The 142,435-nt window shown below is 32.2% G+C and overlaps 17 protein-coding genes across 24 annotated transcripts; 9 read left to right on the top strand and 8 right to left on the bottom strand.

Moving 5' to 3' along the window:
• The first annotated feature begins 2,255 nt into the window (after positions 1-2,255).
• On the top strand, positions 2,256-3,748 carry LOC105160810 (CBL-interacting protein kinase 2). The gene has a single exon (XM_020693224.2). It carries the CDS (start codon positions 2,257-2,259, stop codon positions 3,589-3,591), a length of 1,335 nt encoding a protein of 444 aa, XP_020548883.1. The 5' UTR covers position 2,256; the 3' UTR covers positions 3,592-3,748.
• Positions 3,749-19,124: 15,376 nt separating this feature from the next.
• AZG1 (AZA-guanine resistant1) lies at positions 19,125-21,191 on the top strand. Its single transcript, XM_011078301.3, has one exon. The coding sequence runs from the start codon at positions 19,250-19,252 to the stop codon at positions 20,975-20,977; it is 1,728 nt and encodes a 575-aa protein (XP_011076603.1). The 5' UTR covers positions 19,125-19,249; the 3' UTR covers positions 20,978-21,191.
• An 8,764-nt stretch (positions 21,192-29,955) lies between these two features.
• On the top strand, positions 29,956-33,037 carry LSF2 (dual specificity protein phosphatase (DsPTP1) family protein). 3 transcript variants are annotated; one of them, XM_011078299.3, is made up of 5 exons: positions 29,956-30,347; positions 31,081-31,286; positions 31,856-32,026; positions 32,159-32,370; positions 32,524-32,729. In XM_011078299.3, the coding sequence occupies exons 1-4, from the start codon at positions 30,059-30,061 to the stop codon at positions 32,354-32,356; spliced, it is 864 nt and encodes a 287-aa protein (XP_011076601.1). In that variant the 5' UTR covers positions 29,956-30,058; the 3' UTR covers positions 32,357-32,370; positions 32,524-32,729. The 3 variants fall into 3 exon arrangements, with proteins under 3 accessions (XP_011076601.1, XP_020549025.1, XP_011076600.1); XM_020693366.2 differs by having other exon boundaries at positions 32,465-32,729; XM_011078298.3 differs by lacking the exon at positions 32,524-32,729 and adding an exon at positions 32,860-33,037 and having other exon boundaries at positions 29,957-30,347.
• A 269-nt stretch (positions 33,038-33,306) lies between these two features.
• On the bottom strand, positions 33,307-41,002 carry LOC105160807 (TLC ATP/ADP transporter). 3 transcript variants are annotated; one of them, XM_088879613.1, is made up of 13 exons: positions 40,745-41,001; positions 40,493-40,657; positions 38,514-38,612; positions 38,295-38,429; positions 38,110-38,178; positions 37,803-37,899; positions 37,624-37,726; positions 36,226-36,436; positions 34,894-35,007; positions 34,384-34,515; positions 34,125-34,205; positions 33,685-33,801; positions 33,307-33,557 (listed from the first exon to the last, which is right to left on the bottom strand). In XM_088879613.1, exons 1-13 carry the CDS (start codon positions 40,847-40,849, stop codon positions 33,456-33,458), a joined length of 1,530 nt encoding a protein of 509 aa, XP_088735739.1. In that variant the 5' UTR covers positions 40,850-41,001; the 3' UTR covers positions 33,307-33,455. The 3 variants fall into 3 exon arrangements, with proteins under 3 accessions (XP_088735739.1, XP_088735740.1, XP_088735741.1); XM_088879614.1 differs by lacking the exon at positions 38,514-38,612 and having other exon boundaries at positions 40,745-41,002; XM_088879615.1 differs by lacking the exons at positions 38,295-38,429; positions 38,514-38,612.
• A 1,251-nt stretch (positions 41,003-42,253) lies between these two features.
• LOC105160806 (potassium transporter) lies at positions 42,254-43,783 on the bottom strand. The gene is made up of 3 exons (XM_011078295.3): positions 43,390-43,783; positions 43,205-43,268; positions 42,254-42,767 (listed from the first exon to the last, which is right to left on the bottom strand). Exons 1-3 carry the CDS (start codon positions 43,687-43,689, stop codon positions 42,589-42,591), a joined length of 543 nt encoding a protein of 180 aa, XP_011076597.1. The 5' UTR covers positions 43,690-43,783; the 3' UTR covers positions 42,254-42,588.
• Positions 43,784-55,393: 11,610 nt separating this feature from the next.
• LOC105160805 (alpha-galactosidase 3) lies at positions 55,394-61,252 on the top strand. Its single transcript, XM_011078294.3, has 15 exons — positions 55,394-55,738; positions 56,490-56,548; positions 57,296-57,352; positions 57,436-57,470; positions 57,919-58,022; positions 58,161-58,233; positions 58,467-58,525; positions 58,599-58,664; positions 58,783-58,866; positions 59,203-59,267; positions 59,347-59,429; positions 59,650-59,740; positions 59,908-59,966; positions 60,126-60,266; positions 60,784-61,252. The coding sequence occupies exons 1-15, from the start codon at positions 55,539-55,541 to the stop codon at positions 60,892-60,894; spliced, it is 1,287 nt and encodes a 428-aa protein (XP_011076596.1). The 5' UTR covers positions 55,394-55,538; the 3' UTR covers positions 60,895-61,252.
• A 6,021-nt stretch (positions 61,253-67,273) lies between these two features.
• On the top strand, positions 67,274-73,664 carry LOC105160803 (alpha-galactosidase 3). Its single transcript, XM_011078293.3, has 15 exons — positions 67,274-67,870; positions 68,335-68,393; positions 69,394-69,450; positions 69,526-69,560; positions 69,872-69,975; positions 70,098-70,170; positions 70,533-70,591; positions 70,662-70,727; positions 70,850-70,933; positions 71,471-71,535; positions 71,625-71,707; positions 71,911-72,001; positions 72,181-72,239; positions 72,581-72,721; positions 73,183-73,664. Exons 1-15 carry the CDS (start codon positions 67,680-67,682, stop codon positions 73,291-73,293), a joined length of 1,278 nt encoding a protein of 425 aa, XP_011076595.1. The 5' UTR covers positions 67,274-67,679; the 3' UTR covers positions 73,294-73,664.
• Positions 73,665-74,173: 509 nt separating this feature from the next.
• Positions 74,174-77,912, bottom strand: LOC105160802 (NPL4-like protein A). The gene is made up of 2 exons (XM_011078292.3): positions 76,635-77,912; positions 74,174-74,722 (listed from the first exon to the last, which is right to left on the bottom strand). Exons 1-2 carry the CDS (start codon positions 77,613-77,615, stop codon positions 74,468-74,470), a joined length of 1,236 nt encoding a protein of 411 aa, XP_011076594.1. The 5' UTR covers positions 77,616-77,912; the 3' UTR covers positions 74,174-74,467.
• A 1,939-nt stretch (positions 77,913-79,851) lies between these two features.
• LOC105160800 (N2,N2-dimethylguanosine tRNA methyltransferase) lies at positions 79,852-82,685 on the top strand. The gene is made up of 6 exons (XM_011078290.3): positions 79,852-80,454; positions 81,028-81,228; positions 81,312-81,405; positions 81,532-81,732; positions 81,850-81,912; positions 82,086-82,685. The coding sequence occupies exons 1-6, from the start codon at positions 79,892-79,894 to the stop codon at positions 82,230-82,232; spliced, it is 1,269 nt and encodes a 422-aa protein (XP_011076592.1). The 5' UTR covers positions 79,852-79,891; the 3' UTR covers positions 82,233-82,685.
• Positions 82,686-82,778: 93 nt separating this feature from the next.
• LOC105160801 (superoxide dismutase [Mn], mitochondrial) lies at positions 82,779-85,797 on the bottom strand. The gene is made up of 6 exons (XM_011078291.3): positions 85,420-85,797; positions 84,560-84,606; positions 84,342-84,467; positions 84,174-84,230; positions 83,477-83,554; positions 82,779-83,097 (listed from the first exon to the last, which is right to left on the bottom strand). Exons 1-6 carry the CDS (start codon positions 85,694-85,696, stop codon positions 83,005-83,007), a joined length of 678 nt encoding a protein of 225 aa, XP_011076593.1. The 5' UTR covers positions 85,697-85,797; the 3' UTR covers positions 82,779-83,004.
• Positions 85,798-87,628: 1,831 nt separating this feature from the next.
• LOC105160799 (appr-1-p processing enzyme family protein) lies at positions 87,629-90,805 on the bottom strand. Its single transcript, XM_011078288.3, has 7 exons — positions 90,418-90,805; positions 89,525-89,573; positions 89,332-89,434; positions 89,142-89,237; positions 88,974-89,048; positions 88,303-88,372; positions 87,629-88,029 (listed from the first exon to the last, which is right to left on the bottom strand). The coding sequence occupies exons 1-7, from the start codon at positions 90,760-90,762 to the stop codon at positions 87,955-87,957; spliced, it is 813 nt and encodes a 270-aa protein (XP_011076590.1). The 5' UTR covers positions 90,763-90,805; the 3' UTR covers positions 87,629-87,954.
• Positions 90,806-93,686: 2,881 nt separating this feature from the next.
• On the bottom strand, positions 93,687-95,844 carry LOC105160798 (expansin-A4). Its single transcript, XM_011078287.3, has 3 exons — positions 95,596-95,844; positions 94,618-94,930; positions 93,687-94,365 (listed from the first exon to the last, which is right to left on the bottom strand). Exons 1-3 carry the CDS (start codon positions 95,735-95,737, stop codon positions 94,062-94,064), a joined length of 759 nt encoding a protein of 252 aa, XP_011076589.1. The 5' UTR covers positions 95,738-95,844; the 3' UTR covers positions 93,687-94,061.
• Positions 95,845-104,133: 8,289 nt separating this feature from the next.
• LOC105160797 (transcription factor RF2b) lies at positions 104,134-108,279 on the bottom strand. Its single transcript, XM_011078285.3, has 4 exons — positions 107,640-108,279; positions 106,323-106,455; positions 105,456-105,540; positions 104,134-104,973 (listed from the first exon to the last, which is right to left on the bottom strand). The coding sequence occupies exons 1-4, from the start codon at positions 108,113-108,115 to the stop codon at positions 104,597-104,599; spliced, it is 1,071 nt and encodes a 356-aa protein (XP_011076587.1). The 5' UTR covers positions 108,116-108,279; the 3' UTR covers positions 104,134-104,596.
• Positions 108,280-114,751: 6,472 nt separating this feature from the next.
• On the top strand, positions 114,752-116,292 carry LOC105160968 (RING-H2 finger protein ATL74). Its single transcript, XM_011078514.3, has one exon. It carries the CDS (start codon positions 115,524-115,526, stop codon positions 116,040-116,042), a length of 519 nt encoding a protein of 172 aa, XP_011076816.2. The 5' UTR covers positions 114,752-115,523; the 3' UTR covers positions 116,043-116,292.
• Positions 116,293-122,210: 5,918 nt separating this feature from the next.
• On the top strand, positions 122,211-123,291 carry LOC148788502 (uncharacterized). The gene has a single exon (XM_088879456.1). The coding sequence runs from the start codon at positions 122,479-122,481 to the stop codon at positions 123,166-123,168; it is 690 nt and encodes a 229-aa protein (XP_088735582.1). The 5' UTR covers positions 122,211-122,478; the 3' UTR covers positions 123,169-123,291.
• A 2,532-nt stretch (positions 123,292-125,823) lies between these two features.
• Positions 125,824-129,831, top strand: LOC105160796 (uncharacterized). Of its 3 annotated transcripts, none has more exons than XM_011078284.3 (8): positions 125,824-125,968; positions 126,122-126,270; positions 126,395-126,485; positions 126,930-127,946; positions 128,250-128,312; positions 128,392-128,612; positions 129,057-129,169; positions 129,446-129,831. In XM_011078284.3, the coding sequence occupies exons 2-8, from the start codon at positions 126,211-126,213 to the stop codon at positions 129,555-129,557; spliced, it is 1,677 nt and encodes a 558-aa protein (XP_011076586.1). In that variant the 5' UTR covers positions 125,824-125,968; positions 126,122-126,210; the 3' UTR covers positions 129,558-129,831. The 3 variants fall into 3 exon arrangements, with proteins under 3 accessions (XP_011076586.1, XP_088735532.1, XP_020548835.1); XM_020693176.2 differs by having other exon boundaries at positions 125,871-125,968; positions 126,106-126,270; XM_088879406.1 differs by having other exon boundaries at positions 125,870-126,270.
• A 6,345-nt stretch (positions 129,832-136,176) lies between these two features.
• Positions 136,177-140,621, bottom strand: LOC105160795 (uncharacterized). Of its 2 annotated transcripts, XM_088879922.1 has the most exons (3): positions 140,074-140,621; positions 138,341-139,901; positions 136,177-137,879 (listed from the first exon to the last, which is right to left on the bottom strand). In XM_088879922.1, exons 2-3 carry the CDS (start codon positions 139,801-139,803, stop codon positions 136,424-136,426), a joined length of 2,919 nt encoding a protein of 972 aa, XP_088736048.1. In that variant the 5' UTR covers positions 139,804-139,901; positions 140,074-140,621; the 3' UTR covers positions 136,177-136,423. The 2 variants fall into 2 exon arrangements, with proteins under 2 accessions (XP_088736048.1, XP_011076585.2); XM_011078283.3 differs by having other exon boundaries at positions 138,341-140,621.
• Positions 140,622-142,435: the final 1,814 nt, after the last annotated feature.

Raw genomic sequence — 142,435 nt, 5'->3', positions numbered from 1 at the left:
AATTCACATTTGAGGTCCCTACTCTTAAGTCACAAGGGTAGTGATGCAAATAATTGATCACCATACACCTTATACAACCATCATTTCATACCACCAATAGGGTGCTTTATATTTTATTTTTAGTTAAATTATTATATTAATATTTCGATAAATTATCCATTATCAATATTGAAAATTCATATAACTTATATATCTAAAAACAACGAAACAAATTACGATAAATTCATGTAAAGTGAGATAAATATCCACACATATGATAAGATCGAACTTATTTATGGAAGAATTAACTTTAACCTTAGCCACTAGGCTAAGTTATCTGGGGGTCACCAATATGATGGTTTGATTGCAAACTCTTTACTTATCACTTAGATGCTACGAGTTTGAATCTAGTAGAGATTTTGTGCTCATTACTTTATGTAGATGTATCTTAGGATGACGGTGGTTAGCTCATAATATTTGGTCTAGTGAATAACTTAACTTAGTCACATGCTGATTAAGCGAAGGGTTAGATGAATTTTGGCAAAAGTAACATTTCATGGTGATTAAATATATTTATTTGGGTTAACAACAATGAATTCATCTCGATTTAATTTATCAACTATAAAAAAAAAGTACAATTATTTTCAAATCCTTAATGAAAATGGTGGTTTTTAATGACAAGAATTTGTGTGAGGACCTTTCTAAAAATACCAATTATTTCTTTGACTTTGATCCTTTGAATTATATTTTGTAATATTGCAATGAATTTTAAATTCATTTAATACAAAAGAATTAAAATAATTTTTCCAAATATATAATTCAAGTTAAGATCTTCTCTTTCAAATGTAACATGATGGAAATTTTAATTCGAATGGAGGTTCTGTCAGACTTTAAATATGTATTTACGTAGAGTTTAAAAATAGTGATCAATTATATAATAAGGGTTTTTACTGTTGATGTACCAAACTACCCTCGTAATTAGAAACTTTCCAATGTGTCACTTCTCTGTTGGCTCATACTTGCCAAATGCAGAATCACACATAATTTCAGTTGTAGAGAAACAAAACCCCAAGCAACGTTGAAGACGGCGAACTCAAAACACACAACGGTACAAAAACTCATAAATACCGTGAGATACGTTCCCATAATAGTCATTTGTACTCTGTCAGACTACATATATTCACTCGAACTTCACATGCTCTTCGCCTCAGTACTCCTCCCTCTTTTTCTCCGAAGGTTTTGGATCCAACTGAAGCTCCTTCCTTCACCGAGGTATGGGTCTTTTCTCACAAACCCATTTGACTTTTTGAAGTTTTTCATTGTCCCGTTTGAAGTTTTGTTCCGATTTGATGCAAATAATTTGGTGAATGCGTCTGTTTCTGGGATCTTTTTCTGAGCGTGTAATCACATGATGTTGAAATTTTGGTATTAGATTCTCTTGTTTTTGTGCGTGCAGGAATTCTTGGGTGCACATATTTAGTTAGCATTCAGTTTGATTCTTGTCGGGCTCACGCATTTATGCTTGTATGGTATTTGTGATTTTTGGGTCTCTGAATCAAAGGGTTTTACAGATCTAAATCTGCTGAGATGAGTTTGTGTTTCAAGTTGAAGTTGTTTCCCGCGTGTTGCCTAATGGTCTGATTTCTCTGTTTTAGCATGTTGAGTTGTATGTTGGCAAGGAAGATGTTGATTTGTAGGTTAATAGAAAGCATGCCCTGATTAATTTGAGAAAGGGAATGAATTCGACATGCTGATTTAATGCACCCCAACTGTTTGTTGATTGACTCTAAGCTGACAATTCAATTTGTCATGCTCTAAATTTGATGTGCTTTAACCAAGATTCTTGATAGCATAAGAGATGGCTTACTTTTGTCTATAGGATGGAATTTTCTTACTAATTCATAATCATAGTTGTGTGTGCTTCTCACTCTTTGATCTGCCTTCACATTCAGAATCTCCGCAACTGTTTGTTGATATCCAAGTTCCTGGGAATGTGGAAAGATGTGTTTCGTCGCTGAGGCTACCGGGTTCAGTGCCTGCAAGATTGTGCCTCAGTCTGAATCCATCTCGTTTGTCCTTGATGGTGACAGGCATGAACATAATGGCACAATCAAGTTTTGCAGCCAGAAGCACAATGATACCATCTATCGTCCTTCTCCAGTGTTAAAACGCGACTCTGTTAGACGGCCGGGTTCTTTATTTATAAAGAATCGGGCATTTTAAATATCATAGACAGAAGGAGAACGAAACCGGTGCTAGCATATAGCAGGTTTTCAAATGGAGACTAATGGAAACATATTGATGGAGAAATATGAAGTTGGGAGATTGCTAGGACAAGGCACTTTCGCCAAAGTTTACTATGGTAGGAACCTCAAAACTGGACAGAGTGTGGCCATCAAGGTAATTGATAAGGAAAAAGTAGTAAAGGTTGGGCTTATTGATCAGACGAAGCGAGAGATATCTATTATGAGTATGGTCAAACACCAAAATATAGTGCAGCTCCATGAAGTAATGGCCACCAAAACTAAGATCTACTTCGTGATGGAATATGCCAAAGGGGGGGAGCTTTTTCACAAGGTTGCCAAGGGAAAGTTTAAGGAGGATATTGCTCGAAAATACTTTCAACAATTGATTTGTGCTGTTCATTTTTGCCACAGCCGGGGTGTGTATCACCGTGATTTGAAACTGGAAAACCTGTTGCTTGATGAAAATGGGAATCTAAAGGTGTCTGATTTTGGTTTGAGTGCGCTCTCAGAGTCCAAGCGGCAAGATGGATTACTCCACACAACATGTGGAACCCCGGCATATGTTGCTCCTGAGGTTATTAGCAGAAAAGGTTATGACGGGGCTAAGGCTGACGTCTGGTCGTGTGGGGTCATACTATTTGTTCTACTTGCAGGTTATCTTCCATTTTATGACGCAAATCTTATGGAGATGTATAGGAAGATATCGAGGGCCGAATATAAATGCCCTAATTGGTTCCCACCTGAAGTTCGAAGACTATTTATGAGGATCCTTGATCCAAACCCGAACTCTAGGATTTCCATAGCCAAAATTATGGAAAAATCCTGGTTCCGAAAAGGTTTGGATTCCAAAGATACAGGGACCAGTGCAGGAGATATCGAGAAGCGTCCAATTGACATTGATGCTGTTCTGAAACCTTCTGACTGTGATAACATTGCCCCAACAAAGCCAGAGTTGGCAAAGCCTACTAATCTGAACGCATTTGATATCATATCTCTCTCCACAGGATTCGACTTGTCTGGCTTGTTCGTTAGCAATGATCAGAAGGACGAAGTTCAGTTCACATCAACAAAGTCAGCTTCTTTTATCATGTCGAAGCTTGAGGATATTGCTCGTCTCTTAAGGTTCGAACTTACGAAGAAGGATCAAGGGTCTATGAGAATAGAGGGGTCTAATGACAGTAGGAACGCAACTTTGTCGGTTGATGTGACAATTTTTGAAATATCTCCGTCATTCTATTTAGTCGAGCTGACAAAGTCCAGTGGCGATTCCATAGATTATCAGCGCTTGTTGAGACAGAAAATAAGACCGGCCCTTAGGGAAATTGTCTGGGCTTGGCAAGGAGAGCAACAACACACAACTAGTTAGAAAGTATCCGTAGAAAAAGCTGCTGACTTCAACTTCTGCCTAATCTGTTAGTTCTTGGCGCATTTCATTAGAATTTGCTGTTCCTACCATTCACTTCGCGTTGTAACTTCTCTGACAGTTTCTTGAATTTACCTTCGGAGACTATATCCTGAGTTAATTTCTCTTCTTCGTAGTACCATTTGAATGGTTTTCATATCATCTGATTGACATTAATATATTCATGAACCTGATTGAAATTTGAAGCTACATCAGTTTAAGCATATGGTTTGGTGATAGCTTCAGTGTTCTTTCCTTGGAACCAGTTGAGTTGACAGGCCTGTTTGTTTGTGTTTTCGATTTCTTAAGCAGTAATTAAAGTAAAAATATTTTCGGACAAACACTCATGGTTCCTGAAACTCGTATTTTGTTGGTAAATTCATAAAATACTAAATTAATAGACTCGATAATTTATGATAAAGAATTGCATTAGCATCTCGTAAAACAGAAAGGGTAAATCACAACGACCCTGAGATTAATTTTTTAAATGACGAGTCATTATTCCTAATTATGTTAAACTGAGAGGAAGTTGTTGTAAATTACCCAAATAAAATGGATAAAGTTTAACTTCATAAAACATCATAAATAGGTTGGTTTAATGGAAATTAATTATAACCTCTTCCAAAAATAAAAAGTTTACCATTTTCTTAAAAATTCTTTTAAAATTATACCTACACCTATTTAAAAAATTTTTGTTTACAATAATACTAACCATACAAGAATTTGAACAAAAATATTGATGTTAACAAAAAAAAAATTATATAAATTTTGATTGGCTAAATTGAATAAAATCCTCTTGTGTTTTAAAAACTCATCAAAAACCACTCATCTGATTTAAAAATAGGCAAAACAACCTCTTGTGTTTTAAAACTTCAACTCAATCACTCCTCTCCTTTAAGTATGACTACGCCGTTAACTTTTTGATAAAATAATCGTTCTGCCCTTATATATTATATATTATTTTTTTAATGACCGTTGGATCCTTATTGATTAGATGAGAACCGTCAAATCTAGTCAATTAATTTTAATCGTTAGATTATAAATTTATAAAAAAATTAAGGATTTAGACATATTAATTTTAAATTTATATTATAAAAAATATTTTTTTTTCAAAAAAACAAACCCTGCACCCAACACTGACCCCAACCCCCGTCGCCTACCCTATCCCCACTCGCCGCCCCCACCAAGTCCAGATCTGGCGACGTCGCCAATCGCCCAAATGCGATGGCAACGTCGCCCATAAAAAATAAAGAGGGCGACGACGACAGTCATTGCCCCTAGATCTGGCGATATCGCCGTCGCCCAGATCAGATTTGGGTGATGACAAAGTCGCAAACAAGATAAAGAGGCCGATGGCATGTGCGGGGGCGATGCCCCCCCCATTTTTTTCTTTTTAATTTAATTAATTTAATTATAGTTAGTTTTAATTAACTATATTATTAGATATCGTTAGTTTTAATTTTCTTATTTAACTTAATTATATTTAATTTTAATTTTTTAATTGACTTAATTATTATAATTTGACTATTATTTTGTTTGATATATATTGAATCTCTTTTTTCTTTTAAATATATACAATACTAATTTAAATATAAATATTATTTATAAAAAGTAATATAATTAATAAAATATTTAACCTAAATAATAATTTAAGCTTAATATATTATTTAAAATATTTTTATAATTAGCACATAAAAATATTTTTATAAAATTTAGTATATTATTTAAAATATTCTTTTTTCTTTTAAATACGCCCATTGAAAATATTTAACCTAAATTGAGAAAATAAGATTAAGTATATTATTTTTTATAATGTAATTATTTTTATTTTTTGGTATTTTACATTTAATATAAATATATTTTTTAAAAATTTGAAATAAGAAAATAATGTATAAAAATATATTTTTATCTTTTGGTATTTTTAAAAGTTTTTGAAATAAAAAATAATACAATAACAAATTTAAATATAATTTATTTCATATTTTAGTCATAATAGAAAAAAAAAATACTCACAAAACAAGCTGAAAAGGCCTTAGTATCTTATATAAACATATAAATGGTATTTTAGTCTAAAATGACCTAAAATAAACAACAAAAATCGACAACCAATCACACTACCCGCGCGTGCATGCCACATTCCGTCAATTGTTAACAGAATGAAATTTTTTGAAGAGGTTTTGAAAACAGAAGAGTTTTTTTACCTATTCTGAAAACACAAGAAATTTTTTTGCTAATTTAATAAAATACAGGAGGATAAAATGGAATTTAGCCAATTTTAATTTTATCTCGCATTCATGCCATACAAAATGCACATACAAACACCACACATTGACATACACTGACGTAGCAACGAATAATCATTGAATACTTTAGATTTTATTATATATTATTCATTATTTTCGAGGTTTCGTCAATTGTAAAATACTTTTATTTAATTCTATTAATAAATGGGCACGGATCGAGACTAAAACGCTGGTTAGACATAGTCGAATTTTAACTAAAACAAGAACAATAAAAGTATGATCATTGAAAGAAATAATAAATAAATCAAATTGAATGATAAACTCACAATAAGATCTCGCAAATTTAATGGTAAAATCACAATAAGACGTCCACAAATAATGAAAAAAGAATGGTTATGGGGATTATTTCGTAATTCTTTTATTTGAAAAGAGATCATCTTACTCCTGAAAAAGACTAAAATTATTTAACGGGACTAAAATTTAAGTGGTTTTTCCTAACCCGATTGACCAACTCAAAATGATAACCAATGATGCATTCTCCAATCGAGGGTCCAAATGTAGATCTGTGGATTCGTACGATTCAAGATATTTTATCCCTATACATTCTGTTTGCATCATTTGAAAGAATATGCACTAAATTACTTTGAGATCTAGCTCCAAATTTCATTTTACCTAAAACATACATCACCTTATTGCATTAAAACGTTTTAGCTGAATGCCACCTTAACAATACTAACTCGGTGTTGCATGCCAATTTTTAATTTACCGAAACTAGATCATCAACAACCTCAACTCAAATTAAATGGTAACGTTATTCTTTAACCCCCACCCCCACCCCCACCCCCACCAAAACAAAAGGGAAAAAGAAAAAAGTAGTACCTTTTTGGGTTGGGGTTGGGAGGTAGAAAAAGAGTTGAACCTGGACATATGAAAAGCATAAGATGACATTTTCTTAAATAAAATTATTGAAGCACAAAAATCCAAAGCATCAAATGGACATAAGTTAGCAGAAGATCCGAGGCAAATGATTAATGAAAGAAATAAGGTGGACAACATGTCTGCCACAATATCCATCTCCTCATCACATTTCAGTTTTAAATCAAATATACACATTTATGCTTCCACCTTTTCAACTAAAGTTTTCCACCTTGATTTTAATGTTACCCCTGCAACAATTAGCAATCGCTAAATCTGACTAATCACAAATTCTTCATCAACCATTACAAAATTAAATTCTTAATTCATGTAATTAATGCCCACATAAGATAATTTAACTAATTAATTGGTTTCTTTTACCTAATTTGTGTACTAAGTTATGGGGATGATCCCACTTACTATTGAAATTTCTTGTATAATGAGAATCAAGAATTGAGGATATCTTGTTATATAAGTTAAAGTTTATATTCCCTAAATATACGTTTACATCATCCTCACTGCAATTAAATTAAATTTAATTAAAATTTATAAGATATAAATTTAATTTAATTTAATTTTAATTAATTAAACTCGATCTATTAAAATACAAGCTCAAGACCTTAAGTAGACCTTGATTAAATTAAGAAGGTGCTTCACTCCTTAGATCAAGGTGTCGCCGAGTAGGTGGCCTAGAGAGACATCAAACTCGGCCACTTAGTGGTTTTTGGATGAGGTGGTTAGTCTGGAGTCTTGTTAGGTCTTATATAAATTCTCTATAACCCTAGCCGTCCACACTAAGCATCACACACTCTCATCTCTCTCGTTTCCACCTTTCTCCCTTTCCATATTCTCTGTAGATCTTAGAGATCAAAAGAGATGTAAACAAGGATCATACGTTAATCAATAACGTATTTTTATCTTTTGTGCTTCTATAATTATTGTTGCTAGCATGAGATAATCATATTCATATAGCGGGAGCGTGGATGTGTTTGGAGGGTCTCAACATCGTGATCTTGAATCAAGAAAAAATCAAGGGTACACTCCTTGATTGGGTTTTACATGCTTTAATCATTTTAATTTTTTATTTTTAGCATTTTCTGCGCGCCTCTCAGGCTAATTCACTTCTTCATTCATAACTTTATAGCATTACTACTAAAATAATAGTTAGTTTAGATCTGAATGAATATTGGTATATATTTATTTTTATAATATTCTTATTTTTTTCTTTTGAAAGTGCCGACAACAAAATATATATATATATATAGGTAAATTGCATAACACCCCCTATGTTTTAATTTTTTTAGCTAAAAATCTCATGTGTTAATTTTATAAGCGAAACCCCCCTATATTTTTTAAATTATGCACATCCTTCCCTCCCGGAAGTCAAAGTTAACGGCGTTAAAATTTTCAAGAAGTTGATTGCTATATCCTTATTATGATAGCCATTGATCATCAATAGTTCAAAATGGACGATTCAGATTTAAAATTATTTTATATATTACAGTTAAATATGTATTTATATATTATAGTTATATAAACATATGTCTATGTATATTTATATAAATGTATAGTTATATATAGGAAAAAATTCAGAGTCTCCCCCTGTGATAATAGAAATGTTCAAAAAACCCCATATAAAAATTAAAGTATTAAATACTCCCATGTGATATAAAACAAAGTTCAAGAAACCCCCTCTTTACAGAAATTGGTACACGCACTCTGACTGCGAATTGGCTATGAAAGTACATTTTTTTTTACATTTTTGTCATTCTCTCATATCTAATATATATAATATTATATATATTTTGTTAATAATAAAATATTTAAAAAATAATTTTATTAATTAAAAAAAACAACCCCCCCCCACCGGCTCCGGCACAGTCGCCCCAACCCCGTCGCCACCTCCAACCTTCACCACCATCGCCGCCTCCGAGCTCCACCCCCTTCGCTTGCACAACCACCTTTTTCGTCCCACGCCACCACCTCCTCCGTCTCCTGCGCCACCATCCTGCACCATCCCTCTTCACTCCTTCCTAGTCGTTGCCCTCCTCACCGCCTGTTTCCGCCCACCGTCCCCCTTCCCCAAGCCGCGCCCAGCGCTGCCCACCATCCCCTTATAATTTCCCCAGTCGCGCCCACCCTCCCCTTTCCCCGCTCCCATCGCCGACCCTCCTCCTCTAAGCCCCGTAAATACATAAGGATATTTTTTGATAATTTAAAATTTGGTGTCGCAATATAAGTAACAATTTGTGAGTAAAAATGAGGTTTTCTATTTTATATAGTATAAATAAATTAAAAAATTGAACAAAATTTTTTCTTTGATAAATTTTCAAGCTTAACTGAAACTTGATTTAATTACTCCAAAAATAAAATATATACTTAAACATATCAAACTATTCGAGTTCAACTCATACTTAATCAATTAAAGCTTTATTTGACCTTAATTAAATTATTAATCAAACTAAATTCAAAAATAATTTTTAAAACTTAATAATAAGTTTGAAAATAGTACATTCAAGCCAACTCGAATTATTTATAGCCTAATTAGAATAAAAAAAAATAAAAGATTATTTCATGTAATTGAAGTGATCCCACTTGCTTGCCTAATAATTAATGGATTAAAGTTTCGATCTGATAAGACTTCCGAAACTCGTAATTCAATGTATCTAATAATAAGTTGGCGACTTAATTAATTAATAGAATTCCCTTTTACTTTTTTAATTAGAACAATATGAATATTAATTGTCCTTACATTGTGTGATTGGTCTTCTTGACTACACTTTCCGTCTTAAAATGGTGGCCACTTGGCACTAAGGAAAAGTGTATTGTTCGGAGGAACTCACATTTATGAGTAAAATTTATGTTTCCATCAAACCGTTTAAGAATTATATAATTATGTCAAATATTAATAATTATTACTAATTTATTAAATAATAATAAAATGTCTTGTTATTGTATCATTTCAGGGGAAGTCAATGTAAATTACCCCTAAATTTTAAGTAAGTGTTCAAAGAAATATTTTTGCATACTTACGCTCTCAAATATGTTGATCGAAAGCTAGTAATATCATCATTTGAGTTGATAAAATAATATTTTTTAATAAAAATGATTCATTTAAAATATAATCTCATTTTGGAACGTGTGTTGTGCCAAAATAAAAAATAATAATTAAGTGGGAAATTGAGAAAATTAACTACAACATTATAATAATTATTTTGGATATAATATATAAAATTATAGCGAATGTTAATTAAATGTGGCCAAAATTTAAATTGTTATATTATTTTTATTTGATTATGGTAAATAATATGAATTTTTAAGCTCTTGTAGTGTATAACATAGGAAATTATGTAATTGTTTGTAGAGAAAACAGATAAAAGCGTGTTTAACTGTATAATAACGTCAAAATGAAAGTACATTATTTATGGCTTTTATGAAAGTTAAGCCGTTTATTTATGCCTTTTGTCTTGTTTGGTAATGAAAGTAGATCTTTTTTCACTAGTTACGTTTTGTCTCAACTCTCATAAAGAAACAAAGTAAAAGGTGATTAGGAAGTTTACCTAAATAAAGACACAAAAAAAGTTTCCATCCAGTTGCTATAAAAGCTCGTGAAAATCGTATTTTTGGTCCCATATATTATAGTTTAATTTAATTTAGTTCAATTTATTATATTTTTTTTTATATTGTATCTCATAAGTTGAAAAAAATGTCAATATTAGTAATCACGTTCATTTTTCGACTAATAATCAACAGAAAATGCACGAAAAATTTTGACGGCTTCGTTATTTATTGGACGAAAAATTCTAACGACTTTGTTAATTACTGAATGAAAAAATACAAGTAAGAAGTAGATAGGATAAATAGAATAATTAGTAAACGGAAAATGCATATACTAAAAATTTCATGTCAACTATCCTACGACATTTAATAAGTTTTCTAGTGGTAGTTACTACATAGGGTAATTAATAGCAAAACTGAAAACCCTAGGGAGTAAATTTAATTAATTATTTTGGAAAAACTGTAATTTTGATCCACTGATTGTAATGTAACGATATTTTCAGTTTTGTCCTATTTGAGAATTGCAACAGAGCACTGTACTTGTAAAAAATAGCACATTTAATTCAAATATCGTCGAGAAAAATTAAATTGACTGAAAATTATCACATGCCTTGCGCGTGATATACTCAATTTGGGGATGACACATTTAGTCCAAATGTCACTAGGACAAAACCACTACATCAACAAGAATAAATTCCGAAATTGACTTCTTGTGAATTTAGTATTTTTCAGCCTCATCTAGACTAAATCTGCTATTTTTTTCTTTAATTATAGATCTTAATTACACATTCGAAATCGTAAAGGACAAAAAATGGCACCTTCGTATAATTAATTATAGGACCAAAATGACATTTTTCCGTAACCAAACTCCATTGATTTGATAGGTTTGCTGCAAATTGGGGCGAAGCAAACAAATGAAGAAAAAACCCAAAATCTTGTTGAAGTTAATAGACAAGAAGTAACTTAGCTTGAAAGAAATATGTCTTGTGTGGATATATTTTGCGTGACAAACTTCTAAGTGCTTACTGGACACAGTGCTGTTTTCTTTTCTTTTCGCTCTTGGCCACATATATTGGATTAACTTTTGGGACAAAGATGCTTAAAAAGTGAAAGTACCTCTCAAAACAGATTTTCAAGCATAAGAGGATGCATGATTAGTGTTACACTTAAGTATAGCCTAAAGTATGATTTTTTCAGGCTGCATCATAACAACGGAAAGTAAATTAGCGTTCCAACGAAAAAACGTTCTACAGCTAACGAGTTCTAATTTAATTGGTGGGGATTGAGATTTTATGATTGTGAAGTTTAAATCTCACCTATATATATGTATATATATTTGACTTATTTTAGTAGTAGTGTTTTTTTTTTTTTTTTTTTGGTTATTGTAATAGTTGTTAATATTGAATTTTTTTATGTAATTGTGGTCTCAATATACTTGCCTCAATTGTCATTTTCAAGTAAAAAGTGTGTAGGTCGTATGTCAAATTGTGTAAATATGATTAGTACGAGGGGCAAATTCGTATTTATATGAGTAGTGTATCTACTTCTTGAAAGAATTAATGGCCAATTAGTCATTGAAGCACGTACGATGTGTATGCTTATTTTAAATTTTGAATTATATTTGCTTAATAAAATAAAAGGAAGAATATGAAACAAAGAAGAGATAAAAATGATAGAACACGTTAACTTTCGGACGTGCCTAAATAAATATTTATTGTAAAATTAAGAGATGATTGTTTTATAAAACAATAAAAAAAAATAGTGAAGGACATTTTAGTTTCCACATATATTTATTAATTAAGACTGTTATTTTAGGAGTATCATATCATAAATAGTATAATTTATATTGCTCTATAATCATAATCCTTGTACTCATACAAGGTTTCTAGGAAATACAATACCTTGCTGCTTGAATTCTGATTAGCAGTCGGAGTACACTCGATGCATGTGCACATTTAAATTTTTTATTATGTTTGTTCACTCAAATGATAAAAGATAAAATGAATAAATGGTCAAAACTAATAAAAGAAAGTAATTATGACCCTTTTTGCACTTTGCCATTCAAACCTTTTTTTGTCAATTTACCATTTCAACTTTATGAAATTTTGCACGTGATGTGTTGGCACATAATATTTTAAAATTATGTATTTAAGCAATGGGATAATTATTTGATTTGTAAAATTGGTGCACCTTCCCACCTTTCAATTAAATAAAGCGTAAATTATAACGACCTCCCTTAAGATTTGACATAATTATAAATGTCACTTGTTATTTGAAAAATTATAAATGTTAAGGGAAAATTATCAGAAATTAACAACTGAAGTTGCAAGTCAAATTATTGACACCCAACTCCCCACGTAGCAAATTGAGTTCGATTTCGTAATTTGGTCATTGAAATCTTAATTTAATTATTTAGGTTAGTCGGCGGAAGCTACCTTCTTTGATTTTTTGGCAATCACAAAATTTGTTCACCTAAATTTTGATTTCATAGTCTGATTGCCATACCTTCAAGTTGCATGCATGTAACTTAATTAGGTCAAAAATTATGGGCTGGAGTTGGAGTCGATAGTCAACGAGGCTCAGTTTAATTGGCAAAATTCAAGTCACTGATTTTAAAGTTATGGGTTCAAATTCCATCATATTAGAATATTATTCTACTTTAATAGTAAGTGTTGATTATATATAATTTTATGACATTGATGACTAATATATGATTGTTATAGTTACTGTTGTTGTTAGTTTTGACATTTATAATTGTAAAAGATTTATTCAATAAATAACAGTTCATCGCTTTTACTTTAAGAAAAAAAAAAAAGTTGGAATTGATCTATATTGTTTTCTTTTTTCTTTTCGTACATGTCAAAAATTACATAAATACTTCTTACTATTTATAAAATTATAGGTATATTTTCGAGGGGTGGTAGTGCAACATATTTCAAGAGGTGTTTATGTAAAATAATGTACTTGTACTTTTTAAGGGTGTCTATGTAATTTATCCTAATATAATTAGAAAGAATATGTAGAATCAAATTCAGACATATGCCATAAATTAGGAGAAAACAAAGAAACACTGCATATTCAAATCAAGTTCGATCGAATTAAATTAATCACAGAGCAAGTGTAATACACTTGTCATGTTACTTTTTTTGAATCGTACACTAATTACATAATAAATTTATTGCTTTATCATATAATTAATTTAAGTTCGATCGTTTTGAATTAAAATTTTCCTTGAATTTGAAATTTGAGATGTCAAATAAGGATAAGTCAAATGAAACCACATGTATATGCAGACAATACGCGCAGATACTATCTAAGTTTCCACTTTTTACCAAATTCTAGAGAGCAAAATCCAGCACGTGTTGCTGCTCAGATTCTTCGCAATAGCTACAGTATTACTCGCTGTGGAGAGATTGAGTATATTATAAATCACTTCCATTTAAAAATTATAATAAATTAATATTATTAATTATAATTAAATAACATTAAATTAAAAATTTAAAATTATTATTATAAATAATTAATATTTGTCATGGTCTTTAGTTATGATCAAGATACCGTAATTTAGTTATAGATAATGTTTTGCCTCACTTGGAAAAACAACGACTAATATCCATTACAAAACTGTTATTAATTTGTATTCACTATAATTTTTTTTTAAAAGATAATAATTAATTATTGCGAATCATGAAGTATTGTTAATTTTTAAAAAAATAATGGTGTATTTGTAATTATGCAACTACCTCAGGGGAGCCCATTGTAATTTATCCTTCCTTTTTTTTTCATTGACATTAGCTTTTTTCAAGTCGACAAAATATGAAAATTGATGTTAGTGTAACGATGTTGACAATTATGTTAGGTGTATGTGTAATTATGAAAAAAAGAAGATATGGTTCGAACAAATAAACAAGTTGATGATTCTATTAGGTGTACGTTCAATTATACAATAGAAAAAAATGATTTGTGCAGATAAAATACAGACTGGTAGGTGTTGGGATAGTGACCTATTTTATTTTAGGTATAATAATATTTACACCCCCTTATTTATTGTCTTTTTACAAACCACCTATGTCTTTTGAAAAATTACAAGAAACCATCCTTGATAGCCTTTAAAACCTAAAAATAATTCCTGTTAACTAGGTCAATCTTTAAAAAATAATTTTTTGAGGACAGAAATGCCCTTAGGAGTGTTTTGTAATTATCAAAAGGTAGAGGGGTGTCAAATTAGTAATATTTATGTAATATGACCCCATATATATATATATATATATTTATTATTTATACTAATTTTTAATTTAAATTTAAATTATGTTATTAACTTTTTTTAATTGAATCTCTATATAAAATGCACATTTTAATAATTAAAATATTCAATTATTCAATTGATATATAAATAGAATTAGTTAATAGATTGTAAATTAAATCAAAAAATTATCACTTATATAAATTATTTGGAAGTATTAAAATTAAAAGATAAGTTATCCTCTATTTTTATTTATAACTAAGTTTTACTAAAATAAAAATTAAAAATAATTTATGTATTTTATATAAATCTAATTAGAATTAATAAAATTAATTAATTTATAATTAAAAAAATATTCTAATAAAATGGGAGTTAGGGTTGGCATGGTGGTGCGGTTGGGGAAGAAGAAAATAAATAATTTAATAATTTAATATATTTTGTTAATAAATAAATTATTTATTTTATTAATTCTAATATAATTTATATAAAATACATAAATTGTTTTTAAAATTAAATTTTAGTAATAAATAAAAATAGAGGATAAATAATCTTTTAATTTTAATAATTTTATTAAGGGATAATTTATATAATATTTTAATTATTAAAAAGTGCAATTTTATATAGAGATTCAATAAAAAAAGTTAATACAATAATTTATATTCAAATTAAAAATTGGTATAAATAATTAAAAAAATATATGGGTTCATATTACTCATCATCATAAATATCACTTTGACACCCCTTCTACATATTGATAATTACATAAACACCCCCAAGGCCATTTTTATCCTTAAAAAAATATTTTAAAAGTTGACCTAATCAATAGGGACATTTTTAGATTTTAAAGACTGTTAGGAGTGATTTTTAAAATTTTTTATAAGACAGGAATAATTTATGTAAAAAAATAACAGATAAAAGGATGTAAATGTAATTATTCCTTTATTTTATGCTGTAAAAAATGTGAGTTAGAACAGCAAATTGAAAAGCAAAAATGTCTCTCATATACCTGCAAAAAGCTTTAATGCTTCTGGAGGCCTAAAAAGATGTGTACATTAGCCATACCTTTGGTACACTCCTCAAATTTCTCAAAGAGGAGGAATGGAAAAGGTGATGGAATAGGAGTACTCACCAACAAATTACAATTTCCATCCAAAAATATTCCACCATTTATAATATTAGTCTCATATTTTTTTAAATAATTAATATTAATTCTATATTTTAGAAAAATATTATAAAGTTAGTTTCACTGTTGCAATATTAGTCCCACATTTTAACAAAATATTGCAACGTTAATTCAAAAGTTGCAAATTTTTTTATGTGGGACTAATTTTGTAATATTTTTTTAAAATGTGAAACTAATATTGATTATTTCAAGAAGTATGTGACTAATATTGTAAATTACTCTATATTTTGGGATCAAAATTACAATTTTCTCGATTACTCGGAGTTGTAAAATTTTTTATGTTCTCACTGTCAAATATGTGTTTCAATTTTATATAAATTGAGAATACGTTTGAATTAATTAATGAAATTGTGCTTTATATTGAATTATAATATCAAATCAATATATTTTTAATAAAAATACATATAGATTAATATCTTTTCACTTAATTATTGTTTCAAAAACTAAAAATTGAAAATGAGCATTATATTTATGCAGAATTCATAAATTTTTGAAAAATTAAAATTTGAAAGCAAAAAAGAATTGGGGATTCTGAAACATTCTTAAACGGAGCTCTATACCTTATTCACTGTACACAATTTTTTTTTTTTACTGAAATGCTATAGTTTTTAGGGTAAATTATGGCTACTTTTCCGAGGTTTGTTATAGTTATAATTTTTTTTTCTTGTTTAAAAATTATAAATATTTCCCTTTAAATATAAAATAATTATCTTGTTCTTAGACGGTGAGGTAAAAAAAATTCTACTTTAACCCTGTCTATATTTTTTAAAAAAATATAAAAAATATATAAAAGAATTTGAGGATTGGTAAAGTAAATAATCTATTAAGAATATTAGTTCATAAAATATTTTATAAAATTTTGAAAAAGTACAAAAGATTATAATTCATAATTCCAAAGGGTATTTGGAGAGTTCACCACAAAAATTGGATGAAAATCTAATAAAATGTGGACTCGTTGTTAGGGGAACGTTAAAATCAGAGGAGTATTTTGTAATTTTTCAAATAATAAAAGATATTTATAATTATACCAAATATTAAAAAATGGCCGATAATTTACCCTAATCTTTATAAATATGACTTATATTATTCCTTGATCATGCGTTTTGGATGTTTTAAACTTGAATCCGTGACGTTTATTCCCCTCTTTTCCTTTATAGGGTGACGAAAATAAGAAACTGTTGTTTTATGCAAATTCCCACCAAAATCCATCCAACCATTGTTGTCAGTTTCCTTAACGATTGACCAACAATAGAACCCACTTTGAAATGAAATTTATAGTGATTAAGAACTCAATTTGACGAGGCGTATACTTAGAGGACCAAACGTGAAGAATAGCTACATTTGGAGTACGAAAAATGAAATCATCCCTTTTTGGGAAAAAAAACACTATTATTTCTAATATTTAACCTAAAGGAAACCAAAAAAAAAAAAAATCTTATTTTCCACATATCCATTGATGTAACATCTAAAAATAACTTTTTTTTAATAAAAATATTACTCCCTAACCAACAAAATGAGTCTCCAACCATAGGGTTCTTTTTTATTTTTTATTTTTTATTTTCCCAATAATGGCTATATTGAACAAGTAAGAGAATCAAACTTGAGATAAGGCCAAACCAGTGTGAACGCTCTTCCGTCACTTATTGTGGTCAAACCGTCTCCATTTTTGGCCAATTAAGAATACAGCCGTAATGCAATTGTATTTACACTAATAATTTGACTTCACATTTGTAGACTTTAACTATTAAATCTCAGTCTAATTCATCTGAATCTTCCATATTTAATTTCAACTTTAAAATAAAGTATGTGTTTTCAACTTACTATAATTATTTTTTTGAGTGGCTGATTTCTTTCCATATTACTCATATAATAATTTTTCTTTTTACAAAACAAATCAGTTTAATCCCTCACTTTTCCTATTCAAATTGTAAATTTGTCCCTCCCTCATAAGTGTAGAAAAATATAATTATTTTGATTGAAAAGCTTTACTATTGGGCAATTATTTACATAGTAATTTGAACAATAACATATGAACATAATTATTGTGAGTTTAACGAATTTTTTGAAATTTCAAGTTAATTAAAAAAAATAAGAACTATTTTGAAATTTTACACAAATATCAGGGACTAAAATAAATTTTACCAAAAGATCCAAGAGTCCCACCAGAGCACGCATATCCAATTTTATGTGCATGAATTTGTTAATATTAGTGTATTGATTGAATCGATATATTATTAAAATGTGGATGTAATTATCATATAAAAGAAGTCACTATATTAAAATCCGTCGCAGTTTTCTTGTTCCCATATTTTCATACTCGCCACACTTTTCTTGTTCCCATATTTTCAGCGGATTTGAAACCTAAAATTGAGTGAACAGTATCTTGTCTAGCTGTATTGTATCTGTACAAAGATACCGTCCCTCCACATGGAATCTCCTTCACATTCTATTGGTCAACCAAATTATTTTCAATCACTTTCCTTTTATTTATTTTATTATTAATTTTAAGTGATTATTATAATAAATAGCATTAATGATAAAATACTGAGTGATGATTTGAAATTTTTACTAGGACTATTTCAAGGGATAGTAATTTAATATTTTTTTCCAGAAATATAATGATGATTATATATATTTATTGTAACTATATGTGTTTTTTATTGCGTTTCTGTGATTAACTATTGATACTGATAATTTCGACATATTATTTTTTACTATTAAAATTATGAAAATTATGATTGTGATAAGTAAAAGCTTTTTTAAATTTTTAAATGCATTTTACATTATCTTTCAACATTTTTTATTGCTTTTATATTAAGATGATTATTGACAATTCAAAGCCCACAAATGACAAATTTTCATGTACAGATGCAAATATAACATAAAACTTTTCATTTTTTTAAGATAAAGTTTTTTAGGAATATACTTTAAGAGAAATATCTAAATGGTGATGCGTTTGAGCATTTTATTTTGGAAAAATTGATTGAGTGTGAAAAAAAAAATTTAAATTTCTATCTAAAGTGGGACCGAATGCATCATCCCGTTGACTAGTAAGGTCTGCTTTGATGGTTGAGATTGAGATTTTATGAATAAATATAAAATTATAAATTCAAGTTTATAAAAAAAAAAAAGTGTGGGGATTTATTTTACTTTATGTAAAATCGATGTAATTCATAATTTTGTTATTAATTGTGATTTGAATTTTGTTAATGAAGTATTGGTATAATGATTAATATTTTTTTAAAAAAATGATCTAATTAATGCTTATTTTAAAGAAGAAAAAAAATCCCTTTAATTGTAAAAGAGCAAAATTTAAATTTAAAAACCAAAAGGTATATACAATTGTAAATTAAATAGTAGAATAATAAAATATTAATGTGTGAAGCTAAAAAATAGCATCACACAAACAATATAAAAAGAGCTCCATTGCCCTTCAAAATATTTAGTCCCCAATAACTCCACTCAACTCCTCGAACCGCAATGGACGTCGAGTCCGGCCCACCACCACTTCCACCATCGCCTCCGCCGTCATCCACCACACACTCCGCAATCACCCGCCTCAACTCCTACGTCGCCAAAAGCCGTGTCGGAAGACGCTTCAAGATCACGGAACGCAACACCACTTTCACCACCGAGCTCCGGGCTGGCACCGCCACGTTCCTCACAATGGCCTACATCCTCGCCGTCAACGCCTCTATACTGTCAGATTCCGGCGGCACTTGTTCTGTCTCCGACTGCATCCCGCTCTGCTCGGACCCCTCCGTTTCCCCCGCCGATTGCGTTAACCGCCCCAACCTCCGCCTTGTCCCCCCCGACGTCTCCTGCAAATTCGAGCCCGTCAACCCCGGCTACGCTGCCTGTTTGGAGAAAACCCGGAAAGATTTGATCGTCGCCACCGTCGCCGCCTCCCTCATCGGCTGCGTCATCATGGGCGTTTTAGCTAACCTACCTTTGGGACTAGCTCCGGGAATGGGGACTAATGCATATTTTGCTTACACGGTTGTGGGATTCCATGGCTCAGGAAATGTGTCGTATCAAAGCGCATTAGCCGCCGTTTTCATCGAAGGATTAATCTTTCTACTGATTTCCGCAGTTGGTTTGCGCGCTAAGCTCGCAAAATTGGTGCCGAAGCCTGTCAGGATTTCTTCCTCTGCAGGGATTGGACTGTTCTTGGCGTTTATTGGGTTGCAAAACAATCAAGGGGTTGGCCTCATTGGTTACAGTTCCTCCACGCTGGTCACGCTCGGCGGTTGCCCGAGCTCAGCCCGGGCAGCGGTGGCGCCGGTGATGACTTCTGCCAACGGCACCGTTCTAATCCCCGGCGGAACGGTTTCCGGCGACATACTCTGTTTGCATGGACGCATGGAGAGCGCCACGCTCTGGCTTGGCGTAGTGGGGTTTGTCATTATTGCTTATTGCTTGGTCAAAAACATCAAGGGAGCGATGATTTACGGGATCGTTTTCGTTACGGCCGTTTCGTGGTTCAGAAACACCAAGGTAACCGCCTTTCCAAACACCCCGGCAGGGGATTCTGCGTACGAGTACTTCAAGAAAGTAGTTGACGTTCACAAAATCGAGAGCACCGCCGGAGCTCTGAGCTTCAAGACCATCGGAAAAGGCTATTTCTGGGAAGCTCTGGTAACTTTTCTATACGTGGACATACTGGACACCACCGGAACTCTGTATTCCATGGCGCGTTTCGCCGGATTTATGGACTCCAACGGCGACTTCGAGGGCCAGTATTTCGCCTTCATGTCGGACGCTTCATCCATCGTGGTGGGTGCTTTACTCGGGACGTCGCCGGTGACGGCGTTCATCGAGTCCTCGACGGGGATAAGGGAGGGAGGGAGAACCGGGTTAACAGCTTTGACGGTAGCAGGGTACTTTATGCTGGCGTTCTTCTTCACGCCGTTGTTGGCATCGATCCCGTCATGGGCGGTGGGGCCGCCGCTGGTACTGGTGGGGGTGCTGATGATGAAGGCGGTGGTGGAGGTGGAGTGGGGTGATATGCGGCAGGCGATTCCGGCGTTCATGACAATGATCTTGATGCCGTTGACCTATTCCATTGCTTACGGTCTGATAGGTGGGATTGGGACTTACATTGTTCTGCATCTGTGGGATTGGGGGGAGGAATTACTTAGAAAATATGGGGTAACTGGTAGAAACAATAGCGTGGTAGTAAATGGCGGAGCTAAGGAAGAATTATAGTTTAACAATTTAGGGTAAACGTTTCTCCTCTACCCTTTTTGGTATTTTCATTTAATTTTCTATTCTTCTATTTTCTTAGTTTTAGTTTGTAAATTCAACTTTGAGATCTATAGTATATTAATTTTGAAATGGTCCTACAATTTTGTTTGTTGTGCAGTTGTAATTAATTTTTTTTAAATTAATAATATATTGCAAGTTTCGTGATTTTGTTTTACTCAAGTGTTTCAATAGTCTTTTTTTAGAAGAAAAAATAAAAAAAAATCAATATTTTTATATAAATGATATTGGGGTAATCTTATAAAGATCGTATTAAGACCTTACCCCTAATTCTTTTGTTATCCAACTGTGGCTAGCTTTACGCTTACATTGTCATTAATTAGGGTTGATATGATCTTGTTCCAGCACATCCAAAATCCTAATATGTCGGACTCACTATGGCCATCAGATGATTTTCGAGTCTGTGGTTCTGATGGAGTGTACAATTGGGGAGAATATATAAAAAATAATTGCTTTCCATCCCTCAACTTTTGTTCCTCTAGCATTTTGTATGACCTTAAAATACTTCTCCCATTCAATCTATCTGACTTTAGCATTGAAATTTTTTTAGTGAAATCTTCCCAGTATAGTTCTAACGGTGTCCTGTTATATAAGCTTTGTTTCAGAAAAAGCTGAGGCATTCTTTGTGCAACATAATCACAATCTCACACTAAACATCTTACCCCATAATAATAAAGTTTAATAAATATGTTATGAAATTGTAAAATTATATAAATAAGTTAAGTGAAACACCCCCTTTGGCACGCCCATATCCTTATGAAAGAGCATTAGGAGTTTGTCCCATATAAGTAGGAAAATTTTCTTGTGCAAGAGGAAAGCGAAATGAAGGAAATGCCAAGGGGAAGCAATTCACTCATTGCCCTAATCTTAATTGCCCAAGACTAGAAGAATGAGATACCCCCAAGAACAACAACATTCACATCTATCATGTCCCAATAACGTTTTAGTCTAATAATTAAAATTATTTTTTTTATAAATAAGTTTAAACTGATCATGAATATAAATTTCCAATTTTTTTATATTTATTTTTACTTTACACAAATTTAAAATTTATTATTTATATAATTCAAACATTATTAAGAAACATATTGAAATATTCGTATATTAAAGATTATAATATAATTACCACTTCGAATAAAAGAGCATTCATGATTGAACTCTCCCCCACCCCACCTCCACCTATTGGTCAAGGAATTTGATCGAAAAACCTTATGATAATTGACTATATTTGTTATGTTTTTTTAATAATTAAATATACTTAGCATGTGATTGATATGTATTAAGTTCAACTGAAAGTCAGATAAATACAAGTCGTTTTCTTTGTTTGAACACGTCATGTCCAAACATGTCATGGAGTCAAGTATAGTTATAGTTGGTTAGTCCTCGACGTCTCTCCTGCGGTGCACATTTAATGTGCTTCCATCACATATTTGAATGCGATCTAGAATTAGTTATATTACACGTTATATTGTGTATCGCGTAAACATGATATTTTTAATTTTAATTATATTAATTAAAACAATTCAAGAACTAACATCTTAAAATTTCATAAAAAAAACATTTTATGTCATGTATAAATTTATAAAATCTTTTAAATAAAATTAACCAGACATGTTTTGAATATAATTTACATGTTCCACATGATTAATGGCATACTTATGTTCATAATTCTTTTGTGTCATTGGATATTAATTTCATCCCCCCATAATGACTACATTGACATTATCATAAAATTTGACCAATACGTGAATCCAATCAACACAACTAAAAATAATTAAATAAATTAATATAAATTGAAACAAATATTTATACGTCTGGCGAAACTTGAATTCATGAACTCAAATTTTTATATACTTACGAGAATTTAGTTTTAACCACTAAATTAAAATATCGTTAATCATAATTGAACTACTCAACTTGCAAGCCGAAATGATGAGAGGTGTCAAATATACAAATAATAGGAAAATAATAGAAAAAGTGAATGGCATTTAATATTGGATTGGTGGCAAGATATTTAATATTCACCTACTTTGTGCTGCTTCAATCATTATCATCTTAGAACCAAATATTAATTTATTTATTTCCCATTTTAAAACAAGGAAAAATTCAAAGAAAAGAAAACTATTCTGCTTTCCCTAATTTAATTCCTTGGCTTCCTTTTCAAGTATATATGTTATAAGTGGATTGGATTTTCTTTTTTAATTAAATGTTGTTGTATCTTTTATATGTTTTATTTGGTATGTGTACACGTTATTGTGTGTATAATTAATTTTAAATAAAATAAATAACATGATAATTGTACACATAACGAGTATATATTAAATGAAATAATAGATGCAATAAAATTTAGGGATAATTACGGCGTTTTTTTTCTGAAGTTTGGTGTAATTACACATAAATCCTCATGTATTTTGAAAAATTACATCTAGTATCTATGATGTTTGTTTCTGTTTAACAAATATATTTATCCGTAAGTTAAAACTCATCGAATTTGTTGATATTAGCAAAAAAAAAGTTGAATAAAAATCCATATCTACTCTTGATTAACTTATATTGACTAATTGCAAGTTATATAATTTTTTTTCTGACTAAACTACCCTATATATTTCCACAATTTAATGCATGTGAGAAGATGCTCTTCACCCTTATAAGGGTAGTTTGGTCAAAATTAAATATGGGATTTTATTTAACTTTTTTGCTAATATCAACAAATTTCGTGAATTTTAATTAACGAATGAATCTATTTATTAAGCAAAAACAAACTGAATGGTATTAAATGTAACTTCTCAAACTACCAGATAATCTACGTGTTATCCAACTTCACGGGAGGACAATGTAATTGTTCTTAAAATTTAAATAAAAAATTCAATATGATATTATTTTTAAGATACTAAAATGCCCCTACTACAACCATGTATTTTCAATATTATTTTATTCCTTTTCTTTCACCCTTTTTTTTTCTTCTCCAATTTCTCTTTCATCCTTCATCTAAACTTCATCCTTCTCTCATCACAAACCCCAGACAGGTCAATTATGCACTAAAAAATAATATAATTTCTTTATCATAATTAGTTATTATATTAAAAAGATTAAAAATCAAAATAAATAGTAATAACTATAGTTGCAAAATAACTATCCACGACCATTATTTTTACAAGCAAGACCAAAATATAAAATAAAAGGCCAAACACCAACCACTTGCACCACGCAAGAGTGGGCATGGAGGAGGGTAAATGCTTTCTTTTAAAAGTACTAGTTATCGTCGTACGCGATTCCAACGAATATATAAAAAGAATTTTGGTATGAGGTGATAAAAAAATTGTGAAAAAAATAAATTATAATAAATATTGAGAAATAAGGTGATAAAATTGTGGGTAGTGGATAGTTAAGAGAAAAATATATATATAATTATGATATTATTATAAAATATAAAAATTATTAATTTGACCAAATTTATTTAAAAGATAGAAATAAAATAAAGGATAAATTTGAGTATTTAAAAATTAATAAGATAAAATATTTTCTTTTATAATAATATAAATGTGAGCGATTTAACGGTTTTTGGTTGATCAAGTATATTATTTTGGAGGAGGTAGATCGCAATTATCAATAGACTTTACTCACACGCTTTTCTCCATGTCATGTTTGTCAAGTGGATCTCGTGAGATTCATAAATTCAAAGTGGAAGTCGCCAACTGTCTGCTTTTTTCAGAGAAAGTGCCCAACTACAAAATTAACAACGTATATATATCTTCCCTCTGCTGCCCTGTTGGCTAACATTCTACTTATGCCTGTCTTATTAACCGAAATTGCCAATTATATCTCCTGCTGCCAGTTGTTTTACGTTAATTGATATGAGAAGTTTGGGTGATTTATAAAATTTAATATTTTTTAATTTTTTATAATATATTTTTTTAAAGACCGTTTGTATAAAATTATAGTCGATAATACTTTATGTGATAAGACAAAATTATAACGCACACCGCATCATTTAAAGTTGTTTATGAGAATGAGGTCATATGTTGTCCCTAGACCCGCCGTTTGTCGGTTAATGATGTAAACACACATTTCATCGTTGTTTGTAGATCAAAAGTTTGAACGGCTTATAAGCTTAAGTCCTCTCCTATTAGAGAGTGTTTGCGAAAAAAATTGTTCTTAAAGAAGTGATTTTTATAACAAAAGTTAAAAGTTAAAAGTTGTAGTAGAGTAACAAATGTGCAGTATTTAAAGAAATACTATTTTCACTTTATATCTACACAAGTCTTTTTATAATAATAATAACTATTTTTTCTCAAAGTAAAAAAAAAATAATTAGTATATCTCATATTTAATCTTTTTTAAATATTTTTCATTTATATCATTAAAATAACATTATTAATAGAATTGAATGTCTAATTTACTAATGTTCCACTAATTTTAGCTTTTTTATAAATAAATCTAATATGATTTTTTATTATTTTTCTCTTGTTAGAATTACATGAGTAGTTATTAGGAATAATTATATTACACTCTGAAATATATAATTTATTTACACAAATTATTCATATCATTTGTATTATTACAGAATCCATCCCTAGGTGCAAAAAAAAAAAAAAGGATGATTTGTCGTTTTTAGTGAATGTATGTATAATTTTTTAAAAATAAAGATGATTTGCGTAAATAATATTGACATTTCTGATAGATAGTATGTATAATTTTTAAAAAGGCATAAATAATTTGTGTAAAGAGATTATAAATTAAGGGTGTAAATATAATTATTCCTAATTTTAATATATGGATTTAAATAGTATTTTATCAGCTACACCTAATTTTTCAATTCATTTAACCCGAATATTTTTAATTTTTCTTTTCACTAATTTTTCGAATTACAATAAAGTCTATGTATATATATAAATATTAATAGATAATTTAAATAGATGTCGCCTGTCTGGATACATCATCACATATTAATTTATTGTAATTTCATGATCATCCTGCAGGCATAATATATTTAATTAAATATCCTACGGATAATTAAGGAGAATCGTGCTTCGGGTGACCAATATCGCAACACGTTTATTGGCGGAGTTGGCCATTCTGCATTCCGGGATCCAAGAAAATCAACACAACAATCAGTAGCTAATCGATTACTACACTAATAAACGTACTCGTACACCAAAAGGCGTTGTATCTTTTTCCTTTTTCTTGATTAGTGGGAATCAGAAAAGCGTGTTTCCAACCACACACCTGTCTGCCTAAATTCTCAGCTCAACACTTGTGCTGGGGTACATGACATGATTTGGAATTGGATAAAACGTATTTAATACAAAGATGTGTGATACTCCCGAACCAGAATCAAAGCGTGTTTTTACTTATTTATTTATTTGATTTGATTATACATGTAAGAGATTAACAAGAATTTTGTTTCTTTCTTTCTTTTTTTAAGATTATTTATTTTATATCAAGAAAAATTTTAATCCGAATCAAGTTTAGTAGGATTTGAACTAATTATATAATAAATATATTATACTTACGGTGTAATTGATATATAATTTATAAAAAAAGATCAATTACATAATAAGTATATTATACATATTTATAATTAATTTAATTCAATCAAATTTAATCTAAACGTAGTAAGAGACATGTAGATTCCAGAGATTATGACAACATTCGAAAGCTCGTGTTTTGTGGTCCACGTACGAGTGTTTGGAAACACGACATATACCTGGTTGTGACTTATTCCCATATTCCCATGATGCGCTTCATTCCTAAAGGCTGTGGGAATAAATTCTTGCCTACTTGATTTACATATAATTGGTGCATGTGTCATTCACTCTCCCCACTCTTTTTCATGTTTTTTTTTTTCCCAAAAAATTGATTATATTTATACTATAAATTTCAACCATCAATAATTAATATACGTCAATTAATAACTATAACTAACGTTACAACATGCTACATTTGGTCACAATATCTTAATTTTATCAACTAAATTAGATCTTATTGATCAAAATTTTAAAAATCGGTTGTGATCGAAATTGGCAATTACCAATACAACTTATGGTTGGATGGAACGTCGAGCCCTTTTCGATGCTGACATTCACTACTTTTGATGCAAGTCCTTCCTCAACAAAAAGTAACTCCTAAAGCAGGGTTCCTCTTACAATGATGAGAGAGGGAGGAAGGAGACCTTTAGCTTTCATTTGACAAAATTGCATTTTTCGTCCCCCATAAATTAGGAAAATTTACACTTTTTATCCTTCATTTTACGTGAATTTTGAGAAATTTAAAATTAAAATTCATCAATACTTTTAAGTTTAGTGTCTAACTTCCATAAAATAGATGGAAAAATTGCATCATTGTGATGTTGAGACTAAAAATAGTTCCATTTTACTAGATGAATGTACCACTATTTGTGGAATAAGGCTAATGCGACTTTCAAAAGAGTTACATATACAGGGATTAATATTTTTTTTTAAGATTATATTCGTTGCGACTGCCATTTGATGATTAAATATAAAACTTGCTTCCTTTAACAATTAAATAAAAGAGTAAGGAATTAATAAAAAAAATTACATTTTTGGCCTCACATGATAGGGTTGTCTACACTTTTGGTTCTAACATAACGATCATATGATTTGTCTGTTTAATTTTTTAAAAAATTCAAGAATTGAGACTAAATGTGTGGAAAAAATTTAATTTTCAAAGCATTTTAAAGTTCTTATAAAGCGATGAACTAAAAGTATAGATTTTCTGCATTATGGTACAAAAAATACAACTTTGTCGAATCATTAATTTAGTTTTAGTTTTATGTGAACCTTGGAAGACGCAAAATCACACACATTTATATGTATATTTGAATGAACATAATTAATCGGGGGAGATATTTATTGGGTTATAAATTTTATCTTTTTTATTTTTTCTTAATGAAAAGTAACTATTACAGTATATATTCATGTTCATCTTGCCAAAAGAATAAGATGAAACCAGACATATTCTTCACGTTTTTTTTTTCCTCACTAAAATTCCCCATACAAATGGAGTAAGCATTTGATTCATGAGGAGAAGAAAAGGAGGAGATTTAAAAAGATAAATGTTTTTTTTTTAATAATGTAGGTAAACACTCCACATTGATTGTAAACGAGAAGTTTGAATGACTTATAAGGCCCAAGATCTCCTCTTCTTAGCAGGCGTCTTTTCAGACAAAAACTATGAAACTCATAAGAAGTTAGAGCAGACAATACCTCATGCAATAAGGCACCCATCGAACCGCAAGTTGTATCATTTAGCATCATATGTGGGAACGAGGCTATATGCCCTTCCCAAGCCCATCATTTGGGAACTGATAATGTAGGCAAGCATCTGATATTGGTTGCAAACCTTAAGGTTCATACGAAATAAGAACAGATAATACCTAGCTCAACAAGGCACCAATAGAGTCGCAAGCGCATCATCATATATTATTGATAAACTACAACAGGCTCTCCTGATATTTATTATAATTAAAAATATTATTTTATTGTTTAAGAAATTACAAATACTCTCTAGATAACTTTCGTCTAACAAATACCCCTAAAATACGATCGTCTAACAAATATCCTCTTGTGACAACTTAAGTGAATATTTGTTATCTAACCATTAATTAATTTTAAGAGAGTATTTATAATTTTTAAATAATAATAAAATATTTATAACTATAACAAAATCTCAAAAAAACGCGTTATAATTTATCCTACCAATATTTCGTCCTATGCCCACTTCCTCTTTTTCTTCCTTATTGAGTTATTTTATTTTATTTTTTAAAAGTATGTGAAGGATAAATAAAATAAATAATTCAAATTTATGTGCAGTCAGAATATAATGTAACCTAAAGAAGGTAGGGATATAATCTCATCCCTCAATCTTATACATATTAATTGGGGATGAACAAATATATTTTGATGCAATAATTTGGGCAGAGCTACATGCAAAAGTGGCATTCATAAGCAGTAAGAAACAAGAAGCTATTATAAAATTAAATATATATTCATATTTATAAAATTCAAACTCATAAATTTTTAATTATGAAATTTTAGCACTATTAGTAAAATAAGATCTTATTACGGTCAACTATCCAATATATATTGCACACCGAAAATAGCATCTACAACACCAGATCTAAGCTCCTTTATATATGTAATCATATTGTCGACATTAGTCGTTAATGGATATTAATTCATAGTGATCCAAGAATCGATATCTTAATATAATCATGATAATAACAAGATTTAAATTGGGTATAAATATGGATATTTGTTTATTTTTAAAGTGAAGGCGAAATCTATTACTATTATTATTATTTTGAACAAATTTATTACAATTAATCAATATCAAATTTTTTATATTCCAAATGAATTAATAAGCCAAAATTTATTTTAACGTGATTTATAAATGTGTAATAATATCCGAATTTGATCAGTAAGAAAAATAATTTGCAGTGTGATCATTAGTATATTTATCAAATCGATATGCAAATGTTAAACTTTTACATTAATTTTTGTATCTTGATCTATTAATTTCTTAATTATTTGTAACAATGTTTTATTGTGATTCTGAATTAGTAAAAAGAATAATAAAATACATATAAAATAATTAAGTTCAACTTATTTAAATATTAATTTTAAAATTTCAATATTTTTTCTAAAAAATAATTATTAATTTGATATTGCTACTTTAGTCTTAGGAGGGAGAAACAAAAAGCCAAGTTATAATAAATAAGGAAAAATTCTTATTGAGTTTGATTTTGATCAAAATAAATAAAGTACGGAGCAAATGTATGGTAATTATTTTTTTTATAAAAATAAAAATTAATTGCAGAATAAATATATTAAATTTATTGTACAATTAAGGAAACCGACTAATGCGATCTCATTAGAATCTTCCATAAATATACAAAGCTTCGTGCAACCACAGAAAGAAAAATCTGACAATATGACACAACACTCAAAATCAGAGCTCTGAGACTGAGAGACAAAAATCACTCAGAATAAGAAATCTAAAGCGATGGAAGGTATTGCCAACCTCTGTTTCTCCTCCTCCTCTGCTCCACTGCTTGCATCTCCACTCCAAAGGAATTCTCTCTTGTTCTCTTCCTCAAAGCAGAAGAGCTCTGCATCTCTGCCCAACCCCATCAGGGCCTTCAGATTTGCCAAGATTTCTTGCAAGCTTCAGGAGAGTGAGACTGAGCGGAACCGTTCTGTTTCAATCAACGAGTCAAGGAGCAAAATGGAAGAGTATAATATAGCCATGAAGAAGATGATGAGGAACCCTTATGAATACCATCATGATCTCGGTCAGGTTCTCTTCTTTTTTAATTTTTGTTTTTCTGGGTTGGGATCATGGGGTTTTGAAGGATATGGAAGTTCTTGAAAATTAGAAATCTTGAATGGGTTTTCGTGGGTTCTCTGCGTGTTTGTGCTGGTGGGATTTTGTTGTTGTACTACATTAATTTAGATCTTTTTGTTTACCAGAATGTTCGTGAAGGTTAATAAGGTTTGAATATTTGTGTATTAAGAATGTTCAGTTCTTGGGTGATGGCAGAGTTGTGGGTATAAACGAGTGATGCTGTCTTTTACTTCGAATGATTCATTGTGCTTTATTTTGTTGAGTAATGTAGTGGGAAGTAACGGATGATCCCTTCTGGAAAAGTGGATCTGGTCCTAGTTCTTTTACTCTTTCAATGTCTGTTCACGTGGGCTGAATTCGACTTCATGCTACAAGTTTTTACAGTCAATTATATGTATTTGTGCTTTTAGGAGAACCTAGAAAGATCCGAACTGTTCTTTTAGGCATATGACATATTAAAAGATGATAATGGACGGTAATGAATGAGGTCCAGAAACAGAATTAGATTCATTTAGCTTTGGAGGTCAAATACAATTTGTTGTTTAAGAGTCAGAAAATTGCCGTAAGTTTTTGTAACTATGACCGATGTTAAACATGCGAGGACTTGGCTTGTTGTGTTGCTATAATTTGATAGTCTTGAGGTTTTAATATGGGATCTAACAAGAACGTAGTGGCTTCAGGCATGAACTATACATTGATAACTGAAGATTTAGTTGTTGGCTCCCAACCTCAGAAAGCCGAAGACATCGATCATCTTAAGATGGAACTGAATGTGGGCTATATTCTCAACTTACAGCAGGACAAAGATGTTGAATACTGGGGTATAGACCTGAAATCTATTATAATGAGATGTGGAGAACTGGGAATCTGTCACATGAGAAGGCCTGTAAGCTAATCCTGTTCATTTCAATTGTGTTTCATTTGTTAATAGCTAGATGTAATGTGTTTGTCGAATCCATTGTTTTATAAATCAATTTTATCCCATGGCATGCACAAACGGAAATGCATTAGTTCTTACTTCAAAGCTTTAGTTCAACATCGTATCTTCTGCATTTGTCAATTCTGTAAACATGCGGCACAGTAGAACATGAGGGAAAAAGTTTTGTATTTCCACCATTGTTTCTTTGATGTTCAATTTGAAACGTGGCTTTCTCAAGAAACATTATCCATCAACCATTTTGAAATCTTTCTGAAATGCATAGAGAACTCATTATGAAACTTAGAAGAATATATCTTGTCCAGGTTTATCTTCTTGAAGGGAACCCAATTCTGAAATCCTGAAACTATATGATTCCATACTGTGTTGAATTAGATAAAAATGCAAATTTTCCGTTACCATGTTTTAGATTCTTGATAGCGTTATTCGGCTATGACTGGATGAAATAAGGTTGGTGTCACACTGAATCAATAAACTGAAGTTATTTCAACAACTAAATGCTATACTACAAAACTCAGGCAAGAGATTTCGATCCAGATTCCTTGAGAAGTGGATTACCGAGAGCCGTTTCCTCATTAGAATGGGCAATCTCGGAGGGGAATGGAAGAGTTTATGTTCACTGCACTGCCGGTCTTGGGAGGGCACCGGCTGTTGCAATTGCCTACATGTTCTGGTTCTGTGATATGAATGTAAGAAAATCATCCTATATAGTTATACTCGCTTTGTGAGATCAACCTAAACTGCTTCAAACTCTTGGCAAATGATTGTATCATCAACTATAATATCTGTACTGTCTGATTGCTCATTTGCCTCTGGAGCAGCTGAATAAGGCATATAACGCGTTAATTTCAAAGAGACCTTGTGGGCCTAACAAAAGAGCAATCCGTGGAGCGACATATGATTTGGCTAAGAATGACCCTTGGAAGGAGCCTTTTGAATGCTTACCAGAACACGCTTTTGAGGATGTAGCAGACTGGGAAAGAAAACTTATCCAGGATCGTGTCCGCGCCCTTCGTTGAACATAAGACCTGAGGTAATACATTTCTCATAATTTAGGTGCATTTAATTTCAGCAGATGCTCAACTAGAGTTTATAGGATTATAGATGTTTTTTCCTATATTCTCAAGGTTTGTATTGAAGATAGTCAGCTTGATCTAAGGAGGGATGTCATTCGATTTCTTTACAGGAGCTGAATTTGGACACAACCGCACCGGTTTACAGATAGGAAATAAAATTAGAATCTTGTACATCTAATCAATATCATATTTTAGAACCTAACAGTGTGTTTGGTGTCTACCGATGATATATTCAGGTTATAGATAGAGAAATAAGTGCTCTATGTTAGAGTGCGACCCCTTCACTTTTCGTAATAAAGACCTAATTCTCACTAAATTTCTTGTCTTTCATCTGATACTCTGTTATATATATGAATTACCAGCAGCATGATTTATTTCTGCTCTTGTTTCAAGTCGAGTACCATAATCGTCTATACACTGGTTTAATCTGATACAATTTTGTCCAGATCAGTGAAGTACTGCTAGCTACTGAAGTACTGCAGATTCCAGCGGCTTAATTAATCCAAGGTGACCAGTGAAGGGTCGATCGAGCGACATGTGAATCATTCATTTGGCACAAGCTAATAAAACCACTATTTTGTAGACACAAAAGAAATAAGGGAGCAGTTTTATTACATTTTCAAATTTAGAGATGAGCTTTTAGTTTCATTACTTTAATGTCTAGTTGGTGGTTCTTAATATGAAAACATGGTAACCAAACATGTGGTTTCAATTTTGTCACAAGGTGAAAACGTAAGACAACAAATGAAGCAAATTTTCTTGTGCACTGTTTTTTTCTCCATTTGGCCAAGCACAAGGTACCTATACTCTTGAGAACTAAGATTACACAGACAAACTATCCATTCTTTGGCAATACCGAAGAATTTCACCCAGTATAGGGGGAAAAGTAGAAATTAAGAAATCATTTTGCATATTTTGCATTGAAGCTATTTCTCAGAAATGAAGAATCAGAGTTACATAAAGAGGGGTAGACGATTTCTTACAAAGTAACGAAAATTCTCCTTGTTCGACTATGCGTGTGTCTATAAGAACCTACAAAACATCATCTTGATTGAGTATCCTGTCGTTGAGATGTTCTGAACTTGGCAAGTTGAGTTTGCCGGCGTCCTAAGTTAAATGCTGTCACTATCCACAGGAAACACACCTGATAAATAAGGCGAAAGTGAAATTAATCTTCTTTCTTGAGAAAACCCGACTCAGAATACAAATGAGTTTTTGTTGGACAACAAAATGAGTAACAGCTGGTTTATATTGATAGAAGCAATACATACAGGCAATGCATAAAGAGGGACGTTGGAGACATTGCCGTTTAAAGTGCTGAAAAGCAGCTTATACATCCCAGCTGCAGTGGCGTCTCCAAGCCTTTGAACAATAACATCTAAGCACACCTGTGATGTCATGTTTTCTGTTAAGAATACATCACTGAAATCCCATTCTGCCTCGTGAAATTGAGATGAATGCAACTAGATAATTTCTCAATGTGAGTGTTTCTGATTTTCTGTTGATAAATTAAACTCATACTTAACTTCAGGGCTCTTCAAATTTCCAGTGTCGTAAAGGATGTTGCTACCTTTTTAATATTCAGGGTGTGGTAATCTAGGTACTTTCTGAGTCATGTTACGCATGTTTATTGTAATACTAAACAACTTCTTTTACCACTAAATTACGTTGCTACTACCAAAAAAGACAATTGTGCATGTTTTTTTTGCACCTTTGCTTTGTACTTCTCATCTTTTGTAACAACAGTGAAAAGTAGCTCTCTTCCAGGCCTAGCAACAACGTACATAACCACCTGAAGAGACAAAAGGAGAGAGAGATATGTTAACTTCTTTCACATGTGTATGAAAAGATTACACAAATCCTTTTGGCTCTTAAATAGGAAGAGGATAAGGATTTTATGTGGAGGCTGCCAGAAATTTGGGTGAGAAAAGGATAAAATTGAAGAGCGCCCAGGCAATTGAAAAGTACACCTTCCGTAGAGTTTCACTGATGGCAACTGTACTCCATGATGGCAATGCAGCTAAAGCAATTAGATTTATGAACCCAAAAAATGGTGCAGAGCAAATAGCTATAGTAACTCCAGCAGTAGTAAGTATACGCCCCTGTGAGAAACATAAATGAGATGAATTTGAAAGTGATTATATTAACCAGCAGGACAGTTGAAAAAGGATACATACATGCCACAACTAAATAAGACGTATCATTAATATAAAAGGAAAAACGGTAGCAAGTTTTAGTCAAAGAGTTCACCATAAGAGAACTTATGGAAAAAGTTGATTAAAATGATTATCCAGTAGGAGATGGAGCTCAGATGCACGAAAACACGAGTCCTGGAGATCCTTAAAAGCAAATAATAGAAAGCAAAGAATGGAAGAGGAGAACAGGAAATAGAGCAATTGTTTTCTCTATTTACAAATCACTTATAGACTTCAGGCCCCCCTCTCGACACTCACATAGAAAATCATAAAAAATATCCATACCGTTAAGGTAAGTTGTCCACCAAGGATAAAAACAGCAATAAAGCTATTGATTTCTGCAAACAATCTTCTTCTACCAACAGGACTTGCAACCGTACTGGCAATAACAGTTACTTTCTGCAGTTGTACACAGAGAAGGTAGCACAAATAAGTAGTAAAACCAATCAACAGTTAAGAATCTTAAACCAAAATGCCAAGGATTGATTAACATATTAGACGCCTAAAAATGTTAATTATCGTTTCCCAAACACCATTAGTGAGGATCATTTAAGATCTCAACTTGTCTCTTAAAGCCGACAGCTAAGCAGAAGCAAATAATCAAGTCTGCTGTACTTCATAACACTTGCTTCAGCACATACTATTGGCAGTCTGAAAATATTTATTCCAACAAATTACGTAACATGCTGGTAAGTGTAGTTTGGAGGTAAATCAGGTAAATGTTACCCAGCCGTGAAGATCTACAGGTAGGGAAAATCGGGAGTCACTTAGGGCTGTTGTCAATACTTACCTTTCCAAGGCTGTTTAGTTATTTATAGAATCAGGAGACATGTGGATCAGTAGTTTATAGTGTTTGTGAATGGAGTAAAAGCACTTGTAAGTATTCAAAGAATAAGAGAAACAAAACCTAGGTATGGCACCTGGAATTCTCAGGCATCACACCAAGGATGCAGGTGTGCCATACAGTCCAAAAGAAGCTTAAAAGCATGTTGAAAAAAAAATGATTAATGTTCAATTCTGATTAAATAAGAAGATTATAAAAGCATCTATACGGTTTAAAGACCGCCCCTGGTCAGAAAAGGATTTAGACTGCAAGCAGAAACCATTAGCCAAGTAAGACAAGGGGCTCCAAATATAACTCCAGAAATCCTAGCTAAGTATTTGCAATAAAAATGACTTCAGAAACTAAAAATACTAGGATACCCTTAACCGAATGTACTTCTTTAGAGCTACACAGGACGTAGATAGGTTCTCCCTTTGAATTAACTTTCTCACGTACATAATTGTAGCTTGGTTGTTACCAGTTTCTATTGCTAATATTCATCTGCATAAGAGATGGGCCTACAAGAATTGTGATGGGCTGTTATATTTATCCTTAACGTAGAGGAAATGGAGTCTGATAAATGAATACATCTAGATCCTAGTCATAATTGTTGTTGATTGTCAAGTTTGCATGGCTTTGAACTTACGGTCATACATCAAAAACTCTTCCCGGCACTAAGCAACATGAGACGCAAGGATGATTTGTTGAGAATCTCAGCATTCATAAGCAAAAAAGTAATCCAGAACATCTGCGGACAAATAATAGTAGTGTTCGACGATAAAATCTTTACTCACCTGGAAGTAGAAGAAAGAGGATACTACTGCACTAAGCCATAAGAAAAGCGCAACTTGCAATAAATAAGTTGATGACAATATAAGCTGCAACCCCTCCAGTATAGCCCACATTTGAGGTTTTTCCATGGATGAAGAAGTTCTAGGAGAAGCAGCTCTCTGAGCAAGTTCACTTTGTTCATTGGTCTTATTGATGTTACCAGTATCAGCTTTTCTACAAGCCACAACAATTAGATTGAAGAACACAGATTAGGTTCAGCAGTACAGAATTCCTCATCAATTTCCAGTAGGCAGTACATATATATATATATATATATGATTTATGAGATCCAAACATATGTTAAGTATTCTAAAGCCTAACACATAGTGATGAGGATATTTCAACACGAAAGCATTAAATTTCTAAATAGATTGGATATTTTGTTTCTTGGGAACTAATAAGGTGACACTTGAAAATCTGTTTTTCCAATTTCATTTAATTCCAATGTCCAGCTTCTATATTAAAGTCTCTTTGTTGAGTATTGGACTGAAATGAAATCAGATCCTTTTACGTTTAAATTATTGATGAAAAATGTTCTTCATATAGTCCAGTTAAAAAAAAGGTCAAATATCTAATTGAATCTAATAAACTTTGGGAGGACATAATTAAAAAAGCATCGTAAGAAGAAGTTTCTGAATTACTTATTTAAAATGCGACGAGACAATGGAGCATTAGCTTTTGTTTCCAACACTTATATCCTCAATATAGATGCATCAAACTAATCTCTTGCAAATGAAAGCACAAAAAGAATCTCCCAATCCCCAAACCTATTTTTTCTGGCATTGTTTTGTAACTTCATTCTGACTCACCTCTAGATGAGACAAAGGACTTTTCACTAACTCAAAGTCTTTATCCAAATAAAAGAACTCCTAATTAATTTGTATTCAGATCCAATTAGAAGATAGTTCAAAGGCAATGAAAATGAACCCATGAATAATTCCCTGGAATAAAACAATATGCTAAAAATTTATAACTTTATGACGCTAAAAGAAGGAAACGGGGGAAAACGAGAAGAACCAAAGTGAAAAGATGCAAAAGCTACTAAAACAGTTTTCTGGGACAGAAAGATGAATGAAAAATAAGAGTTTCATCAACTTCCACTTCCAAATACATGTGTAGGACAGTTATCTAAATGCCAGAGAGAGATCCCGCTGGAACTGTTAAATGAAACAGAAGTCTTAGCAAGTAATATTATATTTATTAATATTTTTTGTGAAATGCATATGGTACTTTGTAGGGAGTGGGAGAAGGTCATTCTTGTAATTTGACACCCCAAGAGGGTGTTATAGGTACTTCTAAGAAAAAGATTATGATATGGTGAGGACTGTGAGGCATCAAGCAGTAAGATAAAGGCATAAGACCTGATGGGAGAAAGTTCTTCTGGATGCTGGGAAATGTCCTTTTTAATTCCTTTTGAGGACTGCGCAGCAAATTCCAACAAGAGTGCAGCAAAAAGGAGCAGATCTAAATGAACCGAACCAATGTCACAAAAGAAATGCAAGGAAAAAAGGAGAGAGAGATCGACAAAGAGGAGACATACATGGTCCTAGCCAAGCCATTCCTGTTGCAAACAGTGAACCAAAGAGCTGCCCCAGTGTGGCCCCAGCACCAACAAACCCAAACAATCTTGAACCTGACTGAATTCAAGAAGTTATTGGTGCATACAATCAACTAATCCCTTAGAACAAGATTAAATAAGCAGAAAACCACTATTCTCCCAAGTGACTAAAAGAAAGAGTGCACCAAACAGTTGCGTTACTTTAAGAACTCTCGGCCTCACTTAATACTTCTGCTCAATAGTTCACAATTATTACACTAGATTCCAACAGAAAATGTAGCACACCGACCTCACTATCCATCACGTCAATTACTCTTGCCCATGTTGAGGAGATAGTGATAAGATTAAGCAGAGCAACCTGTAGATAATCAAGTGCAAAAAGGAAATAGTTAGGAGATTATTTGGGAAAAATGATAGAGATTTCAACTGGCCAGCAATGTCAATTTTGTTGAAGTAAAGCGAAAAACATTCTACCCAGAGGAACATGGCAACTCTCACTACAATGTAAAACCACCCATGGTTTTCCCAGACATCAGAATTAGCTGGAATTATTTGATTAACTGCAACCTTTAGCTCCTCTTTTATAGTGGAGTTCACTGGAAGCATTTCCTACATAAACAGATATTCCAGCATAACTCCATAAGAGATGTTGTAAAACCAAACGGGTGAAGAATGAGACAATCATTCACTTGCCTTGATATTAACAGGTGAACTTCCGGGTGTAGAAAAAAGCCATAGAACAAAGAATATAACAAGAGACAAGCTAAAAAACCGGTGTATCAAGACAAGTGCCTGGAGAAGGAGCAAAATTTCCAGATGTTAGTGGCACACCAGTCAGAAGTACTTGGGGCAAGAGATCAGTCAGAAGATATGAATTTACAAGTTAAAGATGGAAGAGAAAGCTCAGGTGTAACTTGAAAAGCTAAGCTGGCATGAAAAGCTTAGATTGGGTTAAAGTATTCGTTCCATCAAATGCAATGAGAGTTGTTAAAATTGTTGTCAGTAGGAGACCTAACACCTTGATGTTGAATTATAAGCATATACATGATGACTTATTAGAAGAGATCCACAAGGAGCAACTAGAGGGCTTCAAACTGACAAGAAATTTTTTTACCTCTTTATTGAAAAATAGCTTGTACAGTATCAAACATGCACCTACATAGTGGAATAATGAATTCACATGCCTAAGACCATTTCAGGTAATTTGTGTTCATCAAGCATGAAACGTTCTGATGGTGTATTGCTTATTTCAATCACAAGCTGATACGGCAGGATGCCAGCAAAATTGAAAAGCTCAGGTGTAACTTGAAAAGCGAAGCTGGCATGAAAAGCTTAGATTGGGTTAAAGTATTCGTTCCATCAAATGCAATGAGAGTTGTTAAAATTGTTGTCAGTAGGAGACCTAACACCTTGATGTTGAATTATAAGCATATACATGATGACTTATTAGAAGAGATCCACAAGGAGCAACTAGAGGGCTTCAAACTGACAAGAAATTTTTTTACCTCTTTATTGAAAAATAGCTTGTATAGTATCAAACATGCACCTACATAGTGGAATAATGAATTCACATGCCTAAGACCATTTCAGGTAATTTGTGTTCATCAAGCATGAAACATTCTGATGGTGTATTGCTTATTTCAATCACAAGCTGATACGGCAGGATGCCAGCAAAATTTAATAAGAAATCTGATCAAATTATTCACAATGAGAGACTCACATTACTCCCAACACATAATTTCAGGATATCGAATCTTTATTTATCTAAAAATGATACATCAAGAAATTTCCTACAAGTTCAATGTAAGCAAATTGAGAGCAATCATCACTGTGCTATGAAAGTGACTAGCCAGTTTGATAACATTAACATTTAATTTCTCATTCTTCTTTTGAACACCGACACTGAACATTTGACATTTAACATTTTTCATTCCGCTTCACAAACACAAATTTAAGACCTTGAAGATTGTAACACTTCAATAAAGATGTAAAAGAAAAGCTTCTAGTTTGTGGCCATTGTAAAACTAATCATACAAGCAGCCACTTTTGTCATTATTATATTCAGCTCAATTAAGTTTGATGGATGTTAGTTTGAAAAAGCATAACATACATAGAATAGAAAGTCAAATATAAACTGATAGCTGAAATTCATTTTATATAATAATAAAGATTAAATTTTTAGAATCATAACACAGCTCGCGTATAGCTAATCGATCTTTCCATCTTCAGAACTCAAATTTTCTCCACAAGTCAAATCCCTGACTTGCTCATTAATAAATCCAACCACTCAGCTAGAACTAAAAATGCCTGAACGAACGCATAGTTGTCCTCAGTGAGATTGGAGATCCCAGCTCCCGGATCAGTCTTAGGAGGTGTTGGACTCCCCAACCCCCTACATTGATCGTTCTGGTGGACATTATCTTGCTGGGGTCTCACAATAATTCAAGGTGTCATATTATGAAGTTTCGCTGAAGAATAACAAGTTTATTCTATCTAAAAACGTATAACAAATGCAACCCAAATTTACCATATTAAAAAGAAAATGCAACCCAAAATTAATCAATAAGAGTAAAAACATTTCCCCACAAAATCAGGTAAAAAAAACGACATCTTCAACATATCCAAACTAATCCACGCGGTATGGAAAACTCAAATTACCAAACTATTCATACCTTCCCTTTGGAAAGATTCGGCAATGAGAAAATGAGAGTCGAAACGGGGGCAGCAACCAATGTGAGCAGCAAAGATCCTACGAAAAGGCCCGGAAGTTTCCCTAATCCCAAGGAAATTGCACCTTCATCCCGCAATGGAAGTACCACGAAATACGCACTCAAAATCTGCACAAAGTAACCTCGTAAAACACCAATCGGCAAAACAGATTCTCTCAATTCTGGAGCGTTGTATAAGATTAAAAGCGGGCTTACAAAGAAAAAGGAAGAGGTGGAATAGATCAATGCAGAGGTTTCGTGGGGATAAACTGTAACAAATATTGATATGACCGATTCTACCCGAGATTTATCAATTATCATTGTAACTCCGGCGTGTCTTCTGAATTCCGTAATTCAGAAATTGGGTAATTGGAATTTTTTGAAGGAGAAATGGAATTGCATGGAGAAGAAGAGGGAGATATTTCGAGGTTAGGTGTCTGTAAGAACAAATAATGAATCTTCAACCTTTGGAAATGGAAGGTGGAAGTCAAGAAGAGCAACGGAAATGTTTATTTGCGTTTTGGTCCTTGAATTTGTGCTAATTTATAATCTGACTTTGTAAAAATTGTAATCTTAAACAAAAAAAAACTACTAATACCTTCTGATGTTAAATTTAATTGCATAAATACCATTTGCTTGTTTTTAATCTTTGAAAAAATCAAACTTTCATATAATAATAAAATCACAATATCTTTACTACTATTTTTGTTATTACCTACCATATTTTTTAATTATCGTCAATTTTAGTACTCGTGTCGTGTGCATAAATAACAGTTAATAGTCGTTTGCATAATTATCATTAATTAGTATATATTTACGGTATTCTTTTACTTTAAATCATAATAATTCATTTTAATAACAGTCATCTTTCTTCTTATGTACCCCATATTATTAAAATACTCATCTACAAATCAAATAAAAAAAATTCAATTTGAGGGTCCGAAAATTATGATGGGAACTATATATGTTGCAGCTCAAACCAATTAAATGAGAGACTTTACACTCGTTATATTATACTAATCCAATATAATTTAGGGTAAATTTGAAGGGTTTTGAGATTTCTTTTAATTATAAACACCTCTTATTATTTAAAAAATTATAATTACTTTCATGAAATGACAAATACCCTAATAAATACTCCACTCCAATGAGATGTCATAAGGGATATTTATTAGAAGATTTGTAATTTAAGAGTGGTATTTGTAGTTTTTCAAATAATGAATGGGTATTTGTAATTAAGATAAATTTCGGAAAAATCAATTGTAATTTACCCTATGTGTGCATATAATTTTTTTGTGCACATTGTACATAGAAAACTAACCAAAACATAGTCATATATTAGGGCTTAAATATATTTTTGATTCTGTAATTTTGACATTTTGATATTTTTATTCTTTATCTTTTTAGGATTGAAAAAATTCCTGTAACTTTTCGACATTTCGCAGTTTTAGTCTTTTCAGTGCTGGATTCTGCAAAAGTCGTTGGAATAAATTATGTGCATCTCACATGGTTCACTTTTGCTAACATGGACGAAAAATTAAAATATATATATATGACGTGGTTCACTTTCACCAACATAAATAAAAAAAAATTAATAAAAAATTACATGGCACATGATTTATTCCGACAATTTTTGCAAAATCCGATACCAAAAAAACTAAGATTGTAAAATATCAAAAAATTACAGGACTCATTTGTAACTGTTAGAAAGATAAAAGATAAAAATGCCAAAATCGAACACATATTTATTCTGACAACTTTTGCAAAATTCGACATCAGAATGACCAAAATTACAAAATATCACAAACTTAAAAAACTATTCTACAATCATAGAAAGACAAAAAAATAAAAATATCACAGTGTCAAAATTATAGAATTAAGAATAGATTTCAGCCTATAATAGGAATGTATATCTAACCCTTGAACGATGACTTGTGGCCATCAATTATTGTTAAAAAAAAACCTGTATTGCAAAAAGCATACAGACGGCAGCAAAAAGGACAATATACGTATGATGTGATTGATATATATTATTTATTAGGACATTGATGAACGAGTAATTAGCCGCGGGAGAAGAGCCTTGTAAAGAAGTTGCCGGAAGAGGAGGTTTGTTGTTGCAAGCAGGCAACATGAACGTATCGCCCAAGCTTGTCTACTTGTCTTGCCTCTCCTTTGGTGTCTTTCTTGCACACTTTGCAAGTCTTGTCCACCCATCCCTCTTCCACATACTCTCCATCCACTGCATGTTACACCACACACTCAATCATCACTTGGTTATTACCACTTCTATTTTCATGGTTATTATACTCTTTTTGTAATCTTGGAATTATTCATATATATATATATATATTTCATATTTGTAGTTCCCACTGTAAAACATTTATCGCTTCTATTTTATTTTTGAAAAGAATAAATAATTTAAAATTTTTAATGATGTGATGCGGGAAAATTGCAGTTTTAGTTATGGAAGTATAATTTTAATTCTATACGAATTCATTTCGATAATCTTATGCTATAGTTTTAGTTATGGAAGTATAATTTTAATCTTATTCTATACTAATTTTATTTTTTTCAAACAACTTAAAAAATCTCGTTATAATTTACCGATATTAAAAAAAAAAAAAAAAAGTAGTACAATGAAAGCAACCAATCAATACATAGTAGCAAGAAAATTACCATCAACATATGATTTGAAGAAATCCTTGTATGTCCCCCCAATCTTCCTCCTCAAAGCACCATACTGCAACAAACCAAAATCGTGTTTCAATAATTACCCACATAAATATACATAAATCCAATTAGCTAGCTCTTGGAAAACATGAAACAAAAAGAGAAAAGGGAAGACGAGTAGAAGCCGTCACCTGTTCGCGGGACATCCTCTCTCCGGACCTGGTGGCCTCCCGAGCTTCCTCGAGCAGCTCCGCGTCCTTGGCTGATCTGACCTGTGAGAAATCCAGAGCTTCCGCCACGCTCGAGAACAGGGATTGCTTCCGTTTAATCTTCGGTTCTGATTCCTCGGCGCCGCCATTCTCTTTCTTCGCACAGGTTACTACTCTTGATGGGTTCTTGAAACACTGATGAGAGTAGTGTTTGTGTGCAGTGGGAGTGGGAGGAAGAAAGCCCTTCTGTGAGGGTGACAAAGGGAGTGCCCTTAGTCCCATGTTTGTTTATTGCTCACAAGTCTTGGCAGATATGTAGAGTTGAATACCAGTGTGCCAGTGTGTGTATATATGTCGGGGGTGGGGGGTTGGGAAGAAGAGAAAATATGAGGTTGCAAGGAAATAAGTGTGGAGGATTGCATGGGTACCACACAGGATGGGTGATGGTTAAGAGGAGAAGACGTGGCCTTTGCCCTGCCTACTACAATTGCAACGCAGATATCTCAATTTGTCAAATACAATAATATTAGGAATTTTGGAGGAGTTGAAGGAGTGAAAATTAATTAAACTAATTTTAGACCCTATTTATTACGTGGGATTGGGTCCGGCTCAAAAATTGATGGGTCCGGGAATGTATTTAAAGTCCAATGGATGCATCACTTGGGTGCCTCGTGTATTTTGTGTGGGGAGCCGGCAAAAACGCATCAACATTTGTTCTTCTAATGCATGTACTCTATTGATTGTATTAGACACATTTGAAGATTTGTTCAATAGACATGGCCTCGGCAACAATGCAATGAAGGGCTATCTAATTTGGCTGCAAAACATTGGAGAACTCAATGCAAGCACCAAATTAAGTATACTTGGCTTCACTTGTGTATCATGTCCAGTAAAAAAGAAATTTGATAACATTTCAACACAACCATAAGTAGTTCGTTAGCGTTAGCTTCGCTCATTGTTGAGCAAATTAGACATAAATTGCTTGTGTCCTATGAGCCTTCATCTATTGCGGCTATTTATGTTTTCAAAATTTGCAAAATAACTTGGTAGGATTGTTATATGTACATACTTATCTTGTACAAAGAAAATATATATATAATAATAATAATAATATAGGGTCAGCAGGTCGCTAAGGACAAGAATGTTAAATTATATTGTTATCCCAATATGGGCCTTGGTTGCTGCAGTCCAAGATTAATTTTGGGTAGTTATTTGATTTATTATGATGTATTCATATGATTATTTAAATTATATTATTGTTATAATATACGTATCAAGTTACTAAAACATATTTATTGTAAGATATAAATATTTAATATTTGATAACCAAAAAAGAGCACTTGAATGGAATATATATATATATATATATATATAATATTGTGACATCTTTTAAAAAGAACATAATAATTTAGATTAAAAATTTCAAGTTTAGAAAGAGGACTAAACTGATAGAATTTCTTTTCATGATATAAAAATAATACAAATTTGTATAATAATAATAATAAATAATTTAAGTAAAAAGTGTAAATATTTATAATTTTAAGAATAAACAATAAAAAGGGAGTATGGCTGACGACAAGTGATGATTTTTCATCGGATTTAGATATACTTTTCTTTAAAATGGGAGTAAGCTACATTTTATTAAAATTTTAAATATAGGACATGCTTATTTTATATTTTATCTTAATATTTTAATTTTATGAGAAATTGATAATTTATATTAAATAAAAAAATATATTATATATAGCAGCGTTAGTATTGTATCGTGCCCTAATTTTTTTAAATATTTTGTATCACTTTATTCGAGTCCGTGCATTATAGATAACAAATTCAACAACTACAATAACTTGGAGCTCAAAGCAAATGTGAAGGAGGACATCTTTGAGCCATGCGACTCTAGTCAGATAACTACTTGGGTATAAAAAATAAGGTAAATTATTTTTTTGAAATTTGACATAATTATAAATTATATTCTTTCGTTAAATTATATCCTTTCGTTGTTTGAAAAATTATCAATACCTCCCTAATCTTAAGGGTTATATAACAATTAGCCCAATTAATAAGGTTTTCGTCCATTTTTTTATAGTGAATTATTGACCAAAATGACATTGCGGATTAAAATTTATAATTTTATTTATTTTTTTAATGGACTAAGTGGATAATTTTTTATAATTTAAATTTTTCATTCCACCCTGCTTGATATTTTTATTTTTTTTTTAATTTTTAAAAAAATAAAAAATACAGTAAATGCAAAGTTGACAATTCATATCTTCATTCAATGATTACATAAATTTCATCAAATATCATAGGGTATTTGTAATATTTCAAACAACGGGCGAGAATTTATAATTAAGAAAAAATATTGTAATTTATCCTAAAAAATATTCATTACTGATATTTATTTAGTAGAGGTTTTTATCAGCTCCAATATTTTATTCGAATTAAATCTTAATCATAAATTCAAATAAATGGGAGCGAATATATATATTTATGTTGTTGATTAATTTCTAAATGAAGAAGAAACCCCCAAATTTGCATGAAGGATTTAACTTGTGCAAGCCAGCATGTGTTAAGGCTGATATTCCGGTGACGTCTGCCACCCTATCCCGAAAAGCTGCCCTGCCACCACCACCACCGCCGCCGCCAACGCCACCTCCCAGACAATCAAAACCCACTCGGCATAAAAATAAACTCGTGTTATAAGTGGATAACAATACAAATCCGTGCACCCTTAACAACCCAATTAAGTAAAAGGTCTCTTATAGAAATACTTACAAATTTTTTATTAATATAAGTTCTATATGAATATATATATATATATATATATATAATTACACTCTCTTCCTCTCTACTGAAATTTGGTGTAATTTCACGTAAATTTTTCATAATTTAAAATATTACATTTAGCACCCCTAATGTTTGCTCTCGTCTAATAAATAATCTCCCAGTAGTCAAAATTTACTAAAATTGCTACTATTAACAAAAGAAAAATTAAAGAAATCTATATGTACCTTCGATTGACTTATTACCGATTTACTTGTCGGTCAAATAAATTTTTTTATAATCAAAGTACCCTCATATGTCTTCATCGTTAATGTATATGCGGATATATATTTTCACAGTAATAAAGATAGTTTAGTTTGAAAAAATATTATTTGACTTGCAATAAGTCAGTAACAAGTCAACTAAGGGTAAAATTAATTTTTGTTTAAGTTTTTTTTATTAATATCAACAAATTAAGTAAATTTTGATTAATGTAAGAGCTTATTTGTTAAACAGAATAACATCATGGGTGTTAAATGTAATTTTTCAAATAAAATAAGATTTATATGTAATTACACTAAATTTTATGAGAAGAAAAGTGTAATTATTTTATATATATATATATATATATATTCAACTTTTCTTTCTTTTTTTTGTAAAAATAATACAATATGTGAATCTCCATATGAAACCAACAGGCCTGTAGGAAATCGGACCACATAGCACATAGAGAGACAGGTAGCTGGAGTGTAGATGACTTGCATGGCAAGTCTTGACCAATGAAGCCCCAACATTGGTTGGATTAACGATGCACCGTCACGTAGTGGATTAATTTCCACGAAAACTCCAGGTGGAGGCTCTTCAGTGGCGGTGTACCCACGCCGTGACGTCCTCAACCCCCTGTCTTTCCGCTTATAATTTCCACACATGCTGTTGTTCAGCGCGTGCCACACAATCAAAATTATTACCTCTCACCTCCAAATTGCACAGTTTTTAGCTTCGTTTGGTTATTTTCTTTTACCTTTTGGTGTGTTTCACAAAGTTGACAATATATTTTGAGTTCTACATATTGTAAAAATTACGGAATCAAACTAAGCAAAATTACCTTAATTTCTATATATATATATATTAGTATTCAATATCTTTACCATAAAACTCGAATTTTCAATACATATACTGTAGAAACAAGACCCGTATATATTTCGAAAGCGCTTGAATTACAAGAATTTAGATCACAGTAATCGAATTGTATAGTTTGACACGTAACTGTTGATACTCCATAATTTGTCATTGTGTGTGGTTCTCTACGATTTGTTATTGCGTGTGATTCTCCACGATCTGTCATTGCGCGTGATTCTCCATAAACTTTCGTTGCGTGTGATTCTCCACGATCTGTCATTGCACATGATTCTCCACAAACTTTCGTTGCGTGTGATTCTCCACGATCTGTCATTGTGTGTGATTCTCCACAAACTTTCGTTGCATGTGATTCTCCACGATCTATCATTGCGCGTGATTCTCCATAAATTTTCGTTGCGTGTGATTCTCCACGATTTGTCATTGCGCGTGATTCTCCACAAACTTTCGTTGTGTGTGATTCTCCACGATCTGTCATTGCGCGTGATTCTCCATAAATTTTTGTTGCGTGTGATTCCTCATTCATGACAAAGTTAACCCCCGCACTTAAGTTGAGGGGCCACCCTTCGTCATATTATTTTGGCTACTTTTGGGATTTTCTGTTTTTTTTCAATGTCTTTTTTTCCGTCTTCATTTATTTTTAATGTTTATTTATAATTATATTTTGGCCCCAATGCTTTATCACACTCTGGACAATTCTTGCAGCATTTTTTTATTTTGGGCAAATTTCATATAAAAATCTTTAGATTTTATTTTTAAAATTTGAGAATGACATATTTAATTTTTTGTACTGTGGTTTCATTAATTAGTCCGTCGTAAAATCAGGAAGACAATTACTATGAAAACAATATTCACATCCACATTAAACCGCAAATAAGCAATTCAACTGCATTTAGCTTAATGAACCTCATGAACCCAAACCAATCAGCCAAACAAGACACTGATCAACGCGTGGGTGGTACAAGCGCGTGGACTTTTGCCCTTTCCTGCGTTGTAATAATTTGGACCTTTTTGTCTGTATTTTTGTTTTCACACTTACGACTTTCTTCTCATTCCTACGCTGACCTTTTCTAAATTCAACACTCCCCACCACCCCCACACCCACCCCACCCCTCACCTCTCTAAAAAGCCTATTCCCAAACTCATTTCTTGAACTTGAGTTTCTTGCAAAGAAATCATTGCAAAATCATACTTCTCTCAAATCCCCCTCACATCAATGGCCAAAACCAAATCCCTCCTCCACACCTTCTCTACTTTCTTCTTCCTCTCCCTCCTCATTCTCGACATCGCTTCGGCCCGGATTCTGCCGATTAAAGTCTCTCTTGAAAAGAAGAATCAGAGGAATTTATCGGAGAAGTCTTTCAAAATTACAACGCGCAATAAAACGGATGAAAAACATGAAGTTGAGAGTGAGTACTTTAACGTTAGTAATAGGAAGCTCGGAATAGCGTACGGACCTTCACTAATGAGCATGCTGCCTAAAGGGAGAATTCCGGCATCCGGCCCGAGTAGAAGGATCAACGGCGCTAACAACTAGCTGCCTAGCAACCAAGAAAGTCAAGGGTTCTTCATTTTTATCCATCCTTTTTTTGATGTTTTCGGTATTAGTTTATTCTTTTTTTTTATTATTATTAGATAGGAAAATGTAAATATATAGATATATATAAATGTATGCTAGTTTATGATCGCAATCAACATGGTAGAGTTGAATTAATCTCTATATATGTCATTAATTAATTATGTGCCTTCGACCTACCTAAATTAAGTACTAGCATGTGCTATATGAATCAAGATTATTGTTAATATAGTGTAATTTAGTTATTTGTTTTTCTTAAACTTGCTGAATTAATTTCTAGTCTTTAATTAATTCAAACGGCGTCAATTAAAACCAGAATACTTTGCTGAAGCATACGGAGTTCCAGACTTCTTCTTTTCAGAATACCTGGTTCAGATTCGATTGAGTCGAATTCGAACTAAAAATTTCTCTATCTGACATAGTCGTGTAATATTTTGGGTCACCAAACCTTAGCAGGCGCCGGTGTAATAATTGTCGCCAACTTTTAGTTATGCAAAGGGACACAAAAATTTATGGGTGAATCAACTTCTTCTCATCCCAAACAATCATCTGCGTTATGCTTTTGAGGTAAAGACAATAATAATGGTCCGGAATCTATGCTTCTGATTCATAGTATTTCACCCATTTTTGTTAGTAGTATTTGTTTTTTTCTTCTTGTTATTTAATCTATCGTCGAAAGTATTTTTGTCATTACTATGAGCCATGACAGATATTTTTGCTACATTTACAAAAATTACGAGCAACAACTATCGCGGACTTTAGTGAATGACTATTTATTACGCGCGATTATTTCTTTTTTAATCATGACAATTATCAGCTATAATTAAGTATTATATTTCTTCTAGTAATGATTTTTCGTTGCAAACTTTAGAAAAATATATTATGAACTTATGAGATCCTTTAGGGGAAAAAAAAAAAGTATCGAGGAGTTTCTAATTTTTTTTGAAAATGTTAGTAAGTTGCTTGAATATTGTTTATGTTAATTATAACTTAAATTGACATTATTAATATCTTATAAGTTTTATGATTTTATTTTATTTAAATTTTTTCAAAAGTTATTTTTGAAATTATAAGGTCTAAAAATATCTTATCAGATATACGTTATATAAGATATTGAAATAAATTCCATCAAACGCCTATTTAATCAGAATCAAGTGGTCAATATATGATATTATTCCGAACTCATAAAAGAAAAATGAAATAAATGCTTGTTTTGTTACCCACATCGTCACCTAACTCGTGATCCCAATTCAAATTTGTTGGTATATATAGTCAATTGAGTCGGAACGCCAAAAACTAATCATAAAATTACATAAAACGAGACAAGATGAAAACACAAGCAATCACAATCGCATATCCTTTAATTATTAAATGCATAAAATTTAGTTTATAAATAGTTGTGTCTCTCTCAACATGAGCTATAAATAGTATTTAAACTAATCATGATACACATTTAAGTCCAAGAAAACAACCTAAAACATGTGCTATTAACCTTAAACAATATGAACTTGTCAAACAACGACTTTTATATATATATATATTGTATTCAACTCATCAGGTAGTCGTAGGAGCATATATATATATATATATATATATATATGTGACATTAAACTTTTTCCTTGCCTAAGAAGTCAATATTTGTGAACGCCAATGACCGGCGTTTATTTGTAGGGCTATGTGACATAATTCATCTGTCCTATAATATATACATACATTAGATAAAAAGTAATTGAGTTTTCACTGTATTATAAATGACTACGATTTAAAAATTATGGTAAATCAATACTATTAACATAATTAAATAAAATCAAAGCAAAAACTTAAATTTTTACCACGTCGTGTTTTTGGGCCACGACTAAACATTTGTCATGATTTGGGCCATGGCTAATGTTTTGGTCACGCCTGCAGAGACAACGGCTAATGACAGTTGTGAAGCCTATTGATTTATATTTGCCATGATTTTTTTTCTTTGGCTATAATAATTAACCACAAAAAAAAAATCATATTTTTTATAATATTTTGTTATTACTCGTTGTTTCTATAAACAAGGTTAAAATATTATTTATAATTAATAATTATGAAAATTGTTTTTGGCATATATAGGTAGGACTATGGGAGTAACTGTGGTCAAAATTTAAGTTTTCAAATTGTTTTATTTCATCGTTGTAGATTATATTAATTTGCCATGATCGATATTTATGTTGTATTGATTTATAATGTAGCTAGTGAGTAATCAAATTTATTTTTAATAATGAATTTGGTCATGTCATGATCTGGTTTGATCGAATTGAATTTTTAATTTTCAATTCTTATACATTAATTGCATGTTTTATTCATTTAAAACGTACACGTTGTGTATCTATAATTTTAGTTTTCAAATATAATAAATACTATAGTTTTTATACACTGTTTATATATAGAATATACGTAAAATTAAAATTGAAAACCAAATATGTTATTTGGCAAATTATATGAATATGACCAATGATGTTTTAGCTTAATGGCTAAGGCTGAGGTTGATGTCCCATTAATAATTTCGAAATTATAAGTTTGAGTTCTATCGAATGCTTAGATATTTGTCTCATTTTATGTGAATTATTATAGTTAATTTATTATTTTTGCTAAATTAAAGTATTTACAATTTATCGATATAAGTTGCTATAAAATTTATTTACGATTATTAGTAAAAAAAAATTTGGACGAGTATGAATTTTGGCCGGCATAATTGACAATTGACAAAACCTTTTTTTTTCTTTTTCCCATAATTAAATCTTATTTTTCTTGGTCAAAGAAAAACAATTTCTATACATTTATTTATGGTAGGTGAATGACATCTTGCTATAAAATTAAATAAACTATAATACACTTAAGTAGATATATAGAATCGAAATCAATGATTAATTATTCTAGTTTTTTTTTCTTTAATAGGGCCGACAAGACCTTGTTTGATTGGTTACACAATAGAAATATTGTGAGTTCGAGTTCCACGAATATGAATATATGTATATATTTACAATAGTATGTTAATTTCTAATCTTGTTTAAATATATGTGAGGTGCTCATGATTTATTTCAGCAATTTTTGCAAAACTCGATACTGAAATGATTAAAATTGCAAAATGTCAAAAAATTATAGGATTCTTTTGCAACTCCTAGAAAGATAAAGGATAAAAAAAACTCAAAATTGTGAGGGGCGCATTATTTATTTCAACAACTTTTGCAAAGTTCAATATTAAAAGGACAAAACTTGCAAAATATCGGAAAATTACAGAATTATTTTATAATTTTTTAAAAAATAAAACATAAAAAACACTAAGATATTAAAATTACATGATCAAATATATACGTAAGCCTTCACATTTGTTAAGTCTTCAAGATTGGGTGTAAATGGGCCTCTAAATTTGGGCTCTAGAAATAAGCCTTCACATTTGTTAAGTATTCATTATTATTATTATTAAAATAAATCAATTACGAATATATCATAAATTTTAATTCATAATTAATATTCATCAATTATTAATATTATATATGTATCATTAAAAACAATTATTATTACAATAGAGTATAGATCAATAATTATTATTAAAATATTAATAATTATATATTAATGGGACTCAATTGTTGTTTCTGACGACAATGTTAAAATATTAACCATAGTTAAAAATGATAGTAAATAATTTGATCATAGTTAAAATCATAGCAAATATTAATTAATCGAGATCAAAATTTAAATTTTTGCATTGATTTACAATGATAAATTCGCTTGGAAAAATACAAGCAATCCCAATGTGATATTCCCCTGTGAAAAAAAAAAATACTAATTGTCTTATTCTATTTCTTCAAATGCAATAATTTATCCCCCTGCGTTTTTTAAAATTGAACAATTTACCTCCTTATATATGAAGGTAAATTATTTTATTTTATGCACGTCAATACGTGTTATAAAGACGTTAGAAATCAATATATGTGCATGCCCGTCCCTTAATTAGTGATGGATTCATAATTAATGAAGATTGCATGGACCACGTTGCAATTACCTTTTAATTTCTAAATTATTTTCCTAGTTAGCCACCCATAAAAGTTTCATTTATTTCAATTTTTCATTCAAAAGTATTTTATTTTTCTTAATTAATATAAGTTCAAGAATATTAAATAACTTAAACTTTTAAACGAAGTGGACGTTTAGTATAATACCAGCACCAGACCAAATAAGAGGGACTCTATTTAAAAAAAAGGGGGGGGGGGGTTTCGCTGCAAGGTTATAAATACATTAATATGACTAAAAACTCTGAGATAAGTTCTAATAAAATTATATAAAGTAAGATAAATATTCACACGTTCAGTGAAACTCAAATTCATAATTTCAAATATATTTATGAGACCTTAATTTTAATCACGGAACCCAAAAATCGTTAGTCACGATCCATATCTTATTCTTCATTTTGTTATGATGTGGGAAAACAAGTGAAGGAAAAAGAAAGAAAAGAGATTGTTGATGGATGGTGTGGAAAAGAAAGGCATATGGCCATATGTCCTAACCTAATATTCTACAATCTACCACCACTTGGTACCAACCTTTTTCATTGCACTTATATTGGTCATGAAAAGAGAACAAAAGCCGCCATTTGAGAATTTTTTATTTTTCAAGAACTTAAATCACACTTCAATTACGCTAATATGGTACGGTACGGTTGAGTTCTCAAAAATTTTTTGACTCCATTTATTATCTTGAATTGAGTCAGATAAATGGCCCAATTCAACCTAATTCAATGTTTACAATAAATTTAGTTGGTTCAGTATAATTCGATCTGTCTGATATAAAATTAGAATTACTTTGAATAGTTTATCTTGGGACGAGATAAGTTATCCCAATCCAATCCCCCTAAGCCCATTGTCTGCGAAATGACATGAATGTCCTTGTCTCATTCACAATACTACTAGCAAGTAGCTTAGAGAAAATTATACTTTTAGTCCCATAAAAAAGAGGGTGTTGCATTTTTGTCCTGCAGTTTGCAAACTTAGCATATTTGGTCCCATAAGCTAAAAATTATAGCATTAGGGACCAAAATAATTTTTTAATCTATGGGACAAAAATACAATAACTTTTTATCATATGGGCTCAAATGGATTAAATCCATATATTGTGGAATCAAAAGTACAACACCCTTAAATTAAAAACTGCAATTTTTTCAATAACTTATTATGGATTATTAATCCTAAGCTAATTTTATCCACCCTCCATATCCTATCTCATCCCATTTTATCCCATGCAAGGTTTTAGGTTTCAGTCTCATGTATAGTAGTGATTTTATACTTTTATAGTAGTTCTTACACCTGTATTTATGATTTTGTTTTAGGTTTTATTGTGTTTTTGAGCTTATTAATGCGTTTTAATCAATCTTTAATATTTTTAATATATTAAATAATGTAACTAATGGATTTTATTAGAAAAAGGAGATTTATTATTAGAAAAAGGTGTGCTGTCACTAATCAAATTTTATTCATGATTTCTTTTAAATTACAGCTTCCTTTTATAAAATAAGAAACAAAACCGTCACTGTAAAACAAGTTAAAAGTGCTTAAATACAAAATTATGAAAGTCAAGAGACTTGATGGAATAGGTTGACTCTTTTATTTTGTTTTTTTGCCCAATCAAAATGCACCAAAATAAAAAAAAAATTCCAAGAAAATGAAGAAACAAAAGCTATGTTTGTTTTCATTTTTAAATTATCTCCGAAACGAGTCAAAACATACCCAATGTTTGCCATCATTCAAAAACACCTTATTTAGGTGTTTTAAACTATTTTAACATAAATACATATATATATACACATACATATACATAAATATATATAAAAAAAGACATGATTTGACTATGAATTGACAATGAATAGTAATTTTTATCTCCCAAAACACAACATTAAACATACAATACTTATTTTAAATTATTTTAAAAAACAAATCCAAACATACATACTATCTCTAACACACACTTATTTATCTTTGTTTTTCTCTTTCTATCTCCATAAAACACAACAAAACACTTAGAAAACGAATCCAAAGATTACGAAACTTTTCCACATTTTTATAACTTTTCACCGCTCAAGTAAGCGGAAAAGATGACAAATTTTCCCTTCGAAAATTGGTTTTACATGCATTTTATGTGAGGATCCTGTTAATTTAGATGGCCAAACTAATGATCGGACCATTTTTGCAAAATTTGAAATTTTTAAGGACTAAAATTGAATTATTACCTATCTATAGGGAAAAAAATGCAACTAACCTACCTTTAGCAATTGCTGATATGACAACTTAAGAAATGATTATGAACCAAGAACCGTATTAGTATGGGATTAACCATGTTAATGCCGGCCTAATGACCAAATTATCTGCAGACAGTTTGAACTCTTTTGGTGGGCAGAAGACACATACAAAACCACCCACAAATTTACATAAATCTCATCCAAATAAAAAATACTGTTTGTAATAAAATAATTGTTGGTTGATGATTACAGTGTCTTAATTGCTTTATAAATATCTCAGTTACCTTCCAAACACTTTCTTCACTCTTGCAACTTTACCAAACAAGATTAAGTTTTTACTTTCTTGTTAATCTTTCTCTCCTGGAAAAGAAAAAAAGATTAGTAAGTTGATTAATGGCAGCTTATTATGTTAAAGCGTGTAGACTTACAGTCATTCTGTATGTATATGTGACGGCAGTGGCAGTGAGTGGAAGATTGCTGCCTCTGCAGCCTTACTTGAATGTCCAAGAAAAGCCTATTGCTAAAATTTATGATACTTCCAAGTATGGAATTTTGCAGCTGGGAAATGGGCTCGCCACAACTCCTCAGATGGGGTATCAAAATTCTATCTTTTTTCTTTCTTTTTTTTTTTTTTTCCTCAGTTGTTGATGTTTTGGTTTAGCTTCTGTTTCTTTTTGACTTCTTTGTTTGTGGGTTTGATCCGCATGCTGGAATTGAAAGGAAAAAGACTGATCATGTGCTATACTTATGTCTAGTTGCTGTATATGCGTTTGTGAAGAAGAAAGAACTGAACTTTTATTCAATTTTCAGTGTTCAATGGGAGAGACCATGGTTGTAAGAATGGAATTTTGGTAACTGGGATTTGATCAATATCTAAATGATGCATGTCCAGATCTGAACTTTGAGTTTCAGTGAGGAAAATGGAAAATCCTATGTTTCTCAATCGCTGGTTCTTGATCCTGTTAAAATTGGCTTGGTTTTGGTTAGTTACTCTTTTTGTCATGTTGATGTGAGAATCTGGCCAAGCCAGTTCCTTATTTCACAATTAAGTTATAAAATCTTTAGTATTGGAAAGACAAATTACAAATTTCAACCCCCCACTTTACATTCATATATGAGGGTGTTTTTAGTGAAAATAAGGGGTGTTGGAGTTGCATATGAGTTTGAAAAAAAGGCTTTTTAGTATAGGGCTATTAATGTGTACTACACTGATGGTTTTGGACGAGGCAGTGCTATGGTTTCGCCCCTTAAATTCTATGTCATATGGTTAATTTTATTCGGATCATTTTAATGGTCAGATGTCACATTTGCTAATATATGGAAGTTTATCTGTGTTCTGGACAGATGGAATAGCTGGAATTTCTTTAAATGTGATATCCACGAAGATGTTATCAAGGAAACAGGTAGCTCTTTACCTTTGCTGCTATTGATCTGATTAAATGTGGAAATTGGTGTTTATAAATTTCTTTGTTGAGGGTACTTTTGAAATATAAATACAATGTAACATTTTAAATTCCATGTTCTTTTGAATGGATGATTGTTTCAAGGTCCTGCTATTTAGAACAGGTCATTATCGTTCTAGCCAGAATCTAAAACAAGACATATGTCTTGTCTAAGATATCAAATGTTTTACTGTAATTTCAGAATCTTGCATGATCTTACATTTTAAAATGGTGCAAAAATCAGGAATGCTAAGACATGCCAATTTCTTTTCCCAGCGAATCATTAGGATGGGTGCTAAAAGCTTAAACCATATTTACATAATGGGTTGGAAACTTACAATTTTTTAAGAAATTGAAGTATGATTCCCCGTTACTAGAAGCAACATGTAGCTTCTAAAGTAGTTTCTCTTTTATTGATTGACATCTCAATTTATCATCAAGGGTTATATCAAGTGTCTCTCAGAATTTTGAACCTCTTGTCCTTATAATGCATCTGCTCGTATGCTTTGGCATGCTATAGCTTCTATGGCTATCTTTGTAACCATTGTTGGTTTATTAATTCGTCGGAATGCACAAATATGCAGTACAGCTCATTGTTATTTGCACCATTGGTAAAAAAAGAAAATCTAGAGCGCTCACTCTTGACATGAGTTCTTTGTTAGCAATTTTCTTTTCTCTTTCACTAATGCTTGTTTGAATTTTTGACAGCTGATGCACTTATTACTACGGGCTTGGCGAAGTTGGGCTACAACTATGTGAACATAGGTAATCAACTGGCATAGTTTCCTGATATGGTTTACTTTATGTCCTGGCCTATTCTTATATGTTATGAATATCATGAAATGCAGATGATTGCTGGTCTGAACCAACACGGAATTCAGAGGTAAATAAGCATGTCATGCAACCAGTAGCTCATTGTAATGATTTTTACTGAGGCAAATTGCCACTAGTGGTCCTTAAATTTTGAGCTTCATAGCATGTAAGTCTCTAATATTTTTCATTCATGAGTATATGTCTCCTATATTAAATTTTGTTCAATTTTATTCTTTCTACCAACTAAGAAAAAGAAAAACTTTAGTTAGCATGCCTCCTTTTTTTTTTTTTTTTTTAAATTGAGAAGCTTTTGCGGCTAATTTCCCCATGTTTCATTTGTTTCATGATAAAGCAAACATGCAGTGCTATTCCATCATAATCACAGCTGCTAAATAGTGATGCCATTCGAAAAGATCTTAGGCTGCTGGCTCTGTTCGAAAACCCGAGACTGTATTAAGTTTAAGGTCTTACATTATGATTGCTCGCACGAATATACTAAAGCGCAGATAATGGTGCAGGGTAAAATGGTTCCTGATTCTAAAGCATTTCCATCAGGAATTAAAGCTCTTGCCGACTATGTGCACTCGAAGGGACTGAAACTTGGTATCTATTCAGATGCAGGGTAGGACAAATTTTTTCCTAACTTATAGCCAGAATAGTCCAATCAAACATACATTGGCTCGTTATTCTTATTTGGTTAAGCAGAAAACTGTTGATTGCATCCTTTCTTCTTGCTCATTCATGGATTGGATTTCCACAGGCTTTTTACATGTCAAGTTCGTCCTGGCTCACTTAAACATGAATATGATGATGCAACACTCTTTGCATCTTGGGTTAGTTCTTTTTATTTTTATCTTTAGTTTCAAGGTGCTTATTTTATGTTTAGCTTTCGTCTTCCAAGAAGCTAAAATGTTGTTCAGTTTATCTCAAATTCAAACCCTTCATTTGAAAATATTCGGGTGGAAGCTTCACCTGATTCAGGTTTCTTGGCTAACTTTTCTGCTGTGGTCACCAAAGAATCTTCGTTTACCCTGGCATATGAACCCTTAACTTTGTTGTTGCTTAGGGTATTGATTACTTGAAGTATGACAATTGCTTCAATTTGGGAATTGAACCAGAGGAAAGGTAAGCGTCTCGGTTTATAATTTCATGTCTTGGCATCAATATGTCAGTCTTATCGTGGAACCACATGTTCCAGGTACCCGCCGATGCGTGATGCCCTGAACGCAACTGGAAGGACAATATTCTATTCCCTTTGTGAATGGTAGCTTCTATCACTTCCAATGCTTATATTTTCTTTATTCATTTATTCCCTGTTTAATATCTGGCTATTAGCCTTGGCATTCTAATGATATTCTTTGACTTTGTTATGACTTTGCTAGGGGTGTGAATGACCCAGCGTTATGGGCAGGCAGAATCGGTAACAGTTGGCGCACTACAGATGACATTGAAGATACATGGGAAAGGTTTGAAACTCCTATACCTTACTCTTAGTTTTCAAGTATGTCTGTTTTGATTTGTACATTTGATATTCTATAAAATACAATATCATTTCCCTTTCAACCAAAGAATTGCAATTTTGCTAGAATGTACACCATGTTTGCTGTTTCCTATTATGAAGACCTGATTAATGGGTTCATCTCTCTGTTTGGCACAACTTTGTTTCTCTTTTAAGACACGACGATTATGAGTTTTTCATTCAGCAGTTTATGTTTTTGTAGACCGTAAGACAAAATTTGACCCCTTCCATGTTAGGAAAAATGGTGATGTATTAACGTTGCTTCTTTCCCATTATGGTTTAGCATGACTGCAATTGCTGATATCAACGACAAATGGGCAGCCTACGCGGGGCCTGGTGGATGGAACGGTAAGAATATCTTCACTCCAGTGTCAGGTGCAGATATAGCTTTAACTTGTGGTGTAATATCTTTGACACTCTATGACAGATCCGGATATGTTAGAAGTTGGAAACGGGGGCATGACTTACCAGGAGTACCGAGCACATTTCAGCATTTGGGCTTTAATGAAGGTTTTCTTTCTTATACTATGACCATCAATTTTATTTTGCAGCTGTCAACACGAGGCTATCATATACTCACCTTTTCGGTTAAAAAGTTCAAGTGGCATGTCTGTTTTCTTTTTTTAATTGTGAAACTTGTACGTGCTCTGCTACCACTTGTACGATTGATCTGCCGGTCTCAGTCTCTGAATTATTTTGATCAATTATCTTTCCTTGCCGGAATTTGTAGGCGCCACTATTGATTGGCTGTGATGTAAGAAATATGACTCCAGAGACGTATGAAATTCTTACTAACGAGGAGGTTATTGGCGTTGATCAAGGTAAAATAATTCTATTGCTTCTCTGTTACTCACCCCCCGTGTTGATGGTGTAATCAATACAATGGATGTTAGTGGTGTTCATGCTTGTGTTTTCTCCATTTACTTCCGCTGAGTGACTCATTCTTCTTATTGCGTTCTTGTTGTATTTGCATTTTGAATTTCATCAGATCCACTTGGTGTCCAAGGAAGGAAAGTTCACACATATGGCCCTGATGGTTGCTACCAAGTATGGAAATCCTGATCTTTCTTCATTTTCCTTTTTCTAAAAGATTTTTGAGCATGTGATTTTTAGTTCCAAGCTACTTACTGTTCTAGCAAAACATATTCATTTCTGTAGTTGGCAAATGACCTCAAAACTCATACACCCGTAATTATGTTTTATCAGGTTTGGGCTGGTCCGCTTACTGGGCAGCGCTACGTCGTTGCTCTATGGAACCGATGTTCAAAACCTGCCACTATTACAGCCGAATGGGCTGCAATCGGACTTGAATCTTCTGCCAGTTACTCTGTTAGAGATTTGTGGAAGGTAAGCAGGCTACTTCATATAATCAAATATCTCAAGAATCTGTGGACTGAGTCCAGCTCAACAGCGTCTTGCCTGTTAGTTCTCCTGTTATGCCGACTAGGAAATTTCTTCTGGTGTTTTCACACTAGAATTTTGCTCTGGTCCTTGTTCAAAACTCCTTTCTTCTGTGTGTTTATTCATACAACTTGTCCTATCCCTCTTTATGCCTCCTACACTATCTAAACAACTTGTACAGTGGAGCTTTATGCATGTACTGACACCTAGTCTGAGGGGTAGTGGCATCTTATTCTGCCTTCCTCCCTATGACTAGACTTTACCTTTTGTGGGCTAATTTGACGCTCCCAACTCTCCTACAAACCATTATATCATACATGTCGATGTTAGATCATCATACTACAGTACAATTGTTTTCAAGTGAACTGGGCATAGGGTGGCATCAGATCCCCCTAATTTACAACGTAATGAATCTAACACTTACTGCTTGTGGGATCTTATGCTTTTCTTATCGTTACTGCAGCACGAGTACGCTTCTCTTAATTCCAGGACCTCATTCAGTGCTCAAATTGACGCTCATGCCTGTGAAATGTACATTTTGGCCCCGGTCGCCTCGGTTCGTGCTGCAGCTTAATAAGACGTCTATAGCACCGTACAACCTTTTTAAATGGTTGATATCAATTAGTATTGGTCAGAGTAGATATATAAACAATAAGATTATTAGATACTCAACGGTTGCTGGCATTGAAGTTGAATTACGTCGGTCATGTTTGCTATCTCAAGCTTTTATGGGAGTTTAGCAGATGGTTAGTCGTCGGCGTAAGCAACTAGCCTTAGTATTTCTGCAAGTGCAGAAGTTTGTGTATGAGCTTAGCTTCTTACAGTATTGTGTGATGTGTATCAGTTGAACATTGTACTGTGTCTGATTTGGCTGAGTTAAGCATTGTAACAAGTGTTTGCATTGTTGGAGAGTTGAACATTGTAATGTCAAACTACTCTCTTTAGTTGGGCTTTTCTGGGTTAATTACACAAATGAGGGATAAAAATTGATTTTAAATTCGAAGGTCCAAATTTTCTACTTAAATCTACTGATATTTTCATTTAATTTTAAAAAGAAAACAGGTGTTATTAATTATTGTAGATCCCTTCCACTTACCTAACAACAGAATATTATAGACATGATATAATGAAATCTTGATATTATTATTCTTTACCTAAAAAAGAAATATTATAATTATTTTTAAATCTTTATCAATGTTTATTGGTGGAAAAGCAACATTAAGTTAAAGCATAGACGATAATGATAGCTACTTGACTCAATTATTAGTAAGTGGGCATCTAATTCTACACAATAAATATAAAAATACCTCTATAATTATTAATTCCAAAAGAAATATTAAAATATAGGGTGAATTACAATTACCCCTCCTGAGGTCTGCCATGCTTACGATTATATTTTTTTTATTTGAAAAATTATAAAAATACCCTCCCTCAAATGAAAAATAATTATGTATTGTTAGACGGTGAGCTAGAAATTACTACTTTACTCTTATTTTTATTTTTTTAAAAAAATAAAATATTTGGAAAAAGATAAAAAAAAATTTCAGGGTGAGTAAAATAATAATTCCTAGAGAATACTAGTTCATAAAAATATTTTATAAAATTTTAAAAAGTATATAAAACTATAATTTATTATTTAAAAGGACAATTTAGGCGGTTTATCACAAATTAAAATAAAAATTTAACAGAATAAGCTCGTTATTAAACTAAAATTAAAATTAGAAAAAATATTTATAATTTTTTTAAATAACGACAAGATATTTATAATTATGTCAATTTTTTTTTAAAAAAATGACTGTAGTTTACCTTAATATATATATCTTTTTCTAGGGACCTTGGGCTTATCTTTATTTTGTTCTTATCATGTAGATGATTATAGTTCTGATTGAAAGATACTTAGGTGCATTTGAATACAAGGATTTGAGGATTTCAAATTCTTAATAATAATTTTTTCTCAAATTTAAAGAATTATATGGGATATTTCTGGAACGAACCCACATAAAACGCAAAATATCCTTTTAAGGACAAAAATGTGAAACTTCGATCAAAACAAATAATACTTTATGCTATGGAATACTAATCACATGACTGGCAACATTATTCACAAATTTGAATTGCCTATTGAAAATGGTTAATTATTGATAAGAGATAATTAAAAAGGGAAGACATGGTAATTTCTCAATTAAGATAGGATGTTTGTGCAATTAGCCAAAGTAACATGAGAATAAAGTGTAATGATCCCTTCTTAATTAATATATGACATAATGACCCCTTTAGATATAATTAATTTCTCCACTTAAAAAAGAAATAATATTATTTCCACGTAAATATTATTTAACGTTTATGGGTCGAAATTTAATTAAACTAATGCACATATGATATGATACCTACTCGACTCAATTATTAGGAAGTGGGCATCTATAGAGAAAATATAAAAAAGAGTATATTACACTTATTATCATTCGATGATATAACAATGTTTCCCATATTAATCGCACACGTTTAATTTGAGCGGTTTATAAGTTCCAAAGTCTCATTTTCCTAATAATGCGCCTTTTCAATTAAATCATGAGCTCATATAAAGTCGAAACGGACAATACCTCGTGCAAATATCTAAAAAAATTCCAAAGAATATTTACAACAGTCATAAAAACTACAACAATCAAGCGGGCATTTTCTATACATATTAAACATCAGGACGTGTTCGCCACAATGTATATCTTTCAAGAATGCTAAATGTAAAAATATACAATTATTAGTAATTGAAAGGAAAATATAAATAATATTTTTGTAAGGCCTTTGGTTTATATTTATCTTTTAATTTGATGTGTTCTTAATCATGTAGAGGATAGAGTTCCATACACGATTCAAAGTATAAATGGGGGTTTTGTATTGGTTCAAAGATACTTATTTTACTTGTAAACGATGAGTTAGAAGGTTTGTTTGCTTATCAAATTTGATTCTTGACACTTAACACAGCTAATAATTATTAATTAGTGAAAAGTGCAGCTAAGATAATTATTTAATTATATATGTAGCCACGTACATGCCCTACCTACCAAACCCTTTTACTTTTCTTGTATTTTTTTTTCTTTTTCAGTGAAGATAAAATTCAAGATACAACAAAAAGATAAATATAATTGTGGGATATTTATATATTTATGATCCGCCGAATTATGGGATCAATCAATTTTTAATGTGTGAGATATTCTTCGATTTGATTGGAGCCTTATGAATTTGTGCTTAAAAAAAATTGTTAGAGAGAAGGCGATTATGTGGCTACATATATGCTTCTTGAAAAGACGCATCGCTAAAAAAAAAAAAAAAGGAGAGGGGGGGGGGTTAGTCTTCATTGTAATAAATAGAAGATTCGTGCGATGGAGTGCCGTCTTATTTCTATTAAAAATAAAAAGTATAAAGACTTATAAAATACTTGAATTTTTCATCTGTAATCCATATAAAACATATATAATCAATAACATCAAATTAGAATATAATTGATTTTTTTTTAACCCACTCAACCATATTAAATAAGTAAAAGATTAAGATAAATACAACAAATTGTATTTTTATTTCATTTTATTACACAGTCCGATTGCAAGATCAAATAATTGCACATCCTCCTATGTAGTATAGCTGTCAGCAGTCCCAGAATTTGGAAACACCATTTCGTCTACGCAAACCGACTCATAATACTCTCTGGATATGGATTCCTATTTCGTTTTCACTCCCATTATTTAATCATTAATGACATGTTTCAAATAAATTTAAAATCATGACTTTAAATTTCAGAAAATATGTAATATTTATTTTATTTAATATGAATTATAACGAATATTTGTATGAACTGTATTTTATTTATCATTTTATTATAATATAATAGACAATTATAATCCGCATTTGTCGCGAAAAAAAAAAAAAAAATGAGTAGTCTTATTATCGCTAGAAATTGTATAAGACTCCAATAACATATCAACAAAAAGTGCCATTTTTTTTAATTAATGGCTTGTATCAGCATCACTAGAATTTTTATTAAAATCCAATTAAATATCAACAAAAGTGCCATTATTAAATTAATGGCATCGGACGAAATTTTATAAAAATCAAATTAAAATACATCGATATTGACTTGATCGTAGTATTTTTTTTTTTTCTTATAAATTGACGTTCCACTAATTTTCCTGACTTATTTACGACACATTAAAACTCCCAACTCCATAGGTATATTAAATATTATTTTTTAACACTATGTCACTATCCATTTACAAGACTACATATACAACAATCCGTTTCAGTAATTTTCTGTCTAGAAAACAAAATTTAGAAGTATTAGTTGTGTGGAGGATAATTTTTTTGTTCATTCCACTGCTCAAATTATCACACCATCGCTATGGAATGAGGTCATGTGTCCATCTCAAGCCCATAGTATGGAGGACTAATGATGTTGGCAAACATCTTTTTTGATGACAGACGAGAAGTTTGAACAACTTATACACTTCAAGGCGTCCTCTCCCTAATGAGGTGCCCTTTCATGTCAAATTCACGAGGCTTCTGTAAAATCACAGCAAACAATACCTTATGTGACGAAACACCAATCGAATCATAACTCACATCAAAAATTAATAAATCAAATTGTAATAATAATAAATCCCGACATGATTGTAATTTAACCACATATGTGTATATATATAATGATGTGATTAAAGATTAATTATTTAAATTGGAAGGATAGTAAACCACAACATGATTGTAATTTAAGCACATTATGATTTATGAGCATCTAAACCCCACACCACATTTTGACTCCCATAAATGGCCAATATTGGCCTGATTTTATTATTGATCCAAAAAAGTAAAACACCCATGATTTTATTTAAGTGTCAATTATATTTTGTCATCTGAATTATGACAATTTTTATATTTTGACATCTAATTTTTTTTTTTGTTAATTTACTATTTCAACTTTATAAAATTTTACACTTTGTCATTTATAATTATTTTTCAACTAAGTTTTTTTTGTCAAAACACATCAAATGCAATGTATATGTAATATTTAAGAATTATATGATGTGATATTTTTTACATATGCACAATATGTAATTTTTTTGGGCCAAAAAATCAAATAAAAAAAGGGTCATATATAAAAAATTATAAATTTCACAAAATTAAGATGGTAAATTGACATAAAAAAATTTAATAATAAAATATAAAAATACGTATAATTTGAATAGTAAAATATAATTTAGTCTGTATTTAATTGCATTATTGGCGGGGGAGTGAATCAGCAAGATTCATGTTTATCAACCTCCACCTCGATCTTGGGGAGCAGACAAAAATATCCTCGTCAGATTCCCAAAAATATCTGCACACCAACTGCGGCAATCAGTCTCCATATATGCAAATTATTTTATATCTTAACTTTTTATATAAAATAATAAAATTGTTTTTATTATAATTAGTTAAATACTCGTACTTTTGATGACATGATCCAATGAACAAAAATAAAATTTTACCACTTGAATCAAACTTCCAGACAAAATCTTGGTTGTTTGTATTTTTTTATTTTTAATTTTCAAATTTTGACACAATAATTAAAATAAAAATATACTTATTTATATGTATTTTTATTACAAATATATTTTTTTACACCTCAATATAAAAATATAATATCGTTAATTAATTCAAATATATTTTTATTTTGCCCGAAAACCTATACAAAATTGAGAATTATACTTTTTACTAAAAATTGAAAATGAAAACAAGAAAAACAAACAGGCCCACTTGTTTGGTTGATTCCAAATTTAAAGATTTTTTTTTCAAATGATTTCATTTTAATTGCATTGTGTTTTGTTAAATATTAATAGGTTTTTATTTTGATTTTTTTTAATTATTTTTTCAAATTCAAGTTTATCAAAACTTTAAAACACCAATTACATCAATATTTAATTCCAAAAGATCCAATAATTAATTTTTACTATGCTTTTGGATGAAATTATCAATACTATTTTTTTTCCATCATGAGTTCTTTGACTTATTGATATTCAATTTCAAAATTAGTTTTCTTTAAATTATATTTATTTTTTATTTTGTTGTAAAAAATCTAATTTCTGAAATTATTCATCTTTGTTTAGTTCATTCAACTGAAAAAAAAGAATTGTTTCTACTAAATAATTTGTTTTCCAAAATATTCAAAAAAATAAAACTTTTTGCCAAAATCTTTTTTTAATAAATAGGTAAGAGAATAATATTATATTAGTAAAGATAATTTTAATTGTTCAATTGAATGAACTAAACAAAAATAACTAAAAACTAAAAATTCAAAAAAAATTAAATTTTATGAAAATTTTATGTCACAAATAATACAAAAGAAAATTCATATCACAAGAAGATTAACGATAATTTTATCCGTAAATTGAGTAGAAGCACTAATATAATACAAAAAAATAATGAAATGATTGTTTTGAATTAAAAAATATTTAACAATTATGTATATATAAACAAAATTTATTTAAAATAAAATTGACAATATAATTTCTATAAACACAATTATAATGTTTGGATTCGTTTTCTAAGTATTTTGTTGTGTTTTGTGAAGATAGAGAGAAAAAAACAAAGATAAATAAGTATGTGTTAGAAATAGTATGTATGTTTGGATTTATTTTCGGAGATAATTTAAGAAATAAGTATTATATGTTTAATGTTGTGTTTTGAGAGACAAAAAAATACTATTTATTATCAAATCATGTCTTTTTATATATATTTATGTATATGTGTGTATATATATGTATGTATTTATGCTAAAACAGTTTGAACGATGATAAATATTGGGTATGTATTGACTTGTTTCGAAAATAATTTGGAAATGGAAACAAATAAATATAACAGAAATTAGAATAGAGAATTCAATTTGAGATACCTTATACCAAGCATTGGCTCGTCGTTGGTAAAGAGAGCCAAGAACATGCATGCGTTGGCAGAATCCTGTGCAGTTCGATGCAAATGAAGGTGGCAAGATCCAATCAAATATTCCGCTACTGAGTAAGAACTGGGGTCCAACAATCACTCCAAAACTGGATTATTCGGCCAAGAAAATCCCCAATTCACCCCACCAAAAGGCATTTGATCAAGGGCAGCAACAACAACCAATTGAATATTGTGCGTCTGAGTAAGAAATGGGGTCCAACAATTCTGCACAGGGAAAAGAATGCTTTGTTAATTGCTATAAAGAAGTATTACCCTGCACTTTTCTTGACCCATCCCTCTTCTTCTCCCTTGAGCAACAATATTTACTCAAATTCTTGGGCTTCTATCTCTAATTAGAGAAAACTGAGGAGAGAGAAAGTTTGGTTTACTTCAGTAATGGCGAAGATTAGCAATATGCTTATAGGAATTCTTTATGTACACGTTATTTCAGTGGTGGTCACTGCTAGGGTGCTGCCGTTGCATCCTTACTTGAACAGCCAAGAAACACCCATTACCAATATCTTTGATACTTCAAAATATGGAATTTTGCAGCTGGGCAATGGGTTGGCAAAAACTCCTCAGATGGGGTAACAAGATTTTACCTTTTTCTTGCCCTTCGCTTTCTGCTGTTTTTGAGTTCTTCTGTTTTTTGAATTCTTTGTTGTGGGTTTTCTCCTGCTTGGTGATGTTGAGTCCAACAAAGTTCTTGACTTCTATCTGATTGCTTGTGGAGTAGGAAAAGGGGCTTGAGTTTTCCTGTTCTCGTTTCCGGGTTCTGATTCTGGCACTATTTTTGTTTTTATTTTATCTTTTAAGGCAATTTTGTCTTCTGGACTGGGAAAAGAAATCAGATTGTAGTCAAGAATGGTATCTTTAGTTAACTGAAAATTGGGGGACTGTTTTGAAGCATATTCGTTTTCAGTTGGCTTTCAGATTCTCGACATGCATATTTGATTTTTCATTATGTTGATTAGTTGGAGTTCAGATCATTCTTGCTTCGATAGTTCATGTTTCACTTATGAATGGCTTATTTGATTGTCTTGTGGAGCAGATGGAATAGCTGGAACTTTTTTGCCTGTGATATCAGTGAAGATGTTATCAAGGAAACAGGTAGCGCTTCCCCTTTGTTTCAGTTCATCTTCTAAGTTGCGGAATTTGCTGTACTATGTTTCTGTTATATAAGCAATCTTTATCCGAAGTCGAAATTCTTGAAAAAGATTAGAGTATGTTTAATTTTCTGTCTGAGGAATGAATTTTACAAGGACTTTTGTTTAAAACGGGTTCTAATGGACAAGGTGAAATTTATCTCTCTTGAGCATAGGTTCTATGTCTCAACTCTCTTGAAACTTTGGACCTGATCTAGGTGTACTTTGGGCTAGTTACCAAAAATAACATGTCGTCGGAGATACTTTTACCTTCTGCTTCTAATAACTGTAAAAACAATGCTTTTACAAAATGCTGTATCCTTACTAGAGATTGCTTTTACACAAGTGGGGTAGGCATGCATCAGCGAGCGCCATAACATGATGATTCTCATGCCTGGGGTAATCCCCGGATGCCCTTTATTGCCTACTTGGAACACTTTACTCCTAAGATCTTCACTGATGAATACTGAATAGGATGCAGATCTTGATGAAGCTAAAGTGAACCAGACTTAGTAAATAATCCGGATAACGAAAAAGTGAAGATACTGTAAGAACAGATCAACCATATGGGAGATAGCCTATAAGTCTTATTTTTAATTTTACAATTCAAGATTATATTAAGAAATGGTAAGAATTCCACAAGGGTAACCAGTTAACTTATTCGTATTAGAATATGGAAATTGATGGTAATACATCCATGTGCCAGCAATACCTTCTCGAAAAGTTCATGTGTGATTCACCTTCCATCTAACCTGCTTAGAAGCGACAGCTAGTTGCTGAATTATAGTTGTCTCACATATTAGTTAATACCCTGTTGTATCATTTAGTGTTATTTAGTTTTGCTGCATATTTCCTGCCCTTGAAACTGTAGCCTATTCTGTTTGATGTTTTTGTTTCCTACTTAAAAGCTAACGCTTCTGAGGTTTCCAATGAATATTCTGACCTTTCTTTGCACTTCTTAACAGCTGATGCACTTGTTTCTACTGGCTTGGCCAAGTTAGGCTATATTTACGTGAATATCGGTAATCAACTATTATGTTACTGGTTTGTGTTAGTTGTTTGTCCCGCTCTTATTAACTCAATGTCGTGAAATGCAGATGACTGCTGGTCTGAACCGCAACGGGATCCGAAGGTAAATAAACATCGCGAAAACTCTCTGGTTCTTGTAGTGCTTTCTATACTTGGTCATGTTAATTACCATGACCTGTCTACAATGAGAAAGCTTTATCTTGAATGTAAAAGTTCTGATTTTAGAATTTATTACTCTTATTACCATTCTATTAATGAGGAATTGTTGAAGGAGTATATGTCTCTCAACAATTTATGAAAACAATTGTACAGCATCCCCTGAAAAAAATTGGCTTGCCATCTGTATATCATATGTGATGCAAGTTTTGAGTTTTCCATTATGCTTATTCATACTTAAAATCTGGCAATATGCAGGGTCAACTTGTTCCTGATCCACAAACTTTTCCATCGGGAATTAAGGCTCTTGCTGATTATGTGCATTCAAAGGGCCTAAAGCTAGGAATATACTCAGACGCAGGGTAGGAGAAACTCATTAACATCTGGATCCAATTAAGCATTGGCTACACTTTATTCCATTAGGTGGTGATGTTTCTATTCTTTCTTCTCCTATCTGATTCATAAATTAAAAAAATTTTCACAGGGCTTTCACTTGCCAAGTTCGACCTGGATCACTTTTTCATGAATCTGATGATGCAGAACTCTTCGCATCTTGGGTGAGTTGGTGTTTTGTCTTTAATAAATTTTGTTGTCTACTTGTCGGTGTCAACTCGTGTTTTATCATTTCATTTGTTAATTTGTTATGCTGTAGTTGAGGGGGGTGCTATTGCATTGTTACCTTTAGCTCAATTTATGTTTAACTTGGGGTCTCTACAAAAGAGCAAGTTACTGGTGCACTTCATTTCAAATAGACTTTCTTTGTGAATTTTTTTAGTGGAATTTTGTCTAGATTTGGCTTATTAACAAATAAAATCGTTTTGTGCTTCATAAATTTCATGTTGTTGTCTTTTTTGTCAATTCGTATTTGTTGCTCAAGTCCTCTTTATACCATGTTTCATAAATATTTTTGTTCATCTAGGGAGTTGATTACTTGAAGTATGACAATTGTTTCAATTTGGGCATTGACCCAGAGACAAGGTGAGTATCTAAATTTAATTTAGTGTCTTGGTATCAATATCTTGGTCTAACTGTGGATGCATGATTTTAGGTATCCTCCAATGCGCGATGCCCTGAATGCAACTGGGCGTACCATATTCTATTCACTTTGTGAATGGTATACTCTACATACTTTGAAACCCCCTATTTTCTTTCAACGATCCCCCTCCAGATTTCCTATCTTGAAGTCTTAATTGCCATACTAAATGTGCACCTTGGCTGTGTTAATAAAATTGGCAGGGGTGTGCATGACCCGGCCTTATGGGCAGGCAAAGTTGGAAACAGCTGGCGAACGACAGATGACATTAATGATTCATGGGCAAGGTTTGACCTGAGCTCTTACGTTGGGCTTACATGGAATAAAAGTTGTCCACCAGTGTGTCTAAAACTAACTATTCTGTTTTTACTCACTGAAAAACATATTCTTCTCCCCTAAACAAACTAATAACCACCATTGCCCGAATGTGCATGTCTCATGTTCAACCCAGGATCACCTGAATGATGCGTCTATAACTCTAGTACTGAACTTAAACTCCTGTAAGCCATGAAGGTTATAATCCGCGGATAAAAGATCATGTGAACAGATTCCTGGTATCACTGCAATAACATGTAGCCTTCATCTTTCTGCAGCTTTTCTCAATGGTTACTGTTCACCTATATCTTGCAAACAATTTAAGATAGAACATTGAGGAAAAATTAACAAGATGAGGGGAAAAAAAAATGTGAAAGATACATGGAGACACTGGGGGTTTGATGCTTCCTCATTTATTGTTTAAGGTTAAGTTATATTACCAAATACCACATTGGCATATTGAATACAAAATGTTGTACTAATGTGCTGCTGTTAACCTTTTGGTTTAGCATGACGACAATTGCTGATCTCAACGATAAGTGGGCAGCCTTTGCAGGCCCTGGTGGATGGAATGGTAGGAATACAATCTTTGTGATGTAGAACTCAGTCTAAAGATTCTCTTGGTAAAAAATTTTCCTGATGAACTTTGATGCTTTTTGGCAGACCCCGATATGTTAGAAGTTGGAAATGGTGGCATGAGCTACCATGAGTATCGAGCACATTTCAGCATTTGGGCTCTGATGAAGGTGCTCTTTTTTATACTCTGTCAATGAATTTTGATTTCACATTTAGTTCCTAGGCTCTAACATTTCCTCCCAATTTTAATTTTCCTTTTTTGTTTCTTTTTCCTGAAAATATTATCCGTTAGACGCAATCCTGTGACCATATGCACAAAAGAATATAAGCTTTTTCTGGTCATTATGAACTTATATTTTTCTTTGTGTTTCAGGCTCCACTTTTAATTGGTTGTGATGTTAGAAATATGACTCAAGAAACATTTGAAATTCTTAGCAATGAGGAGGTTATTGCTGTAAACCAAGGTAAGCTACTTTATTATTCCTCCGCAGCTCTCTCTGGCGGACATGATATGAATGCATGTGGATCTGGATTTTTAGTTGTTCTTATCTATGCTTTGCATTTTTATCTCCATTTACATCATTGAAATATAATTTCGTCCCCTTTCTTTGGCATAGCAAGTGACACACTACTCTGCTTGCAGATCCACTTGGAGTTCAAGGAAGGAAAGTCTATTCCTATGGCCCTGATGGTTGTTATCAAGTATGTGATTCTGGATCCTCTGTTAGACTTCTTTTTTGTTATCCACTTTAGCTTTTAAGCTGGAAGAGTAGGCTATGTATTCCTTCTTACATTTTAATCTTTCACTACAGCCTCCAACGTCATATGCTCATCGAAACAGACAGCACAATTAATTGTCTTTTACAAGGACTTGTTACTTTTGATTTCTTCAATATTTTTCTTAGTTACTGAAATTTAATGAATGAAGAAGGCTTCAAATCTTAATTCTATCTACTTAACATTGTAATGTTTTGAGTTGCTTTTCACCGGATAATTTGGCTTTCTTGGACTGGTACATATTCTGACTTTCAAATTTGTTTCAGGTTTGGGCAGGCCCACTTTCTGGCCAACGTTTGGCTGTTGTTCTTTGGAACAGAGGCTCTAAACCTGCCACCATAACGGCTAAATGGGCTTCACTTGGAATCGAGTCTTCCACCAGTGTCTCCATTAAGGATTTGTGGAAGGTAAGTAGATACTCTCTAATAGGGCGTAAGTAGAGCATTTCGTGTTGACATTTGCTCATTTCAATGTTTCAAATTTTTTCTGGTATGTAGGAATGTCATTATCTCTAGAGAAAAAGGGTTTAAACATTGTACATGGTTTCAATTCTCATCAATTAGAGTTCTCTATCCTTGAACGTGAATGATTTCAAATTTGTTGGGGCCCTTGATCGAAATTCTTTCTTGCTACTGTCTGCGGCTTTTTATGACCCCTTTTGAGTATCTTATGCTTTTCCATAAGTTTGTGAAACTCTGGATTTTACAATGTAAAAACACCGCATTAATGAGAATTCATCTGATTTTGAGTACTTTTGCAGCTGGGTTGCAATGGCTTCTCATTTGATATCGCTTCTCTAAATAATCATACTGAATTTGTGACCTCATAAACCTCATGCTGATAGTACTTCTTATCATGTTTATTGCAGCACAAATGTGTGACAGAGAACAAAGTGGCCTCATTCAGTGCTCGAGTTGATCCTCATGCCTGTGAGATGTACATATTCTCTCCATTAGCCGTTGCTCGCTCTGCAAGTTAATTGAGCACCAATACGAGCTTGATATAATAGGTCTGGCCGGATGGTGTTGTTAGTTGTATTTGATATGCAGAGGTGTGGTTGGGTTTTTACTCTCTCATTCATCATTGATGCTGTATTCTGTCGTTCCTGGCTGCTGCTGTATTAGCTTCTTGTGGGAGTTCAGCAGACTTGTAGCTGAGTTATGGTATTCTGAATAAGCAATTAGATGCCACGGAGAAGTCCTTGAATTTGAAGTTTTCTGTCTGTTCTTGTATGATATGCGGTTGGTTGAACATTGTAATGCCATCTCAGTATCTATCTGGTGTCTGAGTCTGTGCAGGAAGGTTCTGTATTATAGTTTTGAATTCTGAAATGAGATGTTTCGGCGTAAACAGTTGTTAATAGTTGCTGGAATGAGTAGTTATTCGAGCACTCACTGTCTTTTGTTAATAGTTGCTGGAATGAGTAGTTATTCGAGCACTCACTGTCTTTTACTCTCCGAGATACCGAGGGAGGAACAAAGTGAAATGCATAAAAGAGTTGTCTTGATAACCACAATTCGTAATTACAGGAAAAGCAAAATAAAACAAACCTAAAAATTTGAAATCATTATGAAACTAATGAATACAATCTCTCAAGAAATGAAAGTTTTTTTTACCAATTTGAGTCTTATCTTTAGACCTTATTACAGCCCGAGTGGTAAAAATGACACAACCAAGGATTTTCACTTCAAGTCAGATATACTAGTGCTGTGGTTTGGTCTTATCAATCAGTAGCCACTGCTTACAAGTAATGGATCGCTTATTGCTGAACCTCTGATTGCATGGTAATTTGGAATTCGGTACTAAAAAGGAACTTGACATATTGGAACTGTATTAAAGCCCACCAGAACTAGAGAGAATTAAACTGAAAATCCGAATCAAATTGTGAAAAGGTGAATGAAGAACTTAATGTCAGGCCAAATACTAAAGGCAGGAGAACCAACTATAATAGATACAAAGTGAAGAAATCACATTTAACCAAAGGAAAGCACTATAACATTGGGGTTTATGGATTTTATAGATGAACCCGCTGCAGATTAGCATCCATTAAGGTTTCAGACGAGATTGCATTAATTGAAAGATCTTTGGCCTCTTATCAGCTGCAACCATAGAGTGAACCCCGTTGACTCTTAAGGCATATCATCTTGTCCACATCAAGAAGCACTGGCTAAGGACTCGATTAGCAGCTGGTATCCTTCAGGGACTGTAGCCTGTGTCTGTACGCATCCTGCCAATGCTGGAACATCAGCATTAATGTCTAGAAACCTGGCAAGCAAGAGCAGCAGATGGAAATCAGAAATTCGCTTTACGAAGGGTAGACCCTTTGCCCGATCCAAATGATTCTTTAATGCCTTCATTGTAACTGGGGATTTCCTGTTCTCGATGGGAAATGTCGATGAAAGCGGGCCCTGGATTTACAAAAATTCACATAAGAGATTGAAGATGTTACAATTATGCATAAGAACACATAATTAAAACCATGTAGATCCAAGATAAACCATGAAAAAACAAATAGCGCAAAAACATCTCAACAAGAACATCTTAAAAAAAACAACAAGAATAAAGCAAAACCAAGAACCAACGAAATGGAAGAAAACAAGAATAAAAGTTAATAGCAGCTATTTATGGTTTGTAAACATTATAGGCCAGATCTAGATGCATAAATCCACTTCTTCAGAAGTAATGTACAGGCAAAACTGCAAAATCAAGGTTACACTATAAAGCATGAGCTCCATAACCCAAGTCAAGGTCAAAAAAGTTTCCCTTACAATGAAGATTCTCAATAGTCATAGCACAAGCATGGTATATGAAGTAGAGATAGGCCTTTAGCAACTGTAACCTTTATTACCCGATATTGATCATACTGGAATGTGAAAAAGGTTCTAAGTCTTTTTAATTAAACACCACGGTTTAAGTGCATTAATCATTTTTTGCTGCAAAAAAGAAAATAGACTTACAAAAGAAGTAAACTGCAACAATCTCTTGCATAAATATTTCAGCTTAGTAGATAAAGGAGAAGACTAATAAATTCAATGGAAAAGCGTAAGTTAAGAACATGTAAGGTCTCCAAAAAAGGTTGTAATCAGAGTTGTTCATTACAAGATGGAAAGAAGAAAAGAGGCTGAACCACAATGAAATCAAAGAAATTATTTCGAGATTCACTAAGACAATCTGGAAGGCATGAGGCAGCAGACACTCATAAATGCAAGATTTATATGAGTACCAAACTCTTTGATGATAGACAAATTCAAAATTGGTGGGACATCTGAAACTTCCAGCATACAGTGAACACTACCATCAACTGTGCCTAAATTTAATCTCTATAGTCATTGGTCAGTGTACAATATATAGTCGTACGAGGCTAGTTAAATCACTCTCCTTCTGCCTCAGCTCATGCAACCCAAACATTTTCATAATTTCCCAAATACTTTTATAATTTATTACCTGAATAGGTTGCCAGCCATATAAAAGAAGTAATAACCATAGGACTTATGCAACATAAGAAACTCAGAATCAACTGAAGGCCAATATAACCAAACACAAACCATGATACAACATGCATGAAATACTATATTCTATAACGTTAACTCTCATTAAAAGATCTATCCAATGGAGACTAGGTAACAGAATATAGATTTATACTATATTCAGAGCACCAATCTAAAATTCCAATGCAAAGAGCGAGGCAAATTCCCGCTGCAGCAGCCAGCAGCATTCTTCACTGAGGTCATAGCATTTCAGAGGGGATGGCTAGAATGCAAGTTCTTACATCTGGGACTCCAGATGACATGGTGAATATTTTTCTATAATCAGTAAAAATGTCTAAAAGTATGTAAAAGAGATCATTTCGGCAACCATGATGGCTGCAGTTTTCACATTTCACGATCAAAATATCCTACTACATGAGAATCATTGCGAGATCAGGATTAAACTGGAACCCTAGATATTCTTGTTCTTTGCACAACAGGCTAGAAGCTTCCCTAACATAAACTTTTTTCAAGTAAAGATTGCTAAGCAAAAATCCAAATTCGTCCACTTCTCTTATCATGTTAACTAATTCTTACTATCACTGTGGTCTACGTGACATTCTCTTTTATATTTTCTTTAACTTTCACTTTAAGCATTATTAATTTCCTTTTACATTACAAAATGAAATATATGAAATACATTGGGATTTGGGAGAAGCACGGCAATATTTTCTCATCAGAAAGCCAGTTCATTGTAGAAAGATGAACCCCATGTAAAAGCTAACTCTTGACTAAATGGAACTAAAAGGTAAATATTTCTAAAAATCTCAAGCGGGACAGATGTCTTCCTTACCTGGTGATCAAAAATCTTCACAACCACTAAGAAGAAATCATTGTCCACTTCCCTTGTATCCTTCCCTCCAACCACTACATCTTTCGTCATCCTTGACAACTTGGGATCAATTTCCTCCTGGATATCCCGCTCAAACCACCCTTCCTTAAACAACCGAACACACATGTCGCTCATCTGAAAAGCCTCAAAATGTACATCTGCTCCCCCATCCTCATTCACCTCTAGTTTCACCACGGCAGTCACCCACTCTTTCAAGTCCCCCTCTGCGTGCAGCTCAACTGCCTGCAAAATCTCTGCATTTGACATTGTGTAATCCTTCTTGTCCTGACTGATAGTCTGGGTAAATATAAACCCCACCTTTCTCATTCCCAATCCCAACGCAATGGCCTCAACCAACTTCTCCTCATCAGGATCCCTTAGAAGTATCAGATTCTCCTCTGTTCCCTGTTGGGGCGGCTCATATATAAAATCCACCTCCACTTTCCCCTCCTCCGACACTGTTCCATACATAAAACCCCCACGCTTCACAGCAAAAGCCAAAGTCTCATTCACATAATGCTGGAAGGCATTCGCAGCATCACGATCAAAGGACACAAGCTCACAATGCGGGTTCTCCTGCCGCGTAATTCTCATTTGCTTCGCAATTAAGTCATCCATGGTCATCTTCTTACCAAACGAACCCGCGGGGTGAAAAGCTGGGCCTGCAACAGTGCGCTCGCCTTCGTAAGCTAAAAATATAATCGAGCCATGGGCAATATTAAGGGAAGAGATCAACGTATTCGGGTCGGACATATCGGTGAACTGGGTCAAATCATTTGGGGTTTTCGCTAGGAGTAAATTTTGGTTCGTGGAGAGGATTTGGGCGTGAACAGGAACTCGGAGCTGGGACTCGATCTCCGACTTGAGTTTGGCGACGGTGGCTACGGGATTTTCAATTGAAACCCGCTCCAAACCATCGCGGCTCCGGATTCTGATCATCATCTTTGTTGAACTATACAAATGTGGACTGATCTTCTAGGAATATGAACAAACAGTTGGTGGGCGGCGGTCCAACAAACTGTATCTATAAGACTAAACAAGAAATCTAGAGATAAATTACTGCACGGAGAGTAAACTGATTGGCCCGCAAGATCTTTTCGGAGCGAAGGTAGATTGCAGAAAATAGGAGAGGAAGATGCTGAGGATGAGAAGAATCTTAGAAGAGAGTAGAGTCCTACTAGAGTACAACCGGCAATTCTATTTTTCTGTTTTCCCTCTTTTATTTTGGGGGTTTCTTTTCTATTTAATTTTATTAAGACAGGCAAATGATCGGATTCCAACCCTAATTTGAAGTTGAATAATCCTACTTTTTGACAATTAGGTCATAGATTTGTGTCTTATCAAATAATTGGATCTTTATTCTATTTTATATGAATTTGTTCTATTATTATATAATTTAATTGGTATTGATTATTACGGATATCTTCATAATGATTATCATTTCCTTCAACCAAAAAAATATAACAAAATTGATGAAGTCTAGTGAATTTCTGTTAATTTAAAAAATTTCAACTAATCAAAATTTTTATGACTCGCAATTTATAATGTAACAAGTAATTAAACAGTTGTTTAAAATGGTATTAATAAAATTTAATAATATGTAACAATAATATTACTAATAGAGAATTATTCTTAATGTTGTCACAACGCCATATATCAATAATAGACGAGAAGGTTGAATGACTTACAAATTTTACGGCCACCTCTTCCTAGCAAAGTGCTTATTGAGGATAAAATCATGAAGATCATATGAAATTAGAAAGGACAATACGTTGCGGAATGAGATGCTCATCACATCACACACTGCATCATTTAGTTTCGCATGTGAGAACAACTTGAAATGTCAGAAATGCATATCAAACCTAGAGCTCCAGATGCTATGATGCGAGAACAAGTTCAAGAGGAAGAAACCAAACAACTACTTTCTATAGGTAGCTTGAATTTGAATCAATGCCCCATATGATAGCGGGGAAATCTTGATAAGACTTTTGAATGATTTTACTTCCACGACAGTTCTGTAATTTTGCCTTAAAAGTTTATAATATATGATTAAATGCTTTAGCATCGCCATGGAGAGAGCGCTAGCACATTTTTTTTGGCAACATGATCTCCCTTTTGATTTCTGAGCTCGGGATGCTATGACGACAGAGCAAGAAATTCATAAAGAAAAACACCAGCAACTAGTTCCTATGGGTAGCTTGGATTTGAATCCTCCTCTTGCAGGGAAACACTTCGCATTGTTAAAAGATTCTTTTTTCAGCCAGGTGTAGACCATTCCGTGAAAGATCGAGATACCCTTAATGAGATTCAGTATGGATGTAAGAAAATCATTAGGACAAATTGATAAGCCGATGTCCTTAAAAATCTAACAGAAAATAATAACGAATATGATCAAATTTCTGATGGTAGATTCTTCTTCAATATACAATGCTATATTAACATATCCTATGAAAATGAAGTTCTCCATGTTAGAAGGAGTCTAAGAAGAATTGAGTGATCAAAGAATGATGAAGGAATAATGCTACATGAATTCCTTAGAAGCTATGGAGAAGATTAAGGGAAACTTTTTTTGTTTTTTAAAGTGGTTTTCAAATGTCGATCTAGTACAAACGACTAATAGCAAATAAAGGCATGCACACAAGACTCCTACTCATTGTACATAATTCTAAATCAAAATGTGAATTTGATGAGTTCTTTGGATGCATTCTAATCACGTTGGCCTATGAAGATCAAGAGAAGACAAGCTTCGACACCAAGCAAGGTACATATTCTTATATATGTCCTTTGATTTGATGAAAGTAGAAATAACTTATCAAATACTTGTTAATCAAACGCTCAAAATCAAATAGAATATACCATGGAAGTTTATATAGACGTGCTAGTAAAAATTCAAAGAAGAAGGATCATGTACGAGAGTTGGCCAAGTGTATTACAAGCATACAATTCGAGGAGAATTCTATATAAGTTCAAAGGGGGAAATTGTTAATTAATTCTTTTTTACATTATCATGAGAAAAATAACTTTATTATATATTTTTTAATAAAGCATTTCTTAATTTTATACTTATGAATTATCATCCTTATATATTAAAGAAAGATTTTTTATATGGTGTAATTTAAGATATTTTTTCAATTATTTTTTGAATTATTATAAAATAAATAATAGAATATTATTTTCTGAAAAATTTATCTTCGTTTCCTTCCCAATCCTCTCCCGCCATGTTTTCTCTTCCCGTTAAACCTCTGACTCCTTTCACTTCTCTCTCATCCAAACCCCTAAACCCTCCCAAATGCTGCAAATCCCAACCCCAAATTGAAAGGGGCCTCTCTTTTGACGTCGGAGACACCTTCTTCCGCCACGAAAGCTCCACCGGCCGTGACCTCGGCGTGCTTTCCGCCGCAATTTACAAGAAATCCCACAATGCCCTCCGGGTGCTCGACGCAATGTGTGGTTGCGGAATTCGCTCTATGCGGTATCTGGTTGAAGCTGATGCTGACTTTGTGCTGGCCAACGATGCGAATCACGAGTGCGGCGGGGTTATTTCAGGGAATTTGGAGAGGGCGGATAGGGAAAAGAAGAGATGGGTGGTTAAGCATTCGGATGCGAACCGGGTTTTGACGGAGTGTTATTTGGAACGGGATTTTTTTGACTTGATTGATGTGGATTCTTTTGGGAGTGAGTCGAGTTACTTGAGGGCGGCGATGTGTGCTGTGAAGTTGGATGGGCTTTTGTATGTCACTTCTACTGATGGGTACTCGTCTGGCGGGCACCGGCCTGAACAGTGAGTTGGATAATTATGCATTAGTGGTTTGTCGTCTGCTGGTACTTGACATTAACAGAGTAATTGTTCAGTTGATAGCTTATTAGCATTTAAGTGTATGGAAATGTATGCATGTGTTTACTCGTACAATTCATGGTCAATCAAAAAGTCTGGGAGAAAAGCAATGTTAGCTACAGGTATTGTGAGGCGGTACACGAGTTGCTCATCTGTGAGGTCACTAGACGATAAATCTGTCCAATGCAGTTTTCTTATCGATTATGTTAAGTTTAAAGTTTTAATACATTTGTGCATGTCTTTGTTCTGGAAATATATCGATTATATAAGAAAAACTATATGCATTGAATTCGCCAATTGAAAATGCATCATAAGGAATTATAGCAGTACAAGAAGAAGGATGCATTTTCGATTATTATGTAAAAGCATGAGTTAGCCTTCAATTATTATTAAGTTGTTCCTGAAAAAAGAAATAAGCAATTCTGAATATTTTTGGTTGCATTGTACATCTAGATGCCGCTATTTTGTCGACTCAATCATGATGTCGTGACTTAACAAAGCAATCTTTTTGCCTTGTAGTACTTTGGCTGCATATGGAGCATATGTTAAGCATATGCCATACTCAAATGAGATTGGATTAAGAATGCTCATAGGTGGGGCTATGCGGGAGGCTTCTGTGTTGGGTTATCAGGTCGTGCCACTTTTCTCGTACTACTCGTACCATGGCCCCGTGTTTAGGGCAATGCTCCAGATTAGGCGTGGCAAGTATCCCAATAAGAGGTCTTGATTTTTTGTCAAACTTTTTTAAGCATCGACCCCTTTTATTTGAAACCTTGATTGTTGATCTCCAGCACCTGTTACAGGCATTATAGTTTCATCAGCTACTGCATTCAATGTGGAAATTCTCAGGCATTCTCATGGGGTGAACTTGGTCAGATGAGGTGCTCTTGCAATAACGTATGCCTTTGTAATCCTCTCTCAATGAGGATTCTGAGAATCCTACACAGTTTATCCATTGTAAAGTTATCTAGTAGCATTAGGCTTGTGTGGGCAAATGTTTACATTCCTCTTGGTTCATTTCAGGTTCCAGGTTCGCTTATTGTTTCAGGGCCCCTTTGGACAGGACCTCTTCACAGTGCATCTTTTCTTACTGAAATGCTAAACTTGGCTGGACAATGGGGTTGGACAAGCAACAAAACAGGAAAACATCTCGAAACATTGTTAAAACGAATGATTGATGAAAGTGACCCTGTATTGCCATTTGGATACATCAGACTTGATGAGGTACATGTGAAATTTGTGATAAAGTTTAGAAATTTTGACCTCGTGAATATGTGCTATGCCACCTCAATTATATCAATACACAGGCTTCCATTCACTTTTCTGTTGTAACTGTCTCAGATATCAAGTCGAGCGAAGGTTAATTCCCCTCCCTTAGATTCTGTATTGTGCACATTACACAAGGTACTTCCTTGGCATACACCACACTAAGACCAGAATTCCCTACTTTCATATTCTTTCTAGTTCCTCTTCTGATGAGCAAATAAATGTGTTTCTTAGAGAAGCTTTTAATAGTATTCAAACTTATGATAGAACTAATGGCTTTTAATTTGGATGTAACCGTGTCTCGGTTACAGGAAGGGTATGCTGCTTGCAGATCACATATTGCCTCTAATGCAATCAAGACAAACTGTCCTATGGTTGATTGTGTGAGGCTTGTGAAGGAACTTCAACAGTGTCCAGAGACTGGTGAAGGAAAGTTGCATCATGCTATTGAAATATAACGATGATTACCTACATCAAAGCATGCATTCCGGATTCCAAATCGGTAAGAAAACCTGTGCTTTTGCTTCACCATATAGACGGTGGAAGGATGAAGAATCACCAGTACACAACCTGTGCTTGTTGCTTCACCATATAGACGGTAGAAGGATGAAGAATCACCAGTACACGCAACAGATAATACTGGACCGAGCTCAGGATACTTGAACTCACCCAGGCTGATTGATGGATAATGTTGGTGGTTATTCAGCCAACTTGCGATTTGCCTGGAGCTTTGCAGGAAATGAAGTCAATCTCTTTATAGTTTATTTTCTTTATCTTTTTCCCCTTTGTTCAGTTTCATGTCAAAATTCTTATAACAGAAATACCAGTTCTAAAATCCACAATAGGATCCAATATTTAAGAAAACTGTGTACTTTAACCACCCACAGCTAAAACTTAAAAAGTGCCTGTCATAGATGTGTCATTGCAAGTTTGTAGTTGACTTCATTTTCTACTTCATTGTTTGCCAAGAAACAGAAATTCATTGAACTATAGAGAAGATGTAGTTAGAAGTAAATCTGAGCCCCAACGAACACAGTGCATTGCATCAACTAATGCTTCTCAGCCCTCCAGACAAGCAAGCCCAAAAACATTATGTATAAGTGTGTACAGCAACCAGTAAATAGCCCACTATGAAAAGTGTTGCCTCTGTCACTACACAAATTTATTTCCTCTAAGACACTTCTAGTACACAGCTGGCCACACTTACTCCAACTTCTCATGTTTGTTCAATCAAAGGCATTCCCTATCATAAACTTCACTAGCATATTTCCAGTTTATGACTTTCCAAATATTCTTCAGGTAGTCTGGTCTCACATTCTTGTACTGCAAAATGAGAAGCAATAGAAAACACAAGTGATGTTCAAACCCACAACGCGAAGGAGCTAAGAAAACCAATGAACTAATGAAGAAGATCAAGACAATAACACATTACAGGTACAGGGCATGCATATAAGACGAAGGAACTCTCATAGGCCTCGAGAGAGGAACATTGGGAGAGCAAATGCAAAGAGAAATAACTCTGAATTAAAAAATACAAGAACCATGTTCTGCCTGAAGATATGAAAGATAGAAGCCTTACTATTGTCCCTTTACAATTACCAGCAGCTAATAAACGTCTTTTACATATAAGGGCCTAACCATCATGAGGATAATTGAATTTAAGCTATAGAAGAACCACTCGAGTTCGAGGAGCAATAAGTACCTGCAAATAGTATGCATGCTCCCAGACATCAATACCAAGCAGAGGAACCAAATTTGGTCCTTTAGTAACGAGTGGATCCTGCAAAAAAAGATAGGCATAACAGTAGGGTAATTCAATTAAGTCGGACAAATTCCATTCATTTTTCACTAATTAATCTTGCCAAACAAGAGCCATTTTCCTTCTTCTATTCTGATCTAGGAACTTGATAATACAGTATAAAGTTTCTAAAATCTTTCAGTAACTGCATGACCTACAGAAAAGAAAGGTGCCAACTCAATACATTAGGAGAATAAAATTCCAGCTTCTTTTATTCAATGTAACAGATAATTACAAAAGTTAAAAAATAGTCTCCTGGCCTAGAGAATTTCCTCTCCTCATAATGCCTATAAACAACAGCATAAAGCTCCAAAATGAACAACGCAATACAAACAAGGAACTTTGTAACTTAAAATCCTAGCAACCTAGGCTCAGAAGGCCATGATAACATTACTTGCCAGTTCTTGATAGCTTCTACAGACAAGCCGACAGAGTTAACTAAAACTTAAAATGAAGCTGACTCAACCTTAAGTTTTAAAATTTAAATGCACTATCTTGGAGTAGAGCATACTCTAATTGTGCAGCAAACTGAAGCATCCTTTAATTCTTTTTTTACCACACATATTAGTTTTTTTGTTACAACATAAGTCACATCACTTACCTGATTCGGTGTGGTCTCTACCACCAGACGCTTGAATTCTTTGTCCAGGCCAAGCCACTGGGAATACAATAAAGTAATTCACAGAAAGAGATATTAGCAGACCGACAAGTGTCTTTTTCAGACATATATTGCTGGAAACATGTTACAGCAAAAATAGAGTAAACGTACCACCCATCCAGATCCCTGCAAAGCAGCACCTTCTGCATTCATTTTCTGTATTAGAGCTTCCAGGGAGTCAAAGTGATTGTCAACCGCCCAACCCAAAGAACCTTTGGGAGGTTCACCACCCCCTTGCTGGGAGAAGATATTAGCTTTTATCAATTTCCTTGCTTACTCGTTCAATGGTAAATATGACTATAATAAAATATTTCAGGAGGCAAACTTACACGGACAGGAGCAAGATTTTTCCAGAAAATTGAGTGATTAACATGACCTGTTGAAAACAGTATTAGACCCACAATACACGAAAACACATTGACAAGTTTACCAAACTAAGTTCCACAACCAATAACTAGAGAGAAGACCATGAAGAGGCATCAAACGTAAGTTTTCAGAAAAATTACAATTTCTGTATAAGCTGTTAGCAAATGCATTTTTTTGTTCACATATTTATGGATATCTGTCTCTGTCGGCGGGCATGTGTCTGTCTGTGTATATATGTGTCAGGCGATGCAAAATATCCACATCTCCTTAGCCTTCTATAGTAAGAAAATTGATCCCTTCACCTTTTTGAAATTTATATTTACTGAAAATTGCAGGTAATCTATGTCTCCGCCAAAATGCCCAAGAACTCCCGCAAAAAAGACAAGCAAGCCAAAAAGCAAAATTTTATCAAGGATAAAGATCGATATTTTCTCCAAATATTCTTAAAACCCTCCTGTCACCAATACACCAGCCGCCTAATTTATCCTATTAATTCAAGCTCTACGCACTAGGACAATATAAGGTCTTCCAAGCGGTGCTCACAAATATCCTCAGTCAGCATTTGCACAGTACCAATATAATTGATCAGAATCATATTCATCGCCAATTCCAATTTCCAGGTCACAATCCTTTCCCACATAACGCAGCTAAATCTCAACACTAAAACTAAATAAATTACGTAAAATCCATACCAACCAAACCCACCACAAAACATCCCGAAACGAAACAAAAGGAAACTGTTAAAAGAGAAAGAAACAAACAACCACAAGATAAAGGTGAAAACTAAAGCCAGGAATTCATTCCAAGTAAGATACATCAGTACCTCCGCCATTGAACTTGATGGCACTCTGCAACTTGACAACGGTGGATGCATCTCCCTTGGCAATGGCGCCATCGAGCTGCTCCAGTGCTTTATTATAATTGGTTATGTAAGTCTGGTGGTGTTTGTGGTGGTGTAGCTGCATGATCTCGGCGCTGATGGCGGGCTCGAGATCGCCATAATCGTAGGGCAGATCGGGGAGCGAGACAGTCTGGAGGCAGCGAACGCCCAGAGGCGCTGCGGTCAGTGTTTTTCTGGTGAGTAGGGTTCGTAGAGCCATTGCCGACTCGCTCTTCGGACTGTTCTCTGGAGAAATGTACACAAAAAGATGACAACTAGACGAACGCTTCTCTCTCTCTCTCTTAGTTAGAGGGCGTTTGGCCAAACTTATATAATCTCATAAAATATTTTTTAAATAAAAAAATTATACTTTTGATTTCATTCGTAAAATTTATTACATTTTTTATCTCACAGTTCACGAACTTAGCTCTTTTAATTCCACAAACTAGTAAATTAAAGTATTTACAACAAGAAATATTTAATTTTTTATTCTATGGGACTAAATATGCCATAATTTTCATACAAGACAAAAAACAGTATAATTTTTTATCGTATAGAACCAAATATGCTCAATTTATAAAATGTGGGATAAAAAACGCGACATCATTCACCGCGGGAATAAAAAGACAATTTATTTTTTTAAAAGAAGAATTTTTAAGAACATAGATCTTATTTAAAATAAAATTATTAAAAGCATTTGAATAAAACAAACTTATTAAACTTATAATATAAAACTAATAACAAATTGGTAATTAACTTGAAAGAATTTGGACTAATTTGTTAATTTTTTTAAATAAATTTGAGAAAAAAAATTCGAAATATAACATTTGTTTTTTAATTTTATAAATTTATTTTTTTAATACTTTATAATATCTTGTAAGTATGAAAATATTTTAGAAAATATTATAACAAGAGTTATAGACTTTTAGTGCACATGAGTCTTGTCTCAAATATTATTTGAATAATTTAATCTCAAGTATGAGCACTAAATTTAACTAAAGTCGTGTTTCACCAACCCATAACTTAACTTGGGATTCATTCGATGTATCCAGAATTTAATATATCCAGAAATTGTGTATGTTGGATTTTACGAAAAGGCTCAGAAATCCCATTATTATTTTTCTTGTTTAAAACTTTTTTTTTGCATCTATTAATATTTTTACATAGATAAAAATAAAATTAAACCCCTTAAATTTAATTTAAGCTCATTATTCTTCATAGCATTATTGAGGACAAGAATCAAGCTTAATTATTTATTTATTATTATATATATTTAAATATATTTATGAGTCGATATATATATATATATATTTGAAAAAAAAAACTATTCATGAGTCGTAATGTCACATATCGTTTCATGAATAAATACTTTTATTTAAAAATGTGTGGAATGGTTATGTGACGTATCGACTCCCCTTATTTATTTATTTGTTAATTATGTTTAATTAGTTGAAATTATAATAATTTTAATTCCATTTAATTTGTTTCGTTAATTAATATTAGGTAATTATTTAATTAATCTTAGTTAATTAATAATGTCATTATCATTAACAATTAATTAAGAATCAAATATTTCTAATTATAATATTATTAATTTAAAATATATGACATATTTAATTAATTTTTTTATTAATTACTTAAAAAAATCACATTTGAAAAATTGTACTTAAGTATAACTTCATCATGCGACATAACGACTCACCTTAAAATTGCAAGTCTACCCATTTTAAAATGAAATTAGAACTGATTACACGTAAACTCTTTCTGAAAATGTGAAATTAGGCAGAATCATAATTTGAAATCGCAGTTCTGCCATTTTATTATGTTTCTATAAAATCGCCTGCACTTGATTCAGAACTGCTATTTAAAGTAGCAGTTTTGAATATTTATTTTTTTTAAGTTTTTGAAATAGAAAATATATATATTTATATTATATAAAAAAAATCAGGTGTTAACAGTAATTTTTTGAAGAGAGTCTAAATGTAACTTTAAAATTACTTTGAGGGAAAATATAATTTCACATTTTTAGAGAACATATAAATGTAATCAACCCTATAAATCATAATGAACTCGCATTAACTATAATAAATATCTACGGAATTTTAAGCTATGATGAACCTAAAATATTAATAAATAAAAAATTCACAAAGAATTAGGAAAAAAGTGAATAGTTTTACCTTCAAATCATTTTGTACTTCCATACCAACAGTTTATATGAAGCTGTAAGGCATCAAAATTGAAATCCCAGTATTAGTAGGGGAAGGGCAAGAGGATGAGAGCACTCAACATATTTCAGATTACACATTTCAAATACCGCAACTTAAATCACATCTCTGTTTTCTTATTTCAACATATTCACCAGCTGCTATTGTTCTTCTCTTCAACTTTCGGTACATGAAAAACCGGCAACTTCTTACTTTGCATCATGCATTGATAGTATTTGCTCAACACAACAGCTCCGATGATGGCAGATATATATCACTTCTGTAGCAATTCATTGGCCTTTTTCAACCAAACATCGTAAATATCATCTGAGAACAGAACAAAGTGCACCTGACAATATAAAGTGATAATGATTAACATAGGCGAATGCATAAATGAAGACGACGATTCAAGAAATCAATTATTTATTCTGGAAATAAACAAGGCAGCTAAACCATATGAACACTTGATTTCCATTGTTTTCTACGAACTTGTGCATCTATATAACTATTCACACCGAAGTTTGAAACCCGCAGTATTCCCCATTTTAAATGAAGTGCAGACATATATAATTTGTTTATAATGGTGGTAACACAAGATTCATATTAAGACAGAAGAAATTACTTCCTTCAAGTCCCCACCAGACTCCTTGATTGTAGAGATAGCCACAGTGGCAGCTTCCTCATATGGATATCTGCAACCGTAGAGGATACCAAATAATTAATCTTAACAGTGCATGTAAACCAAAGTAAACAATGAAGAGCAAGTAAACAACATCCAATTTTCTCGTTTAAATTATACAAACGGCATTTATATGCATCCTTAGGGAGACTGAATTTCTTTCCTTCATTTATATATTAAAAGTTGTCTCACATTAAAATAATTAATCTTGGAAAGTTGGGGTTTGGAAAATATTCTACTGCTCAGTTGCAAATGAAAAAATTAATCCTACATTGGATTTGAGGGAAGCATCTAGGAAAATCATTTCAAATGACTTCATGTCGAAAAAATTTGTAATCTATCAACACTTCACCAAATATAGTTTAACATGAGGATGGAAATATTTGAAGTCCTTTTAATAAGGAATTATCCAAACAAACCCAAAGGATTTGTTATTAGGGATGGGAAATCCCTAACCCAAGCACACATTCTAGTTTATTATATGTATATAGTGCAAAAAGCAGGCAGACAATTATTTATTGGAATAGACAAATGCAAGTGATCGTGCCACAGAAAAACCTAGGAACTAAGTTTCATTAGCTTCAGCAAATAATAGTCATGTCATGACAACATACCCGTAGACGCCACATGATATAGCAGGAAATGCAATATATTGAATGTTGTGTTCTTTTGCCACGCGTAAACTGTTTCTGTAACAAGTTCCAAACAGAAAAGGTGAAATTATAACTACATTAAGGAGTAAAATTCTATGGAGAGAACATCGAGAAAGTTCAATTACGTACCTGTATGCATTCGTCAAAGAGGCTTCAGGATTCTTATCTGTATCATAAATTGGTCCAACTGTGTGAATAACATGAGAAGCTGGCAACCGAAAGCCTCTACACATTTTAAAATATAGCTTAATTCATCACATTACTAGTGAAAATGAGGAGTAAATAGTATATATACTATATTTCAACAAGGAGCATGTACAGGGTAATCCTTGCTTCTCCTGTAGGGCAGCGAACTCCAGGCTTCACTTCTGGGACCTCATAGCATGCTGCCCGTAATTCTGGACCAGCAGCTCGATGTATGGCTTGAAAAGATAAAGGCAGTTAAAAATGAATTGAGAATGCCGTCATCAAAATGTGCATTCCACTCAATAAAATTAAAAATGAAATAGTACCTCCATCAGCACCACCGCCTCCAAGCATACGTTCATTCGCTGGATTGACCTAAAAAGGAACCGGTACAGATATATTACATCATAAGAACCCTGGACAAAGTCTTGCTCTTATATCATGATTCAAGAAAGAAGAAATCATATCTGGAAGATAACATCTAAATTCCTCAAGTGAAGATGCCATTTTGAACCATTTAACTTTATTTTGAGGATTAAATCAATCGCATGCCAATTGGTGTTATGCATGAGAAAAATTGCATTAAAAATATGAACGAGATCTATGGGAATCTGTCAGGAGGAGATGGGTGACTGCCCCTAACAGCTCCCCATGTCTGCTCCACCTCTATCTTTCTTCTCAAAAAGAATGTTATTGAAATCTTAAGACAGTCATGTTATATCACAGACGCCATTAGTAGTTGGTGAAAAAAAGAAAACTGGAGTGTAAATCATTCGTAAAAGAACTAGAATCCAGGTACTCATGCTATGAAAGTGATTGTAATCTCAATAGTTTTCATTTTCCTCACTCTCACTTATTACTTGAAGGGTATCAGTGGATATAATCCACCGAATATAACATCTCTAATTGGGATATCCTGCACATAAACCTTTTTTATTCATTATACACAAATCAAAACAACAACGATTAATTCCCTCAAATATACAAAACCACAATGATCTCTACCTACTCTTTTTCTTCAGTATCTACGAAACTGCTTAGTCTTTGAATTCTGAATACCAACTAGTTTAAAGGGGACAGAGAAATCCAAAAATGAAAACCGCCAAAAAGTAAAAAAAATAATCTTCCTAATTCTCTTTCATTTCTTTAGGAAAGTGAAATTCAGAACTCAACAGAGAGTGGCAGTGAGAGAGAGAGAGAGCGAGAGAGATTATGTTACAATAGCATCGGAGGAACCGTCGACGGACCACCGAGTGATGTCGCCTTTCTGAATCTTGAGAACACTCGACGGCGTCAGGCGAAACTCCGCCACCTGACGTTCCCCATCTCCGCCGCTCGACATCGTGGAAAATCCAAAGGCTAGCACCGCCCGGCCGCTACTGCTGTGCCGTGAGTTCGAAGTGACGAAAAAGGGCCAGAGCAGCGGTTGAACGGCAACAATCCGACGACAGTCGCTCTTCAAGAATCCGGGAGGCCGACGCAAATCGCGGCGGATGGATCTGGTGGAATATCGAGAGGAGAAAATGCGTATGATTCTGGAGTACAGTGGAGCAACAGAACTCATCAGTTGTCGAACAGCAATTGAGAAAACACAACCTTTTACCTAAGAATATAAGTTCGTATTGAGAAGACGTCCACGATTTTTTACATAATTATAAATATGCCTTCTAATTTAAAATTTTACCAATACTTTTTTTAATTTTAATAATTATTTAACAATTAGTTTAATTTATTAATTTTTATAGGATTTTTATCGATTTTTTAAGGATAAATTAAAATGTCTTTATAGAATATAAATTATTTTATTTATTTTTTAATTTTTTTTTTAAATATTATGTATGAAATGGATTCATCTTTTTTATGATTCTATAAATTCTTTTATCCATTTTGTCGGTTTTTTATATTTTTTAAAATTATTCATAAATAAATCACAGTAAGAACAAAGTTGATAATTTTAAATTTTCATACAAAGATAACATATTTAAATAATTTATTGAGTCCAAATATATTACAATAAATTATATTTATTTATAAAATATATTAATTTAATATAAAACACCCAAAAAGTATATAATTTTTTTTACAAATTAAAATTTTAAATTTAAAAAACACAATACAAATTTATATATTAAAATTTCATATTTCAAATTAGAATTTATATGCAATATAAAAGTTACTTATAATAATTATATATTATTAACTCAATTAAATTATTATTAGTTAAATATATTTTATTTATTTATATATAATACTGATCAATATCAAAATGCCAAAAAAATAATTTTAATTATTTTAAGTTATATTGTTAATTATAAACAATATTTAAATTATTTAATATTCAAAATTTCAAAAAATTGAATTATTTTTATTTTATTTTTAAAAAATAGTTCTTTGTTACTTCTTTGTCTTCCGGCATGTAGTGGCCGGCAACAACCCTGGGCAACGGAAGTCGCCCTTCTTCTCTGGGCGACCACCGCCACCCAAATCTGGTCATCGTCCCTTCCAGAAGGGGGTAGCGGCTGTAGCGGAAAAGGGGTGATTGTTTTGGCAGGGACGACCTCATCGTTGCCCCTTTGTGAGCAGTCAACGTTGCCGTCGCTGCTATAGATATATATATTATATTTATTATACATATAGTGTATGTATAAATATATATAAATAAAAATATATATTTAAATTACTTATGATTTGGACCATTCATTTTTTACAATTGAAGATCAATGGTTGTTATAAGAAAGATATAACGTTCAATTCAACAAAAAAATTAACGCCGTTAGGGTTTACATAACAGAAGGGGAGAGTATGCAACTTTTAGAAAAAAATATAGGGGGTTTTTTGTCTATTTTTTTTATACATGAAATTTTTAGCTAAAATTTTAAAACATAAGAAAATTTTGTGCAACTTATTCTTTTTATTATTGAAATGTTGAGTTTGAATGTTATACAGTGCGCATATGAATAGATAGGTTGACACATGTGAATTGTGATAAACCAACGATTGTTGATTTAGTGGTAAATGAGTTGAATTTTTATTAATGAGTATTATTTAAACATCAGAATCATACTTATTGATAGTGATTTAATTCTTTTGTTCTTGATTCAAAAAATAATAATTTTATTTTTAATGTAGAATGAGAACACCTATAATATATATATATATATATATATAAAAGGAACACATCTTAAAAGAAAATATTTATTTATGATTGATTACATCAAATAATTTTTATAAGTAGTCATATGTTAAAGAAAAGAAATACGGAAAACACGTAACTCATAAGGAAGAGAGAAAATGGAACGTGTGCTTGATTCAAGACTCTTGCTGGTGCAAACATGGTTTTAACGACCCGTTTGTTGGACAAGAAATGACATTTTTTTAGGAGTTTTAATAACTGAAAATTCTAGTTCGGACTCAATTTGATTAAATTTGAGATAATCATATAGTAAGTTTGATGAGTAAAACCCATTTTATGTGCAAAATGCCTAAACTATCCTTAATGAAGGGCAATTCAGTCATTTACGCTGTATTTAACCCGGGCGTCGGGAAAAGACGGTTCGGGCGATCCGAAACCCGGATCCGGATATCGCGAGAAGACCCTGACATAATAGCTATCAAATCCAGAGTGACAGTTCACTGGATGGCAACATGTGGCCCATACAACAGTAAACATCTGGTCCTATAAATACCTCAAGGCACTATATATTGAGGTAACTGATGCTGAGACTTTTCGATTTACAACATCTAATCGCACATTTTTACCTCGATCACACTAACTTGAGCGTTGGAGGGTCATTGTCGGGAATGTACCCGACGAGCTTACGTTCTTATTTTATTCTAAGGAACCCAATACTCGATCTTGGTGGAGTTAGAAATTATCCGAGAAGTCAACCTTCGGGGTCACTGAATTTGAACAAGATCAAAGTGTAATATTTGTAATTGGTTGTTCGATTAAATTTGATCCGTGTAAGAATTTTTCATAAATATAATTAACATTAATTTGTTATAGTATACCACACATTTCTTCATTACATTTATTTTTTTTCAATTTAAATTTCTTACATGATCCAAATATTTTGATTTTTTTTAAGCAATTAATTCTCACAATTATATACTTTTGCGTTCAATTCCATTCCTGCTAAATCAATGGCTGCAAATAATAGTCATGGGCTATGGTACGCAATAAATATCTAGTTATGACATTATTAATCTGACCAACTATCAATCAATCAATTTATACTTGTCACAAGATAGTTTGATTGTCACTTCCCAACTAAACAAAAACTGTGTATAGAAACAAAATATTTCTTAAAATTAATGATGGTTTAAATTGGAGTGTAACAAAAAAAAATATTATTAGACAATCATTAATTTACAAAATATGTATATTTTTTTAAATAATAAAAAAATTATTTATAATCATTATAAATATAGAGAGAACGTTGAATTTTCTCTAGACTTTAATGCAATAAAAGCAAAAGCCCATCAAAATTAATGCCCCATAAAAGCGTATTCAATCATATTAAGTAGCCCCAACTCAACATTTGTACTGAGTTAGGGATCAAACCTACAAACTTATACATGATAGTTTTGGTGGATACATTCCGTAATTTTCACCCACCATTTGAATATCTCCTTTAAAAAAAAGAGAGAAAATCGATCGCTATAACTTCACTACACACATATATTAGGCCTAAGCGGGCGCAATCCTGCCACCACAGCTCTCGGAGCCTCTTCCACTCCTACTCACCCTTTATGCCATATACAATTCAATTCGATCCTTTTTGTCCTCTTATAATAAGTTTTAAAAGAAAAAAAAAAAAAAGCTTTTGAAATAATTTCTCTAGCTTTTATTACTTAATGCAACTAGAATTGCCCCCCTTCAAATGTTTGTCCGAACTGCCAACCAGTGGACGCAACGTCATAGCTAGTAATGATTCTACCATCGCTGGTGGTGACTTGAAATGACAAGCTTTGACCGTTGAGGTAGGAATTGCTCTGCCAGTTTTGACCCCAATTTCTCGACATGGGTTGCCATCCAGTGTTGGATCCCTTGATCGACACGGAACGAATGTCCCCTGCACCGCCCACATTGGTAACCAAGACTAGGTTGAAGTAGGAGTGGCCATTGATTGTGAACCTTATTCCCCCCTTTTTCTGGCAGGGCACCCTACCATAGAAAATCATGTATTGTATTAGCAAGAACAGGGAGAAGTTTTGTGTTCAAATTGTTGGACTGTCTTCTCAACAGACAATTCTTGTGAAAAGTTTATCCGTATAAATGCTTTTTTTACAAAAATATTTTTGTTAATAATATTATATTCAAATTTTATAAATTCTCCTCCAAGTTTGATCTATTACCATCACTACTACTGAAAATAATAGGTGTATTATGTGAAGAAAAAGACACAATTGATGTTACCTTCGGAAAGAGACCGGAACAATTCCTGCTTTGTACTGGGCAATTTGCAAGTAAGCAGGCTCGGCCAAGTCGAAGTGTTGGCGGGGCGGATTGCACCACCCACCGTTGTCGTTAGGCAGAGAGGGGTTGGGAGGGCAGAAATTGGTGGCGGTGACCGTGATGGTGCCCGGCAAGCACCATCTCGGCTCGCCCGAGCACGTCAGCTCGTAGCACGCCCCACAGGTCAATCCATTGTTGAAAAGAGCAGTGCTTAGTGCTGCTGTGTTTGTACCGTATCCTTGGCTGTACAAATTACCGTACCCACAAGCACCACCTACAGTAGGAAAAATGTGTCGCTTGTTAGACTCCCATCCTGAAATTTGAAGTAAATTTTCTATTTTAAATCCTATTCTATCTTCTATTATATCTAATATACACAAGTTATATATACAAAAATTACGCACTTTATTTTATTTAACAAAAAAAATTATACACATGGCGTGTATGTATTAAATAAAATTTAAAATTAAATAATTTAGTCGGACTTAAATCCACATTGCTAACTTGTAGTAGGTAACAAATATTCAGCAACTAAAGTAGATGTGTGGGCCTATCAGAAGAAGTGGTCGTTAGACAATGCTGAAAGGTCAGAGTATGTATGTTAAACTTCTATACATGTACTAACTAACATATACCATGTTAATGTAAGATTAAATTTGTCAAAAAAAAAAAAAGATCAATTATGAGATATTTAAAATTAAATTCATAAAAAAAAATTAAATGTATAAATGGAGTAAATTATAGGACCAAAAATGATAACGACCTAAAATTACAGAATTAAAAATAAAATTTTACTTTTTAGTTGAATATATATCTAAGAACGTCCCAAAATATACATACACACACAATACACATACAAGAACTTCGATTCTGAAACCAAGGAAACATACAACAACTCATGCACATAAAAACGACTTGGTTCTCAAAGATTTAACGTACCCATTGTGCCGGATGCATCCCCACCACCATAAAAGGTGGCGTGAGCGCTATCCCATCCCCCGTAATCACCGTAGGCTCCGGGCAAGCACAAGCATAAGCCCAACAACAAGAACAATACAAGAGAGCTCATGGAAGCATCCATTGAAAAAGAGAGGCAGAAACTAAAATGCAATGTAGTAATTAGGAAAAATGGAGTGGGAGATGAGAAGGGATGGTGAGGGGTGGGGGGTTGAGAGCTTAGTACAAAATGTGGAGGGAAAGGGGCATATTTATATAGAGGGGAGTGTGTTTACAGAGAGAAATAATGGTAGAAAGTGACAAGTTAGGGGTGAGAGCCACTGCCACAGAAGAAGTGAATCGAAATATGCATAGGTATTTAGGTGAGAGAGAGAGAGAGAGAGAGAGAGATGCACATGCATTTGTTTACAACTTGAACTACCAACTGCTGGTCTCATTGGCCCTACCACCACATGCATTTCTCACATCAACTCTTTAATTCCTCCTTTTCTTGATTCTATATATCTATATATATATATATATATACATTTTTTTTGTTATATAGTTGATTATAACGATTAAAAGTAATATACCATTGTGAATACTATGATTGTGCAATAATTACTAGTTTTTATTTCTGTAAAAGATGCCAAATTATTAATTATAACTAAAAATCAAAGCAAGTATTTTCGCCATATTTAAAACAATGTCAAATGTAAGTTATTTATTCTTTTTTTATAAATCGTGATAGATGTTGATTAACTATTATTAAAACTTAAAATTTTGGTAATGGCTTTGTTGGATCACGGTGGACAGTATTGATTTGCTATCATTTTCAATATAGAAAATAATCTATTTTTTCGTAAAATTATCTCCGTTTCTCTCTCTATCTTTTTTTTAAAAAAAAAACGCTGTAAAAATGAATCTGAACATTTTCTTTTCCAATAAAAAAATTATTTAATTTTATTCGATGATGCCCTTATCATTTGTTTATTTTTTTGGGTTAATTTGCCTGAAATTGCGCCTAATTGGTATGTGGAAAACTTGGAATATTGGCAGCATTTGAGTCTAGGGAGTTGTAACTTTTAATACTACTTCAACCCAGAAATATATATATATATATACATATATATATATAAATATATTAAATTACAACAGTCTTTTTTAAAATTTATCATAATTATCATTACTTTTATTATTTGAAAAATTATAAATATATTCTGTATTAACATCGTTTAATAAATAGCCCACAATAACAATCTATTGTATGATGTATTTATCTGACGGGCGTTAATTTTAAAAATACATTTATAATTTTCTTCAAACAACAAAATAATATGTATAATTATAATAGATTTTAAAAAATATTGTTGTAATTTACTCGCGCTATATATAGTCATTAACTAACTGAGATGCAAAAGTCAAGTTGCCATCACAAAATTAATTTTATTATTCAAGGATGTAAATTAAGATTATTTAACTATAAATCAAAAAATTATACAATCTTTCCAATTTCTAGACATCTGGAAAACATGGTCGTTCTTGATCATCATCAGGTCCGAAATTTCCAGTTTCGAAAGATCACATCCCTTCATTTTGATGAGACCGTAACATAAACCCCACAATCATGATTTTAGAATTCCGAGTTCTCTAAATCATCAAAAAAGAAAAAAAAAATCTATTATTTTTCGACTAGTTAGATCGATCGACAACTTAGTCGGAGTATAAATTACATATATATAAATATATAATAATCTATTAATGGCAATGCTATTTAATTTTTGCTTATTTCTTACTCAAAATTTATGTAAGAATTAATTAATTTGAGTAAAACATGAAATTTTTATTTTTTTTAAAGAATATATCAATTCAATTAGTATGAAGAATAGTAAAAAAATATATATCGATTTAATTAATATATTAATATAATTAAAGAACTGTAATAAATTATAATTATTTAATAACTGATATAAAATAAAATAAATAAATACCCACGTATTAGATGAGACTCGAACTCAAAATTTATGTTAGAAGAATAATGTAGGAAAATTGAGTCAAAGATTGGGTGCAGGGAGGTCAATCTGGGGCAGGAATTGTGTAAAACGATGAGCATCTGAGATTTTAGAGCCATAACTTGTGGGGTACCATGTGTCAACTTGTTCCTTCAATTCAATGCCATTGAAATTGCCAATCAAATTATTAAAATTAAATTAAAGTACTAAAATTTTAATAATACTAAGCTTTGGGTATAAGTCTATCAGAATTATATAATTATGATTATTTAATTATGTTTAATTTATTGTTAATATTTTATGACTGAAATAAAATTCAATTGTTCCTAATATATCATATATTTTTTTTTTCTCTATAAAAAAAAAAAGAGTTTTGAGATTCGTTTGAGGTCAATGCCCACCATACAGGACTGAAATGGAATTCAATCGATCTTAATTTATCAAGATATGTACATTTTCTTGACGAATGTGGGTTTTTTTCTTGTATTATTTAATATATTCAGATATTAAAAGTTAATTACATACATTTATAATTTTAAATTATATAAATATATAGACACCAACAATTGCTAAAATAGTCTCAAGTCGAATCTACAATATTTTTATTGCGAAGAGGATATAGACTCTTAATATATACACACGAGAATGCATATATAACTATCAGACTAGCTGATAATTAGGCAAACATTTCACATCAATTGCAAAAGATGAGTTTGAACAACTTATAAGCCTCATGACATTCTCTATTATAGAGACACATTTTTAGGATAAAATCACGAGACTCGTACAAAATTAAATCAAATAATAATATTTAACAATATAACACCAATTGAATCATAAGCCGCAGCATCGTTGGACGCCATATCCGAGAACAATATAGTTGAGGCACAGAAATTTAATTTGGTGATAGATACCTAAGAAAGTGTTAGTCGGTTGTCCTCAAATGATAAAAACAAAAATAAGATAAGCTTACAAACATTGACAATATTATAAAAATGTTGTCATCATCAGTCACGAGTTTGCTAAATCAACTTAATTAAGAGGCCTAATTAATCATAATATTAATTCCAAATTTATTTTCACTAAATTCCACTGCTTTCAACTTAAAAATGATGTTTTTTGAAAAGTACGTTCGTCTATAATTTAATTAGTAAAAACCCATCACGAAGTTTCGTTGTTTACACGTGGCGATTGTGTATATATTAATTATACAATCATAAACAAAATTATCACTTTAACTTATAAAAAATTAAAGTAAAGTACAATTTCATTGTCATTGTTCCAATTAAGTAAGTGTTTAATTCTTATTAATTATATAATAATTGCTTGATATAAATATATATATATAATGATACAGGTAGAAAAAATAAATAAAGAGTGGTTGAAAATTACGTACTATGAGATTTTGATTAAGGGACCTACCATGTTAGGGGCACATGCAAGTCCCGTAAAATGTGGCCCAATTTTTAGTCTTATATCATTATCATAATTTGTTATTTTCCTACATTCATTATCATAATCTGTTCCACGCATAATGTGTGTGTATAAATATGTGTGAGTACGTATTTTCATCTATGATGTAAGTACGAATAGAGAATACGAGTACAGTATGGTATAGAGGACAGTAATATATCTTTCAAAAGTTTTAGAAAGCGATACGACTCGAAACATGAGATTTTTTTTTTTTTTTTTTTGTGTTCGTCAATCAATACAATGATTTTGGTTATTTTCATTTTATGAGTTACAGATTTGATTCCTAAATCGTTACTTTTTAATAGAATTGTCAGTTGGTATTAGTAATTCTGTTTTCGTCAAAACTAATGGAAATGCGCATTGAAAACGCACCCAAATGTAAAAAGAAAAAAATGGGTCGGATTTTAGAGCCCAAAAATGGGGTAAAATGGACAAACTTAGTTATATACTATTAGCAATAAGTTTGGGGCCAAAGTCCGTCCTATTTCCCCATTTTTCACATCCATGATTTAATCGTGGTTAATTGACATGATTAAAAATAAATAGCTATACCAAATAGTTATTGACCACGACCATGCATCGGTTGTTGGTCAAGATTTTTATTTTTTCATGATAGAAAAACTATATTTTTAAATAAATTTTATTTAACCATAATTAATAATAGTTATTAATCATGATTTTTAATCCATAGCCTTTAAAAGTGTAGAGAATAGTAATTTTTTTCCTAATGACGTGTGCAATTCCATTATTTTTGACGGAGATATAACGGTTAGGACCAACTCTGTCCAAAGTTGGTAACTTTACGGACATATAAAATATATAAAGATTTTTCTTTCTGTTTTTATTATATAATTCACTGACATTTTAAGTGGCATGTGGATCAAATATATGTGAAAAGTGAATCGTATTTGGTACGGGTCTAAATAATTATTTGGATTATAGATTTTCGAGGTATTGAGAATGATACACACACATGTGTGTGTATTTACAATAAGTATGCATACATTATATTATTCTGTCATCATATCTTCAGACTTGTCTTCTTTAGGGGACAAATATTTTGGAGATGAAGTATGGATTTACTTGCCTTTTCATGTTGATCATAATCTATTCATTTACATATATTGTTATGGGGTTAATTACATTTAGGCCCTTTTTAAAAAATATAAAATTATATATATATTTTTAAAATAATTTTAAAATTATACTTATATTCCTTTTGAAAAATTTTCAGTTACACCCGGTCCCCTTCTGTTAGGATTTGGATAAAAAATACTTATATATGGAGTGAACTTAACGTTCTCATCTATATTTTTATGCCTATAAAGGAATAAATATAATATATATATATACAGAGTGAGGTTAACATCATTATATTTTTTTCCTTTCTAAGTACAAAATTATTACATGAAAATATTCAATGTGGAGTAAAAATTATAAATTTACATAATTATTTTTGCTAACGTCAACAGTTCTTGTGTAAACCATAACGAAAGGGAGTTAGGTGTAAATAGCGGATTTTTGGAGGGGGTTTAAGTGTAACTTTGAATTTTTTTTTTTGGGGGGGGGAGGTACAATATCATATTTTTAGAAGAGGTTTAAGTGTAATTAACCCTATAGATATATTTTTTGTTTTTGTTCCGATTTGTTTGTGTATCTATCATGCATCTATTATGTACAACACACTAAAGCAACAATTTGATAAAATCCTAACTTATCAAGCATGATCCTCACAAGTTATAGTTAGAACTACAAATTCAACTTATTGGTTCAACCAATAATGTGATAGTCTAATGTTAAGTAATAGATTCTATGAATAAGTTTGAAATTACATGTCGAGTTTCATCGAATATGTAGGTATTTATATCAGTTTATGTAAGTTTATTGGGATATATTTTGTAGTTTTTTATTATATTAATATATTGATTGAACCGATATATTGTTCAATTTAAACTTATTTTCATATTTCATGAATAAGAAATTAGAGACGTCATATGTGTACATATTATATATACTTGTGTGTATCTATATGTATATATATATCTACCAACATATATATATATTATGAATGAACCTCCTCACACCACCAATTTTTTCAAAGATTTATGTAAGTTGAAATATGGGATCACAAAAATTTATTGTGATCCAAAATTTCTTGAATAGACACAACATGAATACCACCTCAATTGACATCCACAAAGTGGCATGTTGATTTTATCCAAATGTTGTTGTTTGGGGACCAAAGGGTAGTGATGTAGAGAAGGGTTTGTCCAATATTCCCACTTGTCTTCAAGACAAAAAGTAGTTGCATTTTTATTACATGGACCCCTAATAACTACTATATACTCACAAGAGGTCCAAACATGAACACTTTCAAGAATGGGCCCTTTTACCAGCCATATCAAAAATCCCACCTGCTGGTATCAGGTTTCACGAACAAATATAAGGTTATGAATTCAAATTTTATTAAACGTATGAGTATTGGTCTTACTTTATATTGTGTTTGAATTAATATATTTGGAATTAAGAATTTCAAATTCATATAATAAATCCCACGATTTTGAAACATTGTGATAGATTTCAGATCTGTTAATATGGAGTCATTTGAAATTATTTCTCTAAATTTCTCGTTTGAATCTAAATCCATTTATCCATACAAAGGCTTATGTCAAATTGTCAGTACTTATTATTTCATCCACGTTTTAATTTAAAAATTATTTAAGGGATATGTTAAAATATTGACGATAAATTAAAATTATGATTTAATTATTATTTTTATAAAAAAATAATAATAAAAGGGAAAAAGAATACCCCACATGAGTTTGAATTGGGGGGTTGCTATTAAACTCACATTCACCTGTGTTGGGCATGTGCAATAATTTGGGGGGTGGTGGTAGGCCACCCATTGGCCCTTGGATAACTAACAAGGGAAGTTAATTCTTGGGCCTCCAAACAACCCCTAGTCCCAATCCTAGACTACACAAATACATGCAAGTATACGTCTTGTTGCTTGGGAGTAACTGAGGATGTTGGTCTTACATTCAACAAGAAACAATAGTCATATGATGTTTTTTGTGTACAACTCATATATATATATATATATATATATGTTGTTAGTTATGCAAGTTGCAATGGAGCACTAAATAGGAGATGAAAATATAAGAAGAGAGGTGTAATAAATTGTAATTTTTTCAGTTAATTATGTATTAAAAAATTTCAGTGTTATAGGGCCGGATGAATAAATGATTTTTAGTGTAAGAAATCGAAAGTCTTTGTCTAGCTTAAAAAGATCATTTCGTAACGATCTATAAACGCTCTAAATTCACATCCATCTGCAATAGACCTCACCTCTAATAGGAACCAACGGTGTTCCTAGTTCCGTGAATTAATCTAATTATATTTATTTGATCACTCTCTCTGAACTGTATGTAAGTATACTTACCATTTAATTGACTCAAATTATCTTAATTCTATCTAGATTAAATTTCCCCTCACACATACATTGCTAAAAGAATAAAAATAAAGTTTTTTATACTCGACTCTAAATTAACTGCAAAAAAATTAATTTGAACTCGATTTTTTTATAACAGAAAATAAAGCTCGAATGTCTTTTCTAGTTCAACAAAACGTGGGCCAACTAGAGGGCAATTTGACTAACTAGAAGACGATAAGATATTCGTAAAAATATATTCGAACTTGACTCTTGCTCGATCAAATTAAAATTCATGTAAGTTGTATAATTTCAAACTCTATACGAAATTCATATCAAGTTTGAACAATAATTAGTTGGATATTACTCAAATATTTACAGTCTTATGTGCATCTTTGCCCATCAACAAGAAACAAATTCAATGTGAGATCAAGGTGCAGGCTTGCAAGCCTTGTCATAACGAGAATATTGCAAAGTGTTTGCATCAACTTCTGTTTTTTCAGAGTTAATTACATTCAAACTCCTTTAAAAATATACAATTACAATCTTTTCTAAAAAAAAGTTTTAAAAATTACACGTTCACCCGCTTCAAAAATCAATATTTACACTCAATTTCGTTTCGTTAGATTTAAACGAAAAATAATGACATTAACAACAAAAATTACATAAATTTTCTACACCTCATAAATTTTAAATAAGGGACAAAATTAAAAGTTTATATAATTCTTTTTGCTAATATCCATTTTTCATCCAAACCCTAACAATAGGAGGTCAGATGTAAATAGAGAATTTTCGAAGAAGGTGTAAATGTAATTTCAAAACTTCTATGGACAAAAGTTTAATTTTATATTTTTAAAAGGGGTCTGAGCATTAACCTTTTCCTTATGAGAATAAGTTGTAAAAGCAAAAAGTTGTAGATTAAGTAACAATAATAGTTCGGAATGGTTGAAAACAAAAGTTAAAAATGAAAATAAAAACATAATATTTACAACTTTAGCCATAAACTACAGAAATTAGTAGAGAGCTACCTACAACTTCGAAAATAAACTTAATTTACGCAATTCAAAAGTAGAAGCTATAAAATAAAAAAGCTATAATCAACTTATTTTCAAAAATACTTTGATAAGCGCTTATTTTCAACATTTGAAATAAGCAACATTTGCAAACACCCGTCAGTCATGATTTGTCGGTAGGGAGCTTTTCTTGATAAATCATAAGCCCACATCGAAAATTTGTCACTTCTTTTTTCTCGCAAACTTCAATAATTCAAATCCAGGCAAGTTTTCTGATTAGTTGTTATAGGGATATATACAGTTCTGCTGTTTGTTCTAACTCAGTCACAGGTTGTAATGGTTTGAGCATCACAACTATAGTTCAGAATGACATTTTACTCCTACAGTTACCTGTAAGAACCCTCCAAGCAGCAGGGTTCTTACAAAAATCTGAAAATTTACGTGCCAATACCGAAAGAAAGCTACGTATTCTGCTTTTTTACACTCATAAAGGCATCAAACACTTCTGCAAAAAGGCATATTGATTAGCAGACAACAAACTCCATAACGTCCAACGAGCGACAGAGAAACTGGTCCGAACTGATATATATCACGAATGCAAATGAAGTAACTATTTAGATGTCTAGCAAGATAGCATTAAAGTTACTAAGATGTACAACATAAAACGTTCGAGTTAATTAAGGACAAACAATGTGCAAGTCTTATTACACTTGACTGACAGAGATTAGTAGACCGAGTCCCCCCTCGGTCAGTAGATGAGAAGCTTCACACAAGAAGTGAAGCAGCTAAAAGCACTACGACCATCACACAAGACACAATTTCTCAGTTGAATGAATAACTTGAGAAGGAAGAGAAAAAATGAAATGAAATGAAGAGATAATCAACCGCCGACACAACGAACAACGAGAACCGAGGAACCTACAACACTAGCGAAATCTAATAACCCCCCAGTTAAATAGAAAAAAATGAAAAAATGTGGATTACTGATGATTGTGATGTTAAAAATGGTGTCAGTCTATGAACAAGTAAATAAATAGGCTTGGGGTGATGAACAAATCAGAAAAAAACGACCTGAATCAGAATGTACTGCTGCTTTCACTAGCCGAAATGGAAGGACCTTCAGACTTCACAAGATGAGAGCTACGACTGCTGATGCCAAGGCCTTGAAACCGTCCAAGAGGGTCCTGGTGCAACGAGTCGGAAAGGCCCTGCAGGGGAGTTGCAGAAAGCATAGGGTGCTGATGACTCGACATGCCGGCTGGGAGTGTGTGAAACTGCTGCATCTGTACGTTCTGGGAATCGTTTGGGCCAGGTTGTGGCTGAGGGGAAAAGAAAGCAGACTGGTTGTAGGGAACGTGTTGCATTGCCAAATTGAATGTGTCGGTAGTGGCTGATATTTCTCCGGTTGCAATTCTGAGTCTTTCTACTTCCTGCTTCAATGCTTCATTAAGTGCTGCAAATTTGTATTGCAAAATTCCATAAGTTAATGAAATAAAGAAATCATAAAAGAGAACAAAGAATGCATGGTGGAGATGGCTCGGAGGACATGGAAGGTTAGTGAATCAGCCGTCTTTTACTCCGTACTCTCTGTATCCCAAACTTAAAGTAGTTCATAGACATCACAAAGAATTCCATCTAAAATTCTCTATTTAGTCATGTGTGCTGGACACAATCTTAAGAAGTCGTAATACAATGGCCATGGTAATTTCAGAAGGATTGTCAATGCATATTCAGAAAAGCTTATCAGTAAAATACATATTTTTGCCGTACTAAGAGTATCTTGCTCCACTTTGGCAAAAGTTGATGAGATACAGTAAAAGTAGCTAGGAAGGTCATTGTGCAGATAGCATGTCTTTGGGATACATGGGAAATCATTCCTGATCGGACTGATTAGCCAAAGTTAACAATTTGAATTCTCATGGACAACATACTTACCATCGCGTAACTGAGCTTGCTGTTCCATGGCTTGTAGCCGAAGCTTAAGCTCTGTATTTTCATTACTCAGCCCTGTAGTGTCTCTCTGAAAAAGACAATATTCAAGAAAAAATGACATCATCAAACAAATGTTTTGAATGAAATGCTGAAACTGAACAATCTATAATCAAATCTAAACCTGATTTAGGGACACGGTTTAAGTTGGTGACAGGCATTCTGACAATCATACAATCACATAAAAGATCTGTTAGTTGCATGACACTCAGTTGTCAACCAGCCGTTAGGTAATGCTGAGAGGACTCTTTGTTCTGCTGGGCGGGATCTTACAGTAATGAGGGGTGATTGATTTAATGAAGGCAGTATAGACAATAAGTTTTTCTAGCAGTGCGAGGTGCTGGGAAGGACAAGGGCTTAGATGAGCATGTTCTGACCGCTTAGAGTACCTCCTCATATCGGCCAAGAAGATCTAAAGTTTGGAGATACCTTTCTTAACATCACCAAGCTCTCTAGGAAGGACGATGACTTTTGTGCACATGTTCCTGCTCTTTTAGCTTTCTAGCATTCGGCAACACTTAATTCATCTGATGATAATATTACAGAGTATATGATAATAGACTCGGGAACAAAAATATGCAGCCAGAATCTAGGGATGTGGTCCCCCTTCTTTCTAACCATATGCCACTCTAACCAAATCAAAGAGGGAAAAACTTAATTATATCCAACAAAAGTGAAATATCTCATGGTTGGATTTGAGATAAGAAACTAATTGGTCAAGGGCCATGTTTTTAGGTGAGATATTCTTAACCACACAAACTTGATCATGACGTAAGTGAAAATCCAGTGAAGGAGCAATTTCAGGGGATATACCTGGAACAGTGTCAGTTGTGCAGAGAGAGTTGTTGCTTCAGTTTGGAGGGTCTGAACTTTTCTCTCCAGTTCAGATATGTAGCGGGCCTTTCTTTCTTTTGATCGAGCAGCAGATTGCCGATTTGCCAAGATCCTGTACAGTATTATGAATGCATCAGTTGATGAAAGGAAAATAAAGTACAATGGCATAAAAAGATAGAACATGTTCAACTGATCAGGCATATATAAAACTGTATATGCGAGTTTCATCTCATCTAATTGCAAATACGCCAGAAATTAATAGCAATACAGAGATGAAGCACCAAACCACACAAGGATGTAAAGTACAATTGGTTTGCATGATCAAACGTAATACATTGTATTTGAGTTCATAAAAGAATGCATGCATAGGTCATCAAATGTTGCTTAATCCTATTTCACATTAGATGAGACTGTTTTGTTAAGTCATCAACTGTCACAGAGAAATATTATGCCATTCAAGCAACATATTCATCAATGTATTTTACCACATCAAAGTCCTAACAAAAGCAGAAATTGTCAGATCATCATGCAGGAAAATGAGGCTTCTTTCTTCTGGTATTTAGAAATAGAAGCAAGAATATACAATATTTACAAAAATGAATAGTTGAGTGATCAAACAAATACCGATGCATGACAAAATAGCAGCTCAAGAAGTTCATTGTCTTGAGTTATCAATAAAGCCCATATACTATTAAAATTTTCGCCATCCATCCAGTCTAACCACATTAAGAGTGAACTGAATGTGACAATCATCTCGTTTATAATCTCTTGCAATAAAATACTACACCATCCCGTAACACAATGTTTACATTAAAACTCAAATCAAGAACTCCGGTCAACACTTGCAGAGCTGGCTAACATATGCCGAAGCCCCCCTGTTCTCCTATATTTGACAAATCACTACACAGTATGCTAGTAATCAGGGGGCAAAACATAAGCTTTAAAGTCATTGTACCAGAGATCAATCAAGCTCGACCTTAAGGATACCTTAGCTCCATTAGAAATCAATCTTACATCCCAACATTCATTTCTTGTACAAGATCAAAAAATTTCCAACTCACTGTCAGAATGTGCTTATCCATAACAGATTAGATTAGTAGAACAATCAGAAAACTTGACAAGGCAATCTCAGATTCGCAAAGATCCATTGCAAGATCCACTCTTAACCCATAATTCAATACAAGCAAACCACTCACGTTCACATCCAAAAATGCAAAGCTAGAATGTCTAAACATACATACAAATAATACCAAGAAAGAAAAAGAAAAAGTTCATTTTTTTAGCCAAGAAAAATACCTTTTGGCGCGCTTAGGATCAATAGTCCACAACTCAGCAAGCTTATCAGGAGCCATAGCTTTCTTGGCTTCAATGCTACTCTCATTGAACAACAAACTCGAACTATCCACCGAATTACTATGCCTATGCCTTGGCCTAGATACACCACCACCACTTTTCTCCTCTTCCTCCACCGCTGCCCCACCACTCCCCCCACCCGCATTGTCCAAAACAGAGTCACCAATTCCAGATCCGCCTCCGCCTCCCGCGCCGCCGTTGAGCTTCTCAATGTCCATGTAAGTCGAAAACAGATCATCCTCGGATCCCATCTCCTCGAAACTCCCTGCCGGCGCGTCAAACGGGTCCGACACCAGATCTAAGTCCTCCGGCAGCCGGAAGTTCACCTCTGAGTGGGCCCTCCGGTGATGGGCCGGCCGCATTGCAGCAGGAAACGACGGCGTGGGGTTCAACGAATGCTTGGAGTTTGGATCTTGCATTTCTTGTGACTGTGTGTGTGCTGTGGAATGGCTCCCAAGACTCGTAGTTATACTAGTAGTTAAAAGGTGGGCAGTCTTGTTTTTTAATTTTCTTGCAGTTGGAGGAGTGAGAGTAGTGGGAGTAACTGTTTTTGGGACGAGTTGACGAGGAAAAGTGTGTTTTTACTCAGACAGAAATGGGGTTGAAAATGAATTCCGGGGTGGACTTTGGATGTGCAATCATTTCTTGATGTGGGGTATGAATGATGCATGGGATCCCGCTTGACGAGGACGCAATGCAATCATGAAAATTTTTCGAACTCATCTTGAGATAATAACATCTTTATTATGTATATATATGTGGATAATATATCGAAATAATGAGGATGTCTATAAATTCCTTTGTTCAATTTATAGATCATATGCGTATACGAAGTATAGTATGAAATATAATATGAATTTGCAATACAAAATTCTTATTGAAAACTTATCAGAATGTTTGAAGTTGCTTTTAGGTAAATTCTTAATGATTGCATAAAATTATATATGAATTATTGAGGCTTCAAAAGCATATTGAAGAACGAACGTTGGGTAGTGATTGAAATGTGCTGCAGATAAATAAAAATATGTTGGTATATTTTAAAAACACAGAAATAAAAATTATTAAAAAAAAAATCAAAGAACCCACCTGGATTCATGCATAGTTTAGCTTGGTCATTGAATTTGATGTAAATGTATTAATTTTAGTATAATAAGTTTTGGATGGTCAAAATGTTTCTTAAAATTGTTAGTTTAGTCATGATATATTTGGATACATTTCATTTTCAAAAACTAAGGTGGTCATGTGGTTTCATGATTGTCTTACTTCTTTAATGTTCATTTACTACAAGGAGTGAATTGGGTCAAATATTACAAAACAAATAATTAAATCTTTTATTGCAAATATCTATCAATAAATCGTGAGATATTTGCGATGGAGGGTTGTCTGCAGCAAGATTTGACACAATTTGTAAAGGATTTTTATTATAGATAGTTTTTCGATTTCAAGTAGCAATAGTAAAATTACAACATAACCTGATCCCATCTCAAAATTTGAAGCAAGTAATCCTTCTCTTGAGTTATGAAATTGGTGGATTTAGGTACTTAATTTACTTTTAGAAGTAATATTTTGTTTCTTTGTTTAAAATTCGAAGTAATTATAAACGCTCTTTTCCGTCGCTCTCAAAGTTCATCCCAAATTTGATGATTATATTTAATGGTAGATTACAACGATTTTCCTGAGACTTGACATAATCACGAATACCCCCTTGTTGTTTGAAAAATTATCAATACCCCCATAATTTTAACGATCGTCTAACAACTAGCCCAATACGTTAAATTTTCATTCATTTTTATGGTGAACTAAAACACCCTTATGGATTAAAAATTATAATTTTATTTATTTTTTTATGACTAAGTGGATAATTTTTTTTATAATTTTCAAAATTTTTTCATCTATCCCCTTTGATTTTTTTATAAATTTTAAATTTAAAAAAAAAAAAATACAATAAAGGCAAAGTTGACAACTTCATACTTGTATTCAAGAATTACATAATTTAATCAAACATCAGGGAAGTATTTGTAATTTTTCAAATAATGAGAAAGTATTCGTAATTATACCAAACCTCATGGGAAGTAATTGTAATTTACCCTATATTTAAACTGTCATTCCTTTCCATCACAAATGTGTCTATTTTTATTTTTGATTTTATTCAATAATTCCAAATCACTCAATACATTAAAAAAAAAAAAAAAAACATTCATATAACAATGTCGAAGACAACCAACTCTTGGATTATGAGCTAAGGAAGATTCTAGTCTGATTTTGATTTGGTTCTATCATATCCCAATTATAGATAGAGTGTTTTAGGTCAAAGTCTAATGATACTTACTACCTACACTACAAATATAAATTCATTGAATTTAATCAAATCATGTCCAAACAACAGCTTATAACCTCGACTTCCTCGTGGACTGAAACGTGTCAAATAATCACAATCCTCATTAGTATAAAATTTAGATAGATGATTGTGACTACAACAGAAAATAATATTAAGGAATAATTGTATAATTTATACCCCGTAATTTACAGTTTATTTACATAAAAAAATATTTTTTGCATAATTATCCCCTAACAATAAAAAAATAGAATAATTTGTATATTTATATATATTTGTGCTTTTTGAGGTGTATATATAATTACCAAAAAAATTTCAAAAGAAATAAATTATTTATGTAGCTATGAATGTAAAGATAATTATCGCTAATATTACAAATATAATACTAAATAATAATTTCAAAATTCTAATTATTTTAGCGACCACTTTATACATAATATTCTAATAATTGTCACCAAAAACTATAAACTCATTATTATGAGAAAAATGAAAAAAAAATCTAATCTTATGATAAACATAGTTAATTAACGACAATATTGATATCATCATCTGACTTTCATTCGTTTGTTGTAATATTAATGAACTATATATTAAATAAAATAAAAGATAAAAATATAATGCAAATTAAAAAATTTCATGTCAAAAAAAAAAAGAAAAGATAAATCAAATTCCAGAAGACACACATTGAGATGGAACAGCTGTAGGAAATTGCATTGAAATCGCCATCATCAGCCACATATATTTTCACGAGTCTCTTAAATCGTACTGTTTCTTTTTTTAATAATTGGGTCGGGGCACGTTGTTTTCTTTTTTCTTTTATATATATGTATATTATTATATAAAAAATAAAATGTATCAATGAACATTTCATATTTAATGAAAAAAAATAACTTAAAGTATTATTGACGCCACAATAGAAATAGTGTAGTATTGTCATAAATTATTGTATGTGAGTGAAAGTATCTTTTGATTTGATTTTTTAATGAATTAGCTATTATGCGCGGTCTTCACATGTATAAATTAATTTTTACATGCTAATGCATGTGATGAGATATATTTTTGCTATTTTGGTCATGAAAGATTTATTTGACTTGCAAACAAGTGATCAGAATAAATATAGATTTTCATTTAACGTTCTTGTTAATATCAATAAATTCAATAAATCTTGATCAACTAATGAGATCAAAAAACAAACATTTAAGGATACTAGATGTAATTCCCAAACCACAAGCGTCTACATATAATTACATCAAATTTCAAGGGAGGACCGTATAATTTTGATGAATACGGAGTTGGAAAATAAGTTTACATTTTATTTTTTCTATTGAAAGAAACTGTAAATACATAATTTACATCCATATTGATAAATTCATAAATAATCAATTCAATCAATAAATACACGTTCCATTAAACCACAATAAGTAAAATGAATATTTATTGTAATAAATTATGCACATTAAGTAAAACAAAATATCTATATATTTGATAAGACTTAAACATATGATCTTGAGCTTATTTATGAGATCTTGATAATAATACTTTATTTTTGAATTATTTCATATTAAACTCGCGACGAAAAATACATTATATTCTTTTTAATTTGATAATAAACTCTTTCGTGCGAATTTATTGGATAGAAATTAATAAATGGTATTTGTGTGATCACTTAATGTGAATTTATTAATTAAATTGATATATTTATTCATTTATTGATGTTGATGTAAATTATATAATCACCATTTTTATTAAAAAAAGATTAATTATACTTAGATCCCCTAAAATTAAAATTATAGTTTCTTACGAAAACGGTTTGAAATTACACTTACATCTTCTAAAATTTTTCATTGACACTTGATCTTTTCTATTAGAGTTTGAACAAAAAATATTGACGTAAAAAAATATTATATATATATATATATATATATTTGACGAGTCATAAATTTTTAATTTCACCTTTTATTCGACATTCTCATATAGATTTTTGTACTTATAAGAGTATATTTTTTGTTATAAGTACAAAATTATTATATAGGAATGTTAAACGAGGGGTTAAATTGAAAATTTACATAACTTTTTGCATAATGTCAGTATTTTTCGTCCAACCCCTAATAAAAATAATCAGGCATAACAATGAAATTTTTTAAGGGATGTAAATATAATCTTTAAACTTTTCTTTAAAAAATATATATTATCTAATATTTTTTTAAAAAAAATTATGTGTAATTAACTCAAAAATAGTGATGATTTTTGTTTCGTCATATGATTATTATTCTTTGTCTAAGTCATGAGCAGCAGCCTCGTGGGATCCAATCCGCACGGTGAAAATGACCAAACATTATCTCACCATAATCAACGGTTTCATGATTATCTGTATTAATTTTTATGACCCCAGAATTTCTCCAATACAGTTTAAGATAAAGATCATTTATTATTATTATTATTATTATTATTATTATTAATCAAATACTTGAATAACATCCTTTGGCTCAAAATTACAAATTAAAGTAAGTTTAAGAAATCATAAATTAATATCAAAAGGTCGTGAGTACCAATTCTACGCCTGTAGATTTTAGTTTACTTCTATAGTAGTAGGTGCATGTTGTTTCTTTGTTCCAACCTGAAATAGTTGACTGATTTAGAAATATTGTTGTACTGCACACTGAATATTGAAATAATATATTATTTGTTTTAAAAATATTGCTATATTTAAAAAAAATCATAAATTACTTATAAAAATACTTAAATATTATTCAACAACATAATTCTCACGTCGATAAAAAATCACACACACAAAAGCCATAGCTTTTGAAGTTATGTGAACAAATGCAAATGATTTCTTTTTATCTGTCCAAAACAAATTAACTCTTAGACCAAAAATAAAGTTAAACCCATATAAGTTATTTTCCGATAAATTTCGATTCATTATTTATCGTTCAATAAATTTATATTCAAATACTAATTTACTGTAGTGATATTTTTAAATCAAATAATATATTCAAATGAAACAAGAAAATAAGACAATACTATTAAAAGTAAACTATACACATTCGTGATGTTCGACCCCATAATATTTTTAATTATGAGGAATCAATCTTACCCGTAGCAGTTATCTTTTATGTGATTCTTTACGGATTTTTTTTTTGCTAATAACGTTAAATAAATTACAATAACTCATCTCGATACATAAAAGTAATATATTTATTCAATCAGTACATTAATATAACTAACAATAATAAATAAATTATAATAACACATATGAAATAATATAAATACCCACACATTTAATAAACTTGAAACTCATGAAATCAAATTTGTTTGAAATACATCTTCTTATGCACAATTCCATCACTAATTGGGCAAATGAGTAATCAAGTCTTAATCTTGATTTGATGGGACATAATGAAAAATAAAGACCAAAAGGAATTGCTTCAATCACAACCCACACATGAGTGGAAGTGTGGAAGAAGGATTTGGTGCTCAAGAATAAGCACTTATTTATGTGATTAAGTGGGATCTTAATTTTCAACCATATTCTTAATTCTCAAGCATCCTTTTTTTTTTTTTAATTAAAAAGTTTGAATAATTTCGATTCTGATCATCGTCGCAAACATGTAAGCTCATAAAACTAAGAGGGTGTTTGACCAAACTTATTTGAAAATCGATTTTGTAAAATATTTTTAAAGCTTATAAACTTTTTTTATATAAATAATTTATCAAATATTTTGTAGCATATTATAAATTTTCAAACATCTTATAAGATGTTTTAAAAAAATTATAAACTCACCAAAACACCCTTTAAATGAGATCTTAATTCTCAAGCATCCCTTTTTCTTTTCTCTTTTTTTTTTTTTTTTATAATAGAAATTTGGTTACCGTATGTCCCTGAGATTATAAATTTACATATAAGGTACTTACAAATAGTGGGAATCTTCCATCATATTTGGTAATGCATGCATATTCATATCATGTCATGCTAATACATGTGTTTATTTTGAAAATTTTAAAAAATATAATTAAATTAAATTATAAAAAAAAATGCATAACATATGCAGGTATGGGATCAGAGAATTCTTCTCGAATCAAGTTCGATCAAATCCAACTAATCACAGAGCAAGTGTATGTGATTAGTTATTTTGTTTAAACTTACCATCAATTATAAGACCAAAAGAATAGATTTAAATCGTCATCGCCCCTGCCGTTGCCCGGCTACGCCGTCTCCCTCTTTCCCCATCGCCATCGCCCCCCATCTAAGGGGAAGGGGGGAGGCAGGGCGGGGGTTGCCGGTGGTGGGGGTGATTGGGGAGGGGATGGGTGGGTGGTTTAAATTTGTTTTTTTTAGTAATATATATTATTAATTAATAAGATATGAACTATTGATTTTTTTCATAAATTTAAATTTAATGGCTAAAAGTAATTGATTAGATCTGATGATTTTGGTATAATTAATACAAATACAACGGTTAATAAAATAAGAATAATATATATTAAATAAGGACATAATGGTTATTTTATAAAAAAATTAACGTCATTAGTCATATTTAACGAAGAAATGCGATTGAGTTGAGTTTTTAAAACAAATGTTTTGCCTATTTTTAAATTAGATGGGATTTTTATTGAGTTTTTAAAACACAAGCGAGTTTTATGTAATTGCATAAAATTTTCACCACCATTTGTATTTATATATATATATATATATATATATCATTTATAAATTACACCTCAATACAACCTTTGCGCAGGAGGAAAACATCCCTTTCCCATCGCTACTTGTGTTTGTAAAGTTTCCAAGTGTACTAACATCAAAATCTCACTTTTATTTGGGGTTTCCTCCTTTCTTTACAGTGATTTCAAAGGTTGTCTCTTCAGAATACCAATGTTCAGTTGAAACCCCTCATTGAACCAAATTCTGCTCCTGGTCGCTGTTATTGCAGAAAAGCTGTCGAAACAGAAGTAGCCCTCGAGTCGTAGCAGCATTTTTGGTGAGGTTTTAATGATGTTTGATTCGCTTGTTTGGAGGGGTTAAAGATTTTGGTGTTCTTGAAAGTTTATTTATGCTGTTTGGTACAAGTTTATAATTTCAGGTAGACTGGTCGGAAACTGTTTGAGTGTTTCTCTCTTTTTCCTCCCCCTTTTTCCTGTCCCCCCAAACAGAGCTTTGTAGCAAGCCCACGTTGTAAGAACCAAAAGAATGTTTATGTTCTTTGTGGGTTTCATTTTTTTGTGAAATTTAAGGTTTACAGAGCAGTGTTTACAGCATTTCAAGAATCAAGATTGAAGGAAAAGTCAGGGAGGGAAATAAGACACAGAGTTGTGATAATCAGACAGAAATGAATTCTCTGTTTTCGGTTTCTTTTGTTGTCCGATTTCGATTTTCATCTATGTAGAGGAATTGGGGAAGAAATCTGTACGCAAAGTTCGGAAAAGGCTCACAATTTGAGTAAAACCCTTTATTTGGACCTTCAAGATTGTTAATTTCAAGCCGTCCAACTTCGATGAACTTGTACCACCGGCCGCGTCGCCTGTTCCTGGATGCTCCGCCGCCAAGAAACGGCGGCAGAAGCCACAATGGCTACAGCCGGAATTTCGACACCAACTTGGTGATCATCCTTGCAGCTTTGTTATGTGCTTTAATATGCGTTCTTGGGATAAATTCCATAGTAAGATGCTTTCTGCGGTGCACCGCGAGGATGAGCTCGGTCGACACGGAAGAACTGCGGCCGCGGTTTAGCCGGAAGGGACTAAAGAAGGTGGCGCTCCGCCAGATTCCGGTGGTGGTGTATGGCTCCGGGGAAGGGCCGGTGGCATTCACAGACTGCCCCATATGCCTTGGTGAGTTCTTGGATGGGGAGAAAATAAGGGTGCTGCCTAAATGCCACCATTGTTTTCATGTTAAGTGTGTGGACATTTGGTTGGCTTCTCATTCCTCGTGCCCCACCTGCCGACAGTCTGTGGCGGATCCACCGGAGTCCGGTGATGCTCCGGCTGCTGGCGCTGCTGAGGAGGTGAGCTGATTGCTGGAAAATTCTTAACCAAGACAGGATTTGATCAAACCATATCAATTACAGAACAAAAGAGATATACATTTTCTAAATCATACATCAATTAAATCATAAGCGTATTACATTTGTTATATATTTGATTTAGGTTCGATCAAATTCGATTTGGGTTAGAATTTCCAGCTTACTGCATTGTAAATGTTTTTTTTTTTTATGTTGGTGTGTAAAGGTAAAGGAAATGGAAGGGAAAGAGTGATTAGTTTGATCTTGGATTGTTCATTTTTATTAGGGTTAGATATGTGCAGCATCCAAAATTTGAGAGACATGAAGAAGGATGGATCAAAAGTTAAATTGGTGCTACAAGACAGTGGGTATGTGAATAATCAGCACATATGTCACGTGTATACAGATTACGTTTATCAATTTTATCAATTTCTTAATTAAACAAAAAATACTGAAATTAGCAAACAAACTTGCATAAATTTTCAATTTTACTTCTCATTTAACATTTCTATGTGTATTTCGGTACTTATAAAGAGATAAAATATTACATGAAGATATTAAATGAGAGGTAAAATTAAAATTTTATGTTTTTCTTTTTCTGCTAACGTCAATATTTTTGTATCCAAAACCTTACGAAAGGAAATCAGGTGTAAACAATAAATTTTCGAAAGAGGTATAAGTATAATTTTATAAGTAAAGAAAAATATAATTTTATATTTTCAGATAAAGTTTAAATGTAACTAATCCTATATTATATAAATTACACATAAACCCCCTTAAAAAATGCCCTGTCTTCAATCTTCCACAAGAAGTAAAGATTTTTATGAAAAAAGCTCATGTCTGCACAAAAATAAAAAAATAAAAAATAAGAATAATTTGTCCCTCATCTGTGGTCCTTCGATTTGACTATCCAAAATAACTCGTGATAATATTTTAAAAATTGGAGGAATAAAAATGTATATAATTAAAAAAAGGGGGTTATTATTGCATGCTTTAGCATTCCTTGACCAAGTTTGTTGCGATTGTTACAAGTGGCAATGAAAGCATTAATATAAATTGGGGCCCTGATTGATTTGATTTGGAGGGAGAAGCACATGGGGATGGGATGGATAAGAATAAGAAGCATATCATGTTTGGACACACAGAGAATCAAGACATGCAATGTGCTCCTAAGTCCTACCTAAGCTACCTACAATGGAATCTCACTTCCACTTTACTTTTTTCTTTTTGAAATTTTAACTAGGAATAATAGAGTTTGATTGAGACATGGACCATCATTCTATTCTATGACTTAAATTACGAGCGATTTTTTTTTTTTTTTTCCGAACATGTCCTATATCATGAACATATTTGATTTTTTTTAATCGATCTAACCACCTCTTCGATTTAATGATTCTTCATCTGTCGAGAGAAGTTCATTGGTGTCTTTTTCAACGTCCATACCCAAAGTTTCCTGAAATTATTTGTTGTTTTTCCACTAGACAATTAATAATATTTTCACTGAAGAAACATAATATCTGATATAAGCTCTCTTTTTATAGTGAGTTACGAAAATTTGTAACCACCTCAAACTCTCTCCGTCTCTCTCTCATTTTTTATTATTTTATGAACTGATGATAAAATACAGTGGGTGAACATTCGTCCCGTTAAATGATGATAAGATTGACCCTCTGCCAATCTTAGATTAGCCAAACGTGGCAATGGCATGGCCCACCAACCCTTGAAGGGCATTTTGGTCTTTTGGGGGATGTGATTATTGTGTTTTGGTCATTTAACTCCTAAGCCCAAGGAACAAGGCTGCTGCATACTGGGCTGAAAATTCATTCAAACTAATTGATATTCTATTTCAGATCGAAGTGAAAAAATTCGTTTGGGCCCGACTTCGACTTTCATCCGATTCAATTAAAGCTCGTTTATAAAGGTGTTTGTCTAAATTTATTTTTTTTAAAAAAAATTAAACTCATACATGTTATAAAATATTATAAATAAGTGTTTGAAAAAAATAAAATTATATAATTATAAGAGGTTAGAATGGCAAATTTGTAAATAAATTTGAATTTTTTTTAAGAAATTTTAAAAATAAGTTGATAACTCTTTACTTTTTTTTAAAGCTTTTCAACTTTATAATTTTTTTTCTAAAAAAATTATCAATTATTTTGTAATATTTTATAAACTCTCAAATATTTTATAAAATATATTAAAAAGTTTATAAACTCACCAAAATACCCTCAAAATTTGATTTAATTATTAGTCAAATCAAAGTTAAAAAATATTTTTTATACTCAAAATGTAATTCAAACAATATTAAACTATAATGTGTTCGACTCGATTCTACTTGGTTGCCGCTCTAATTGAAAAGTCACATCCTTTGGGAGGCAGGCTGTGGGCATCCAATGGGCAGTTGCCAAGTCGGTACCGCGATGGACTGGTATCAACCGAGCCCAATCTTGCAAAGCAAAGTTGGCCCGGCATGCATTAATATTTATAAGGTTAAATTATATTTTGTCATTCAAACTATATTTAATTCTATATTTTATTATTTTTTTATATTAATTTTATCATCTCAATTTTGCAAAATGCTCTTTTTTTCATATATGGTTGTTTTCTAGTCAATTTTTTTTTGTTAAAAAAAATCGCATGCACTGCACGTGATATTCTACCCATGCATTACCTTTGAATATCACATGTCCAGCGCATGTGATGTTTTTCAGGCAGAACAACTGATTAAAAAAGCTTATATATAACAAAGTATGAATTTCGTAAAGTTGAGATAATAAGTTGACAAAAAAAAATCGATGATAAAGTGAAAAAACAAACATAGTTCGGGTGATAAACTGTAATTTACTCTACATATTAATGCATATCTATACTAATATGGAAAAAAGAAAAAAAAAGGTCCTCTACATTCACAAATGGCTGTTAGCGACACCGCCACACCGATTTTTAAATATGATAATTATATCTATAATTAGATTATTTTAAAAATTAATTACATGTAATTATTTTTTTTTTACAAAACTGATTCCACATTATTATAACACCAGTACACCAATTCTTTTATTGTGTCGAATTATACCTTAAATTAATTTTTTTTATTTTCTTTTTTGAAATGCATTTTGTTAGTTTTTCTATTTATTTTTATTTATAATATATTTTAAAATATAAAAAATTATTTATTATATGTACATAGAGAGGGCGTACTAAAACTGTTAATCAAAATATAAATAATCTAATTAGTACCAAGTGTCAAGTCATAAGAAAAATATATTTCTAAAATAATAAATAAAATAAAATTATAAATTATTTAGATTTTAATATATAGATAAATAAATAAACAAATAAAACGAGAAGTATGGAGTATTAAAAGTGATATATTTATCCACAATGTCTTAATTTAATATCAATTTTAATTTTCTTCCATAAGTATGAAATCATATGTGTTTTGTGCCCAATTGACATACAACAAGTATTTGTCTTATTTTATATAAATTTATTGAAAATTATTTACAATTTATTTTGTATATATCAATTAAAATAAAATTATTTAAAATTCTTTCTTTTAATTCTTTTGTTCAGATGTAACATAAGTATTTTCTCTACTCGTATAGGGATGCCTTAATTTTTTCTATATATAAAATATAAATTGCATGTTTTAATTCTAATTAAAGATCAACAAACAGTTGATTTCATTATCAATTACAACCCTCTTTAAATATAATTATTCATTTATTTATGCAGAATTACAAATTAAGCTATACAACTATCATATAATATTTTTCAATAAAATTTTTTTACAATTAATTAAAATTTTCAAATATGATTCGGATAAATATTTTTTCAAACGAAAGACTGAAAACTGACGTATCTCTAAAGTTTGATCATTTGACGATCAAATAATACCAAATATGCTAGAAAAGAAAAAAAAAAAAAAAGAAAGAAAGTCATTTCTCGCACAACTTATGAGCCGCGATGCCATAATACTAGATTTTAAAATATCAATTATATCCTTACATATTTTTACCAATGTAATGAGTTATATTTATTTCAAATGATCCATATTTTTTAACTATCATTATACTATTATATTTATTTATCATTTCACTCGTATCACTTACTCTATTTTTAATCATATATCGAAGTTTATTTTAAAATTTTGTATTGTATATATCGATTAAATGCATTGAGAGTACAACGTGTCATGGTGATAAGTATTTAAAAAGAAAAATAAAAAATAAATTTGCTCTTGAAATTTGGATAAATGAGAACCACTAGATAAACCTACAAAAATTCTTCCAACACCCCCCCCCCCCCAAATTTAAAAAAAGAAAAAAATAAATAAATGATATGTGTTCTTAGTGATTGTAAAAGTAATAGTATTATTATCAACACGAGGGTTTTCGTCCATGCATTAAGAAAAATTAGAGTAGAAGGGAAAGAAAGAAGCCAAGTTCAATGAATTTAGATGAAGTGAATGGACATTTATTTTATTTTATTTTTAATAAAATATGATAATTTTATTTAATTCAATATAAAAAAGTGTATTAGCATTTAATTAATTAAGTTGGAGTGATAGAGAAAAGATTAATTAATTTCATGAGCAACTATGACACGCACATATCTATCTATCTATATATATATATTCAAGATCAAGATTTGTAATGATTTCTTTTTTTTTTTTTTTTTTTTGAAAAGATTGGTGAAATGTTGTCCACAAGTTTGTGAATATTTAATATTAAATAAATTAAATATAATTTAATATTTTAATTTAAAGTATAAAAATAATACAAAAACAAAACAAAAATGAAAAAAAGGGCATTTTAACAAAAAACACCTAAAAAAAAAAACAGTTAAAAAATTTTCCCACATGTACAAAAAGTGCGTGTAATGCACCTTCCGTTAATTACTAACGGAATGGGTGTTTGTTGCTCAATTTTACAAAACACAGGGGGACTTTTAACCTATTCTCATAATAGGAGAGGTTTTTTTGCAAACTTTTTAAAACACAGGGGGATTTTATGCATTTTGTCCCTTTTTAAAATATAAGTGTAAGAGTACTCTAGCTAATATTGCTATACCTAATAATCTATATTAAGGTGATGGGTTTTTCGGTGTCTCTTCTATTTTTTATTTGTTATTCTTTTTCAATATTTATTATACTGATTTAATGAGTCATTCGTAATTTTCACAGTTTGAATTAGTTCATACTTACACATGCATGGCTTAATTTTTGAGACAAACATATGACTACTGACAGGATCAACTAGGTATCATCCCTCACTGACTCCATCGCCCGCATGGGACGAGTCCAAGACGGTGACAAATTTGAAGCTAGAAGTGTCAGAAAAGTTACCACAGGGATAACTGGCTTGTGGCAGCCAAGCGGTCATAGCGACGTTGCTTTTTGATCCTTTGATGTCGGCTCTTCCTATCATTGTGAAGCAAAATTCACCAAGTGTTGGATTGTTCACCCACCAACGGGGAACGTGAGCTGGGTTTAGATTGTATAGAAGTTGGAGTCTTATCAAAATTCAGAATATTTTAGAGAAAAGAAAAAACATCATTGAAAATCTCCATAAAATAAAAATTTGCTAGATACAACATCAAATATGTTTCTTAAGTTATTTTTTAATAATAATATACTTTTAATTTGTAAGTTATTTATAAGCATCAAATGTACACTTATTGCTAGTAAGAGATTAAAATACTGTATAAATTTGAATAATTCATCTAATTGGGTGTTTGACAAAGATCATTTTAAAGATAATTTTAAATTTTATAAAATGTAGATCTTATTTTAAAGATAAGTTACCGACACTTTTGGATCATGCATAGAACTTATAATATGTTACAAATTGTAAATTTTTAGTAGTTGTAATTACAAATATTCAATGAAAAAATCTTATATAACCACCCATGAGTACATTATATTATACTAACAAGCTTTAGGAATTGTATCTGTAATTATATAAAAAATAAAATATATTTGCATAATTAAACTAAACTTGCGGGGCGTTTTATCCCACTTTTAAGGTGTTAAATATGTTCCACATTTATGGTTAAATTCATTGTTTAGGAACTGAATAATTCATCCAAAACCAAACACGCTTTCAGAACACATATGTTTCACATGTACTTAAATTCCTCGTTGTATTGGAACTACATGTCCGAATCAACATAGAATTCAAGACCGCAAGAAGTTTCCTACAGCCTTAAAAGAAAAAGATTTCTTCATAAATAGGAGCAGGCAGCCCTTTATTCTGGGACACGCACTCGTCATCCTCAAGATTCGGAATCGTCTGTCTTCTCCTTCACGCGGCGACCATTTTCTCTCCTCTACCTCTCTGATCTGATTTTCCATCCAATTCCCGTCTTCTATTAAGAACCCTAATCCTGAAATTTTTCCCCAATTTTGTGTGAATCGTTTTCCCAATCGCCATCTTTTGTTGAGATGGCGTTAGTTGGGCCTCATTCAGGCGGGCAATCATTGGGCCCCTCATTCCTTGCGAGAAACAAATCTAATCACGTCTTTTCTCCCAACCCAATTCTATCCGTCTCCAAGAAAACCAAGAAAATCCCACAAAGTTACGTATCTGCATCAGCCACTTCATCAGGATCAGCTCTTGTTGTTGGTTCTCCTCCTCCAGGCGAAGTTGTCAAAACGGCTGATTCACACAGCAAAGATGCGTTTTTTCCAGGAAAGATTGATTCTTGGATGCAAGAATCCGTGGTAGACATTGTGAGTAACCTGAAACAAGCACCTTTGCTGGTGAAAATCCATTCAGAAACAGATGGCAGAGTCAAGATCCAGACGGAGAAGGCCATTGCTGGGGACTGGCCTGCTCTGAAGAGTGGATGGAGGCGAGGGGAATCAAGATCCCCAGATGGGCTGATTTTTATTGAGGAATTGGAGAAAAATCCTGATCAAGATCAAGATTTTGGAGAAGGGGTGACAAGGGCTTGGGGCATTGTTGTGCAGGAAAAGGGGGTGGAGTGTGGGCCAACTTGTTATTTACTCAAAACCAACAGGGTGTGTGGTGGGATGGGTTTGGGGTTCTGCACACATTTTTGTCTGATGAAGGTGAATAGTTTTAGGGATAGTGCTTTGAAACAGTTCAATGATTCTTGGTTGTTGCATTGAAGAAGTTTGGGTTGGGAAAGATGTTCCATTTTTCTCAGATTGATTGTAATTTCTTGTGCAGCAAAATACTGATCAAAATTGGATTCATCAATGTTCTATATATAGTGTTTTCATCTGCTCCAAGATAGTTTGTTCATCTGGTTATGGTTTTCTCAAGTCTGTGTTCTTGAATTTGGTTTTGTGCTGTTCGCTAAACTAATCTTCTGATGTGATTCATCACACAAAGCTTCATTCCATGGACATGTTTGGGCTATGCTTGGATTTGTTTTTATTTGTTTTTGGAAGATAAAAAGAGAAAAATAAAGATACAAGTCCGAGATTTTGAGTGTTTTTACGCGTCTAATAGTATATGATGTATAAATACATGTAAAAATACGTATGTTATTATTTTGAATGTAACCCGATAATTTTTACTTTAAAAGTCACGTAATATGAGTAAAATTATTTATTTATTTTAGTAGGTTTGGATTTGGTTAAATTGATGTAGTTATACTATAGTGATTGTATTGATAAGAGGACTACTTTGTGTTTTGTTGTTATTTGATTTCATAATGGTCAATGATTTGATATTAAATTCTGATGTAAATAATATTGTATATTAGTTTCACACACTTGCAAGACGACTATTTTTAGTTTTATTTTTGTATAATAAATTTAGAAAAGTATGTATATATTCTTTGTAATTATACTTTCAAGATTGTATGTCTTATAATGCAATTGCAATATCCAAATCCCTCATTCGTCTAAATATACAATTCTTTTTTGTGTGAAATTAAATGATAATAAATTTCATAAATTATTATTTTTCTGTAATTCTTATATGTTAAAAAACTTAATTTGGATTATATTACCGTTACTAGCATATTCTTTCTTTTGTTAGGGGAAACTAAAACATCTATTGACCCGCAAAATAGATGCTATTGATTATGTATTTTATAAAGACACAAGCAAATACTCGATTAAATTTTTAGATAAATCAAAAAAAAAAAAAACCAAATAAAGAGATTTTCTATAAGTGATGTAGAATTCAAAGGTAGAGTGTAGCCCTCACCTATCCCTTTATCCTTGTTTCAAAATTGTTGGATGGAATTCATTTCAAGCAGCTGTCAATTTTGACCCGGGAAAGTTTCATATTTAAGGATGTCATAATATGTTGTTATTGTGTCCAACTCCTACTACATCATGGTTGAAATCACTTTGTCAAGTGTTTTTCTTCAAATATGCATCCCTCATCTCATTGGTTTTCTTTAATCTTCTTCACTCGTAAACAAATAGCACCCAAGAATTTAAAATTAATCAGAATTATGTAGTTCTTTACAGATAATTTTTGGATAGCCTATAAAACTTAAAAATTAATCAGAAGTATATATGTAATACTCGTTGTGGATAATTATTAATAGGTTTTTTGACTTTGAATCCCAAGCAGCACAGTTGTCCATGAATGACCAATTTCGTGTACTCTATCGCATGTATAATTATGATTGTCGAGCTATGAGCTTTTTTTGTTTTCTTTTTTTGGATCCGATATGCGGTGCCCTTATCTCGCAATGATTTTCTTTAAATGCTTATAAAGTTTAAATGAGAATAAATAAATGTGACAAGATTGTTGGAGTGTGTAATCTGTCTTATATTACATTCAGGCCCCAACGACTGTGTATTCAACTATAAATATTTTTGTGACAAGTGTACCATTATAGTTGATGGGTGATTTTTTATTGTAAATTATAAAATTATTCAAGTAGAAATCAACTTTCCCATACAAGATCGAGAATTAGCCAAACCACTTAAATATTGTGTATTGTGATTACCTTCTTTTCACATTTTCAGCAAACATCACAATTTGACCAAAAAATAAAAAAAGTATTAACCAAAGATAAATAAAGACAATAGAAGGATAAAAATATAGACGAGGTTTTTAAAAAGTTTACAGATAAATATTATAAATTAGAAAAATAAAAACAATGAGTTCGTTGCACGTTAATTTACCTATTTCTTCAAGTTGCAAAATATCAAATAAGAAGAATTACTCGCCAACTCTTTTTTATATATCCATGTATTGAAAAATACTAAGCGTCAAAATGCAAATTTTCAATCAATATGGATAATAACTTTGCAAAAATAAAATAGCCGTAAAACATCAAATACGAAAAAGTTCAAATACATTGATTTTCTTTGCCCCATCACTAAAAAAATTTATGGTAAAAATTTTCAAGAAAGCAACACTTAAAAGTTGGGGAAAACAACAATGGGTTCTTTTAAAATTTATCGTAATTATAAATATTTTTTTATTTTCTGAAAAATTATAAATACTTTATTGAAATTGAAAATACCATTTTATGACAATCTACTATAGGAGATATTTACAACTTTTTAAAAATTAAGAAGCATTTGTAATTATGACAAAATTTCAAATAAGCCCATTGTAATTTCCTCACTTAATAGGTTGACATATATCATGATTCTCCATTCCCAGTCTAGATTTCAAAAGGCCCAAATGATTACAAAATAGAGTAGGAGGACCAAAATGGAAATAGAGGATAGTTGGCGCGGCAAGATTACCTTTGGTCCCCAACTAAACCCTCCACACCATTTGAATTTGAAAACTGAAACACACCCCAAATGAAAAAAAAATAAAAACAAGGACAAAAACATAAATAAAAACAATATTGGACATATACATAAATTCATTTGCATGTGCCCAAAATCGTTCCCCACAGGTTCACTTCACCATAATAAGCGCTTCTCAGCGCGCTCCTTTTCTGGTATTCAAATCTATACTTCACATCTCCAGAGTAGAGAGGTTGGTCCTAACCCTCTTCAATCCCTCTTTCAAAATACGCTCTTGACGAACTTTAATCAAGAATCTTCAATCTTTCTTCTCTTTTTCTTGAGCCCATTATCGTTTGGTAATCTTTTCTCTTGTTTCATTGATTGAAGTTGACGTCTTTTTCAGTTTGAATTTCTGGGTTTTGCTCGGAGAGGATCGGAAGTTAGAATCTTGGATTGAATTGACAGATCTTTTTCAGTATTTCTTGAGGATTGATGGATGGTGAGAGTTGGGCTCAGGGTGAATCTTTAACTGAGCATAGATCTGAACCAAAGGTTGGAATTTTGGGAACGAAGTTTGAATTTTGTTCTATGTGTTGGTTGTTCTTGTTCGGGTTGCTCTTTTTCAGTTTATATGAATAGGGTTCTTTATTTTGATTTGAAAGTTTTGGTGGGACAGAAAAGGGGCATCCTGGAAGTTGAAGAAACATCTGACAGTTCTCACAAAAGAGTGAAAATGCGTGACCTTGAATCAGTTTTCCTCTCTGAAGGTATGGCTTTTGCCCCCTTTTCCTTGAGCTCAGTGTTATATTTGGATTTTGATAGTTTGTATTCTCAATTATTTAATTTGAAGGTTTTTACTTACATTGATGTCGAAGTTATGATTTTCAAGGGCTTGATTTAGACTCTGTATAATCCATCTGGTTTGTGAGTGATGAGTGATGAAATCTTGTATTAAAAAGGATTTCTAAGTTCGGTTTAATTCCTCGAGAAGGTTCTGAATTTATGTAGTTGAAATGAGAAAGCTATTCTTGTTGGGGTAAAATGAATGCATCTGTATTCATTTGTTCTTTGCCTGTTGCTTTTTTTGGTAAGCAGTTTGCTATTTTACTTTGTCAATATTGTCTGCCGCTGTCTGGATTCTTTTGAAAATTAGATTGTGTTAGTTATATCATTAGATAAAGAGAAAAGTGAAAAGATGAATTCTGGTGTAGCTCAAGCAGGACGAGGTGTAAGCAACACAGTGCAACCAGATGCCGACTCTGATTCAAGAACACTTGATCTTAATGAAAATGTTGGTTCTGTTAACTGTACGGTTGGAGATGATGCTCCAGCATGTGAATGTGACAAACTCCGAACCTCTGGGAAGGAAGAGGTTGAACGTGATGATGGTGCTACAAAGGGCAGAAGGTTTGATTTAGATCTAAATGCTGAAGATATTTCGAGTTCAATCAATGACCCCTTCTATCCCTATAAAAATTATGAACATTTGAAGTCGAGGGATGATTCGGAGTGTGGAAGTTCGGTAGGTCCATTGGATGAAAGAGATTCAATGAGAGCTTGGAAAGGGTTGAAACAAAATAATTATATGTCTGCTCTTCATGGAGCTGTGGCGATGCCAGTACCAAAGCCACGTGGGAGGAAGAAATTCAATAATGATATGATGAAGAAGAAGATAGAACTTGCAAAGAAAGAACAGGTTGATAGGTTTGCGAGGGTTGCTGCTCCAAGTGGTTTGCTTAATGGGCTGAATCCTGGAATCATTAACCATGTAAGAAACAGCAAACAGGTTCACTCTATTATAGAAGCACTAGTGAGGTCAGAAAGAAATGAAAACCGACTTTCTGGAAGCAAGAAATGTAATCAAATCAAGAGTGGTCTGCAAGAACTCACTGCAAGGAAGGAATTCGGGGATGTGCATCATTCGGGAACCAATACATCTGGATTCAATCATGGGGATACTTTAATAGGAAGAAGGCACATGAGTGATAATGCTTTGTTTTCTAAGTCAGTTTATCCAAATACTGAGGTCCCGAGAGGGAATGGCGGTTCATGTACAGGGCAGACAAGGACTTTTTCATGGAGGCCTTCAGAATGCAACAGAGAAAATGAGGACGATAAACTTGCTCTAAAGCTCTCGTCATCTGCAAAAGTTGCAACAGGGCATGCTAGCTGTTTGTCGAATGAGGAATCAGCTGACCTTAGCAGTGTTACTTCACTTTCTGTTAAAGGTTGTTTAGTTATTTCCTTCTTTTGGTTTTTGTTACTTGGAACACGGTAGCTTGAAGGGTGGCAAAGACAAAACGTTTTGAGCATGAGCTCATGACACGTTTTATTTTTCACCAAATTGAGCAATTGTTTATATGAATAGATTTTGAAGAGTGATTATTTACTAATAGTTTAAGTGTAATGAAATATCAACACTTTCTTCTAAAATATTACATATTTTTCCACGTTCACATCCTGATGATGACTACGGCAGAATTAACAAGAAGAAACTATTGAAGCTGACATGGATTTTGCTTAATTTTCAGCTGCCAATGTAGCTTCCCAGTGGTTGGAACTTCTGAATCAAGACATAAGAGGACGCCTTGCAGGTAATCCTTTATCTTCTGAATGAACTGAAAGATTAAGGTGTTGAACATGTTTCCAACAGTGATTATTGTTTATTTGCAGCACTAAAACGGAGTAAGAAAAGAGTTCGGGCTGTAATTACCACAGAATTACCCCTCCTAATGTCAAGAGAATTTTCATCTAACCTAGACAAAGAAGCATACACGAAAAAAGGTTCTACCTTTTGCCATCCCGACCAAGCAACTGCTGATGCACATTCTGTTCGATGGAGCACTCTCTTTGCACAGATGGATAAAGCACTGTCTGACGAGGAAAGCCATCTGGTGAGAGATGCTGCTAGTTACACAAAATGCATGTATATTGTGCATCACATGGACATGTTCCTGAGCTCTCTTCTTCCAGCTGGTAGCATGCATTCTCAACTTGCTTAGCTTCATCTCTTACTCGGTGTTGTTATGAATACAATATCCTTTAAATATATATCATTTTTGTCTTATTTCTGCCAGAATGAGTATTTAGGCCATTCTCAGGATTCAGGCCACAAGTATTCAAATGAAGTTTTGCTTCTGTGCCTCCTTATTTGGCGTTCCTTACTTCATTGACCCCACACCTCCCCTAAAATTGTGTGTCTATGAAGCAATTGTTGCAACTTCCACATTCCACATTTTCGTCACCCTCCCCACCATCAAAATTTTCATTTTCTTGATCGACTACTTTGTCACTAACTAATATATAGCTGACCGCACTTCTATCTTTGATATTATCAGGAAAGTTGGCTGAACCAAGTGAAAGAAATGCAGCTGCATTGTGAAAAGGGCCTGTATAAGAATTCGTTGTCTCATGCTCCACTGCAGACAGGTCCAACAGGAGACGACAACAGGTAAAATGTTAATGTCATATCGACACCTGAAGCATCATACACCTTATCAACAATAAGTTAAATGTTCTTCATATGCAGCTGTTCAACCTATTTCATTCTCTTACAATTTCATCTACTTGATATTCGAACGACCCTTATAAACAAAGCCACATGATAAGCTCAGACAAATTTTTTCTTGTTTTACATCACTACATATCGATTTCCTTGTTTTATCTGCCCATACGCCTATGATTTATACAATCTTGTGATCATTGAATGACGTGCATTGTAATGCAGATCAGGAGAAGCCGATAACTCGGAGAACGATTTAGCCATTCGGTCCGCTGCTGCTTCGATATATTCAACTTGCAACTTCTTGTTGTCAATGGAAAATCTACCATGTTGCTGATCTTATCCCAATAGCCACTGTTTCTTGACTGTGAGTGAGATTGATATTCGATCCTCGTCGAGTTCTTGTAGCATACGGGTACTGTTTCTTTAAGTTATGGCCTAAGTTGTGACTAGGTAATCTCTTCAACAGAATCTTTTTTCCAAGTAACTTTCGAATTTTATTACAGTTTAACGTTAGAAGTTGAAACAATTTAACCATTTCCTGAGAACAGTGTACTTTTGTTGTGTACTATCTAATGAGAATCAACAATTGAATTCCATTCTTCACTTTATCTTTTGCTCCCTTTTTTTTTTTTGAATAATTTTCTTGTTAATAATTCAAGATTTTGTGATAAACCGGGATTTTCTTGAATTTGCATCTTAAAAGTTAAAACTAGGGGCACCAACTTAGTCGGATATACAATCGATTGAGTTGATATCATCTCTCTTTTGTAGGAGAGATTTGGATTATAAAGTTGTATTATTTGTTTTCATAAGAATTGTAATAATATTATTTTATTAAAATATGTATCATTACGTCAATTATTTTTCAACAGTATTCAAATTTAATTAATAATGAAATAATAAACTGCAAGAAACCCACATCAATACATCACTCAATAATATCTAACTTATAACTAATAATGGAATAACAGAAATTATAATAAATTTACATAAATTTAAAAAAGCATTCATACTTCTTGTGGCCGTCAAACCAAATGATTTAATTTATTTACGGGACCTCAACCAATAAACTAAGACATGATGGGCTTTGCAGCATTCATTTTCTTAAATGTTGCTTAGGGTAATCAAATCAGATTGGGTTTTGAAGCCCATTTAATCAAAGCCCATCCACTTTAGATGGCCTATCTCGAGAGAATCCACCATTTTTACAAATGGGCCCTTCAAGCAAATTATTATATCTTACTCTGACCCAGTTATTTAATATAGGCATTTTTTTAAGGGTGTTCGATTTAATTTATTTAAAATATTTTATAAATTTCTATACGTGATAAAATACTTTAGGAGTTTTTAAAATATATTAAATTTTATTTTAAAAATAAATTTTTAAATTTTTTGAATATAATAAAATAATAAAGATTATAAGATGTTTTCATATTTTATAATATATTTGGCGCGGCAAGCACCTTTTATTAGTAAAATGATAAAAATAATTATACTATTAAGATTAAGTGGCTATTTTTGAAATATTTTGTATTTAATATTTTTAAAAATACTTTTATAAATATTACACATTAGTTTATTTTAAAATAAAAGATGAACAGATAATCTTTTTTTTTAATAAAAGTAAAAGATTTGGCATGAGAATTAATGCAAATGTAATATAATATTGAGTCTTCAAACAATATTAAGGCTAAGGGGGGAGAGAGAGAGAGAGAGACATCCGTGGTTTAAAAATAGTGTTAAGGCTAAAACAAAATAATGAGGACGTTATTGTCTTAAAAAATATATTACATTGCATAAAAACCTCTTTGTGTTTTAAAATTTTAATAAATATTTTCCTTCTAATTTGAAAATATGCAAAACAACCCATATGTTTTAAAAATTCAACTTAATCGCCCCTCTCCATTAAATATGACTAACATCGTTAACTTTTTAATAAAATAACTGTTATGCCCTTACTTAATATTTATTATTTTTTATTTTATTGATCATTGAATTTGTATTAATTATATCAGAGTCGTTAAATCTGATTAATTAATCTTAGCCGTTGGATCTTAAATTTATAAAAGAAGATCAATGGTTCATATTTTACTAATAAAAAATATTTATAAAAAAAATTGAAAAAAAATTAACTCCCCACCCCCGACGCCTGCTACCCCCATCCCGCTGCCTCACCCCCAACCCTCACACCCCTGCCAACCCCCTCCCTACACCCCGCCCCTACGAGTAGGGGCGACAGAGACGATGCCCAAATGAAGAAAGAGGGAGCCCATCTTGGTGAGAGCATCTCGTCGCCCTCCTGTTTTGGTAAAGAGGGTGACAATGTCGCTGGGTGACAGTGACGCCATCGCCCTTCTCTGTGGGGGCGGTGGTTGCCGCCCCCCATTTTTTTAATTAATTTTATTATATTAATTAAATATATATTAGTTAATTAAAAATAATTTTTTAGATAATTATAATAAATAAATATATATTTTAGTTAATTAAGAATAATATTAGATAATCATAATAATTATTGTATTTAAATTAATTTAAATATATATTTTAATTAATTAAAAATAATTCTAGATAATTATAATAATTATTATATTTAAATTAATCTATAACTTATAATTATTATATTTAGTAATTTTTATTTTTCAATTTTCATATTTTGATATTTAATATAAATATGTTTAAGAATAAAAAAAATTGTATATTTAGAAGAGATGAAAATAGAAAAAGAAACTTTTAAAAAAGGCAATTTGACCATAATAATTTTAGATACAATCTAGGGGCATTTTAGCAATTAAAGTTAAAAAAGGCCAAGATACGCAAAAAATGAAGCCCAATCGCACTTCAGGCACGTGTACCCCACATTCCGTTAGCGTCTAACTGAAGGAGTTCTTTTGTTGAATTTATTAAAATACAAGATATTTTTTAGCTATTTTAAAATAATATAGGGGGTAAAATAAAATTTAGTCTAAAAAATATTATTCATATAGAGCTTGTAAGTCGTTCTACAAAAAAATGGATACAACTTTTTTTAAAATATCTTATTTAAAATTTTATAAGCTATTTTTTTTTAAAAAAAAATTGCCAAATAATTTTCAAGAACTTATTAGCTCCCAATTATCTTATAAATTTTTTTTAGTAGCTTATACGCTTAGCAAACACTCTCTTAATTTGATCTCCCCTATATTATTTTTATTTTTTACTACATCGACTACAACACATTATGATTCCAATCATAATTAATACTAAGAGAATAGGTTGATAATAATCTATATTGATGTGATTTAAACCCACGTTATCAATTTTGTCAATTAAACTAAACCCCATCAGCTCTTTATAATTCTTTTTCCTTTTAAAAATTTCTAGTGCGATTCAGATTTAATTTATAATTGATACCATGTGTCGCAGCGCACTCAAGCGTATGTTCACAATTAATTTAAAATTTTAAAAATAATTATTATTTTCAGTTAATATTTTTCTTGATTGAATTAAAAAAAAAGGTATATTGAAATTATTAAGAGAAGAGGGAGGGAAGAAAGCATTATTTCTTGTCAACTTCCACCTTTTCTTCTCCCTTTCTTCTTTTACTCTTCATTTAGATAGGTATAAAATTTTTAAATAATTCTATTTTAAATATATTTAAAAATCACTATAATGCCATAAAATATAAATAAAAAATTTAATACAATTGAAATTCCTTTATAACATGAATTTATCCAAACAGAATCCATGGATTAGTTATTATGGATTCAAAATTTTTAAATCTAAATCCATCGATCCAAATGTAATATTATTCATTTTTCTTTGTGTTTATTTTTTGTTCTTTCTCTCTGAGCACTCTCTACTGATCATGAGTACAATTTTGAAATGGGATAAATTACATTGACATTCTTGAGATCAGACTTATTTATATAAACATCATTTACCTTTTGTAAAATTATATATTCACTTCTTAAGGTCATAGTTGTAATTATAAACACGCTCCCTATTCAATACTGAAATTTTGCACAGACACTCGTCGAGATACAATACACTAAGACCCTTTAAAAATATATACTTTTAATTTTATAAAGAATAAAAATATTTATGTAATTTGATCTAATTTCAAAAAGTGTCCATAAAACTTACACTTGAACTTTTGAAATTGATGCTATAATAATTATGAATCCAACATTATGGGGGTGTGAAGACAAGACCCCACTTGAAGAAAGTTGCTTCATTTTGGGCCTCCCCAAACAAAAGAATAGTGCAACATGATGTTGATAAAGCTAAAGTGCCTCAAAAAGAAGAAGAAAAGTTGTGGGAAGTGATGTCCCCAATCACCTATCATAAATCCTAAGACTTGCTTTCAATATTCTCCTCCTTTCCTATTTTTCTTTATCTTTTCCAAGGGATTCGTGATGTTGCTTTTACAAAATTACACCATGTCCCAACTCCCACTTCTTCACCCTTTTTCATATTTGAGTGGGAGTTTGTTCAAATTTATTAAAAATAAGTTAGGAGATCATAATTCTTATAACGTGTTTTTTTATGTTTATAAGATGTCGGATCTTATTTTAAAAATAAGTTCTTGCAGCTATTTTTTTTCTAAAAGAGCATGTAAGCCCTTATATCTTATTCTCGGATCTTATAACATGTAAAGGCTTATAAGCTCATTTTCTTAAAAAAGTTACCAAATTTTGTGCGACATTTTATAAATTGTTTAAAAAAACTTATGAGACGATGCTTGCCTAATCTTATTTAAAACATCTTATAAGTTCATACGTCCTATAAAAATATTTCTGGAAGTTATATAATGTTAGATCTTATTTTAAAAATAAACTTTTGAAGTGTCCGAATAAAATAAGATTATGGAGCTTATAAGATGTCAATAACGACAACTTATATATGATCAAGATTGAATAAATTTGTTAAATTTAAAAAAAATTCCCTTACTTATTCTAAAAAAATTATAAGTTCTTAACATTTTATTTTTCGATCTTATAAACTTTTTTTGGAGAAATTTTACGAGACACTTCTGAATTATCTTCTTTTTTGTTCCTTTTCCCTTCAATCCCAAACGCATGAACAACATTATAATATGGAGTCCCATGCATGGGGAAAACGATTGTTTAGGTCACTTTGGGTGCACCAATAATTCGATCGTGCTTGATAGTGCATGCCCATAATATAAATCAAGTTGTACTAATTTATAATAAAAAAGAAATAAATATTTCGGAACATATAATAATAAAAATTCAAACAATTTTTTATTAGATGGGAGAATGGAGTAATTAATTGTCCCATGTGCCCGATGTCCAAAATAAAGTGCAACTGGTTAGGTTGTCTTTTGTCCAACATCATCATTTTTAATAATTATTTTAGGGTTATGCAATGCTTTGGCGTGACACAAATATATGATGAACATAATCCTTTTAAAAATAAAAAGAAAACAATTAAATTAAATTATAATTTAAAGTTGATGAAGCAGAAACAATTGAAAAAAAAAAAAAAAAACAGAACAAGTCTCCAATATTTGTGAAAACTCGAAAAAATATTTTTTATTAAAGGTGGATAAAATAAATAATTATTAATTCATAAAAATATTTTAGAAAATTATAATATATATATAAAGTTATAATTTATAATTCAAAAGTCATTTTGATTAGTTCACTACAAAAATTGAATGAAAACTTAACGGAATGAGCTCGTTGTTAAACGGATGTTAAAATCAGGAGAGTATTTGTAATTTTCAAATAATAAGGAGGTATTTATAATTATATCAAATCTTATGGGAGTTAGTTATAATTTACCCTAAATTTTATTTATATTAACTTTTACGTAAATCAACATCGACACACTCTCTAATACTAGATTTAATTGCACAAACATTCTTTGTTTTTTATAAAATTATAAATACATTCTTTAATGCTAAACAGTATGGATACAGTGAGGTGCTTGTATAAGTTTTTTTCCAAGTGTCGATATATATTATAATTGCAATCTCAAGGTATTTACTTACAATTTTATAAAGGTATTTGAGGTGTTTGTGTAATTTGTTTAATTTGTTTTTGGTTGAGATGAGAAGTGGGGGCAAAAAACAATTGGCAGTGAATGTGGATAGAATAAGAGATGAAAGTAAGAGTTGAAGAAGAAGGCAGAAATACAAACAGAAGAATTTCCAAACCAGAAAAGGACAGTGCAAGAAGAAGAAAACACGTGAATTTCAGGTGTCGTGCTTGTCTTCTGAAGTGAAAACGTGAAACCGGCTGAGAAGAAAGAAACAAAAAACGCATTTAAACAACTAATTTGGACAAAGAAGAAGTAACTTGAGAAATTGGGCAACCGCGTGATTATTAAAACAGATGAGATGTTAAATTATTCCGACACCATCATCGTCTATTCCACTGAACACCCCCCGCCCCCCTCAGCACACACACACACTTTTTCTTTATTTATATTTCACGACTTTGGCAATTTGCTTCGGGGTGGGGAACTAAGAATCTTGAAAATCCTGAGACAGATAGACTATATCATGTGTTGCTTTTTGACTTGCCAAAAATTATGTAATCTCTCTGACTATACATGCATGCTTCATCTATATATATATATATATATATATATATTTGGAGCCTTGTGTTTATGAGCTGTGATAAATTACAAGTTTTACCTTTCTCCCTCCACGGTTAGTTTAGTTAGTAAGAATGAATCACTTTCTGATCAAAAGGTTATGTGATCGATTTTCTCTACCGATATGGAGTTGTGCTGATTAATAATCTATGAATGACCATGAGGTCATATGCCTTGTCCCATAGTAGTAAATAGAATTGAGGAAAAATGTTGAGAGAGATCAAATTAACATAAAAATTAAAATTTAAGGATGATAAAATCATAAAATAAAGGGTGTAAAGTGATTTTAAATGCAAAATTAAGGGATCAACTATATTATTTACCTAATAAATAAACGAGAAGAATCAGAGTATTGAGAAGGCCACATAAATAAGTAAAATGATGCAAGTAATATATGAACAAGGTCCCAAATCGGAAGCCGGTGAAAAGGAATCAAGAAACAAAGTTCAAAATGGAGAAGAAAGTACAGAAACTCAATGGGAGCAAAACAATTCCAACAACTCAATCTCACTTCCCCGTTGGCAGTAAACCAATCCTCGATTCTTCTTCACCGGATTCAGCCATTGTTAAAATGCATATGCCTCAACTCCCCAACATTCAGCTGAAATCTCCCAACTCGTCCTGGCTTTCAGAAGGACATCTTATCAGCTCCAATATGTTAACTACTTCCGCCATGTCGGGCCGGTTTGAAGGCACTTGTGATGTGCAGATAAGGCCTAACTTCATCACCGGAATCGCCTCTTCAGCCGGAAACTTCCCTTGCAGCCTGTCGTCAACGCATTCCTCCACTTTGCCTTCTTCTAGTGATCCTCTAACCATGTCACAAAGCACTACCACGTCGTCCTCCATGTACTCGACGGGCCTCTTCCCAGTTACTATCTCCAAGACCAATATGCCAAACCCATAGACGTCGCATTTCTCTGTTATCTTGACAGTTTTGCACGCAAATTCAGGTGCCATGTATCCAAGAGCACTCTGAATTTTGCTGCTCAGTACATACCGGTCTAACATTGGTAGCAAACGAGCTAAACCACAATCTGCAACCTTAGGTTCCCCAGAGCTGTCAATCAATATGTTACTCGATTTTAAGTTATAGTGAATTACTTTCATTTGGTGCAAATGAGCCAAGCCTTTAGCAGCTCCCAGAATAATGTTAAATCTTTCGTTCCATGACAGGTAGTTTCCACTAGATCCTTCATGAAGATGCTTGTACAGATTTCCACCGGGGACATATTCATAAATAAGAAGCTGTAATGAGGGAGTCCAGTAGTAACCATCAAGTGCCACAAGATTAACATGACGAACTTTCCCCAATTTCTTGACTTCCCTTTCAAACTCTTCCTGGGACTTGACAAGACTTGAAACTGTGAGCTTCTTTATGGCAATAGAGCGTCCGTCTTTAAGTGTAGTCCGGTAGACAGATCCAAATCCCCCACGCCCAAGTTCACAATTTTTGTTGAGAAGAGATTGTGCCCCAGTGCTAAAATCAGGATCGCCTGAAAACATGACGAGTTTCCCCGAATTCCCATCAGTGGATGGTGAATGGCTAAAGTCATCACCTCCAGAAAAGGTAAGAGCCACAGCGGAGCGAGACATGGAAGAACGTACACGAAGATTAAGCACAGTGATAGCAATAACACCAATGACAATTGCAGCAGCTGCACCAATGGCAATCAGTGCAGAAATGCTGAGGATTTTCTTCCCGTGACCAAATGTTTGAGGGACGGTACCCGGAGTGGCATCAGTAGAGTTTGGATTAAGCACAATTGGTTTGGGAAGGACAGTGGGACAACTTCTATTGACTGCCGCCCCACAGAGAGATGGGTTCCCCAATACAGATGATGGAGAAATGGTGTTGAAAAATCCACCAGCTGGAAGTTCACCTTCTAGCTGGTTGTGTGAAATGTTAAATGATTGAAGGCGTACAAGATTTGCCAGCTGCTTTGGTAGGGTACCGGTCAGCTTGTTGAAACAGAGGTCGATGATTTGAAGGTTGGAGAGCTTTGCAAGGGAAGCAGGGACCGAACCAGTTATTTCATTATGAGCAAGACACCTGCCAAATTCAACCAAAGCTGTTAAACTAGCAGAAGGTTGACCGGCTTATTACAAAGCAGCAAACAAATTTTTGTAACAATAGAATTGTATAGACATGTAAAAGATATCTAAAGTTTACCATATTTAAATATGTTATGGGTAAAGAACACAAAATGATATATCATAAACCCTTGCTGAGATATTTTCCGGAATTACCCTCTGGCAAATAGCAACATGGACAGAGGTGGGCACAACTGAGAACTTGTGTACATTAAAAATGCAAGAAACTTGGAGCCTGATTAAAACTTACTACAAGGTGAAATGCAAGTGGCTTGCATCACGAAGTCAATTAATTAAAATACATAGAACAGTTATCCTGTGTGTAAGCAGATAGATTGCTCTAACAAATGCAAAACCACTTGTGCACATGCAGAAGCCTAAAAGATGGCATGAGGACATGAAACCAAGAAGAAAACTTACAAGGACTTAAGTGAAGCGCAATTCCCGATTGATAAAGGAATCTCTCCCCCAAGTGAGTTCTTTTCAAGTCTCATTTCGTCAAGGAATGAGAGTCCTCCCAGCTCCGAAGGAATGCTGCCGTTTAATTGGTTATCACTCAAATCAAGAATACTTAATTTTTTCAATTGTCCAATATCTGCAGGAATGCTGCCCAGGAATGAGTTCATAGACATATTTAACAACTGCAAGCTGCCAAAATCCCCGAGAACAGCTGGAATTGCTCCAGATAGATCATTTTGAGAGACATCCAGAATCACAAGCTTTTTCTGAGAGTTGTCCGTCGATGAGGTAAAAGCACCATCGATGCTCCCACTTAACCTGTTGTCTGAAAACAGAACTTGCTCTAAACCAAGTTTGAACAGCCAAGAAGGAAGATTACCTGTCAAAGAATTATGACTAATATCAAATGCCACTAGGTTAATACAATTGCTCATAGTCTCAGGCAAGCTTCCAGTGAGAGCATTCTTAGATACATTCAGAATCTTCAATGACTGAAGCTTCCCTAAAGAATCTGGAAGTTGTCCTGTAAAGTTATTCTCGGAAAAATCGACGGTCTCAAGGCTTCTCATTTCTCCAATCCATTCAGGCATCTCCCAGGTGAAAAGATTTCTAGCTAAAAGTAGAACATTGCACAAGGAAAGCTTCTGCATTGTGCTTGGAAGCCCAGCAGAAAGCAAATTTTGGCTAAAATCAATTGACCTTAATAACAAACAATTCCCAATTCCATCAGGAACTTTACCAGTGAACTTATTATTCCTCAATCGAATCACCCTCAAATTTTTCAAACCTTCAATGTCCTGAGGAATTTCACCCTCCAACATGTTATCAGACAAATCAAGTGACTTAAGAGCAGGCATTGACCATATTGCAGATGGCAACAGCCCCAAGAACTGATTCCCAGAGAAGTTAAGTGAAGTAAGAGTGGAGCACGAGCCTAAACTCTCAGGAATTGGGCCTGAAAACTTGTTTCTGGCCAAGGAAATTGATCTCAAAGACCCACATTGCATAAAGAAATCACTGGATATCGACCCCCATAAACCATTTTCACTCAAGTCCAGGACCCTCAGATCAGACAGCTGAGCTAAGCTGAGGCTCAAGCTTCCAGTAAGATTGTTTTTTGCAAGTGAGAGCTTTTGCAGAGACTGCAGTTGAAGGAGGCCTCTTCCTAGTTTTCCTGAGAGGCCAAAGCCGTCAAGAACAAGTTCAGACACTCTATTGGATCTAGGGTTGCATTTTACACCAATCCAATTATTACATGGGCTATCATCATCTTCATTCCAAGAACTTAATTTCTGATCAGGATCTCGAATATCAGCTTTGAACACAATTAACCCCAGAACATCATCATTTAGAGAAGGGCTCAAAGATTTCACTGAGAACGGAGATAAAAAGATGAAAAAGAAAACACCAAGAAGACTCCTCATTTTCAAGAAATTAGTAAAATGCAGACTCTCTCAAGGCATTGGCTGGTTTATGGAGCCCAATAAAGAAAATTCTTGTTCTCTTCTGATATAAAGGAACCCTACAAAAAGAAATTTTCCTCTTTTCAGAAGAATATAGCCTAATAACGCATACAATGATTTCAAATAACAGCTGAAACGGATACTAAGTCTTAAACTCCGCTAATCCTCAAGAAGCACATTTCATAGCATAAACTACTCGTAAAGCTTGCCAAACCACAAACATATACATACCTATAAGTGCGTATGCTTATGTTTATATATGACTCTGCATTTTTGGCTCTTAACGGCTAGAATTTTAGACCAGTAGACAAATATGAGGAAAACCCAGAACACTAATAAACAAAGACGCTCCTAACACACCACCAGCCAGCCACATTAGCAAAACAAACGCTCCAAAAACCCAATGTAGGAAATCCTTTTCAAAAGGCCAAAAACATGACAGAAAGAGGGAAGAAAACAGGAAACAAAAGTCGAATTCTCGGAGTGGAAGGCGACAGGAACGCAGCGGTTAGAGAGAAGCAGGGGTTTCGATCTGGAGACGGGGACGAAGTAAAGCTCAAACGTAAGGAGAAAAAGATTCGTCGGAACACACTTCTGTAAGTGGCAGAGCTCAAAGTGCGAGCGTTACCGGAAAACCCGCCAGGAAACGCGGTGACAGTGTGAGTTTCCGGCCACCGCGAGTCGAGTCAGTGAAGCATTTAAAGCCCTCTCTCTCTCTCTCTCGCTGTGTAAGAATAAAGTTTAGAGAGAGAGAGAGAGACAGGCTTTTATCAACGGGAAAAAGGAAAAAAGAGGGGGGAAGAAAAGAAGAGAGAGGGTTGTGGGGTTGTGCTGCGTGGGGACAGATTTTCATAGATCCGACACGTGGCTGATTCTGGTCGGCTGTGATCAATCCCACGGGGACAACACAGTTATGGGGGCATATTGACTCACTAAATATATTCATTGAGTTTGGTTGAACCAAAATGAGTGACAAATATCATATTTGTTATATAATTAATTATTTTTTTAAAGTACACGTTAATTACATGATAAATATATTTTATTTATTATGTAATTAATTATTTTTTTAAATTAATTATCAATCACACGATAAATATACCATATTTGTTATATAATTGATTATTTTTTAAAATTAAATATCAACCACACGATATATGTATTGTACTTGTCGTATAATTAATTCAAATCCCAATCTAAGTTACAGTTTTTCATATTATCCATACTATTATAATAATTTAATAATATATAGAAATCTTCGAAGATGGCAGTACCTGAGAATCTATTATGACTATCTTTTTATTCACACGAAAATCAAAAAATAATTAATAAAATTAAAATTAATTAAAACATCTCAAAAGATAGAAATAATAGACCTTAACACGCTCTGAATTAAATATTAACTCTGACAATTGAAAATCTTTTGCAGCGTGAATGTATCCAAACAGGTTTGATGAATTTGTTATTGTGGATTTAAAATTTTTAAATTTAAATCCGTCGATCCAAACACAACATAAAAGAAAAATCCGAACGACCCTCCATCTATATAAATATAACAAATTTGTCTCGCTCTAAGGGGTAAAAGTAGAGATGCATCAGGGGGCAAAATTGTCATTAAATAAATTTATTATTTATTTTTTGTTAATTTCTAAATCGAAGGTAAAACTGAATCAACTGTTATGTTTAGGTTTACAAACAGTAAAACATAATTACGCTATTCTAGAGGGGCAGAAGTGCAAATAACCCTTAATTATTTTGCTTCACAATTTTTTGGGGATAGAAACTATAATATATGATTACAACAATATTTCAATAAATTGAGCAATTAATCAATACATCACTTCAATCAATATATCAATATAACTAGTATTGTAATAAATTAAGAATAATTGCATTTACAACTCCTGACATATGGTCTATTTACACAAATCATTCCTATTTTTTACATAATTATGAATACTACCCCAACAGTCAAAAAATAGGGATAGTTTATGTGACAATGCTAACATTTTTAGGGGGGGTTGTGTGTAATTTTACAAAAAAAAGTAAGTAGTGGCTTGTGTAGGTAATCATGATATTTAGTGGGTGTATATATAATTATCTAAAAGATATAGATAATTTACATAAAATAATACGAATATGCACATATTTAATGGCACTCGAACCCGTAGCATCAAAATTATTATTGGGAACTCAATCTTAATTTACTTCACAATAATTGTCCATAAATTTCATGAGTTCCACAATTATGAGCCATGATGTCCGCAGTTAAGAAACAAAAATAAGAGAAATTAATGAACCATCCTTAGAGTATAACCAATAAAAGCATATATCTTACATTGCTTTATCCACACTCATCCAAAGCCTAAAGTAGAAAATTCCTTATTCCATTTTCATGTGGTTTAAAAAATCATATTTAGTATCATCCACATTTGCTTATATTCAACAAATGAATTTCTCGTTACTCAATATTTACCTAATGTCTCACCAAAAAATTTGAACAAAAATTTATTTTTTACCTCCAATTGACTTATTCACTCGTTACAGGTCATTAGTTTTTTTTTATCAAAATAACTCTTATAAAGATGAAGAT

The sequence above is a fragment of the Sesamum indicum genome, linkage group LG4 (genome assembly GCF_026168435.1).
Source record: "Sesamum indicum cultivar Baizhima isolate 11 linkage group LG4, ASM2616843v1, whole genome shotgun sequence".
Classification (NCBI taxonomy): Eukaryota; Viridiplantae; Streptophyta; class Magnoliopsida; order Lamiales; family Pedaliaceae; genus Sesamum; species Sesamum indicum.
Note: the sequence above shows the minus strand (reverse complement) of the source record. Positions and strands in the feature narration are given on the sequence as shown.

Excerpts from the sequence above, each read along its gene's own strand:
- LOC105160810 (XM_020693224.2), top strand. The coding sequence starts at position 2,257 with ATGGAGACTAATGGAAACATATTGATGGAGAAATATGAAGTTGGGAGA.
- AZG1 (XM_011078301.3), top strand. The coding sequence starts at position 19,250 with ATGGACGTCGAGTCCGGCCCACCACCACTTCCACCATCGCCTCCGCCG.
- LSF2 (XM_011078298.3), top strand. The coding sequence starts at position 30,059 with ATGGAAGGTATTGCCAACCTCTGTTTCTCCTCCTCCTCTGCTCCACTG. Across the intron at positions 30,348-31,080 it reads TGAATACCATCATGATCTCG|GCATGAACTATACATTGATA; the intron begins GTCAGGTTCTCT and ends TAGTGGCTTCAG. Across the intron at positions 32,027-32,158 it reads TCTGGTTCTGTGATATGAAT|CTGAATAAGGCATATAACGC; the intron begins GTAAGAAAATCA and ends CCTCTGGAGCAG.
- LOC105160807 (XM_088879613.1), bottom strand. The coding sequence starts at position 40,849 with ATGATAATTGATAAATCTCGGGTAGAATCGGTCATATCAATATTTGTT. Across the intron at positions 34,516-34,893 it reads GTGGACAACTTACCTTAACG|GGGCGTATACTTACTACTGC; the intron begins GTATGGATATTT and ends TGTTTCTCACAG. Across the intron at positions 33,802-34,124 it reads ATGAGAAGTACAAAGCAAAG|GTGTGCTTAGATGTTATTGT; the intron begins GTGCAAAAAAAA and ends ATGACATCACAG.
- LOC105160806 (XM_011078295.3), bottom strand. The coding sequence starts at position 43,689 with ATGGGACTAAGGGCACTCCCTTTGTCACCCTCACAGAAGGGCTTTCTT. Across the intron at positions 43,269-43,389 it reads AGAGGATGTCCCGCGAACAG|TATGGTGCTTTGAGGAGGAA; the intron begins GTGACGGCTTCT and ends GGTTTGTTGCAG. Across the intron at positions 42,768-43,204 it reads CTTCAAATCATATGTTGATG|TGGATGGAGAGTATGTGGAA; the intron begins GTAATTTTCTTG and ends TGTAACATGCAG.
- LOC105160805 (XM_011078294.3), top strand. The coding sequence starts at position 55,539 with ATGGCAGCTTATTATGTTAAAGCGTGTAGACTTACAGTCATTCTGTAT. Across the intron at positions 58,867-59,202 it reads ATTGAAGATACATGGGAAAG|CATGACTGCAATTGCTGATA; the intron begins GTTTGAAACTCC and ends ATTATGGTTTAG. Across the intron at positions 59,967-60,125 it reads GCCCTGATGGTTGCTACCAA|GTTTGGGCTGGTCCGCTTAC; the intron begins GTATGGAAATCC and ends ATGTTTTATCAG.
- LOC105160803 (XM_011078293.3), top strand. The coding sequence starts at position 67,680 with ATGGCGAAGATTAGCAATATGCTTATAGGAATTCTTTATGTACACGTT. Across the intron at positions 70,728-70,849 it reads TTCTATTCACTTTGTGAATG|GGGTGTGCATGACCCGGCCT; the intron begins GTATACTCTACA and ends TAAAATTGGCAG. Across the intron at positions 72,002-72,180 it reads GGTTATTGCTGTAAACCAAG|ATCCACTTGGAGTTCAAGGA; the intron begins GTAAGCTACTTT and ends CTCTGCTTGCAG.
- LOC105160802 (XM_011078292.3), bottom strand. The coding sequence starts at position 77,615 with ATGATGATCAGAATCCGGAGCCGCGATGGTTTGGAGCGGGTTTCAATT. Across the intron at positions 74,723-76,634 it reads TGAAGATTTTTGATCACCAG|GGCCCGCTTTCATCGACATT; the intron begins GTAAGGAAGACA and ends TTGTAAATCCAG.
- LOC105160800 (XM_011078290.3), top strand. The coding sequence starts at position 79,892 with ATGTTTTCTCTTCCCGTTAAACCTCTGACTCCTTTCACTTCTCTCTCA. Across the intron at positions 80,455-81,027 it reads GGCGGGCACCGGCCTGAACA|TACTTTGGCTGCATATGGAG; the intron begins GTGAGTTGGATA and ends TTTGCCTTGTAG. Across the intron at positions 81,229-81,311 it reads GGCAAGTATCCCAATAAGAG|GCATTATAGTTTCATCAGCT; the intron begins GTCTTGATTTTT and ends CACCTGTTACAG.
- LOC105160801 (XM_011078291.3), bottom strand. The coding sequence starts at position 85,696 with ATGGCTCTACGAACCCTACTCACCAGAAAAACACTGACCGCAGCGCCT. Across the intron at positions 84,607-85,419 it reads CATCAAGTTCAATGGCGGAG|GTCATGTTAATCACTCAATT; the intron begins GTACTGATGTAT and ends TGTTTTCAACAG. Across the intron at positions 84,231-84,341 it reads TGCAGGGATCTGGATGGGTG|TGGCTTGGCCTGGACAAAGA; the intron begins GTACGTTTACTC and ends TTGTATTCCCAG.
- LOC105160799 (XM_011078288.3), bottom strand. The coding sequence starts at position 90,762 with ATGAGTTCTGTTGCTCCACTGTACTCCAGAATCATACGCATTTTCTCC. Across the intron at positions 89,574-90,417 it reads ACGGTTCCTCCGATGCTATT|GTCAATCCAGCGAATGAACG; the intron begins GTAACATAATCT and ends GTTCCTTTTTAG. Across the intron at positions 88,030-88,302 it reads CTGGTGGGGACTTGAAGGAA|GTGCACTTTGTTCTGTTCTC; the intron begins GTAATTTCTTCT and ends TTATATTGTCAG.
- LOC105160798 (XM_011078287.3), bottom strand. The coding sequence starts at position 95,737 with ATGGATGCTTCCATGAGCTCTCTTGTATTGTTCTTGTTGTTGGGCTTA. Across the intron at positions 94,931-95,595 it reads GGATGCATCCGGCACAATGG|GTGGTGCTTGTGGGTACGGT; the intron begins GTACGTTAAATC and ends TTCCTACTGTAG. Across the intron at positions 94,366-94,617 it reads GTTCCGGTCTCTTTCCGAAG|GGTGCCCTGCCAGAAAAAGG; the intron begins GTAACATCAATT and ends TTTCTATGGTAG.
- LOC105160797 (XM_011078285.3), bottom strand. The coding sequence starts at position 108,115 with ATGCAAGATCCAAACTCCAAGCATTCGTTGAACCCCACGCCGTCGTTT. Across the intron at positions 105,541-106,322 it reads CACAACTGACACTGTTCCAG|AGAGACACTACAGGGCTGAG; the intron begins GTATATCCCCTG and ends TGTCTTTTTCAG. Across the intron at positions 104,974-105,455 it reads GCAAGCTCAGTTACGCGATG|CACTTAATGAAGCATTGAAG; the intron begins GTAAGTATGTTG and ends ACAAATTTGCAG.
- LOC105160968 (XM_011078514.3), top strand. The coding sequence starts at position 115,524 with ATGAACTTGTACCACCGGCCGCGTCGCCTGTTCCTGGATGCTCCGCCG.
- LOC148788502 (XM_088879456.1), top strand. The coding sequence starts at position 122,479 with ATGGCGTTAGTTGGGCCTCATTCAGGCGGGCAATCATTGGGCCCCTCA.
- LOC105160796 (XM_011078284.3), top strand. The coding sequence starts at position 126,211 with ATGGATGGTGAGAGTTGGGCTCAGGGTGAATCTTTAACTGAGCATAGA. Across the intron at positions 126,271-126,394 it reads AGCATAGATCTGAACCAAAG|AAAAGGGGCATCCTGGAAGT; the intron begins GTTGGAATTTTG and ends TTGGTGGGACAG. Across the intron at positions 128,613-129,056 it reads CTGACGAGGAAAGCCATCTG|GAAAGTTGGCTGAACCAAGT; the intron begins GTGAGAGATGCT and ends TGATATTATCAG.
- LOC105160795 (XM_011078283.3), bottom strand. The coding sequence starts at position 139,803 with ATGAGGAGTCTTCTTGGTGTTTTCTTTTTCATCTTTTTATCTCCGTTC. Across the intron at positions 137,880-138,340 it reads TGCGCTTCACTTAAGTCCTT|GTGTCTTGCTCATAATGAAA; the intron begins GTAAGTTTTCTT and ends TGAATTTGGCAG.